Here is a 144,179-nt window from a genome sequence, read left to right as displayed (position 1 = left end):
CATATCAATTACAAAGGCATTTGTGTACTGGTGGAGCTCTAAACGCAATAGTTGGCTTGTGATTTGAGAATTTTCCTGTATGTATCCAATTATGATGTAACTTTTTTCTAATAAATGAATGAAGTCAATTTTTCATAAAAAAATAATAAAAAAAGGAATAAAAAAGAGTTCAACTTCAAATAGGACGAGTTGCTTATTCATGTTTTACACTCTCCAATTATAAGCCAACATGTAGGTAATTTACATAAAAATTAGTAAGTGTGATGGTTGGGAATCATTTTCCCCTTCTCTCCATTCTCTTTCGATATACTCATCTTCCTTTCAAACTCCTATCTCACTTTTCTCTTTCAATGGAACCCTCTCCTCTCCCATCAAGCCTGGAACTTAGGATCCCGTTGCCTCTCTCTCCCCTCATATCAAACACGTCACCTCTCTCTTCCCCCAAGCCCAGAACTCGCGAAACTCTCTCACTTTTCAACAGGTCGATGGATCTCTCTCATTTGGTCGATGGGCATGCTTGATTTGGAACCCCATCTCTAGGGTTGTAATTTAGCCAAGCGAGCTGGTCTTTGGCTCGAGAGCTCGAGTTCGAGTTCGAGATTTTTATTTAGTCTTTGTTCGACTCAACTTAGTAAGCTAAATTCCCAATTTGAGCACGAGCTCGTCCCAGAAACAAGCTTGAGTCAAGCTGAGCTTGAGCTCGACTCAAGTTGTTTATTTTTTTACTTTTTAATAAGATTTAATAATTAATAAATTAGATAAATAAAAAATAAAAATACCTAAGATTGAATTTGTACAACTAATAAGTAGAACTTCTATTGAATTACAAGATTTTCAAAATTTATAAATAATTAATATCTAACTAGTTGATATTTATCATAATAACAATAATATCAATATATTATATACCTACATAAATTATTAATACATATACATAATATGATAGCATATATCTATTTCATATATGGTTCCCACATACTAGTATATGAAATTATTAAATCTTATCAACTAATTACTATACAAATTGTAAAATATAGTGATCAAGTATATTTAATATATAGATATGAGTAATTAGGTTACATATTATATATTTAATTATAAAAGTCCTATGCTTATATTATTATCTAATACATATAAATATATATATATATATATATATATATATGAATAAACTTTAAGCAAGTCGAGCTAATAAGTCAACTCAAGCCTTAACGAGTCTTGATTGATTCGATTCGAGTTTTGTAGGGTATATATCATTTACTAATTGAGCAAGTATCTTATTTCATAGGTGAGCTTTTTTTTTTCACAAATTGAGTTCGATTCGAGTTTAACCAGATGAGCATCGAGCATGCTATCGAACAGACTGGTTCATTTACAACGCTACCCATCTCCCTCAGCTAGATGGGAGTTTCTCCAAGCACTATAATTCATTTAAAGTAACATTCATATATTCTCTATATGATTTTGTTATGAACCCGTGAAAGGGATTGGTACTACAAGCTTGTTATGAACCCTCTACTTTAGTGAGTATTTTGGAACCTTTCAATTATGTATTATAGGCATTGTTACCATCTAATTGCCTCTAGTTGGTCCGTTGGGGGCTTTGACCAAGCCACAATATTATGCTGTCTCAGGCCAACATTTGGGACTTGCTATTGAAGTTCTTCTAAAATATGAGAGTCATGCATAGATAACAGTCAAGTATTAATGAAATCACCCGCTAGAACCCTCAACCACACCTTTAACAACCTCCAAATTTGATCAATGCTCTCCTTCACACCCTCCATACATGCCTTGTATTTTCTTTTCCTCAAGCTCCAAGTAATCAGGCAAGGCATGATACCTATAAGAACACTAGTAATTGAAGATTTTTTTGCACAAGTAAACCAAGCAATCATGCCTTCCAAGACTGTTGTCGCATGCAAGGAATTCCTAGAAGACGGCTAGCATAATCCCAAACCACTTTTGCAAATTGGCCCATGGCTAAAACATGATCAATAGATTCCCAATGACGTAAGTTACAACAATCACAGGCCGATGCAAGTAAAACACCTTTGTTCTGCACCCTATCATCCATAGATAGCCCATTAAACCAAGCCTTCCAAATACACATAAATTATCTCTGTAAATTTATCAACAACTTTTATGGAATTTTGCTAGTTTGCTTCTACTTGTGTGTGTGTGTGTGTGTGTGTGTGTGTGAGAGAGAGAGAGAGAGAGAGAGTATTTTAGTGTGTAAGAAAGAGAAAGGGGGATATCGACGAGGTAGGGGAGGAAGGAGAGAGGGGAGAAAAGAGATGGGTTCGGGAAAGAAAAAAAAGACGAAATTAATTAAAATTCTCTATATGCAATTCTATTCTTTAATTTGATAGAAATTCAATTAAGGAATTTCTATTGACTTTAGGAACCTCGTGAAAACTCTGTAAGTTTACACGAATCGACTAATCGCATAAATTTTAGCCCGTCAACATAGTTAGTGTTATCACTCACTATGGTGCCGGAAATGCGATTTTAATTATTTGAGATAGTTAAAAGTGTCAGAATACATTATAGTCTACACCACTAGGCTTAATTGAATATTTAGAATTTTTCAGTACTAAGTTTATTACGTTTATTTTTGGAGTGAATAGTAACCTCGGTAAATGTACTGAGCGCAGTGTTTTCAAAATCATAGTGTGAAATGTCCAAATTAAGATAGCGATATTTTATTTGGACACTTGGCAAGATCTTAACCACACATAATGAATAGTATTAGATACTTGGCACAAAGAGAAACCATTAGATGGAATTGTGAAGGAAATCAAGGTGTGAGATCATAACACCTAAGCAAAATACACATTTGGAAAATATCTTAAGAATAGAGATTTAAAATACACATAGAAAGATTTTAACCACCTTACTCTTCCAAGTCTACTCCACATTTGGAAAATATATTGAGCTGATTTTTTATAGATATTATTGGATAGAATATTTTGAGATAATATTTTATAGATATTTTGGGTAGGAGAAAACCACACTCAACTCTCAACTCCAGCCTTATCATCTCCCTTATCTCTTCCATAAGCATCTCCAGCCATCACCCACGAACTTATCTTCATTTACACGTTTCTTTAAAAGAATATCAAACATTCTCTCTCGGACAGTTTTTAGGAGTTCTTTTGCATGCCCATTTCGAAGCTGTTGTAAGTGTTTTATCATAAAGTCTCCTTCATATAAGTTGTTCCTTTTTGAGTCTAGTTTACATGGATATCTTATTTGTCCCATTTGAAGATCATTTGGTCAGTCAAATATTGTGTAAACTATAGAAAGGTCATTCTGGGAGATAAACTGGAGAATATGTTATAGTTTGGAGTTTTTGACCAAGCTAATGGATAGATATTGGTCCGAAATTTTTATGGAGTATTGTTAACATGTATATATGACTATTGGTTGAGGATTTTTGCATGATTGAAGGTTTTGATGAAATATTTGCTTAGATTTAGAAACTTAGAAACTGGAAGAAGAAAAACAGTTTCTATTTTGAGAAAGTTTAACTCTTTGGTGGTCTAAACCTATTCTAATGACTTTGATAATTTTATTGGAGGCTCCTAAGCATCTTATATACATGTTATATTATTATTTTGAAGATATTTGATGTTAGTTTCAAAGATATGAAATTTTATGTAAAGAGATATTCAGATAAGCCAAAGTGTGGATGTTCTTGGCTAAATTTATGTTTTGGTTAATTTTTAACCATGTGATCTTGAATTAGAAGCTTATATATGTTTTAGGACATCTTTTTAAACCATGTGATGGTTTGGTTTGAAGATCACATATTTATAAGTCATAGATCAAAAGGTTGATCAAAACAAGTTGGAAACAAAAATCAATAGAAATAGCATATGAGAATTTCGGCCCTATGGAGTTTTAATAGTTGTGATTAGTTTTAAATTTTTCTAAATTGATATTTGAGTTGAGGATAAAATTTACATGAGGCATGTAAATTTTGGTGACTTTTGGAGTTAGTATGCAAAATCCTTAAGTTATGGGTAAAACGGTCATTTTCCTACATATAGAAAGTAAAATGGAAATTTTACTCTTTAAGTTAGTATTTTTCCATATTTCAAATTATTAGTGATTTAGTACTAACTTTTAGAATCACTAATTACAGTTCCTCATGATCTCGCTTGAGGTTTTATAAGAAACGCGGAGATCGAGGTAAGTTAGCTTTTAACTTACTAGCAGTCTACTGTGTATGTATGCTAAGTAAAAGAACTACAGTGTATGTATGTATGTTATCATATGTGTCATGTCATGTCAAGTTATCATGTAATTGTCTATTATACAGAATTTATTCTGTCATCAATTTTTATCTGTTACATAATATATTCTGTTATGTATTACTGTACATTACAAGTACGTCATGCTAAGTATGTCATCTATTACATGTAAGTCAAGTAATGTAATATTCACTGTTACAAGTATGTCATGTTAAATATGTTGTCTATTATATGTTATGCCATGTTACGAAATGTTTCTATCTCAAGTTGGTCATGTATTCTAAGTTATGTTCAAGTCACGTTATGTTACGTCAGGACTTCAGTCCTTTCGTATTCCAGTCACATTTCATCTTGAGTACATTATGATGTGTAGAATACATGGGGCCACAACAACTGTGGAGTATGTATTTAACTACAAATGTGATACGTAAAATACATGGGGCCACAACAACTGTGGAATATGTATTTTTCATGTTAAGTCAAGTTTGTGTAGAATACATGGGGCCACAACAACTGTGGAGTATGTATTTACACATAGAATACATGGGGCCACAACAACTGTGGAGTATGTATTTTTAATGTTAAGTCAAGTTTATGTAGAATACATGGGGCCACAACAACTGTAGAGTATGTATTTAACTGCATTGTGATGTGTAGAATGCATGAGGCCACAACAACTGTGGAGTATGTATTTACACATAGAATACATGGGGCCACAACAACTGTGGAGTATGTATTTTTCATGTTAAGTCAAGTTTGTATAGAATACATGGGGCCACAACAACTGTGGAGTATGTATTTTTCATGTTAAGTCAAGTTTGTGTAGAATACATGGGCCACAACAACTGTGGAGTATGTATTTTCATGTTAATTCAAGTTTCAGAGCAAGTTCATGCTAAGTCAAGTTGCAAGTCAAGTTCAGTTCATGTTTCAATTTAAGTTATGTCAATTATGCTATGTTGTACTCCAAGTTATGCTTTAATTTCTTATGAATTTGATTATGCATTTATGTTTTTACTGACATCCATGCATCATTAGCTTATGTGGAAGTTTTTTGTTAACTTACTGAGATTTGTAATCAAATCTCACTTTGGTAGTCCCAACTACCATTCCCCCCGAATGGTAGATCTTGTTACAGGACCTAAAGGAAAATCAGGAGCTGATCAACTAGACACAGTTGACTAAGTGACGGTGCGACATAAATGTTGATATAGTAATTAACGTAAATTACTACTTGTACGATTGAGTTGCATCTCTACTACTTTTTGGATCATAACCATTTTGGACTAGTGTTGTGATCTTAGTTGTTCAATGGATTTTTATGTATGAAGTATGTTTTAAGCATTTGGGATATTTTCAATTTTGGTGCATAGTATTGCTAAAGACAAAAAATTTATCCGCTGCGAATATTGCATATTGTTATATGCATGTTAGGAATATTGCATCTTATATGTCATGAACGGGGGCAGGTAACCTTGTGTTGCATGTCTCGACGCTTCAAATGTCCGTCCGATCCCAAACGGAATTTGGGGGCGTCACACTCTCTCTCTCTCTCTCTTCTTGGATATTGATTATCTCAAATTCTATTATTTGAATGGCCCATTTGGTATCAGTTTTCATGGCGCTCTCTCTAATTCTTGATCATTGGATATTGACTATCTCAAATTATGTCATTTGAACGGCCCATTTGGTATTAGTTTTCATGGTGTAGGGAACTCAATCCTATGTTCAAATTGTTGATTCAATGAATCATCTTCAACAACAGCAAAAAAAATCAACAAAATCTAATTGAGGATACAATCATGCTCCTTTAGTACAACAACAGGAGACTCCTGTGTAGATAGGGAAAACCAAGACAATAGATTTAATAAAATGTTGTACCAAATCTCAAGAATTTCAATTAATGGTTCCATGGGTTGTGAAGCACTAGCAAGTATATTTTAATGATAATCACATTTTTGTTAGGAATGGTGAAGTCAACAAATGGGTGAGTAAGACACACCATAAAGACACTTTTGGCATGGATTTTACTAAAGGAATTAAGTTGGCATTTCAAGGTTTTGGTGCAAGAATCCTGCACCTTGGGTTTAGAAGACAAATAAATATTCCTTATATCTAGAGGTGGGCATCAGGGCCTCGCAACCCTACCCGCCCATGCGGGAGGTGGGGTTACCACCCCACAGGGCAAAACACTAGCAAGGACAAGGGATGGTATGACCCTAGCGGGGCCCCGCCCAATCCCTCACCTGGCATATTTAAATTTTTTTATATAAATAAATATTTATACATATTTATAAAATTTATTACTTTTACTTAAATATATATTACTTTTACTATTTATAAATATAGTAATATGTATTAAGTAGAACTTTAACTCAATATTTTGTGTAACTAGTAGTGTAGTGGGATGACCCTTTTATAGGTTGCCTTGGTAATACAAGTCTCACACTTAAGCAATGTGGGACTCTAGTATTGTCTTGGCAGATAAATATGTTCTAACAAATTTAAAAACTACATATAGTCATATTTATAAATTTAAATTTACAATTTGAGTCCAATTTTTTTTATCACTTTTAGACCCAGGAATAATTTGTGGGCCTAATGGGCTATAGTCCATTATTGAAGTGGGCAAGCTCCAGGGTGAAACCCCCACCCCCCTGCCCCTCTCTCATGTGGGGTGTTGGGCGGGTAGGGTGTGCATAGCACCCCTACTTGTATCATCAATTTCCTCTTAGTCAAATAATTTTCATAGCCTCATTCCTTATGGATGAAGATGCCTTAATCTGGTTTTAGAATGCTAGTGAGTCAGGAGCTTTTTATTCATTGTAGGAGTTTGTGCAAGCTGTCCAGATCAGGTTTAGGTTATCTCCCTATGATTATCCAATGAAAGCTCTTACAAGGCTCATGCAGGTTAGTACTATTGCTGCTTATAAAGTCGAGTTTGAAGTACTTTATAATAGAATTAGATGTATTTATGAAAAGAATAAACTTAGTTATTTCTTGAGTGAGTTAAGGAATGAAATTGGGCTACCTGTTAGGATGTCAAATCCTACAACTCTGAATGATGCATTCGAGTTAGCCAAAATCCAAGAATAGTGTGGAGGACAAGACCTTGGAGGAATGGGTCTAGGACTCTAATCAGCCAGGTCTAGGTAGAATGTGCAAAAGTCTCACCAAATTGGCTCTATATTAGGATAACCTAAAACTCAACCAGTAACAAATATGCCCTAACAAAAGGTTACTGAGATATAAATACAGGAACGTAGGAGGAATGATCTTTATTATTTTTGTGAGGAAAAGTGGCATTAGGCGCATAAGTGCATTGAGCCAAGATTGTACTTTTTGGAGGGTATAGAGTTGTTTTATGGTAGTGTTCATGAAACTAGCTAGGAACAAGAATAGGTTATAGATTTTGTAGAGCAAAGAGTGGAGGAGTGTGGGGAGGTTGCCTAAATTTTAATTAGGCTATAGTGGGTACCTCAAGCCCTAAAACAATGATGGTAGTGGGACAATTGAAGAAGAAAAGAGTAGTTATCTTAGTAGATATTGGTAGTACCCATAATTTTGTAGATATTTCAATACATTATAAGTGTAGTTTGTCTATCTAGAAATCTCATTTGATTCAAGTGAGGGTAGCCAATGGAAAAATGTTGAATAGTGAAGGAAAATGTAGAACAGTTGTGATACAAATGCAAGGCAGGATCTTTACCATCAATTTCTTTACACTCCCTGGAAGGGTGTGATGTATTGTTAGGAGTGCAATAGTTGCTGTCATTGGGTATTCCTTAGGACTTTGTGGCACAAAAGATGGAGTTTAGTTACAAAGGGAGGATGACGTGTCTAAAAGTTCTCACATCCACTTGCAATAGCTTAATTGATGATAAAGAGATTTCCAGAATCTCTAGAATGGAGCACATGAAGGGCTTGCTGCTACAATTGATTTCAAGAGGGACTCAAGAACCTATTGCTAATGGCTGCGAGGTTGTTTCTGAGCTATTAGGACACTTTAGCAAGGTCTTTGAGGAACCTAGGGGTTTACCTCCTCAGAGATCTCATGACCATCAAATGCCATGGAAAGATGAAACATTATCAGTCAATGTGAGGCTCTATCGATGCCCTTATTATAAAAAAAATTGAGATTGAAAAAATTGTTAAACAATTGTTAGAATTTGGGGTGATTAAACCAAGTCAATCCCCATTCTTTTCTCCTGTTTTGTTGGTGAGGAAAACTAATGGCACATGGAGGATTTGCATTGACTATAGATTGTTACAAACCCACCAATGTTATCATTGGCAGACTTTATTAATGTGTTTGTGATAGAGTATGATGCTTGTGAAAATGGAGTTGAGGTTGTTTTGATGCAGAAGCAAAAACCTTTGTCTTTTCTCTGTCAGGACGTAAAAGGTAAGAATTTGCAATTATCTACCTATAAAAAAGAATTATTGGCTTTGGTCATAGCAATTAAAAAATAGAAACCTTATCTACTTAGGGGTTAATTTATAATTAGAATTGATCACCACAGTTTGAAATACATTTTAGAATAAAATGGGGTACATCTATTCAACAAAAATGGATATCCAAATTGCTTGAATATGAGTTTTGCATCAAGTACAAGAAGAGAGTAGAAAATAAGGTAATTAATGCCTTGTTTAGAAAGAACCTGGATCTTTGGCAGTCATCACCTTTCTAATTCCAACTTGACTTGAAGAGCTGAAAGTTGTATATAAAGAAAATCAAGTGGTACAATAGCAGCTTAATATGCTGCAAAAGGGTTCTTCGTCTAATTCTTCTTTCACTTTTAAGTATAGCCATTTGTTTAAGAATAGAAGGAATTATATTTCTAATTGTCCTAAGTTAAAGAAGATTCTGCATTTTGTCCATGCTAGCCCTCTCATGACATTATGGGTTTCACAAATCTTTACAACGTGCAATGGCTTATTTCTATTGGCCTGGCTTGAAGACTAAAGTTAAGAAGTTTATTACAAAATGTGAAGTGTGCCAGAGGAACAAGGTAGAAAATATATATCCTATTGGTTTATTATAATGTTGCCAGTTCCACAACAGATATGGATAGATATTTCGATGGATTTTGTACAAGGTCTACCTATTTCAAAGGGATATTTTGTCATTAAGGTGGTGGAGGATAGATGATCAAAATATACTCGTTTCATGGCCCTAAAATACCCTTTACAATAGCCAAGGTAACCTTCCTGTTTTTGGACAATGTTTTTAAATTGAATGGTCTGCCTAAAAGCATTGTTTCTAATAGAGAGTCCACATTTACTAGTTTTTTTTTAAGAGACCTATTCAAGTTGCAAGGAGTGAATTTGTCTTACTCTTCTACTTATCACCCTCAAAGTGATGGTCAGACCGAGATTGTTAACAATTGTTTAGAACATTTCATGAAATGTTTTTCTGGAGACAAACCTCTGTTATGGTTCGATTGGTTTGCCTTGGTTGATTGTGGTACAACATCACTTTTCATTCATCCACCAAGCTCACACCTTATTAAGTTGTCTATGGTATGCGTCTTGCCAAGTTATAGACATACATACAAGGGTTGATGTCTAACCAGATAGTTGATGAATTGTTGAAAACTAGAGACCAAATCATGATAACCTTGAAGAGTAATTTGTTGGATGTTCAAGACAGGATAAAGTTACAATATGACATAAATAGAACTAAGAGGGAGTTTACAGTCGGTGATTGGGTTTACTTCATACTTCAGCCTTATAGACATCAGACTCTTTGGCAGGTAGGGAAAATTTGAAACTCTCTCGAAGGTTTTTTAGCCTATTCCAGATAACTCAAAGGATTAGTAAGGTTGCTTACAGACTTGATCTTCCTTTACACACACTACTTTATCATGTATTATGTGCTTCCTATTTGAAAAGGAAGTTTTGCCAACATACGTCACCTCTCTCTACCCTTCCACCAGTTGATCTGCATGGAGAATTAATGCATGAGCTAAGCAAATCCTTCAACTTTGAAGTAGGGAAGTAAACAACAAAGCCATGGTTAAGGTGTTAGTGTAGTGGCAAGGTGCTAGTATTACGAATGCTACTTGGGAGCCTTATTGACAGCTTTGTCAGAATTTTCCCAACTTGTGGGCAAGGTACTCTGAAAGGAGGGGTGTGTCATGGGCTGAGAATAGAGCTGAAGAGGATGGTGACAGATAGCACAGCAGTAGGAATGGGGAAGAAAGGAAGGAACTGGCAGTTAAATTCGCTAAACCTTGTAGTGCTACGATGTCATTTGATTAGTAAGAACGATGTCCTTTAGTGTATGTTGATTTTTGTAATAAGTAAAGTTACATCGTTTTGATATGTTGTTTTCTATAAAAATGAGGTATAGTGTTATGTATAGGGCTGGGCTCCGACTCCAACAGAGTTAGAAAGCCCAACTAAAACATCCGACTTCGACCAAAGTTAGAGGTCAAGTTGAGCTCCAACTCTAATCAGGAGTGGAATCCGACTTCGATTAAAGCTCTGGAGTCGAAGGCAAAGGTCAAAACTCTAGTCAAATTTGGACTTCCTTAGAGTGGTCAATTCGGGTTGATGTGCAATGGTCAACTTGCAGTTGCGTCTTGCAAATGGGCAAAACAAAAGGGGGTGATAAAACAAGATAAGCCATGTAAGAACCAGAACATCTCCAACTTCATGAGAACAGTTTCAAGAAAAACCTATCTGTAGTCTAGTTTAGAGTTGTTGCATGTTTGCTCCTTTCTCATGATACAAAGGCAAACGAATGAAAGCAAGACTACATACAATCCTCTCACCTGAGCTTGTTTAGCAGATTTATAATAAGAGTGTCCCTCTTCTCAACCCTAGCCTCCTCTCTCATCCTTCTTTGCTCTTCCAACAACTTGTAAAAAGCCTTTGTCAAAAACCTCAATTTCCACAACTTGCTTATAAAAAAAGCAACAACAAGACAAAAGCAAGCCTGACAACTTTACTTATAAAACTAAAAGAAAATAAAGCTTTACTCATAAAACTAAAAGAAAAGGAAAACACAACAAAATCTTTTCTGAAGTACAGTGAAAAGTAGTGTACAAAGAAGATGAGTTTTAGTGTTTAATTGCCTAAGGAAAAAAGAAATCAGAAGTGTATAGAGAAGATTGATGGGTTTAACTACCCAAGGAAAAAAAATAATCCAAAACAGATACAATTGTGTACTTGTTAGATTATTAAATATGTTATAATTTTTAGAATTATTTGTCGACGTTCGGAAGTCGAAGCCTATATCAGCTTCGACTCCGACATTTTTTCTCTGAGTAACTCTGACTTCGACAACAAACTTTGATTTTTTTGACTTTATCGGAGTCTAAGCAGACATCAGCTGGAATTAGAGCCAATTGAGGTTTTGCACACCCCTAGTCGTATGGCATGAGAAACAAATCTATTATAAATGTGAAGGAAAATGAGGGAAATCATCTCTCAAATTGCATTCAACTTATTCTCTCTCTCTAATTCTTGATTCTTAGATATTGACTATCTCGAATTCAATCATCTAAAGGGTCCATTACATATTGGATGCCAATAATTGAGAAAGAGGACAAATAAATAGAAGAGGATCCTAACAACTTTTGTAACACGACCCAACACGACTCCACCATGAAACAATATGCTTATGGTAACAGTACCTCCAAAGGACTCAATCAATCAAGGCCCATTACTCTATTGATTGCAAGTGGCCCACATGGCCTAGGACACAACACATACAAACTAAACATATGCACAACTGAACAAGAACATACATATAGTAAATTAACAAATGCAATAAACAATCACCATCAGATTTTATAGAAGGCTGAGATTCACAGGGACATTTTAGACACATGACAAAACCCTCTTCCTTCGAGAACTTGGTTTGCAAGGTACCCAAACTTCATGTTGAAATCCCTAATTTCCTCTGATGTCGGCTCCTCTTTTGCTGTTGCCATACTGCTATGCGTTTGAGGAGCCATTGTAGGATCTCCTCTATCTTAGGAAGGAGTAAGCCGTCATTACTGGTTGGAGGTAGCTTCGGTTGTGGAATGGAATAGGGCCCTAAGTGTTTCTTTAGGCAAGAAACATGGAAGATTGGGTGGAGCTTTGCTTTTGGCTGCAACTACAAACGGTATGCTACAGTTCCAAGTTTCTCAAGGATTCAAAATGGCCGATAAAATCTAGGGGCAAGTTTATGGTTTCTTTGAGTAGCTAGTGAGAGTTGTTGGTAGTGTTTGAGCGAGATAGACCCACTCACTAACGTTAAAGATTTGTTCCATCCTCTTCAAATCGGCGAAGCATTTTATCCCCTCCTATGAATCCCGTAAGTGTTCTTTCAAAACTCTTTAAATTTCATCTCTTTTCTTAAGAGTATTATCCACAGCTTGAACTTTGGAAGCACCGGGTGTGAACTAGAGAATATTTGGAGGTGGAAACCCATAGTCTACTTCAAAAGGGGTGGCTTTAGTAAAGGAATGTTCACAAGTATTATAGCAGTACTCAGCCAAGGCTAACCACTTACTCCATACTTGTTGTCATTCCCTAGTGAAATGAAGGAGGTAGCCGTTCAGATATTGATTTACTATTTCTGTCTGTCCATCCAATTGTCGGTGGTACACTGTGCTAATGTTTAACTGGGTTTGTTGCAAGTGAAATAACTCAAACTAAAAGTTGGAGATGAGATGGGATCCCTATCACTAAAAATGGACTTGGGATTGGTGTGGAGCTTGAAGATATTCTCAATAAGGTGTTTAGCCATGGTGCTGGCAATGTAAGGTTGGCTCAGGGCAATGAAGTATGCATACTTGGTCAATTGGTCTACCACCACCAAGATAACATTTTTTCGTGGAAGAAAGGCAAGCCTTCAATAAAACCTCTACTGAGATTTGTCCAAAATTTGGTTTGGTATTGGGAGTGGATGAAGGAGGTCTACTAGATGATGGTGCTCAATCTTAGCTTGCTGACATACCTCTCATTCTCGAAAGTACTATTTCACTATTGCCTTCATACTAGGCCAGTAAAAAATTTTGACCCTTGCTAGTGTCTTTTAGTATCATGAGTGTCCTACTAACGAGCTATCGTGCATCTGTTATAGGGCTAGTTGGTGGAGTTTATTAAAGCCTCCAAGATGGATCTTGCCTTTGTACAACACAATATCATGCCATAATGTATGTTTCCTATCTTTGGGTGTCCCTTCTTATAACTTGTTATGGAGTGTGCCAAGTTGTGGGTCATCTAAGTGAGCTGTCTTCATTCTAGTGATAACAGTTTTATTTTCTTAACATGCCTTGTATTTGTTAGAATTCATAACCAATTAGCTTAAAAATCCACTTTTGTTGTGTCGGGGTCTCAATTCTTTGTTCCACAAAATATTTGAGGGCTTGTTAGTCAATATGGAGAATAGGGTAATTATATTTGATAGTAATTTGATTGAGTACCTTATAGTCAACACACATTCGCCAATTACCATCTGCTTCACGAACTAGGAGGACTAGAGAAGAATAAGGGCGATTGAGCATCTCCTTCACCAATATTTCAATATCTTCCTTTTGGAAGTAAGGGTAGTGGTATGGTCGAGCATTAATAGGGCCTACACCTTCCATGAGAGGTATTTTGTAATCTTGACTCTGATGTGGGGATAGCCCTTAGGCCTCTGAAAAATGATGCTAAATTGTTTTAGCAAAGGCTGTAACTTCTATGGAACCCTAGAAGAAGGGGATTTCTTAGCTGCCTACATCAATTAAACCATCAAGCCCCTATTATTATTATTTTGTTTTGTAAAAAATTCCTCCATCTCTTCTATTTTTGGTTCAAAGAGTCCCCTGAGTTGAATGTTTCGACCACCCCAATCAAAACGTATGGAAAGTTTAGTGAAATCCCATAAGGTAGGTCTCAATGTAGCCAATTTACTCCTAAAACATGATCACAACCTCAAAAAGTAAGTAAAGAGTGGTAGAAAAAATATGAACTTGTAAAGTGAAATGTGCTATCTCACAGCTGTGACGCCCCCAAATTCCGTTTGGGATTGGACGGACATTTGAAGCGTCGAGACATGCAACACAAGGTTACCTGCCCTCGTTCATGACATATAAGATGCAATAATCCTAACATGCATCTAACATTATGCAATATTCGCAGCGGATAATTTTTTTTTTCTTTAGCAATACTATGCACCAAACTGAAAATATCTCAATACTTAAAACATACTTCATACATAAAGATCCATTGAATAACTAAGATCACAGCACTATTCCAAAATAGTTATGATCCAATAGTACTGGAGATGCAACTCCATCGTACAAGTAGTAATTTAACTACTATATTAACATTAACGACGCACCGTCGTTCAGTCGACTGTGTCTAGTTGGTCAGCTCCTGATCCTCCTTCAGGTCCTGTAACAAGATCTACCATTCGGGGGGAATGGTAGTTGGGACTACCACAGTGAGATTTGATTACAAATCTCAGCAAGTTAACAAAAAACTTCCATACAGACTAATGATGCATGGATGACAGTAAAAGCATAAATGCATAATCAAATTCATAAGTAATTAAAGCATAACTTAGTGTACAACATAGCATAATTGACATAGCTTAAATTGAATCATGAAGTGAACTTGACTTAGCATGAACTTGCTCTGAAACTTGACTTAGCATGAACTTGCTCTGAAACTTGAATTAACATGAAAAATACATACTCCACAGTTGTTGTGGCCCAATCTATTCTACGTGTAAATACATACTCCACAGTTGTTGTGGCCCCATGTATTCTTCACAAACTTGACTTAACATTAAAAATACATACTCCACAGTTGTTGTGGCCCCATGTATTCTACACAAACTTGACTTAACATGAAAAATACATACTCCACAGTTGTTGTGGCCACATGTATTTTACGCATCACATTTGTAGTTAAATACATACTCCACAGTTGTTGTGGCCCCATGTATTCTGCACAACTTGACTTAACATTTAAAAATACATACTCCACAATTGTTGTGGCCCCATGTATTCTACACAAACTTGACTTAACATGAAAAATACATACTCCACAGTTGTTGTGGCCCCATGTATTTTACGCATCACAATTGTAGTTAAATACATACTCCACAGTTGTTGTGGCCCCATGTATTCTACATAAACTTGACTTAACATGAAAAATACATACTCCACAGTTGTTGTGGCCCCATGTATTCTATGTGTAAATACATACTCCACAGTTGTTGTGGCCCCATGTATTCTACACATCACTATGCACTTAAATACATACTCCACAGTTGTTGTGGCCCCATGTATTCTACATAAACTTGACTTAACATAACTTGAAATACATGACCAACTTGAGAGAGAAACATTTCGTAACATGGCATAACATATAATAAACAACATATTTAACATGACATACTTGCAACAATGAATATTACATGACTTGACATACATGTAATAGATGGCATACTTAGCATGACGTACTTGTAACGTACAATAATACATGACAGAATATATTATGTAACAGATAAAAACTGATGACAGAATAAATTCTGTATAACAGACAATTACGTGATAACTTAGCATGGCATGACATATATAATAACACATATACATATACTGTAGTTCCTTTACTTAGCACACATACACAGTAGACTGCTAGTAAGTTAAAAGCTAACTTACCTCGATCTCCGCGTTTCTTATAAAACCTCAAGCGCGATCACGAGGAACTGTAATTAGTGATTCTAAAAGTTAGTACTAAATCACTAATAATTTGAAATATGGAAAAATACTAACTTAAAGAGTAAAATTTCCATTTTACTTTCTACATGTAGGAAAATGACCGTTTTACCCATAACTTAATGATTTTGCATACTAACTCCAAAAGTCACCAAAATTTACATGCCTCATGTAAATTTTATCCTCAACTCAAATATCAATTTAGAAAAATTTAAAACTAATCACAACTATTAAAACTCCATAGGGCCGAAATTCTCATATGCTATTTCTATTGATTTTTGTTTCCAACTTGTTTTGATCAACCTTTTGATCTATGACTTATAAATATGTGATCTTCAAACCAAACCATCACATGGTTTAAAAAGATGTCCTAAAACATATATAAGCTTCTAATTCAAGATCACATGGTTAAAAATTAACCAAAACATAAATTTAGCCAAGAACATCCACACTTTGGCTTATCTGAATATCTCTTTGCATAAAATTTCATATCTTTGAAACTAACATCAAATATCTTCAAAATAATAATATAACATGTATATAAGATGCTTAGGATCCTCCAATAAAATTATCAAAGTCATTAGAATAGGTTTAGACCACCAAAGAGTTAAACTTTCTCAAAATAGAAACTGTTTTTCTTCTTCCAGTTTCTAAGTTTCTAAATCTAAGCAAATATTTCATCAAAACCTTCAATCATGCAAAAATCCTCAACCAATAGTCATATATACATGTTAACAATACTCCATAAAAATTTCGGACCAATATCTATCCATTAGCTTGGTCAAAAACTCCAAACTATAACATATTCTCCAGTTTATCTTCCAGAATGACCTTTCTATAGTTTACACAATATTTGACTGACCAAATGATCTTCAAATGGGGCCAATAAGATATCCATGTAAACTAGACTCAAAAAGGAACAACTTATATGAAGGAGACTTTATGATAAAACACTTACAACAGCTTCAAAATGGGCATGCAAAAGAACTCCTAAAAGCTGTCCGAGAGAGAATGTTTGATATTCTTTTAAAGAAACGTGTAAATGAAGATAAGTTCGTGGGTGATGGCTGGAGATGCTTATGGAAGAGATAAGGGAGATGATAAGGCTGGAGTTGAGAGTTGAGTGTGGTTTTCTCCTACCCAAAATATCTATAAAATATTATCTCAAAATATTCTATCCAATAATATCTATAAAAATCAGCTCAATATATTTTCCAAATGTGGAGTAGACTTGGAAGAGTAAGGTGGCTAAAATCTTTCTATGTGTATTTTAAATCTCTATTCTTAAGATATTTTTCAAATGTGTATTTTTGCTTAGGTGTCATGATCTCACACCTTGATTTCCTTCACAATTCCATCTAATGGTTTCTCTTTGTGCCAAGTATCTAATACTATTCATTATGTGTGGTTAAGATCTTGCCAAGTGTCCAAATAAAATATCGCTATCTTAATTTGGACATTTCACACTATGATTTTGAAAACACTGCGCTCAGTACATTTACCGAGGTTACTATTCACTCCAAAAATAAACGTAATAAACTTAGTACTGAAAAATTCTAAATATTCAATTAAGCCTAATGGTGTAGACTATAATGTATTCTGACACTTTTAACTATCTCAAATAATTAAAATCGCAATTCTGGCACCATAGTGAGTGATAACACTAACTATGTTGACAGGCTAAAATTTATGCGATTAGTCGATTCGTGTAAACTTACAGAGTTTTCACGAGGTCCTAAAGTCAATAGAAATTCCTTAATTGAATTTCTAGCGGGCTGTTACAACAGCCGCCCACACAAGGGAGGTGATCTCCATTTGCTACCATAACCGTCAATCTATTGCTTTCGATTGAGAATAATTTGGCTCACCTTGTGACATTTGGATTCACAAAAGTGTGAGTACTTTTTGTTTATATTAATACTGTCACTTGCCGGTTCCTTATTTTTCCACACAACCTCATGGTTTTTGGTGCAGGTGTGCCCGAGATGTCATGTAAAAATGTTTCTAGCACTTCACTCCTGGGTGTCATCCACGACCTCCTCCTTCAGATTCTCCTCAAGCACTTCTTCTTCATCTTCTTTGTCTAACCCTTCCTGTAAGAACACCTTGAGGGTGTGGGATTTATGTCCAGGTGACCACTTTTTATCACAATAATAACAAAGGCCAGGGTCTCTTCTCTCCTTCATTAGGCTAACGTAATTCTTTGAATGGATAAATTGGGTTTGGACTTGGGTGGAGGTCTATTTGGGTTTGTGGATGGGTGGGCCAAGGATTTTTTTTTGGGGGGGGGGGGGGGGGGGGGGGAGAGAGGGAGGAGGGTGAGGGTTCAATAAGACCAGGCAACCTCAAGAAATTGTTTTCTGATTAAGGTGAGTAATTTAGTCCTTGTGAGATTTGTCCAAAAGGCCTATGTGATTGCATCCTACATGAAACTTCCTCCTCGTATAGGTGGGCCAAACCAAAGGTTATGGGTATGTTTATGGGTTGCAACATGGTAAACATGATACGTATTTCATCATGGAGATTGCTAATGAAGGTACTGACCTTGAAATCCTATATGAGGCCAAGAATGTGATTAGAGAGTAACTTAAATTGAGTTTGATACTCTTCAACCATAGTGTTCCTTTGCTGGAGCTTTGTAAACTTGGTCAATGGGTCATCAAATGGTGTTAGGGCGAATAGAACATGCATAGTTTGGACAAATTCACTCTAAGTGTGAATCAGATGAGACTCCAATAACCATTGGTACCATTTAAAAGCCTTTCCTTTCATATGGAAGGATGCAAGGTGAATTATTTGAGTACTGCTAGGTACAGGCACAAATTTGTGCCTGTATGTGCACCCTTTTTGACGTGGCAACATTTATTTTATTAAAAAAAAAAACCAAAATGGAGGAAGAAGAAAGGGCAACACAAACTTTTCCTTTATCTCTTGCTTTCGTCTATTGATTTCGAAAAAGCTAAGTTTTGGACTGGTTTCTCTCTTGCTTTTATTTCTTTTATAGTTTCATCCATCATCTCTCATTTTATTTCCTTTACAATTTTGTCCATCATATATTCAATTAATTTCTGTAATGAACTTTCTTGTAAATCTGTTGTAATGTTGAATGAGTTGCCGTAGTGTATAAGGAACCCAACGAAACGAGATGTAATAAAATGCTTCAAGAATCAGAATGAAAATATAGCAAATAGGGAAGGTGTTTGATAAAAGGCTTCAAAGAGCCACAAGTGTATCAATAATGGAATACCTCAAAGGATTCCAAACCTCCATACAAAAGAGTAGCCTTAACAATTTTTCACATTCCACATTCTCCCCTCTCCACTTCCTTCCTTTCGACCATATTCACTCTCTACAACATACTAACAACTTCTAGGATTGATAAACTGACCTCTATGAAATTAAACTAAACATCACATACAACTCCAAATTGAAAGAGCATCAGAGCCAATAAAACGACTTCGTATTTGGACACCTTTAGCTCCACTGCTCCATCATGCCATAAGTTGAAACATTGCATTGCAGGCCAAGGTATTCTCCAACAAATGACGCCACATTACGACATGATCATAACAGTTTCTCTCTTGGTTTCGTTTCTTTTACACTTTCATCTTTGTTGGTTTTGAAAAAGTTTTGGTTATCTCGGATGAAATTGAACCGACGCCTTGCAAGGAAGGAAAATGAAAAATATAGAAGAAGGAAACCCATAAAAAAAATCGTCAGACACAATAACCCCTTGCAAAAATGGACTGAGATGGAGTAGCGAGTTATCAAAGACAAAATCGAACCAACGACTTGTAGAAGATCCCAGTGCTACCTCAACCTCTTGCATAATCGCATCTCCTCTTCAAAGAAATCCTCCATTAGGGTTAGGGTTTCGCATTGTAATGGGAAGTCGAAGGAGAAGTCGAATGGGAGAAGGCAAACCAAGTGGGAGAAGAAGAAATCACTCTGGCCCTCTAGGAGAAGAACACATAAATGCGAAACGTACCGTATAGAGAGGATGCCATTCAGCTCGTAAGGAGTATCAAAACACACCGTTTTATTTAATCCAACGATGCATTTCGAGTTCACGTAAGAGATACTCCGTGGGAGCTTGCACACGACATTGCATATAGACTTTTTAGAATTATTTTAGGGTCAGGAGTGTTATAATAAGCAACAAATCGTTGGGCTCGAAAATGCCAACTCGTTGGGCTTGTGCCATCAAATTTCAGGAAGTCAAGGCGCATGGTGCGACTTTAAATTCCTCCTTAAGAATCAAAGATGAGGTTATGATGAAGGGTATCCGTTTGGGTTAAGACTCTGATTAATTAAATTGGAAGAAATTGTTACGTCGAGGGACCAACACCTCCAATTTGAAAATTACTTCAAATACTAGATGCCATTAATTGAGAAACAAGACAAACAAATAGAAGAAATTCCTAATAACTTCTAGAACACAACTCCACCTCGAATCAAAATGTTTATGGCAACTATACCTCCTAAGGAATCAGCCAATCAAGGCCCATGACTCTACTGACTGCAAGTGGCCCACATAGCCTACAACATAACACTTACAAAATAAACATTCCACTCAGGTGTAAACGGTCCAATTTTGAACATATTTTAAAACCGAATCAATATATCAGTTTTGAAATTTGAAGAATCGATACAACATAAATTATATTCTTAAATCAATATTTTTAATTTTATCAATTTGGGCCCCATTTTTTGTTATATTATATCATATATAATCTAATATATAATAATATATTGTAGTATATTATAATATATATTATAATTGTATTGTGGATTATAATGATATAAAATAATATATAATATAGAGAAAGAACATGAGCTGAATGAATTCATAAACATTATTACATTTTCGTCTAGAGAGAGAACCTCCGCCTTCTCTCTAGAAACCCAGCTTTCTGAACTCGTTCGGGGGGGAGAGGGGGAACCAAGTCTTCGGCTCCATCCTCCCTTCTCTTCCCCCCTCCGTTCTCCATTTTCCGTTTCATGTCTTTAGTGGCTGTTCTTTTAGTTTGTTTCTGTTTTGCTTTATTTTGTTGGGTCAGGTTGTTGGTTTTTGGAAGCTCCCGGTGGAGGGCGCTGTATCGCCGTGGCTCTTACGCCAAGGCTTGCCCTCGGCTAACCCCAATGCTCCTCCTTCCGGTCGTTCTTTGTTGTGAAGCGGTGCGGAAACGTGGGCTAACCTGGTGGGGAGGATCCGTAGGTTAGTGGTTTGGCCTCGGCTTTCTGGGGTGAGTGGCCGACGATGGCTCTTGCGACGGTTTGCCCTGTTTCTCGGTTTAGCAGGGGCGATACAAGATGTTAGTGGGGTGCAGGGGGCCGCTGGGGAGGCTGTTTAGCTGCGGGGACGTGGGGGAGGCTTTGTGGATTGTCCTTAGGTGCGGGGACGTCCAGAGTTTTCTTCAGGTGCGGCGTGGAGGATGCGACGTGGGCAGTCCTCAGAACCGTCTGTTGATGGGAGCTCTGTGATGCTGGGCTAGAAACGGACAGGGACGATGCAGAGGATGAGGGGCGGCGGCAACAGAGTGAAACCCTAACGGGTCGGGCCCCTTGGTCTTACAAGCCGGGCCGTTGGGCTTGGGCCTTTTAGCTTGCAGCCCATTTTCGATTTTATGTATTTGGTTTATTAGTCTGTTTTTAGTTTTATTAATAATATAGAATGGTTGGAGTCCCACTCCTCCTTTTGAAGGAAGGTGGGTGTTTGTCCTACTCCTCTTTTGGGGAGGTAGGTGTTGGTACTCTTCCTCTTTAGGAGAAGAGAGTGTTGTTGTGCTCCTCCTCCTAGGGAGGGTGGAGAGTGGGTGTACCTCTCTTCTTCGGAAGAGTGGTTGTTTTAGCTCTGCGTTGACAGAGCGTTTTCTCTCTTGACTGCTGTCAGGAGAGAGGGTGTAGAAGTTTAGACAAGGTCCGTCACAAAGGAATTTGTTGATGGGGAAGCTCCTGAGCAGTTGCGTTAGTTGACTATATGTCACAGCTGTAACTTCGTTTTATGAATGAATGCTATGAAGCATATTTCCATAAAAAAAAATATATATATATAATATAGTGATATATTATAGTATATTATAAAATATAGTGATATAGTATTAGTGTAGCTATTAATACAATAGATTATAGTAATATAGGAATTTAAAATTTAATATTATATTAATTAATACTTTTTATATAATATAAAAATATTTTATATATAATTGTATATATATAATATAAAAAATCATATAAAAAATATTTTATACAATATAAAAAATTAAAATATATATATATGAATTGATCCAATCCGATATTAGAATAAGAAAAATTGAAACTGAACCAATTTTAAAAAAAAAATGAAACCATTACCAAACCTAACCAAATCCACCAATTCGGTCTGATTTATTGGTTTTTGTTTTCACCTCTACGTACCACAACTAAAGAAGAACATACCGATTGTAAATGAACACATGCAATAAAATGTGACCATCAGATCTTGTGGAGGGCTGAGATTCACTTAGACATTTAGACACGACAGGTGTTCGAGTGAGCTCATTCGTGCACAGGGTTGGAACAGTCTGGAGATCTCTAGGTGAAGAAAGGGAGTGAATATGGACTGGAATAGAGACAAATTTATGTGACATGCTAGTGAGCAATTAGATTGAGTTTTAGAAGGAAAAGAAGATGGCGGGCAGCACCAAAGCTCATCTCCCTTTGACTCCTATGGACAAATGCAACGGTTTGTTCCCACCAAAGTTTTTTTTTTTTAATTATTTTATTATTATTATTATTATTAAGGAAAACAATGATACATTAGCTTACGCCTAAAAAAATTGATATTTTGACATTTTCAATAAACATGATAATGCTAACTTATAGTTAGAAAAGTCTTAACTGTAATTAAGAAAAATTTATTAAAAAAACATATTTTTTTATGTCAGCTATTAATATGTTAAAATTTATGAAACTTACAAATCAAAATTTGAATTTTAAAAGAAATTGAAAAAACGAGTCTTCTACGTAAAATTGTAAATATATATAGTACTACTCCTTATAATTATGTGTTATACATTAAAGGGATACTTGGGAATGAGATGATAATTTTATAAATAGTAGTAAGATAGTTTGTAAATAGTAGTGAAATATTTTGACTTAAGTATTTATTGAATTTTAAAAAATGAAAGAAAAATATTATAAAGTTATAATATTATATAATTTTTTTAATATTATTTTTGTTTTAAAATTTATAAATGTTGAATTATTTTTATTTTTTTATTTGAAAATTTAGAAAAGTTGTAATGATTAGTTTGAAAATGTTGTAATGATTAGTTTGAAAGTATTTGTATTTGAATGATGTTTGGGAATAAAATCATATGAGATAAAATAATATGAAATAAGATGAAAATTTTTCCAAATGTGATTGTTCTTTTCGAGTAATGTCATATACAGTTTTAAAATACGCAAGCATCACACAATAATTTAGAAAATGGATAAGGTATATTATTAAAAAAATTAATTTTTTGATATGAATATCTTATTTACTTACTTTTTTTAAAATGATTATACGATATTTACATACTTCATATCTACAAATTTTGTTTCTCTTTTCAAAACATTCCCTAAGTAAGTCTCACATTTTTTCTCTTTTTTCTGTAGAAAAGCCCGCATAAGCCTTGCATGACAAATAATTTCCCGAGGGAGAATACATGACATTGTTTTGTTCCCAATTATCGATATTGTTATTTTTCTTGCATCTTCGGGATAAGTTTTCTTTTTGGTTTCTATTATCTAATAAGGTCAAGTTTAGCCGCTATAGCTTCTCATTGGCTTGGCCAAAATTGAAGGATGGCTAAAATTTGATTAATATGTGCTAAAAAAACCCCACCTTAGATTGGGCATTAATAAAAGAATTTGGATGTTAACTATAATCGTTCACTAAATATGGAAGATAACAGTAAATTTACCAAACATTAAAATAATATTTTCTCATTTCAACAAATATAATTATTATTAACATTTAATTGGAAGAACTACAAAATGTGATAAAAAGAAATTAAATAAAAAAATTAATAAATTAATAATATATTATTATTTTATACTATATAAAAAGTAAATAGATAATCTAATGTGAGGATTTAATTTAGAAGGAATATGCAAATATAAATTCATGTGAGATTAGCTAAAATTTGAAGATGCATTCGGTCAATCCAATAAGGGTAGGTTCAAGTAGAAAGGCCTTCGCCGTAGTAATATGTTATCCTTAAGGTTTACGATTCAAAAATTTTATGTGCAGTTACTTTTATGTATTCATTACATATTTTAGTGTGATTGGCTACATTACTTTTTTAAAATATAAAATAAATAGTACAACTAATTATATGATCAGAGTATGCAAAAAATATGTAAAAGTGATTATATATAACAAAATTCTTAAAGTTTTGGTTTATTACATGAGTTCAACTTTTAACTGGATAAAAAAAAATATGTTGCCTTTACACAATTTCTAGGATTCCTTATCATAAAAATTTAAGGTATTAGTTCAAGTGTTTTTCCTTCTAGGGTATACAGAACGATTTTCCAACCACAAATTCGCTATCCATATACACGTATATAGAAATTTGCTATAAATTGACTGAAAAATATATGACATACTTATGGTCATCTCAACATATTTTCTCCCAAAGATCCAAACAGAACCTTAACATGTGGTGGGAACGGTAGAAAGAAAAATCTAGACAGATTCATATGGCAACACGCAGCATTGCCAGCCTCTTCTCTTGCTACATCCAAAAGTCAGCCCTAACATGCTTAATTTGGTTGTGACATTTTCTAATAAAAAAATTATTTTCTGAGTTCTTTTTTAATACTAATATTTAGCGATTTAAAGTATTAGTAGTGGACTCAACAATATTAAAATTTGACCACTATTTGACTAGGAAGTATAAAAAGGAGCTGTAGTGGACTCAACAAAGTTACAGTAATTTTAACTTTCATCAATTTCACTAGTCAAATCTGTTGAACCTCAACTGCTCGCCAAATATTATTTTGACATAAAAAATTTCCTCTCCCTCTTGCTTTTCGATTTTTACCTGTTGCATTACCTAGTTTCTCTTTCTTAAACATATTTAATTATTTGTGTACCTTTTTACTTTAATTTGTATTTATACTATACTTGAAAAAATAAGATTGTTGACAAATTATATCAGTCGAAAAAATATAATCGTTGTAAAAAAACAGCATTAGAAAATTTTATCCATTGGAATAATATGAATGTTAAAAAATTAATGTGTAATTTTTTGATAACCAATAAATATTCAAATTACAATTAGAATTAAAATAAATGAAAATGTTAAAATTAATATTTTAATAGAATAGTGATAGATTTATTGAGTATGTTATTTGATATTGTTGAAAAATGATTAACTAAATTTATAAAAGTGAATTTCTTAGTCAAATTTTAGTTAAACTTTGCTAAACCCAACTCTTAGCCATCTAAAAAACCAATACTTAAAAGGAATATCATGAGACAGAAAAATAAATGATTGAATTGGCAAGGATAACAATCCTGCCTGGTATGCTTGATATTTATATATAGAATGTTTACATGATAAGTATTGATGGTTACAATAGAAAGATAAGATAAGATAGATATGAATTTAAAAAAAAAATACAAATATTCAAATATTATAAAATCTGTAACAGACTCTATCAATAGTTGCCATCCTTTGATTCTGTTGAGATATTGTTGAGAGTTGGAATTGAAATGATATTCTTAACATCCCCTGTCAAACTAATGGGAGATTCAGTGACCATTAGTTTGTCTTTGAGCAACAAGAATCTTGAAGAAGTGAGTCCTTTTGTAAAGACATATGCTATCTGATCTGCAGTGGATATGTATCGAGGTATGATATCTTTGTTAAGCACATTTTCTCTAATGAAATGATAATCCACCTCCACATGTTTAGTTCTAGCATGAAAAATAGGATTGGAAGCTAGTGCTAATGCTCCCATATTATCACACCACAGCTGTGGAGTAGACTTAAGTGAACACTGCAAGTCTTTGAAAAGCATTCTTAACCAATATAACTCAGTTGTTGCAAAAGCTATAGCTCTATACTCTGCTTCTATGTTGGATCTAAATACAACTGGTTGTTTCTTTGCTTGCCATGAGATCAAACAGTTGCCTAGAAACACTCCATAGCCATTGGTTGATCTTCTGTCTAGAGGATCTCCAGCCCAATCACTATCACAATATGCTACCAATTGCAGTGGTCCTGGCTAGAAAAATAAGCCATGATCAATTGTGCCTTTTAGATATCTTAGTACCCTTTTTGCTGCTGTAAAATGAACAGTTGTAGGACAATATAAAAACTGACATAGTTGATTGACTGAGTATGAGATATCAAACCTCGTAAGGGTGCAGTATTGTAGGGCACCAACAATATGCCTGTAAATGGTGGGATTAGGTAAAGGGTCACCCTCAAGTTTGCTTAATTTCTGTCCAGAAACACAAGGAGCTGAATAAGGCTTGGCACCAAGCATATTGGTACGATCTAGCAGAGTATAGATATATTTAGCTTGATTAAGATGCATTCCTGTAGAGGTTCTGTGTACATGAATGCCAAGAAAGTAACTCAAGTCACCCAAATCCTTCATCTTGGATTCTTTTTGTAAACTTTGAATTAGCCCCATAATACTAGAGCTGTGAGAACCAGTCACTAGTATATTATCAACATAAATAAGTATACAAATATGTACTGAACCATTGTGATACATAAAAAGAGAGGTGTCCAATAGAGAACTTGTAAAGCCAAGACCTTGTAAGGCTTGAGTAAGTCGAGTATACCATGCCCTTGGAGCTTACTTAAGGCCATAAATAGCCTTATGCAACCTGCATACATGATTACGAAATGTTCTATCTACAAAACCTTGAGATTGTTCCATAAAAACTTCCTCATTGAGAAAGCCATGAAGAAAAGCATTAGATACATCCAATTGTTTGATAAGCCAGTCAAAATGTAGTGCAATAGCCAAAAGTAATCGAATTGTGGCTAGTTTTATTACTGGACTAAATGTTTCTGTACAGTCAATGCCATGTCTCTGTTCAAACCCTTTGGCAACTAATCTAGCCTTATATCTATCAATGGTACCAGCTGGTTTTTGCTTTAACTTGTACACCCATTTATTATGGATAACATTTCTGTCTTTGGGTCTCGGGTAAAGGCTCCATGTCTGGTTATCCAGCAAAGCTTGGTATTCACTTTACATTGTAGCAAACCAATCAGGATTAGACACAACTTTAGAAAAATATTTGGGTTCACACGGCAGAAAACTGGTATGTAAAGCTTTAATAGGATGATTAGTGGATTTGTTGAAGAGATGTAAATGATAATCAGGGAATTGTTTGGATTTGGAATTTCCTGTCATGGATCTAGTGATGATCTGAGTAGGAGAGAAGGTAGGTAAAGAAGTAGAGGTTGGAGTGGGAGTAGAGGCTATCTCTAAGGTATTAGTAAGAATCTGTGTAGGAGAAAATCCAGGTAAAAGATTTGAGGTTTGAGAAGGTGTAGGGGCTATCTCAGAGTCAACTGGATTGAATGCTGATGTAGTTTCAGTATTTGAGGTGAAATTGGTGATAAGGGTAGTCTCAACTCTGAGTTGATCTGAGGGAACGTGATTGCTTGTGAGCATATGCTGAGATGATTGCATAGGAATAGTAGGAGAATTTAGTGAATAAAAATGAAATGGTAGAAGGACAGTACCTGATGGAGAGGATTGTCCTCAAGCAGGGTAGTGAGTGGAGCCTTTCTCCTGTGTAGGGAATAAGTTCTCATCAAAGACTACATGTCTTGACATGTAAATTTTATTGGTTTGCAGATCTAGACATTTATAGCCTTTTTGATTGAAAGCATAACCTAAGAAGACACATTTTTTGCTTCTAAATTCCAGTTTGTGTTTGGTGTATGGTCTGAGATGAGGATAACATGCACAACCAAAAGTTTTGAGAAGGGAGAAGTCTGGTTCTTTATTAAATAACTTGGTAAGAGGTATCTCAAACTGCAACACAGATGAAGGGAGTCTATTGATTAAATAAACTGCTGTATGGAATGCTTCTACCCAATATTTGGATGGAAGATGAGATTGTGCTAAAAGAGTTAGACCAGTTTCACATATATGCCTGTGTTTCCTCTCAGCAATCCCATTTTGTTGGGACGCATGAGGACAGGTAAATCGATGATAAATCCCACTATCATTCAAGAATTTAGTAAATGAATTTGAATTATATTCACCTCTACCATCTGTTTGGAATTGTTTAATTTTGCAAGAGAGTTGGTTCTCAATAATACATTTAAACTTTACAAAACAACCAAACAGATCATATTTGAACTTTAGAGGAAATAATCAAGAATATCTTGAAAAGCATCAATAAAAAGAACATAATACTTGAATCCATTTATTGATAAAACTGGTGAGGTCCATACATCACTGTGAATCAATTCTAAAGGCCTAGAAGACACACGGTCATATTTATTAAAAGGTAGTTATTTGCTCTTTCCTAATTGACGGGGCATACATAAATCTGAGTGAGATTTATTGGATGACAAAGGCAGCTGATAGTCTTTAAGAACTCAATGTAGAATTTGAGAATTAGGGTGACCTAATCTTTTGTGCCATAAATCTGTTGATACCTTGATCACATTCAGTGCTATAGATACCCTTTTATTTGTGACAAACTTATTTAGATGCACAGGATATAAGCTGCCTTCACTGGGTCCCTGTAGGAAGATTGCCCCTGTCAAGTTGTCCTTCACCAAGAAATAGGAATTAGTTAGTTTGAAGTAGCAATTGTTGTCTTGACAGAATTTTTGGATAGACAACAAATTAGTAGAAACATTGGGACAATGCAAAATATCATTTAGATGTAAATCAGAGTTAGAAAGATGATAGGTAGTGGAACCAGTGTGGGCAATGTTTAAACCATTACCATTTCCTACAACCACAGTCTCTATACCCTGATATGGTTGCTGCAATGTTAGGTTTTCCAAGTCTGCAGTTATATGATTTGTAGCCCCACTGTCTGCCAACCATGTTTCATCCTCATGAAGGAGATTGGACTGAGCCACCATCGCTGCAAGTTGTTTTGGTGGGTGTCTTCCTTGATATGCATAGTCCATCCTATGGAAACAATCCAAAGCTTGGTGGTTGGTCCTGCCACAGATCTGACAAGGAGGCTTATTAGTAGCAAATTGAGTGGATGATGGTTTACCTTGAGGTGCATTGCTGGCTAAAGGAAATGATCTCTTATGTGCAAGATTTTTGCCAAAATTGGGCTTAGGAGAGGACCCATACTTGGGTTTCATGTTCTGTCCAGGTCCTTTGTTAGAATATAGAGCAAAAGCATTTGACTCAATAGTTGGTACTTGTGCTGCCAGCAATTGTTCATAACTAAGTAGCTCAGATTGAAACTCCTCAAATGTCATAGCAATATCCTTTCTAGCAAAGGAATAAGAAGTGACAAAAGGATTATATTGAGGGTTGAGACCATCCACAATATAAGAGATTAGTTCTTCATCACTTACTGGTTTGCCTACAAGGGCAAGTTGATCAGATATACTCTTAGAGTAGTGAATGAAATCACTACAGGTACGTGAGTCCTGCCTGGTGGTTTGAAGCTGTCTCCTTAAATGATTGACTCGGGATCTTGAGGGTGAAGCATACCTAGTAGATAATGTTGTCCACACTTGCCTAGAGGTGTTTAAACCATACATTGTTGGAACAATTTTGTCAGACAGTGTAGCTATGAACCAACTTAAAATAAATTGGTCTTTCTTCTCCCAAATCTCATAAGCAGGATTGGGATTCATTTTTTCTAGTTGACTTGGATAGGCAATGAGTTTAGGAGGAGCAAGTTCTGCGACATCAACAATGCCCAAATGCCCATTTGTCCTCAAGATAGGAGTAAATTGACACACCCATGCAAGGTAATTTGTGTCATCAAGTTTGGTATAAACAGGATGAGACATATTTGATAGTGAAAATGGAACAGAAGTGGGGTTGGAGGAAGCCATGAAAATGGTGTAAACCGAGAGGCTCTGATTACCAAGAAAGAAAGTCTAAATGATTGAATTGGCAAGGATAACAATCCTGCCTGGTATGCTTGATATTTATATATAGAATGTTTACATGATAAGTATTGATAGTTACAACAGAAAGATAAAATAAGATAGATATGAATTCAAAAGAAATACAAATATTTAAATATTATAAAATCTGTAACAAACTCTATCAATAGCGGCCATCCTTTGATTCTGTTGAGATATTGTTGAGAGTTAAAACTGAAATGATATTCTTAATGGAGACATGGGGGGAAGGTGACAATGAACGAGGTTGCTGCCAAACCACCCGCATTGCTGATAATGTCGATCTTTAATTTAATGCCGGACCAGCTCATTGAAAATCTTGGGTGGATTCAATTTCTCAAAATCTCAGTGATTCTGATCATATGACAGACTCGACCAGACCATTGCCACCCTACATGCAATCGATCTCTTGAGTGATACATTTGTTGATCCATCTGTATATTTGTTGATTCAATATATTAATCCTTCATTCGTGAATATTTAATTGAAATGATACGATACGAAATCAAGTTTTAAATTCAAAATCGTTATCATTATATTATTTTTAATTATTATACGGCATCTGCATATTCACAATTATAACAATTATTTCTTATTTTTATAAACTTCAAAATATTACAATCCTCTATTATTCCTTTGACGTAAATATAACTAGAATATTTAATGCATACATTGGTTGGTTGTTAGAAAATACTTTATCACTATCATTTTTCTTTTAAGTCGGCACCCGATTGAACGTCTAAATTCCAATTAATTTTTTTTTTTTTTTTTTTTTCAATGAGTGAAATACAAGGAACTGGTCCCCTAAAAGTCAACGTGATAAATTAGTTGCCGACCCACCAGAAATGTTGGCAGCTTAGAAACGCTGTAAAGTAGACAATAATACAAGCCCACATGGAAGATTATAATATAATAATGATTAATTAAATTGTGTGGGTTAGTCGCTCGGGCTCCGCCTAATAAGCCAAAAATAGATTATATATATTTGAAGCTTTCAAAATCACAACTACTTATTTATTTTATTTTATTTTATTCTACGGACATCTATTTGGAATTCTGATAATAGGTTCTACGTATTTCTTTCGATACCTTTATTATATTTAGTAATTAAGTAGGTATTTTTTTATTAATATCGTTAATTTTATTTTTTTAAAGCAATATTTGAGAGTTTTAAAAACACATGAAAAAAATTAAAAAAATATATATATACTCGTCAAGACCCGAGTAGGTGGCTATAGAGCCACTCTAATCAATTAATGGGCTTTGCGACACTGTTAACACTATCATTTAAATACTTTTTTGATATTTTATCCATTCCAAATGAAGAATCGGCATATGTGTCGTGGTTAGAGGTAAAATGTCACTCGAATATAGAGCTAGCCAATTCTTTTGAAAATATATCGAGGCATTAATTGCTATGAACTGTTTTGGTGCGGGCCATGCGAGCATAAACCAATGTCACTGCAATCCAGAACTAGCATTCTTTTAAAACTATATTGAGGCATTAACTGCAATGTACTGTTTCGGTGGAAGCCACGAGAGCATAACAGGGATCAAAATAAGACAGTGTGCAACGATAGAAGATGAATCATTTTTGAAGAAAAGACACGAATCAAACACAAATTATGAGCCATGCCTTTAAGAGGAAAGTCATTCATAAACTTTTTTTGCTTTGTTATTGAGCAAGTATGCACTAAAATATTTTACAACAAATTAAGGCACAATTAGATAAACATAAAGTTCAATTGAATTGTAGATGCCGTATATGCCTTACTTTCCTTGAATAAAGAAAGCATGCTCTAATGGCTTAAAAGTCGGACATACATCCACGCTACACGTACGCACATGCGTGAGCTAGCCTAGTGTTGTTGACATTGGTGAGCAGGGCCGACCAATGAATAACTTTATGCTTTCATAGACTTTTTACGTTGTAAATGCTGAAGTTTAAGATTGAAAGTTAAAAAGAAGAATAAATAATAAGAGAAAGTTACACACTTTCCTCTCCCAAATTGTGACCATTTGTACGTAGAATTACTTGAGAGTTTTAATTTCCTATATATAAGTCGGTGTATTAACGCACCATTTATAATAAAGAGCCATGACATGAGTTTTTTAAGTTTGAATTTTAAAGTATATATGTGCTTGTCACACGTTTAATTGATTTAAAATTATAAAAATATTCCTCTTAAAGTAATTTTTTTCTCATCTAATAAATGATTTACGATCCAAATAGAATTTCTCTTTATTTATTTATTGTCTTGCATTATTTGATCATTTTGGTATGATAGCTGAAGCTCGTCATTATTCATTCCTTCCCTTTAGTCCTAGTTATTGTTAAATTTATCACTCATTTTTCTTTACAAAAATAATGACAACCTTAATAGTGGGGCAAGACGAAAAGAAATTGTTGGCCGACCGAAAAACCATTGGGGGGATGAAAGCCAATGTTAGAGAGGAAGGTGAAGTTGTGTGTTGGAATAGCTAAAAATCATTAGAGTTGACTGTTATTATTATTTTAAATTTTAAAAAAAGTTAAATTAGAATTAAAAAAAATTAAACTGTTTATTATATTTTATGTAAAAATTTTAAAAAAATTATAATAATAAAATGAGATGATTTTTAAATCTAAACGATCACTTAATATATTATTTAAAAAGTAAAATAAGATAAATTATTTGGGTTTATGATTATTTAATTTGAAATCGTGTTGAATTTTCAATTATTCTAAAGATTTACTATAAAAATTCAATCACTTCATAATTATTTTAACACAGCAAACATGCAAAAGTCGATAGCATAGACTTTGGATAAAAAAATTAAAAAAAATAATTTTTTTGGAGTTAAAAAAATTGTATAATTCTCTATAGAACTTAAATATTATATGCAAAAATAAATAAATAAATAATAATAATAATAATAATAATAGTGACTTTAAATTATGGCCACAAGTCACAGCACGAGTTTTGTACGTTGTGATTGTGGGAGAGACAATCACTTTCTATTTAAAGATTATGGACCACATAAATGGTCTGTGTCTTTTGAATGAAATTAAAGAGGCAATGAGAATATACTTTGCTTAACTGGATTAGACTGACTCGCGGCCCCGTGGGTCTCAGGGAGCATTGTCGTCGTTTACACTCAAATAATTTTTTGAATATCTACAATTTTAGAGTATATAAATCTCTTATATTTAAAAAATAAAAAAATAAAAAAATAGATCTTTGTTTTGAATGAAATCAAAGAGACAATGAGAATATACTTTACTTAACTCGATTAGACTGACTTGTGGGGATTTTTATCGTTTACACTCAAATAATCTTTCGAATAATGTAAAGTTTTAGGTTACGTACATTTTGCATATTTGTTTTTTTTTTTAAATAACATATATTGTTAAAAAAATAATTTTTTTATATAAATTTTAATTTTTTTTTAAAATATGCTAGATTTTTAAATTTTAAAATTACAAAAATCCAGAGTTGAGATTTGAAATGACTTCTTGTTTCAACTACTCAAATATTGAATTTCAAGTTGAATAAATTCTCAAGCCAATTGAAAGTGAATTTTTCTAGTGAATTTATATCTGAACTTGGGTGTGAATGAAATGATAAATCCCTGATAAAGCACGATTTTTCTGGAATATCATCTGCATGGATAATTTTTATTTTTTATTTATTAAATGTACATGCATAAATTTTAATCGTAATACGAGTGCATAAAATATTCTATGTTTCGCCACTGCATTACTTTGGCAAATGGAAAATTATTACTGCATTAATTTTCTTAAGCATGTTCTTTGCTTAATCTCGAATTGTTAAGTATTAAATTTAAAAACAATTTAAATTTTTCAAATTTTAAAACAAGATTTTTATAAAAATAATAATTTACTAATAATTACTTTCTTAAGTATTAAATTAAAAAAAATACAATTTCGATTAAAATGAGGGCACTATTTGGATCATCCTATCATTTTCCTTATTTTTTTTATATCTTCACATTAAACAAATTTATAGAAAATGCTAATATGTCATATGAGTTTGTCCCTCCATTTTAACTGCTAGTATATTTAAATTTTTTTAATAATTAAAGAAGTGACTTTTAATATATTTGTGTATTTTTAAAATTTTGTTAAAATATTTAAATATGTTAAATAAAATATGAAAAGAAAAAATTAACGGCTACCGCCCATTTATGACAGCTGGGCGGTGGCCTAGCATCATTCCAAGTTTATTGAAGGAATCAAGTGCTCGAAATGTCATGTTGAAATCTAGTGTCCTAAAATGGTAAGTGCATATCTTTTAAAGAGGAGAAATTTTATTTGCACATATAGATCCTTTATTAAATAAGAAAATGTATCATTTTAAGAGAGATATTTTTATAATTTTAAAAAATTTTAAAAATAAAATTTCTTAAACTTACATTGCAATCCTCAAATTAGGACAGCACGTAGTATTGCTCAATAAATAGTAATATTAGATATAATTTTTTGGCGGGTAGATCTCATAAATTTTTTTTAAAAAGCAAGATCTATCATTAAAAAAAATAATTTTTTATATAATTTCCAAACTTATCAATTTTTTCAAGAGCAATATTACGTACAGTCTCCAAATAGGAATTGCAATACAGGCATATGTAATTTTATTTTTAAAATTACTAAAATATCCATATTAAAATAATATTTTTTTGCATTTAATAAAAGATCTACACATGCAATCCCCATGTGGGGAGTGTAAATAAAATTTGTCTTTTTTTAAAAAAAAAATATCTGAAACTTATACATTCTAAAACTGTAGATATCATTTATTATAAAAAAGTGATATTAACTAAAATATAGAATTAATTATTTAGAGATGTTTTTTTATTTGTATATATATATATATATATGCTCTGGTTCATGTTAATGAGGATTATTTCGAATCAATTGTAATTATTTTTTCTAAACAAAATGTTAGAAACTATACCACAATCTGCTTTATTAATGACAGTGTCTAATAAACGTTAGATTTTCATAATTTTTTTTAGTAAGGGTTGATGTGAGATTTAATTACCATTATCATGTCAATAGGAAAAAGATGGAACAATGATTTCTAGAACTTTCCTTTCTCTATTATTATTATTTTATGAGCAAAATAGAATCCATCAAAACTAGAAATACGATATAAGAGAGAGAGAGACCCCAACAAAAATAAAAACAAATACAGTAATGCCATAAAATAGAGGAATTAAATTTTCCTAACTCAGAGTTAAGAAAGTGATCATAGGAAAGTGACTATAGCTTAAAATGTGATATATCATTGAAAGTTAAATAAAATATTATTAAAATATTATTTTTTAATATTATTATTATTTTAAAAATTAAAAAAATTAAATTATTTATTATATTTTATGTAAAAATTTTAAAAATTTATAATAATAAAATGAAATAAAATATAATAATTCTTCTATCTAAACGAGATTTAAAATATATAAATCTCAAAAAGATTGTAATTATATGAAATTTGGACTATTGCAACATTGTAGATATATATAAATAAAAAAAATCGTAATTATATGAAATTTTCGATATTTATATCAGAGGAAATTTATATTAAAAAATTATTCTTTGACGTAAATATACCACGTGTCAATTTTTTATTGGATAATAAGGTAGATTATGTCACGTATCAGTTAATTAAAATTAGATTTTTAACAAAAACTTAAAGAAAATTTTAATTATGATTTTAAAACACGTGTCGAGAGATCCAGCGATCATAACAGCTCAACTCCCTCACTCAATTAATTCCTTTTTAGAGAAAAAGAAAAGTATGAAAAAGAGAAAGGAAACAGAAAAGGGGGGGAGAGAGAGAGAGAAGTGGGTTTGAGGTCAGAGTCCAGACAAAAGGCATCGAGAGTCGGCGCCTTTGTCCCCGCCGACCAATCATCACTTCCTTTGCCTTTTCCTTTTCCTTTACCTCCACCACCATTACCAGTTCTTCTAAATCTTCCACATTATTATATAAATCCCTCGTCCTCTCTTTTCCACTGTTTCGTTTCTCCTCCTTTTCTTCTTCTTCTTCCTCCTCTCTGCTTCCTGAAACTATCTTTCTCCTTAATCGGGTTCTTCCGGTATATTTTTTTACCGATCGGAAGAAGCCCAAATTTTATCTCTGATTTTTCTGATCCAACTAGGGTTTCTATTTTTTTTATCTGTTTCTTTTCTTTATTTGTTGGATTTTTTTTGGGGGTGGGGTGGGGTTCATTTTTTGTGTGGTTTTAAAAGGCTTATTATTATTTTTCGTTAAAATATGAGGGGCGTCGTTCAGCAATCTGTGGTTGAACCGTCTACTGTGAATTGCGATGGTGACAAGGAGAAGAAGAAGAAGCGCCGATCTAATCGGCGATCCAAGCAAACCCCTCCCACTTCTGGTAATTTTCTTTTCTTTTCTTTTCTTTTTTGTTGCGTATTATTTTCATTGGAGACTTTGGTGAATTTATGACTGGGTTTTTGGGGTTCTTCACGGTGGAACAGATTAGCTTCGCTTTGTTTTTTTTTTTTTTTGGCGAATTTCATTTCTGGATTTTTGCAATAATCACGTTATGTGAACATAGTAAGATTTAAACAAAATCTAAAATTTCGTGGTGATGGAATAAGTTTACCAGGAAATGTTCCGGGGAAGTTATAATTGCTGATGAGTGGGATTATCTAGCATGTGCTTGTTACGATTTGGAAATGAGTGAATTATGGTTAGGATTTGGTAAGAACATTTCAGGTGCCTGTAAAGATGCTGTACCGTTACAATCTCCCAAGAATTGAGATTAATATACCTTATGAAAATATGAATTGAGATTAATATACCTAATGAAAATCTGAATTGAGATTAATATAAGTTTCGAATAAGTTGCATATCATTTATATTTTTACTGTTATATTCTTTTTGTATGTTGACTGGGGGAAGTCCAAGTCCTATTTCTCCCTTGTGCCACCTTAGCCGATGCTCAGAGTGGCGCAAACACCATTACCTTTTCTTTTTCCTTTTCTCTTGCTTCTAATTACTTTTGTGACATTTATTCTCTCTCCCTCTTACTCTCACACTTAATGATATAATGCCCCTTCTAAAATAAGATTCTGGCTATGCCCCTATATAGGACCGTGTGCAAAATTCAAACTTTGATACTGAATTTCCCTTTGAATCCTCCCTTCTTCCTTTTTGGTAGCTTATTCTAGTGCAGCGAATGGCATACATGGTGAAGCATCAGAGTGCACTGGTGGAGACAGTAAAACATGTCCTCATGTAACTGCAATCTCAAATAGTTCTTCATCAAAGCAGCATGGGTTGGACATACATCATGCAAACGTGGATGGGTTAACTGGAGCATCTAATGTTGCTTTCTATTCTATGCCATCGATGCATATCAGTGAACAGACAGACTCCATGGAGGTGCAAAGCATACCAAATCAGTATGTAGTTGATTATGGTAGGAAAGTCTTTTCGCATTCTTGTCTTGAACCAATTGCTTCTGGAGGGTCACCTGGGACATTTGCAAACAAGGATTTGTTTCCTTTCCCTCATGTTGAGGGTTATCAAAAAAAATATTTTGATCCATACTGGTCCATGGAGGCTGTTGATGAGGCATTAAAGGTTAGTCTGAAAAGCGATCATGATGTGGATTATAGGTTGGAATAATCTGCTAGAGAATGGAAAATTGTTGACTCATTCGTTATTTTTTGTTTCAGAAAGGTGATGCTTTTAAAGCTGTGTTCCGTGTCAATGCTTACAATAGACTTGAGGTTTGTTAAATTGTAGTTCAATATAAATTATGGTTTAAGGTTTCTCTGTGCTCATCAAAGATAAATACCTGGATAAATAATGTGACTACCCGTTTGTTTAACTGGTAGGCTTATTGCAAAATTGATGGGCTTCCAACAGATGCTTTAGTTAGTGGAATTGCTGCTCAGAATAGAGCTGTAAGTGTGCATTGGGTTTCTTTTACTCATTCTTCAATTGACTTATCTCTTGCATTATTTATTTTACACACGCAAAACCTCTGCCCCCACCCCCATCTCTGGCCAAAAGAGCCCATTCTCCATTTAATGAAGCAGTTGGGTTTTGATTTTAAATCATTCCATTCCTATATTCATGCTATATGAACTTGGTTGTTGTTTTTTTTTTTTTTTTTTTGGGGGGGGGGGGGGGGGTATGCACATGACAAAGAAGCAGGGAACTTTGCATGCTTACCGGCAAGGAAGTATACTCTTGGAGTCATTTTGTACCTGTATGTATGTGTTCAGTTGTGCTTATGCATTGTATACCCTGATTGGTTTTGTTGGTAGTTGGTGATGGGTTTGACCTGCCTTTGTTTTTGTTATGGTACATCATTTTATATTGAAAACAAGCACACACCGACCAGTTTAGTGTCGTTTTCTCTATGGCAATCTTACTGCATGTATGTGCTAGTATAATTTATATAATTCTTCATTAAATGTTGGTATTGAGATTTTTTCTCTTGTATTTCACTATTTCTGCCTGTGGATGAGGCTTATGATTGCTCTGACATTGATTTTGATGCAGGTGGAAGGAGATATTGTTGTGATCAAGATTGATCCTTTGTCATTATGGACCAGGATGAAAGGGTCAACTGGGATATCTAACAATTATCCACCAGTGGAAGATTGTAACTTACTCTTGGAAGATAGTGAGATTTCTAGTGACAGCTGCAAAGGTAAAGGTAAGGTAGATGCTGAATGTAAGCATGCCCATCACAGAAGTTGTCCCTTTCCTGAGAAGGGGTTTTGTTATGGGGACAGCACTTTCACTGGAGAAGCTGTTCACTTAGACCCAATAGGGCCGGCTAGTTGTAATCTTGTCGATCCATATCTCGCTGCTGCGTCAGATTTGTTACATGCAGATTTTTGTAGTGGGCAGAATGAACTAAACACTGCACTGGGAAGGATGTGTGCTTTAATTAGTTCATTCCCTTCAAAACGACCAACTGGCAGAATTGTTGCCATAAGTGAGATGTCTCCTCGTCGAGATGCTGTTGTGGGTTATCTTAATGTTAAGCAGTGGCTTTCTTATCGTGAATTATGTGGAAAGGATGCAAAGAACAACAAAACTTCATTGCCATTATCAAACCGTGAGTACATTCACCTGACACCAACTGACCCTAAATTTCCAAAAATGATGGTCCTCGTGAATGGCATGCCAGACTGCATCAGAAAAAGATTAGAGAAGGGTGATTCAACAGTTGAAATGGAGCTGGTAGCTGCACAAATTGCTGAGTGGGATGAAGAAAGTCCTGTTCCACAAGCCCGCATCTTGCGTAGTTTTGGACGTGGAAGTGAATTAAAGCCACAGATCAATGCAATATTATTTGAAAATGCAATTCCCTCACCTGAGTTTTCTCCTGAATTACTATCGAGCCTTCCAAGTGTTCCATGGGAGGTGCCACAAGAGGAATTTGAAAGTAGAATAGATCTTAGGAATTTGTGCATCTTTACTATTGACCCATCCACTGCCACTGATCTGGATGATGCCCTCTCTATTGAAAAATTGTCCAATGGCAATTTCAGAGTAGGAATCCATATTGCTGATGTATCATATTTTGTTCTACCCGATACAACCTTAGATACAGAGGCTCTGATCCGATCAAGCAGTGTCTACCTGTTGCAAGGTAAAATACCAATGTTGCCCCCACCTCTTTCAGAGAACCTAGGTTCGCTTAACCCTGGAGTAGATAGGCTGGCATTTTCTATGTTCTTGGACATCAACCATGGTGGGGATGTTGTAGACCGCTGGATTGGCCGTACTGTGATAAAATCTTGTTGCAAACTTTCATATGAACATGCTCAGGACATTATTGATGGAATAATTAATGGGGAGATCTATAATGCCCTTGAAAATGGACATCCCCAGTTGCATGGCCATTTTGAGTGGCCTTATGTAATTAGATGTGTTAAAAGCCTTCATGAGATTTCCAAAATTTTGAAGGAGAAGAGGTTTAACGACGGGGCTTTACGAATGGAAAGCTCCAAATTTGTTTTTCTATTTGATGAAAATGGTATTCCATATGATACTATGCTGTGTGAACAGAAGGAGTCAAATGAATTGGTCGAGGAGTTTATGCTTTTGGCAAATAGGACAGCCGCTGAAATCATATCAAGAGCTTTTCCAAGTTGTGCATTACTGCGGAGGCATCCTGAACCTAATATGCGTAAGCTTAGAGAGTTTGAAGCATTTTGTTGCAAACATGGTTTGGAGTTGGACACTTCTTCTTCTGGCCAGTTTCATCAGTCATTGGAGCAAATCAAGGAAAAGCTTGAGGATGATGCTGTGTTGTTTGATATACTTATATCGTATGCTTTAAGGCCAATGCAGTTGGCTACTTACTTTTGTAGTGGAGATTCAAAAGATACTGAAGGTGATTGGGGTCATTATGCACTGGCTGTTCCTCTCTACACTCATTTTACTTCTCCACTGCGTCGGTATCCAGATATTGTTGTACACCGGATGCTGGCTGCAGCCATTGAGGCTGAGGAGTTGTATTTGAAGCATCAAAGAATGTTGCAAAAACATATTAGGGGAGAGAGTGTGGCAATAAGATGCTTCACTGGTATTCATTTTGATAGAGATGCTGCTGAATCCCTCGAAGGTAGGGAAGCTTTGTTTGCTGCAGCACTAAAGCATAGAATTCCTTGCACTGAATTACTTACAAATGTAGCTACTAATTGCAATGAGAGAAAGTTGGCGAGCAGGCATGTCAAGGATTCCTGTAACAAACTCTACATGTGGGCCCTGCTACGGAGGAAACAGGTATATGTTATCCTCCCTTTAGCCCCTTGTAATTTGCAGTCCCTTTTTTTATAGGTTTTTTTACCCACAAGTGGATTGTGATCACTGCCTTTACTGTAGTGCATCTATATGGCGCAGGATTTGCTTTATGATTTGTTCTGTCTACTTTTGTCTTGTACCTTTGATGGTATTTTGTCCATGGAAGTTGCCACCATATTCTCTGTAATATCGTATTATGCACTCATATTGTGATATCTGTTATTTTGTTATCAGTAAATAAGAATTTTATTGTGATAATAGGCATAGCTCAAGTATACGGGACATATACAGGTGATATTTGTTATTTTAAACTTGAATATTGATAATATAGAACCTTATATGCTTCTGATGTAGCAGGAATGCTACAACGGGACATTCTTACCATGTGAATATTCTCATTTTGTTCATGACCTGTTGTCTTTTAGACTTGATAGTTTGATAATTCAATGTGATTGATAGTTTGATAATTCAATGTGATGTAATGAATTTAATATTCAATCTTGATGTGTCGTCAATTAGAAGTTTGAAGTCTAACTGGTAAAATTCAATCTGTCTGGCCTTAGGGCTAAATACTTTCAAAATGGGTTTGTTCTGTGGTGGTTAGGCCGTTTGAGTATTGTTCTTTGTTGTCTTTGTTGCCTGATTATTTGAGTACTTGCTTAGTGATTTATGTTTGGCCTCTTTTCTTTTGTAGATGTTATTCTCAGAAGCAAGGGTATTGGGTCTTGGGCCAAGATTCATGTCCATTTATATCCGAAAGCTTGCTGTAAGCTGCTTCTGACTTTCTATGCATTGCTTAAATTAAACCTGTCTCTCTTTGTATTCTGAGCTCCCTGTGTACGGAAGCTAAATTTTGCAATTAACTATCGGAAAAAAAATTGCAGTTTCATTTTCTTCCCCTTAATGCAGATTGAGCGGCGGATATATTATGATGAAGTTGAAGGCTTGACAGTAGAATGGCTCGAGGCTACTTCCACATTGGTGCTTAATTTATGTCCTTCTAACAAACGCTCATCTAGGAGAGTTACCACTGGTAAATGGAAGGCACTTGAAGATGTTGCATTTGTTGTAAGTCCATATGATCTGGAAGCTGAACTGGGGGTGTTGGGAGGGAATTCCAATGAACAAGTAGGAGACACTCTTGTTGCTGCCAAGGATCTGGAGGCCATTAGCCAATTTGACACTTCAAAGTCTGAAGTTGTTCCTGGATTTTTCCCTTTAACATTGCATCTGCTTTCGACAATTCCTGTTTCACTTCATCCAGTTGGTGGGGATGATGGTCCCATTGATATTGGGGTTAGGCTCTATATGAGTTCTTACTTAAGGTAATATGGGTGATTGGAAGTGTCAGGCCAAGTGTTGGGAAGGATACTTTGAGAAGATGGAGATAACAGAGCTTTGATTGGAATTGGCAAGCACTGTAGATACAAAAGTAGTGTATAGTTCCAATAGCATTAGAAGAGAAAATTATGGTCTAAATCTGCTGATACTCTGAATGTGTGACGGTAAAACACCTGGTGGCGAGTGTAGATACTGGGGGAAGTTTTGTCGTGACTTTGGCTTTTAGTAGCTTTTTTAAAGCAGAAGCTGCATGCTGGAATAGGCCCTTGTTTTTGTTGGCCAGTTCCATCCAATATTACTTGGTTAACATCTGCTGTCGTCTGCAGATTTGACCTTTCAAAAAAAGCCGAATTCATGCTGTATTTTTCCTTTTTGCTCATTTTCGACTGCGGCCCAATAGATTTTTGATTTTGGGCGGCTAGAACTTGCAGTAGTTCGAATCCGGTATGATGCTGCATTTTATATTGGTATGTTTGTACTGTGAAAACTGGGTGGGTGGGTGGGTGGCTGTAAATCCCAGTTTGAATAACACGTTTTCTTGGAGGGCGAAAATGGTGACATGGAAGTGTAATTCTCTTTTGTTGGGAGTGCTGCTTTGCTTTTATTTGTACTCGAGCAATTGCAATACCAAAACAAGGTTGCCACTAGAGTTCTACATGATGGATGGATGTTGCTCGATCTTTTGGTTTCAATTTAACAATTGCCCCCTAAGAAGGAAGAAGAGCTTGGATGGATTTTGATTTGAGCGTCTTCATGATCCGTCGTAACTTAGCACCACCCCCTCCCCCCCCCCCCCCCCCCCCCCCCCTTCCTTCAATCAAGGAAAACGGAAAATTGCAGGACTTAGCTCTCATTAATTAGTGATTTTGTGGTATAGCTATCAGAGTAAACAAAATAAAAGTAAATTAATTATTAACGAAATAAGGGAGCTGTTTATTTCAAATACTCGTGTATAATTAAGAAAGGAACCAAAATAAAAAAAATACAGAAATTTATGTTACGAAGATGTTTTTATCAGTAAGATGCGAGTGCATGCGTTGTCGGTACCCACTTCATAAGTAGAGTAAGAAAATTATAACTCCATTTTTCATAAAAAATATTTTAGTTATAAAAAGATTATATAAAAATAATTCATAAACTGATATAATTTAATTATCAGATTATAAAATTACTTTTATTATAAAACAGATCAGACGAAGTCATATCAATTTATAAGATTATTTTTTTATGATTCTTTAATGGATGTAGTAGTACTCATTTTTCATATAGAAGGACAGCCAAATTTCTTAATCATCCATCATTTAGATTTTTTGACCTTTTATTTTGCCTGAGATACCCAATCTAGCCGTTTTTTTAATGCAATTATAAATGAGAGGTACAAAGTATACTCCACCCAACAACCTCTTGCTTCCAATTTTATCTAAATCTAATATATAACGTACATGTCAAGGTGCAGGATTCACATAAAAGATTTGCTCTGCATGCTCCATATCTCACTTTGACGGGCTAATGGACTCGTATCACGCTTTTTTCGATGATGCAAGAATTCACTTTGGAATAGCTCCAATCGCCGAATCAACTCTCCACAAATCGCCTCGCTTTCTGATGATTGGGATGCAATTTCAGCAAAATACTGGGTTAGCCTATCATATCTCTGTGCTGCAGGGCTGTCACTCAAATCGTCATAACTACTCTTGACTAATGTATATCTCCGTTTCAAGTCTTTTCTCCACCGATCAAGAATATATTTTGGCGGCAACAATTGTTTTTCTAGATTAGTGAGCACACGAAGCGCATGTCTGCACAAGATACCTCTAAACTCAAACAGGCAACAACTGCATTTCACCTCAAAATCAGCATCATTAAATGAAACACAAAAGTTCGTCCTTTTTATGAAACCCTCAAAACCCTTCACCTCATCACGAACTTGGTAAGTATACATCGCACCCTCACATGTAACCAACGCTGCACAACAATACAACAATCCCTTGAACTCATCTTGGACTTCTCTAAATTTGGCATTGGTGTAAAGTTCCTGAAATTGTTTCTCAATAGGATAATGAGTAATACATGTGATTGCAGTACCCAAGGAACTAAAATCAACTGCGTTTTCATTCTCTACTTTTCTCCTCAAGGCATTATTATACTGCTCAACAAATTGATTAGGCATGGACTTTGAGTTCACACAATCTTCAAAGAAATAATTCATGCTTTCACTTCGCTGTGTAGTAGACAACCCAGCCCAAAATGTATTTTTTACATAGACCGGTACCCAAAGATGCCGCTCACCATAGATCCAATCCAGCCATGCGTTATCACGGAGATTGTAACTATCAAGCAAGCATTTCCAATTTTGTTCAAACTCCTCACAGCTCAAGGAGTCATAGACAAAACCTTGTATAGTACACTTGATAGCTTCATATTGAGAGTGTGATCCAAGTTTTTCTGAAAGTTTATTTATCACATGCCACAAACAAAATCTGTGTCGGGATCTTGGGAATACCGTTGCAATTGCATTTTGCATCTCTTTATCTTGGTTTGTGATTATTGCACTTGGAGCTTGTCCATTCATACATTTCAGCCATGCGTTAAATAACCACACAAAAGTTTCCGTGTCCTCATTGGATATTAATCCACACCCAAAAAGGATTAACTGGCCATGATGATTAACTCCCATGAAAGGAGCAAATGACATCCTATATGCATTGTTTAGATAGGTGGTGTCGAATGTTATCACATCGCCAAAAGAATCATATGCAGCTCTACTTCGAGCATCTGCCCAAAAAACATTTCTTAGTTGGCTTTCATTGTCCACATCTATCACGTAGTAGAACTTATCATTTTTCTCTTGCATTTTAATGAAATAATTTCGTAGAGCTTCGACACCTTCTACAGAAAGCTGAAGTCGTCTCGCCTTCCCCATGTCATTGCAGCAATCTTTTTTGCCAGAAGAAAGATTCTCGTACCCCCCAGCTTCATGTACAAATGACTTGTAGTTCTTACGCACTTTGAGTCCAGCCGCATCATTTACTTCACGTTTTCTTTTGATACTATCACCTAGCTTCTTATGGCATCTAAAAAATATGGCCTTCCCGGGACTTAAAGCATGTGTGTGTTCAAGAACGACACTAGACAATGTATATTTTCCATCAGCTGTCAACGTGACATTTATCTTGGCCTTGCATCCCATTTTCTCCACTGATCTTGGCCTAAGAACGTTAGATGCCTTGCTCCTTGATGTGCCTTGCCGAACACATGCAAGAGTGAAATATTTTAATCTCCCATCATCTCCGACATTGGAGCTTCTTTTCGAAACACCAAAACCCATACGCTTCGCGTAGTTGGTATAATATAATCTCACTTCTTCCTCTGATGAAAATATCATTCCAACCTTTGGTTCTTCAACAACATTATCTCCTTCATCTCCTTCCTTCCCATCTGGTTCACAAAAAGTATCTTCTTTATCCTCAATGTGCGATACGTTCGAGTCCATCACTCCAGAGTTGAGTTTTTCCTACATTACTAGAATATTAGAATAAAATTCCCATTCTTTAATTTTCCCAAATTTAAGAAAGAAAATATAAAGCTTGTTCTTTATTTGGTAACGTAATGATGAAGCAACTAGACCGATAACAGTTCAGTTTAGGCTAAAATAATAATAATAATAATGAAAGGATGCTAATATACATAAACTTGAATTTAAACATTGGAAAGCATGGCCACGCAATTTTCTGGTTTTTTTGGACAGCTCAGGGAGATTTTGTTGAAGTAAAGGTAGCATTCAGATAATCCAGAGTGTTCAAATAAGTTGGTTCTTATGGCATTGTCAGAAAGTAGGCACATGCAAAATGTGAACCAAATTAGATATACAAAATATTCCCATCAACGAGGACAATACCCCTTAACAAAGGGAATTGAGACTGACTCCTCATCAGTTGTAAATGTACAAAATATTGGTGTTTGTAATAGATTCCATCTACTTTATTGGGGCCTATGGCCCCAACCTGCAGGATATCAACTTTAGTCAAACATTTTTAATGTAGAGGATTCACTGACTTTCATTCCCATGGTTGAATACTTTAAGTTTGTTTGTGGCCTCTCAAAATGAACGTTGAATCTCAGCCTTCTTAACCCATAAGACATCAAATTTCACCACTTGTTATAGCAAAGTCAAAAGTCCCACATGCATAGAGTGCTTCCACTCCTTTTGGGAACCATAATTCATGACTGGTAGTTATAAAGGAGGCGTTGTGACAAAGGGGAATTGGAATATTAATTTCTCCCAGTATACTAGACCAGCCCTAATATCACATTTATCCAATCAGAATCTTAATTATTTCTCCCAGTATCACCTTTGCTTTGTCAATAACCAGTGAAGTTCAATGAGGAATGCAATTGAGAGCCTAATCAAGAGCAAAAATAAATATATAGAGGCATTTGTAGTCATACCTTGTGATTTGCCCACCTAAATTAGTGACAAAGTGGCTGTTGTGATGGATGTAGAGGGGCCGATGGAAATCACAACTCAGATGGAGAAGACAGCATAAAATCTGTGCGATCCAGCTCTGGACGATGGCAGCAAATGGCAGAGAGGATGACCCAGCTACAGAAATGGTGGAGAGATAAGTGAGGTCTGAGAGCATTGGCATCAGATGCTCTATGATATATAGCTATGTAAATTTTAACCACCAGTATGGCTAGTTTGAGTGAGTTGTGCCCGGTCAAACTCAGCTCAATTATTAACGAATTTGGCTCGAGCTCGAGCTCTTTTCACTGTTCAAACTCAACTAGAGTAAGACATCTTATGTCCAGACCCTACTCGAAACTCGATAAGAAATTGTAAATTTGAGCCAAGTTCTTAAAAATAAGTACTATAATCAATTGAAAGGTCTTGTCTTGTTGATACCAAAAACTTCAACTCTGAAAAGAATAAACTTGCATACACACTAAAATATGTTAGTATAAATTTTAACTATGGTGCATTATGGCATGGCCCTTCAAGATTTTCTTGCCTCTAATGTGCCTACCTAGTTAGGGCATTAGAGTTGTAATTCAGGCTTTGCTATTCTTTGATCACTAAATTGTTTATTTATCAAAAAAAAAAAAAAAAACTATGGTGCATTATTCTCAAGTTCTCTTAACTTCAAAATAAATTAAAAAAAAAAAAAAAAACACCAAGCAGCCGCCAAATTAACCCTTTCAAATTCTAGAAGTAATGGCTGAACACATTTTAGAATTCAATCAAAGGGCCATCAAACAGAAAGGAAATTCTCAAAACATGTCAAACACCAAACAGCCACCGCATAACCATTTCACAGTGCAGAACTGTGGTGGTTAGCAATTTAAAATTCAAGCAAAGAGCCACCAAAGTGATCAAATAACAAGGAGCTTTTAAAAACAGAATATATAAAACAAAAACACCAAACAGCCACGGAATTTAACATTTCAGCGTGTAAAACTAAAAAATAGCAAAGAGCCACCATTTTAAGCTTTTTGGAATTCAAGCAAAGAGCCTCCAAATAGCAAGAAGCATTTTACCCTCATGTTAAGTACAATGATTTTTAAACACACAACTTTAGCAAGAACTCCTCCATTCTTTATATACGATTTTCATTCCCAACAGTCGACTTTCTAACATTTTAGAAATTCTATAATCCAGTCTAACAGATAAGTAAATAGACATGTTCATAGGCTGAAAAGAATAAGGCCATCATCATGAGGGGTTCGTAGCGGTGATAGCTACTCAAATGCGTATGGACATGTACAGATTTATGCCTTTTCCAACCTGAATATAGGGAAAACTAGAAGTGAAAGTCAAATATTGCAGACAGATAGGCTTATCTAAGCAGTAAACAATTGAAGCCAACCAGTAATAATTTTAAAACAGTCAAATGCAAATAAATAAGCATAAAAAAACCCCATCTCAGTTGGCACAGTCCCCACATCTATATATTCAATTCCAAAGCATACAACCATTATAAGCACCAACCGTTTACCAAAAAGATTGAGAAGCCATAAAAAACACCACATCAGTAAGAATAAGAAAAAAATTGGAAAAAAAAAAAAATTAGTGAATCAACTTTAGACAACAAAAATAGGAAAAGGTCTAGAGAAATCGAATGGAATGATATGCGGTGTCACGGTGTGTAAGAAATTGGAGCTTTTCTCTGCAGAGATGAAAATAAAAAGTACATATAATAAGCAGGAGGGAAGTGCCGAATCAAAGAATCAACAAATAGACATAAAGTGTCGAGAACAATAAGCGAAAAGTGCTGTACGCACCTTCACCCGTAGTCGAAAGAAGATGATCAGATCAAATAGCCATCTTGCTGGCTGAAGAGAAGAGGGATATCGAAGTTGCTGCTACTGGAGTTGAGAAGGAGACAGCATGACTAGATGAGTGCTTGCGGGCCGCGGACGTTGTGTTTGGTTATATAAAACCTCTACTGGAGTAAGATGAATGCTTGCAGGCTGCTACTGGAGTGAATTGTTGTACATGGTGTGATATACAAGTACCTCTCACACATCATAAATGTCAGGTATCTTAAACAAAACCACCAGAAACTGAGGGCTTCAAACCTCACACAGCCAGCAACAAATCCACTAATTCATACGAGTTGAGCACATTACGAGCGAGAGAGAAACCTGCACCTATGATGACGAAGCCGAAACGGAAAGTGGTGGCTTCAGCATTTAATTCATCGTGGGAATTTGAAAAGGACGAAGCCGAAACTTAAATCTTGGATTTTGGGCGGTGATCAAGCCGTCCGAAGCTCTAAGATCTGAAGCTAGGGTAGGGAGCTCGGTGTATTGGGAGACAGAGAGTGCCCGAGACTCTGGATTCAGAACAACTTCGTCCCTTTCTTTTTTATTTTTGTTTTTTTAAAGCCACGTAGGCGCCACTTTAAATGGTCGTGAAACCAAGGGCTTGAGTCTATAGGAGAAGTCCACTCCGACTCTTCTCTGCTCGGTTCTCCCTCTGCTCTCTTTCTCTACGCAAATTCGTTTTTGCAACGAACGGACTTTCATTCTTTCGCTTTCTGTGGCATCATCAGGTTTGATCGAACTCGTTCTTACGATTCGTATTGGATTTATCATCTACTTCTGTTTGGCTGCTGAGAAAACTGATGGAAATTTTAGCTGACCTAATTTTAAATAAAGTTTTTCCTTTGTATTCTCCGAATTATGCGTCTTTCTTAAAGACCAAACAGGAAAATTAACATGCACAAATAAATAAATATCTTCTCTTTTATTTTTTGGGCTGCTATGGATTCCAACTCATCTCATACGCTGGTTATGTGGGAAGTCGAATGAGATATAGAAAGCTCTCGTTTTTTTCCTTTTTTTTTTGTTTTAGCTTTCACATGTGTTTTACTACTTGACTGTCTCACTGTTTATATATGAGATTGATGATTTTTTTCCTTTTCAGTTGGAAGTTGGATTTTGCTGTGATTTGGGTAGCCTGGATTTTGGATCTTATCTAAGAATGGATTTATCTACTCATTCTATAGTTTCTATGGACTTAGTTATAATAATAAAACATAAATCGCCCAATCCACCGATTTTCCTTGCAGTTTGCATGGTTAGTGAGCTGTTAAAATTGTCCCCAGTCTCAAAATAGTGAGTGTAATTGGTTGGTATGGCTAACTCTCTGCACCTATAACCTGCATTTCTGAGAATTATTGTTCGGAAATATATATTGGAACTTGTATGTAAAGTTGTGTGGTTGTATGCATCTAGAAAATGAGACAATTATTTAGAATGAATATAACTTGAATAAGATCATGCTAGTGAAAACTTGTTTTTCTTATTAAAATGGTAAAAGTTAATGTTTAATTCTAATCTGTAGAATGGTTCACAAGCTATTGGCTGTAAATGATATTGGGCAGTGATCTGGTCTAGTTCCTAGGAAGAATCCTAAATCTTTATTTCAGTGGCTGCAGTATGTTATCTTGCCATAAATTGTTAATGTAGCTTAGAGTTGTAGCAGTTGGATGGTCTATTGATTTTGGTTGGCAGCTGAGATTCTGCAATTATGCTAATCCAATATTTCATTTATATGTGGTGTTGAAGCATTTATGTCATGTTCTTATTGTTATTCTGAATGAGAATAACTGCTTATTTCTTGTATGGAGTATTATTATCGTTATTCTGTGGTGGTTGGTCTTAAACACATAAATTTTTTAAGTGCTTATAAATGGACACAAAAGTCCATTTCAATAGCTTTGTGCCACTGGGGGATCATGGATTCGAACTGCATTGCAATAGCTTTGTGCCACTGTGGGAGAGTTCAAGCTCTCAATCATGGCAGAAGACTTCATTCTGATTTGATTAAAACTGGTGTTTTGAATAACGTGTTCCTTGCCAAAAATCTGATAGCCATGTATGTAGATTCTTGTCATCTGAATGTTAACGTAGATATTAGATATTATATTATTCCGTGTTACCGTATATACTCAATAGTTATTCTTACCACGTATAGATGCTAATAGTTAGGAGTTATACGTCAGCTGTTACCATATGTAGTTCTTACCTTGAAAAGAATGGGGATTGCCCTACTCAATGAGAATGATGCTGCGCACATAGCAGACAAGTTTTTCCAAAGCTCTCTCAGTATTTTCATGAGTTCATAGTATTTTGACACTGAAATATGCACACAAGGTGTTCAATGAGATGCTTGAAAGAAATGTCGTTTTGTGGACCCCCATGGTCTCTGCGTATGCTAGTAGCGGAAGACCTCAGGAATCTCTTGGAATATATAACCAGATGTTAGAGTTTGGTTCAGAGGAACCCAACCTGGTGCTCTTAAAGCATGTGGCCTGGCAGGTGATTTGGAATTGGGAAAATTAATTCATAATAGAGTTTCTGGAGGTGAATTCCAGTTTGACATGACAAAGAAGCCCAATCAAGGTAAGTTCAAAGGTAAGTTTATTCCTATTTGTCATTATTGTAGTGTTGTTTGTCATATAAGGTCAAATTGTTTTAACTTGAATAAAGTGAAGAAAAATAGAAGTGAAAGAAATCTAAAATTGAAAAAAAAAAAGAGTCTAGAGAATCAAGTTTGTGATATGGGTCAACAAATCAACTTTTTAAGTCTCAAACTTGGTGAACTAGCAGATTTTTGCATTCCAAATAAAAAAAAGTTTATACAAAGTGGTGTTGATGAAATAAATAGACCAAAGTTTAAAACAAAATTGGTGGTCAAAGAAAATGCCATGTCACATTAATTGATAGGACCTTTTGTATGTTTTTGCATTCATTGCATATCATTAATCTAGGACATGCATTTTATTTTTCTGTTTTGCTATTATGTTTCTATTTTTAAGTTTTAAATAAGAAAAATATAATATAAAATTTTCTGGTTTGGTTCAAAGGTTTTCTTTAAAGAAAGTGCATGCTTGATATGTCAAAGTTTGAGCACTTGTATTCTCACTTGATAAATTTCTGAATCTATGCATCTCTCTACTTTGTGCAATTCAATTTGTGCATACTAACCCTATGTATTATCTTGACAAAGTTCATTTACAAAGCACTGTGAGAAACTTATATGTATGCATATAATAATTAAAATTTATATTGTTTAATGAGATGCTCATCATAGGGGAGTTCATGCCTTGAATTGACTAATATTAGTTGAACCTAGTACATTTATAAAGAGCTCTCCTTTGCCAAACACAAATAGTTGATCCATATAGAAAAAGTCGATGTTAAATCATTGCGGAAAAAGACTAACACCCCACATGGATCTATCTTCTTAAGTCCTTATAGAAAAAATCGTTGCTCAAATCATTGTGGAAAAAAATGAGCAACAAAAATGGACATAGAGAAATGAGGTTGTGCAAACTAGTGTTTCGAGGAGATGCTCATGTAACTAGGCCCTAACATAAAGTTTGACTTTTGAGGTGAGTAACAATCTCTTGGAAGCATCTATAAGAGGAAAAATACTCATGGATAATTTTATAAAAATATATTGAAGAAAAATAAAATAAAATAAAAAGTTGTTACCTTATATAAGTTTGCTCACTCACACACTCACATGAACTTTGACATAGATGATCTTATGAGGAGTGAAAATCCATAGTGATTGTTGCAAATAAGAGGGTGTACCTCATTGTATTTGTTTTGTGAGTTACACTATATTTGAATTAAGATGCATATAGGTATGTTACTTGCCCTTTTGCTTATTTATATAAATAAAAAAAAATCAAATTTTTTGTTATTTTTATTTTTTCTAACCTCTATTTATTTTGGTTTATATAAAATAAATATGAAAATAGAAAATATAGTTTGGCTTGGGTCAGTTTTGAATAAGGATCGCATTTGTTTCATAAGTCTCGAGTAGTATAATAGGTATCTGTTTTGTGCCTAAGTCCTAGGGGGACTCTATTGAGTAACCCGTGCATGGCAATAGTCACTTAAGTAAGTGTTTTAGCCCCACACGAGTACACGCCCAGCCCCCGAGTTTATTTCTGTAAGTCCCCCGATACACGGCTCACGGTACTCCCCATACACGAGCCCTAGCCTCCTTATCTCATCCACATCTCATTTGATTTTCTTTTAGAGAAATACTTGGTTTCAAGTTTCTTGACTAAAGGCTCTCCATCATGGTAAAATTTTGAATTTATTCCAATCACTTTCTTCTAGTTTTAGATCTCGGCTCATATATTTGGAGATTGAGATTTTGATTATTGTTTGAATGTTGGGGTTGGAATATCTTAAAATCTGAAATATATGCTCATATGGTTTGATTTTATGCATGGATTGAAGATGATTTTTGGTGGGTTATGTGATTATACATTTCAATTTTATCCTAGTGCATACCAAGTGTTTGATTTTTTTGTCTCAACCAAGTTGTCTCAATCATTTGCTCATTATTTGACATACATTCATGCTCATACATGAGAGTTGTTCATCATGTCTTTCTTAGTTCATCTTGACACATATAAGTGATATTTATTTTCTTTTGTGTCTTGTCAGATTAGTGACAAAAAGTGAGTATTGGAAGAGCAATTTAAAATATTTTGGTACTGTAAAATTTAGGGGGAGTTTCAGTAAGTGTGTTATTGAGGAGGAGTTTAATGAATTTGCTGAAATGAATTTGTTGAGGGGGAGTTAGATGATATATATATTTTTTTGCTGAACATAAGTTTTTATTCTTCATTATTTGTTTGAAATTTCTATTTAGTTTCTTGGTTTGTTGTTTGTGCTTTTGACAAGTTTTATATTACATTCATCATGTTGGTTTTGTCACTAATCCGCTAAAGTGGGAGATTGTACAGGCAAAAGTTGGTTAGAATTAGATGACTAAATGATAAGGTTTATCTTATCATTATATTTATAATTTTTGAATAAATGTAAAATAATTATCGATTTTATCTCTAAACAATATTGAGTTTATTTAGAAGTTTTAGAGGTTGTTTAAATAAGTCATTGAGGTAAATATCGAGTCTATGATGATATGCATTTATCCAGAACAGAAACTAAACGGAAATTAGTCACTGTAAAAATGAGTTATCGCGAAATGTCAGCAATTCGTCAGGAGGCATCCTCGCGACAGATTCTATCTGTCAGCAGAATCTTATTTTAACTGGAACTCTTTCCAGATTGTTTATTTAAGAGATCCTATTGGTTAGGATCTGTAGAGTTTCAAATCTACATATTTTCTGAAGTACTTTCTAGTGTATATTTTGGTGAGAAAATGCCTTAATGAAGTTTCATATTTGTGATTTCTCATTGTGTGTGATCGTGTTTCAAGTGTGAAGGATCATTGATTGGATTTCAGCCACTGGAGTTCCAGGAGGGAAGTCAATAGTTTGAAAATTGCCAGAGGTTCTGGCTGCTATTGCGGTAGAAGACAAATGGGTCATTTGTCTGGACAAGTAAAAGTCAAATTACAAAAATTTTGTAATTGAGAATTACTTGTAATTGATTTTTAAACAATAAGATTGACTTTTCTGAATTTGGCTGACTCGTAATGTTTTTTACCTTTAAAGAGTTCTTTAAAGGGTTTTCCTTCGTAACCAATCTTTGTATCTTGCAAATTTGATTATTTTTTTAAGTATTTGATTCGTTTAATAATCATAATATTGAAATCTAACTAATTTATTCTAGAAAATTGGTAGACAATTTAGTAGTTTTATAGGGGTACTTGGAGAATTTCAATATCCAAGGAGGGGCGGCAGAGAATGATGCTTCTTTTTCAACCAATATACACCTTCCAAAAAATCTGATTGAAATCCTAGCTATATATAGACTTGTCTTGCCAACTTTTTCAAAAAGAATAGTTACTTCCACTTATTTTGCTCACTGTCACACCAAAGTATGGTAGCACTCATAGTTTTTCTACCTTTTGTAAACACACTCATAGCACACCTTAGGTTTTTGCGAGGTTTGGGCTCTTTAGGCTGTGGGCTAAGTTCCCTTGTCAAACAAATAGAAAAAAGAAGAGAGAGAGAGTTAAATTTCAAAGTTGGATCGCTATTCCGTGGCTCGGTCAGATTTTAAAGGACCAAGTATTCAAAAAGCAGTAAAGACCTTTCTTTTGAATATTTAAATGACCAAGTAAGAAACTGATTGCTATTGTTTTAAGGATATCTATAAGTGGTGCTGCGATACCCCATACGATGTGTAAAAATAAGTGATGTATGGGATCATACATTATTTTAGAAGGAAAAGTTCGTGTTCTTTATAATAGTTTTAATGAGATTTCAATTGTATCATTGATTTGTCCCCTTTTGGAGTATAGGTCATGTGGCTTAGACCTTCCATTGGGGTGTTCTAAATGGTATTAGAGTGTATCCCAACTAGAAATGTGGGACTTGAGCTGTGCCACCTACGACAGATTAGCTTGATGAGTACGATGAGAATTTAAAGGGGGGATTGTGATACCCCATATGATGTGTAAAGATAGATTGTGTATGAGATCACACATTGTTTGGGAATGAGAAATTCTTACTCTTTATAATGGATCCAATGTAGCTCCAATGTAGCTCCAATTGTATCATTGACTAGTATTTTTATAGTATAGGCTATGTAGTTTGGGCCTTCCATTAGAGCATTACAGGTGCATTTTTGGAATATTCGTGAAAGCTAAATATGGTTATATTTACCTTATGCTCTATGTTTATGGTACCTTTAGTCCTTACAATCTAAAATTCCTTGAATATTAGCATTAACTATGGTGGTCCTTGCTATTTATTTCAAAACTAAAAATTAATGTATTGTTATAAATCAATTTGTATGACCATCTTTAGCCATCAATTGTTATAAATTGTCTTGTATGACCACATTAATCATAAATTATAACCATCTTTAGCCATCAATTATGATCGTTTAGCCATCAATTATGACTTAAGTTATGCATAAACCACTTTTGTACTTGTATATATATAGGTATCGTTCACTTGTATATGAAGATGTTTTCAGTATTGAATAACAACGTTTTCTCTTGCAATATTATTTCTCTTTTAGTTTTATAATACATTATCAGCACGAAGGATATGTCAATTTTGAAGTTAGTCGTTCTCTACTTCAAGTAAGTTTTTCAATATATTATTTGTAGTTCCCAAAATGAATATGAAATGTTACATTACTTATTATTACTTATAAAACTCGTGTTTATTCTCATGATTTTGTGAATATATTTCTTATTTACAATATAAACATATTTATTTTCCTGATTTATATATGTAGAAAATGTCAAATCTTACAAAATTAGAAATCGTTATTCTTGACATTCCTGGAAAAAATTATTTATCTTGAATCATTGATGTTGAGATCCATTTGAATGCGATGAACCTAGGAGATACAATTAAAGAAGGAAATCACAGGTCCATGCAGGACTGCGCTAAAGGCAATGATTTTCTTTCGGCACCATCTTCATGAAAAATTAAAAATTGAGTATCTCACGGTAGAAGATCCCCTTAATTTGTGGAATAATTTAAGGAAGAGATATAAGCACCAGAAAATTGTAATCGTCCCAAAAGCTAATCATGATTGGTTGCACCTGAGATTGCAAGACTTCAAGAGTATTAATGAGTATAACTCTATACTCTTTAAAATCAGCTCAATATTAAAATTATGTGGTGAAAAAGTCACTGCTGATGACTTGTTAGAAAAGACATATACTACTTTTTATGTATCGAATGTGCTCCTACAGCAATAGTATCGAGAGCGAAAGTTCAAAAAATATTATGAACTTATATCTTGTCTTCTAGAGGCTGAGTAAAATAATGAGTTTTTGTTAAGAAATCATCAGTCACGTCCTACTGGTTCTATATCCTTCCATGAAGTGAATGATATTGAATTTACACCATTACCATAAGCGAATCGTGTATCTTTTCAAAAAAAATCGAGGGCGTAGACGTGGTAGGAAAAACTATAGAATTGGAGGTCTTAGAAGCGACCACACTAAAATGGATAATAATAGACATACATCGTACCACCAAAAGTGGTTTAACTCAAAGAAGGGTAATGGTCCTCAGAACAAATTTTCAAAAAGAGAAAACAAAAAAATTTGAAACAAATTTTACTGAACTATTAGATGTTTCTATATGTAGAGAAGATATTACCAACCTTATGTTTCTGATTTTTTTGAGGATTCTAGTGGTAGAGTTGATCATTTGATTAGTGATGGAAGTGTTCATTTTTAATTAATGTATTTTCTTTATCTTATGCAATGAAAATCTTTGCTCTGCATGTTCTCAAGGTAAATTGATTCTCTCAAAGGTTGTGTTTGATTCTCCATCTATTATTTGATACATTGAGCCTCTTATAGGGGATATGTTTAAGGCACGTTTTGAGGATTGTCATTTTGACGAATCTATTTTTCCAATATTAGGTAATGAGAGCACGACAGGAAATTACTTGAAAAAATAATTTTCCAATTTGATCATTGTATAAATGAATATAAACTAGAGGTTTAAAAGATTATTCATTTACAAAGGGTTGCAAATCGATTATCAGATGTATTTATTGATAATAAAGGTGTGGTAAAATCATGGGGAGATGGTTTGATAATCAATTTACTTTGAGAACTTGTAAAGCACGGATATTCATTGGGTAAGATAATCTTATGATTTTTTAGGGGATGCCCATACGAATTATCAATTATTCGTCTCATTATTATTGATTCTGGATGTCCAAGGCGATCATGCTAAGTCATAAATACTTTGGAGTCAATGCACTTCTGGTGCATTACCACATGTGATTCGATTGTTCTCATTTCTGTATAATACAATCCAGATGAGAGAGCATGTAAATTTTCTAATACGAGTTTCTAGCTCAAAATTATTTTAGTAATGAGGAGATGCTCTTTACTGCCTTCGTTGGTGGTTTCGACATACATCTCTATTATTCATCTCAGAGATAAAAAAGTTCATCAGTAAGATTCAATAAATTTTCATTATTAGAAAACATTGCAAAATATTAAAAAGCTTTACTGTAAGATAAAGAAAATACATTAATTAAAAAAGAACACTTCCATTACCAATCAAATGATCAACTCTACCACTAGAATTTTCAAATAAATCAGAAACATCAAGGTTGGTAATATCTTCTCCACCTATAAAAAACTAAAGCATTTAATGGTTCAACAAAATTTGTTTCAAACTTTTTTATTTTCTCTTTTATAGAAGCTTGGTATAAGTCAACCAAGTGCTTAGCTGTGCGACATGTACGAGACTAATGTCTAGTCATACCACATCTATAGCATCCATCTTCTTTTTTTTTAAAAAATTTGTTCTGAGGACCTTTAGCATTCTTTGAGTTGAACCACTTCTGGTAGTATGGTGTATATCTATAATTATTCCTTTTAGTGTGGTCGCTTATAGGACCTCCACTTCTATAGTTTTTCCTATCACGTCCACACCTTCGGTTTCTTTGAAAAGATGCACAATTTGCTTATGGTAATAGTGTAAATCCATGGAATGATATAGAATCAGTAAGATGTGACTGATGATTTTTTTAACAATAGCTCATTATTTTGTTCAGCCTCTAGAAGACAAGATATAAATTTAGAATATTTTTTGAACTTTCGCTCTCGATACTGCTGCTGCAGGAGCACATTCGATGCATGAAAAGTAGTATATGTCTTCTCTAACAAGTCATCATTAGTGACTTTTTCACCACATAATTTCAATATTGAGCTGATTTTTAAGAGTGCAGAGTTATACTCACTAACACTCTTGAAATCTTTGCAACCTCAAGTGCAACCAATCATGATGAGCTTTTGAGAGGATTACAGTTTTCTGGTGCTCATATCTCTCCCTTAAATCATTCCACAAAATAAGGAGATCTTTCACCGTGAGATACTCAGTTTTTAATTCTTCATGAAGATGATGTCGAAAAAAAATCATTGCCTTAGCGCGATCCTGTCAGGACCCATGATTTCCTTCTTTAATTGTATCTCCCAGGTTCATCGCATCTAGATGGATCTTAGCATCAAGAATCCAAAATAAATAATTTTTTTCAGAAATGTCAAGAGCAACGAATTCAATTTTGTAAGATTTGACATTTTCTACGTATGTAAATCTGGAAAATAAGTATGTTTTTATTGTAAATAAGAAATACATTAACAAATCATTAGAATAAACACAGAGTTTTATCAAGTAATAATAAGTAATGTAACATTTCATATTCATTTTGGGAATTACAAATAATATATTGAAAAACTTACTTGAAGAAGAAGACTATTAGCTTCAAACTCGACAGAACATTCATGCTGATAACATGTTATAAAACTAAAAGAGAAATAATATTGCAAGAGAAATTGTTGTTATTCAATATTGAAAACATCATCATATATAAGTAAACAATACCCATATATATAGGAGTACAAAGGCAGTTTATGTATAGCTTAAGTCATAATTAATGGCTAAACAGTCATAATTGATGGTTAAAGATGACCATAATTGATGGTTAAAGGTAGTCATACAAATTGGTTTATAACAATAATATCATTTCTCTTTTAGTTTTATAATATAGATTGTATTATTTATATAAAAAAGTATATTTGTTGATTTTTGTTTTTTTAAAACCACATAGGCACCACTTTAATAAGTGTGGCAATGTGTGAAAACTAAGGGCTTAGAAGAACTCCACTCCGACTCTTCTTTGCTCTGAACTCCCTCTACCCTCTTTCTCTACGTAAATTCGTTTTTGCAGCAAACGGCCTTTCATTCTCTCGCTTTATGTGGCATCAGCAGGTTTGATTGAACTTGTTCTTACAATTCGTATTGGATTTATCACTCACTTCTATTTGGCTACTGAGAAAACTCATTGAAATTTTAGCTGAACTAGTTTTAAATGAAGCTTATCTTAGTATTCACCAAACTACACGTTTTTCCTAACAAACGGGAAAGTTAACATGCACAAAAATAAATCTTTGCAACCTCAAGTGCAACCAATCATGATGAGCTTTTGAGAGGATTACAGTTTTCTGGTGCTCATATTTCTCCCTTAAATCATTCCACAAAATAAGGAGATCTTTCACCGTGAGATACTCAGTTTTTAATTCTTCATGAAGATGATGTCGAAAAAAAATCATTGCCTTAGCGCGATCCTGGCGAGACCCATGATTTTCTTCTTTAATTGTATCTCTCATGTTCATCGCATCCAGATGGATCTTAGCATCAAGAATCCAAAATAAATAATTTTTTTCAGAAATGTCAAGAGCAACGAATTCAATTTTGTAAGATTTGACATTTTCTACGTATGTAAATCTGGAAAATAAGTATATTTTATTGTAAATAAGAAATACATTAACAAATCATGAGAATAAACACAGAGTTTTATCAAGTAATAATAAGTAAGTAATATTTCATATTCATTTTGAGAATTACAAATAATATATTGAAATTAGTTTTATAACATGGATTGTATTATTTATATAAAAAAGTATATTTGTTGATTTTTGTTTTTTTAAAACCACATAGGCACCACTTTAATAAGTGTGGCAGTGTGTGAAAACTAAGGGCCTTATAAGAACTCCACTCCGACTCTTCTTTGCTCTGAACTCCCTCTACTCTCTTTCTCTACGTAAATTCGTTTTTGCAGCAAACGGCCTTTCATTCTCTCGCTTTATGTGGCATCAGCAGGTTTGATTGAACTTGTTCTTACAATTCGTATTGGATTTATCACTCACTTCTATTTGGCTACTGAGAAAACTCATTGAGATTTTAGCTGAACTAGTTTTAAATGAAGCTTATCTTAGTATTCACCAAACTACACGTTTTTCCTAACAAACGGGAAAGTTAACATGCACAAAAATAAATAAATAAATAAATAGAGAGAGAGACTTGATTTTTTCTCTTTTATTTTTGGGCAGATTGGATTTCAATTCATCTCATACTCTGGTTATGTGGGGAGTCGACGGCCAAATGAGATCTAGAAAGCTCCTTTTTTTCCCTTTTTCTTTTCTCTTCTTTGGTTTGCCTAAGGAATTTCTTGTAGTTTATTCTTCTACTCGTTTTCCTTGAAACGAGTTCGTCAGAGGTATATAAGTTTTTGTTTAACAATCTGTCTCTATTTTTCTTTTGTTTTAGTTTTCACGTGTATTTTACTATATTACTGTCTCACTGTTTATATATGAGATTATGTTTTTTGTTCTTTTCAGTTTTGGGTTGAATTTTACTGTGATTTCGGTAGCCTGGGTTTTTGGATCTCATTTAAAAATGGATTTATCTATTTATTCTGTAGTTTCTATGGACTTAGTTATTATTATAAAGCATAAATTGCCCAATACACCGATTTTCCTTGCGGTTTGCTGCTTGCATGGTTAGTGAGCTGTTAAAATTTTCTCCAAGTCTCAAAACAGTGAGTGTAATTGGTTGGTATGGCTAACTCTCTGCACCTATAACCTACGTTTCTAAGAATTATTAGTGTCAGGAAATATGTATTGGAACTTGTATGTAAGTTGTGTAGTTGTATTCATGTAGAAAATGAGACAATTATTTAGAATGAATATAACTTGACTAAGATCATGCTAGCGAAAACTTGTTTTTCTTATTAAAATAGTAAAAGTTAATGTCTTATTGGTTGTATATGATATTGGACAGTGATCTGTATTCACGAGTACTATTTTGTTCAAGTTCCTAGGAAGAATCCTTAAATCTTTATTTCAGTGGCTGCATTATGTTATCTTGCCAAAATGTTAATGAAGCTTAGAGTTTTAGCAGTTGGATGGTCTATTGGTTTTGGTTGGCAGCTGAGATTCTGCAATAATGCTAATTTAATATTTCATTTATATGCAGTGTTGAAGCATTTGTTATTCTGAATGGGGATAACTGCTTATTTCCTCGTATGAAGGAGTATTGTTGTTATTCTATGGTGGTTGCTCTTAAACACGTGGATTTTTTAAGTGCTTATAAATGGACATGAAAGTCCATATCAACAGCTTTTCGCCACTCTGGGGAATCATGGATTTGAACCACATTGCAATAGTTTTGCGCCACTGTGGGAGAGTTCAAGCTCTCAATCATGGCAGAAGACTTCATTCTGATTTGATCAAAACCGGGGTTTTGAATAACGTGTTCCTTGCCAACAATCTGATATCCATGTATGTGGAGTTTTGTCATCTGAAATATGCACACAAGGTGTTCGATGAGATGCTTGAAAGAAATGTGGTTTCATGGACCACCATGGTCTCTGCGTATACTGGTAGTGGAAAACCTCAGGAAGCTATTGGAATATATAATCAGATGTTAGAGTTTGGTTCAGAGGAACCCAACGGGTTTATGTACTCTGCAGCTCTTAAAGCATGTGGTCTTGCGGGTGATTTGGAATTGGGAAAATTAATTCATAAGAGAGTTTCTGGAGGTGAATTCCAGTTTGACATTGTTTTGATGAATACCCTTTTGGACATGTATGTCAGATGTGGAAGTTTGAGTGATGCCAGGAGTGTTTTTGATGAGATTTTGTGCAAGAATGCAATTACTTGGAACACAATCATTTCAGGGTACTGTAAAGAAGGTTTGATGGAAGAGGCGGTGGATTTGTTTCATCAAATTCCAGAACCAAATGTTGTATCCTGGAACAGCATCATTGCTGGTTTTGCAGATAATGGAAGCCATCTTGCATTAGATTTTGTGTACATGATGCACCAAGATGGTCTTAAGCTTGATGGATTCACATTGCCTTGTGCTCTAAAATCGTGCTGTAGCCATGGTTTCATAGCTTCTGGGAAACAGATTCACTCATATGTTGTTAGGTCAGGTTATGAGTCTGATTATTTTTCTGTATCAGCTCTTGTTGACATGTACTCAAATTTTAATTTATTAAATGATGCAAGAAAGCTATTTGATCTATACTCTGGGTGTAATGCTTCTGCTTGTGATAGCTTGGCACTTTGGAATTCTATGCTTTCTGGATATGTTGTTAATGAGCAATATGGAGCGGCTCTCAAGCTGGTTTCACAAATCCATCAATTGGCTGTATATTTTGATTGCTACACTTTTGGTAGTGCTTTAAAAGTCTGCATCCACTTATGTAATTTAAGACTTGGTCGTCAAGTGCATGGTTTGATTGTCACAAATGGGTATGGGTTAGATAATGTTGTTGGAAGCATTCTTATTGATCTTTATGCAAAGCACGGAAATATTAGGGATGCATTAGGATTATTTCATAGGCTTCGGAAGAAAGATATTGTAGTCTGGTCTGGTTTAGTTGCAGGGTGTGCTAGAATGGGTTTAGGCTCACTAGCCTTTTCCCTTTTCAAAGATATGGTCAATTTGGGTCTTGACGTAGATCAGTTTGTTGTTTCAAATGTTCTGAAGGTTTGTTCAAGTTTAGCATCTATTCGAAGTGGAAAACAGACTCATGCTTTCTGTATTAAGAGCGGATATGACACAGAGGAGGTTACAGTAACAGCTCTGATTGACATGTACTCAAAATGTGGTGATATTGAAGATGGGTTAGCTTTGTTTGATTCTATGCCAAAAAAGGACACGGTGTGTTGGACGGGGATAATTGTGGGATGTGGGCATAATGGAAGATCAATGGAAGCAATTAAAATTTTTTGTAAGATGGTAGAGTTGGGTCTGAAGCCAAATGAAATTACCTTTACAGGTGTTCTTTCTGCCTGTAGACATGCTGGCTTTGTTGAAGAGGCGCGGACCATATTTCAGTCCATGAAAACAGAATATGGAGTGGAACCGCAATTGGAGCACTATCATTGCATTATTGATCTTCTTGGCCAAGCTGGATACTTCAAAGAGGCAGAAAAACTGATTGCTGACATGCCTTTTGAGCCCAACAAAGCCATATGGTGCTCGTTGCTTAGGGCCTGTGGAATCCACAGGAATATGGAACTGGTTAATATAATTACTCAACACCTTCTTGCATCCTCACCAGAAGACCCTTCAGTATATGTGACACTTAGCAATGTTTATGCAACATATGGATTGTGGGATAGTTTAAGCAAGGCAAGGGAAGCTGTCGAGGAAGTGGGCAAAAGAGAAGCTGGAAAAAGCTGGATTGAGATACCTGGCTAAGCAATCCAGCTTTACTGCATTGCATGGTGCAACTGGGTTGTCTAACACTAGAACCAAGTCCTAGCATGTGTGTGGAACAGTGATAATCCGTGTTTAAAGTTAATCTTTATATGGCAAACAACCCTATCTCAAGATTTGGAAATATCACAATGTATATGACTTTTGGAAGTATCTGGAAAAGGAGATGATGCTTGGTAGGTCAATTGACAGAGATGCTGCATTGCAGTTATGGGGTATGTTGATCACTTCCTTTTCTTATTTTAAACCCTCAGCTTCATTGATGAACTTTGAAATTATTAAAATTTATTTCAGTGTTAGTGTTGAGGAACTCGAACTTCTTTCCACGTACTCTCATTTGTTTCAATGTTAGTGATGATAAACCTCATAATTTTCTTGAGTGGAAAGAGAGCAAGAGCTGTTTATATAATGTTCCAAAATAACTCGTCATCCAGATTCCAGAGTCATAAATTAACTCATAATGGATAGGCTCTTTAACTTATTTTAGAACTCAATATGAATCCATTGGTATGTGAAATGAAATTGCGTAAGTAGAGAAAACAACAAAAGACACGAGTTGGGAAAAATTGAGTTCACGAAATAATTCTTTATCAAGCCTCATCCGTTGCCCTTCCCTTCTATTTTAACACGTTCTTTTTTTATCCCTCGTGGTCAATGGTACTAATTGGTCGATGGACCCGACTACCTACGTTTTGCCTTACAGATTCTAATGCTAGTAGTCTTTCATTCTTTTGCCTGCTCATGCATGACTGGAAAGGACTTGCATTAAACTGATATTTCCCACTGAATTTCAGAGTCTTCTGGCCCTAGTGGTTACATGATTGTTGAGGCTAATGGTGGTCTTAATCCACAACACACTGCGGTATTTTATTATTCTCTCGTAATTCTATTTCTGATTTTCTTGTTTCTGTAGAGACTAAGGAGGGTTTACCAAAAAATACAGAAACTGAAAGGATATCCACCAATGATAATGATAGGCTTATTACCTTCTACCACTATTTACTACTCACTTTATTTTTTAATTTTTTTACTAAATAGTTAATAAAGTGACTATTAGTGAAGTTGTATATTTTTTAAAATTTTTCTTAATGACTAAGGATGTTAAAAAAATATTTAAAAGAAAATAATAAAAAAAATAAAAGTTTCAAATACACTATAAAATAGTAAATGGGTGGTAGTAAGAAATAAGCCTATCATTATCTTATCTTTTTTATACCCCTTGATGTGCATATAAAGTTTGTTCGTAATGTTTAATCTTCTTTTGATAGATATGCAATGCAGTGGCGGCAGCCGGAATTTCGATTATAAAGTTCGTTCTTAATGCTTAATCAGCCCCAAAAAGCTGCTGCTGGTGGGTTTCTAGGTTCCTGTTCATCGGGTGCAGATATGAGTCTCAATGGAAGGAAAAACATTGTTTCAAACTTCTATTTGATCTAGCTAATTTTTCTGAAAATTTTGCTGCAACAAGGAAAAAACAGTCCTTCGAAATTTCGAATTTACTGAAAAATTCTTGAATCTTTTGGATCTGTAGGAGGTTGGATTGCCTCGAAACAATCCGTTGTTTATTTTCCTTGAATACAATTTATCAGTCTTATTCCACTTCATTGAATATACTATCATTCTTTCTTTTTATCACTATGCAATCTATCGGATCCCTTACATTTGGTAATCGAAGGAACCATCTCTAAGCACCAGCAGTAAGCTCTTCAGCCACAAAGAAAGAAGCCATTTTTTTTTTTTAAATTCCGGGAATAATCATATCTTTTTATCTTATATTTAGAACCGATACATATATAAAGAGATTACATAAAATAAATCTATAAACTGATATGGTTTCATGGAATCCGTTAGATCTATTTTATAATAAAATTAACTTTATAAAATAACGTATTATATTAAATCATATTAATTTATAAATTTATTTTTATATAATTAAAGTATTTTTTGTCATGATTAGTCGTAACAACTCATGCGACATATTTTTTTAAGTGATTTTATTAATCAATCATTTACACAAAAAACCACTTAAAATAATCAGAGAAGATAAAAATCAAGAGGAAGAATATAATGAGACCTGGTAAAATTTAATGAGACCTCTTAGGGCCAAGCCCAACACGTAGGATAAGATACCTGGACAACCTATAAATTTGCAATAAACACGTAAAAAAGGAACCCCAATTCCCAGAAGGCAGAAAACGAAAGAGCCTAATACAATTATACAAAGATGAGAGGCATAGGAGGTCCGCTTCTATGCATTGGCGATCTGCTCAGCGATCTCGGAGACTCTGACGGTGCTGCCCCTTCGCGTCATCCCCAAACCCCTCTCTCCTCATCTCCCTCTTCAGCTTCCAGCCCCAATGACACCCCTCAATCCCAAGCCTTGGCCCTCACCAAGCTCTTCCAGGTTCACTTTCCCATTCATCTTTTTTGATTCTATATATTATCAAATCGCCGCTCGTTTTCGGTCTATTTATCTTGAAATTTCTCTCACACCCTCTGAATTATCATACTTAGAGCCTTTACGGGTTTCGTAGTTTTGATTAAGATTACTTTCTAGTGAGTTGTTGGACAAGAAAAGGTAAGTTGGTGGTAGTCGAAGAAGGTTTTTTGTCCTAAATGATACAGCTTTGAAAGATGGCTTCAAATTGGAGCAATATTTCTAGCAATTTTTTCTGATATTTATGTAACTTCAACACCCAGATCCGGATTTGTCTTCCAATTGAGTGAAACGCTCATTTAGTTCTGGAATCTCTTAATTTAGTAATGTTAGGGGAAGTCGCATGTACCATTGTCAAGGAGCTATAAGAAGTCTAACTTGGGTGCGTTTTCGCTTATTAGTGAATTCCTATGGCTGTTCAGAACGGTGTTCCCTATGTTAATCTGCTTCTTTAGAAGGGCTAACGTATCCATGTCCCGCAATTATCAGACTCAGATGTGGTTCAGAAATGGGAGGATTCGTCTGATACCCATTGGTATCAGATCCATGAAAAAAATTTGATGATTGGGGGAAGCGGATCCATAAGTAAAATTTGGCTACTAATGTGGGAGAATGAATCGTTGAGACCCATCAAAAAATGCATAACATAGTCTTTGTGTTGGTATTCCGCCAATTTTTGGAGAGCACCACAAGAGCATTCGGGTAAGGGACGGTAATTTAGCAGTTCGTCCCAATAGCCTTTTAGCTTGGTGAAATAAGTACTCAGGGATGTTTGATTCTGGTTAAGTGAGGAAATCGCTTTCTGGAGTTGGAAGATATGAGGAGCGTTGCTTTGTGAGAAGCGTTCCTTGAGGTCGAGCCATATGTCATGAGCATTATCAATATAAATAACACTGGCAGCAAGATCTCTAGAAAGAGAGTTTAAAATCCAAGAGTGGACCATATGATTGCAATGAATCCATGGTGCATAGAGCGGATCATTGTTGCTAAAAGGTTTGGAGATTGCACCATCAATAAACCCTGTCTTATTTTTGGCGCTTAAAGCCATAAACATAGACCTACTCCACGTGGAGTAGTTATCACCAACAAGTGGTTAAGAAACCAATAGAACTCCAGGACTGTCACCATGATGAAGAAAGTATGGGCTGGAATGATCATTGGCTGATGAGGTGATAGAAGAGGAAGAAGAAGAGTGATTAGATTGAGAAGTCATGATTTCTACCGAATCAGGATGCTGAAAGGCAGCAAAATGATACTCTGTTTTTCAAGAGTAGAAACAGAGAGAGGACGTAAGCTGATACCATGATGAATATTGAATTGATTTTTGAAAATGAAATCATTTCTTACAATATGTTCTGTACATTGGTATAAATATATACGGAAAAACATGAAAACAAATCTCGGTAATCTGGGAGAAAATCATGCTATCATGAGCTGTGGTTGAGGTGTTGTAGCCATTAATGCTTAATATGGTATGTGGTGTGATCTCAGGCTTGAGTGGTAGATTGGGTATCTGTAATAAGTGTGGGTGATATCAAAGGAGGGGCAGCAGAGAATGATGCTTCTTTTTCAACCAATATACACCTCCCAAAAAACTTATTGAAATCCTAGCGATGGATAGACTTGGCTTGCCAACTTTTTCAACCAAGATAGTTACTTCCACTTATTTTGCTCAGTGTCACACCAAAGTATAGTAGCACTCATAGTTTTTCTATCTTTTGTAAACGCACTCATAGCACACCTTGTTTTTGCAAGAGTTTTTGGTTTGGGCTCTTTAGGCTGGGCTTAGTTCTCTTCTCAAACCAAATAATAATAATAATAAGGAAGAGAGTTAGATTTCAAAGTTGGATATATAGGTGATACAGCTGGTCCATGGCTCGGTCAAATTTTAAGATGCTTTAGGACCAAGTATTCAAAAAGCAGTAATTCTTTTGAATATTTGAATGACCAAGTAAGTAACTGATTGCTATTGTTTTAGGGACATCTATAAGTGGTGCTGTGATACCCCATATGATGTGTAAAAGTAGGTGGTGTATCACACATTGCTTGAGAATGAGAAGTTCTTGCTCTTTATAATGGTTCCAATGGGACTCTAATTGTACCATTGACTAATTTGGAGTATAGGTTGTGGCTTTGACTTTCTATTGGAGCGTTAGAAATGGTATCAAAGCCTATCCCAACCAAAAATGTGGGACTTGAGCTGTGCCACCTACGGGCCTTTCCCAACTAGAGATGTGGGACTTGAGCTGTGTCACCTACGACGGTCTTGTCCTAGCATCTCTCATTAACAAGTTATGGGAGTCACACCAATAACCTTGGAAAGGAGGGAAAATTATTAGGTATTCACGAAGAAAAGAATGACATGGTACTCCCATCCTGTTACAATATGCAATAAAATTATAACTGCTTCAATTTTTATTGGCATCGCATTCTATGATAGGATGAGAGTTTCAAATCTACCAGAGGCAATCTTTTTAAGAGTTTCAAATCTACAAGTAATTATTTTTCTTTCCATTTTGATTTAATGATTTAATCTGCATTTCAGTTTTCATGTATACACTACAGCAGGAAGCATCTAATTCTATTAATCCTGATTCAGGAAGAGTACAACCACTTGAATGAGGCTCTCTCTGGTACAGACCACTCATGGACATCTCTAACTCTAAAGGTGATAATTGACTGATATAAGTTATAGTTATGACATATCTTTCTCTATGATTAGCTTTTTGGACACTCCCAAACACGATACACATCCACCATTACTGGCTTTTCAAGTGTACAGTGGGTGTTCATGGTGCCATTTTTCCATTGGATCCAGCATAAATTAATTTCTTAATTTCTCAGTGTTATAGACTATAGTACTCATTAATAGGACACTTGCTATGTTGGCTTTAGTTTTTTTTTCTTACATAAAATACTTTACTATTTCACAACCACACCTTTCACACAATTCAAGCAAACATATGTTGGTTCGCATTAAACTTGAGGCACAGTCTTGTCCTAAATCCCCAATCTGTTTTGGAAGGCTGATTCTTCAGAGAAAAAACACATTTTTCTTTATTCTGACAATTTTGCTACCCTTCCCCACTTTTTCTTGGTAGTTATGCTCTGCTCTGGAAACTGCAAACAAACTGGTCCAGGCGACCAACTCAAATGTGAGTTTGCTATCAGAGAAGGTTGGAGAGCTCGAGAAAATTGTCAAGAGAGGAGACTCTGCCATAGCATCGGCCAAGGCCATCCATGTATCTTTGAACCAAAAGCAAGGATCATTTACTGGCAGTCAAAATATCCGATAGTCATGGTTTTAATAGGTTAAAGGTTCCTGAAAGTCCATATTGGAAAGATGTTCTTAAGTTACTTGTCAGGATTGTACAAATAACATCTTCTGTGTTAGAGGATCTGAAAAACCAAATATTCGAGAGGGATGCGCTTTTAATTATGTGCCAAAACATAAATTTGATCAACCGGTCTAAATCGAGCAGACTTCTGGGTCCAACTGCGAATCCAACTCTCACCATGATCTCTCTCTCACTCTCTCTCTGGTTCTCTAAGGTTTTTGGAAGAGAGAGTGAAACCAGGTTTTGCCGCAATAAGCTGATCAATAAATGACATCAGGTTGATTTCATTGAGCTACACCTTCTTAATTACTTTTAAATTTTAATTATATTGAAGATGCCAATGAATGCTTAACCTCTATACATATTATATATATAAATAGTATTTCCAAAATACTATTGCAGTCATGATCATGACTATTCAAAAAACTTCCAAGAACTAAACCGGCCATCACAAGAGAGAGAAAACAATAAAATCAACCACCTTCCACAATATGGTGTTTAATTAATGAGTATCTTACGTGCACAAAGAGATTATATAAAATAAACTTATAAATTGATGTAGTTTTATGAGATCAATTAGATCTATTTTACAATAGAAGTAATTTTACAATCTGATGTATCACATTAATAAGTCACATCAATTTATAGATTTATTTTTATGTAATCATTTTATATCTAAAGTATTTTCCTTAATTATATATATATATATAGATATTTGTATAATACATATAACTATTTGCACTTAATTTCTTTATTAATTAGCGAGCTAGCTAGCAGAGTCATTGACTTACTCCCATAAAAAAATCCCCCAAATAAATAATGCTTCCAAAAACCAGAAATAGCTCTTTATTAATCAAACATATAGGAAGACAATTAAAGTAGCCATCAAATCATCGAACCCTCAACATGAGTTTCTCTCTTTCAAATGGATTTATACTCAGAATTATTGGGTGACGGATGATATTTATCTGAAGCAGAAATGTTAATTAATAATCGAGCCATATATATGCATGCAACTTGTTTCTATACTATATGTTATGACAACAACCTTATGTATATTTATATATCTATATATATACATATGTGAAAAATGCTTTAGTCATAAAGAGATTACACAAAAATAAATTTACAAATTGATGTGGTTAGATGTGGTACGTCGAATTGTAAAATTACTTTTATTATAAAATAAATATAACGGATTTCATAAAACTACGTCAATTTATAAATTTACTTTATATAACTTCTTTATATTTATAGTAATTATCTCTCTATGTATGTGTATATATATATTTCAGCATTGACATTAAAAGGGAACATATTAATTATAATATTTCACATCATCCTTGACTTTACAAAAGCATCATGGAATTAAGAATAATAGTGGCCAATAAGTGCTCGATGAATGCAAACCATTGAAAAAGTTATATATAGATTCAGGATGTGCAAACTTTGTATATTTTATTTGGAAAAAAGTGAAGTTCATAATAAATAAATAAATAAATAAGAAGAAAAGAAAAGAGTTTTTTTTATTACATGAGTCTTATTTTTGTTCTAATTTTTTAAAGATTGTGTACGAATCTTATATATTTTAAAACGGTATAAATCATTTTCTTTTATATATATATACATATACAGACATGTGTGTGTGTAAAATATATTCACCTACGTGATTATGTCACCTAAAAAGGTTTGTTAATATCCTTTTAAATTACATCTAATTATTTCTTTGTCTCGCGTAGGATCTAATCATATAAGATGAAGTAGTACTACTTGGTCCCGCGCTGGTTTTTAGTGGAAGTTTCAACGGCTGGCTTCCCCTTCGCGTACTTGTCTCTGTTATGCCAGCACAAGGGATGATGAGGCCCATCATCACCATTCTTTAGAAGAGTTTTACTATATACAAGCACAGTTGCGTACTAATTTGTGTATCAATATTGATTTATTCATACTTAAAATTTAAATTAATATTATTTTTAATAAAATTTACTTTTTAACCAATCACATCACATTGGTGCACAGATTAGTATATAATTATACTTGTAACTATATTTTTCCCCTTTGAAAACATCTGTACCAAACATCTTTTACAATTAGTAAAGACATAAATAAATTTAACATTTTAAATCCTGTAATTAAGTATTATACACAGAAGACATTAATATTTAATAACAGTGCGAGGCTCCCTGCATGCATATTCATCATGCATGCTCTATTTGTTTCTCTCCTAATTATTGTTTAAAATGTTCAAGAAAGATAACTAATATAGAGAATCTTAATCTTCCAACACGTCATTGGAATGAGACCAAATTCAAAATACCCAACCAATTGAGAACTGTTATAAACATAAAGATATTATATAAAAATAAATTTATAAATTGACGTGACTTCACATGATGTATTAATATATCTATTTTATATTAAAAATAACTTTATAATATAACATATTATATTAAATTACGTTAATTTATAAATTTATTTTAATCTCTTTATATAAAGTATTATTATTCAGCTAATTACCATCTCTATGACTATGGGGTAGATCATTAATGTCTGCAAACTAATTAAAGGCCTTCTGGCACGAGGGTGTTGTTAGCTTGATGACTAGTACGTACATTTTAATTCATTCTTTTATTGAGAAAATTTTTTTCTTTATTGATTTTATTATTCACGTCGTTACTTGAATCAAATGAATAAAGAGTTATTTGAAATGTGTCATATCAATAATGCAATTGGGGATGATAAAGTACTCGAGAGGATGAGTAAGAGCATTAGCATGTTCTAGTACTCTTCAAACAATCGTCGAATGATAAATAATGGCCCTATTGAGGCAATGTTTTAGAACAAGATGTGTGTGTCTACAGCGTCTATGCGTCTAAAGTGTTAAGTGATATTGTATCTAAAGCGTCTATGCATCTAAAGTGATATTGTAAAGTGCTAAGTGCGTGATCTAAAGCATCTATGTATTGCATGCGATCAGTGCTTCGCATTGGATGACATTACTACTGTGTGTATATCTTTATATTCTAATTTATGTATCCCAAAGTCGTCCCAATAACTGTCCTAAAAAGTTTTTTGAGACGAAAATTTAAATTTTGTCTCAAAAAATATTTTTTAAGATGAAATTGAACAAAACTGTTTAATAGCATTCGACCATAAAGTTATTTTTGGACGATTAAATTTTGTCCTAGTATACGGTCGAATGGTAAAATCATTAGGTTTGACTGTGAAGTATGTTCAAAAGCAACGCATTGGGGTGAGTGGTCGATTGGAATAAATTCATTCAAATGTATTGATATAGAAAAATGTTTGAATGTTAAATTTAGTGGTCAAACATACAATTATGTTTGAATGGATTACGTTGAATGTTTGATTGGATTATGATACGTTCAAACGATTTATTAGGAAACGACGTTCAAATGTGGAATACATTCGTCGAATGTAGATGTTATATGTTTGATGTCGTTCAAAAGATTTGAACGCTTATTAGATTAGAATGATGTCCGATTGATGTTCTTTGAACATCAATTATGGATTACATTCGAATGTTTTGTATAACCATTCGAATGGTTTGACTTACTATGTTTGGATGGTTTTAGTCATTTGAAAAGTAGGAAGTTGATTTTATCAAATAATGAAAAATCAAATACACATACCTAACATCTTAAAAAATACATCACAATTTGTTCAAATATAAAAGCAGTCTCATAAGTGCTAACTGAATAAATAAAACAGTAGTGTTCATCATATAGAAACGGTTGTAAAATATGTATAATATAAATCAGTTGCTTGGAGGCTTGAATTGTTGCATAAGCATCTACATTTAGAGTTGTATCTCTCTCTTGAACTCCTCTTGGTGCTATTAAGGTATCTAATAAATTTTTATAATTTTTAATAAAAATTCATTCTAAAATAAATTTTAAATGCAAAAGGTATTTAATTCATTCTAAAATATAAAATATATTTATATAATTTTAATTTTTTTATAATTTTAAATATGTCCCCTCATTCTCTATTTTTTAAGTATTATTATTTTTAATAATTTATCTATTCTTTATTTTTGTGTCTTAACTCAAGTTTGTGATTTTTTTCAGTATATATTCATTTTATAAATCTTCAATTCTTCTATATATATACACATATACATGATACACACTTAAATATATATATATATATGTATTTATTTTATTAGTTGTTAGTTTATATATACATATAAATATTTATATATAATATATAATTAATCCTGACATAATACACCGAAACGTACCGGTACCGAAATATTTCGTTCCAGTACCTCAATTAGAATAATCTCCGGAACGAATTTCAAAACTTTGACTAGAAGTGTCAGAGGCATTGTTGGATAATGAGGACGAGTTGGAAGGCTTAACACAATGACCAAAACCCTTTAAATATCCTGAACATGGACTGAAACCTTTTTGTAAAAATGTCAACATTAGTTATTGAAGAATTTTTATCTGACGTAGATTCAACACACAGGGCAACTATTTTTTCCTACACATAAGAGAGAATTAATATTGTCACAAATATCATATTTAATTAAAATAGATAATAATAATTGCATAATTTTTACAGACATCGGGATAAATCCATTCACCATTACAATTAATAAGTGATACATCATATAATCTTGTCAGATCGTAATTGATATTTGACTCTTACAACAAGACACATATTTTAGATATAAGTCATTAGAATACAACAAATAACAAACTTGAGCAATCAATATATAAAATAATATTACCAGTTTCTTAGTGAGGCAATTGAAAGATCTTGATCTTGCTTGATGATGAGTCTTGTTTTGTTGATAGAACTATAAAAGTTGTAAATATTAATAAGAGGAAATTATAAAATATGATATATAAAATAAGTCATTTACTTTATATGTAAGATCTTTAAACATGTCATAAAAGTTTTTCAATTTATAAGCTCTGAGATCTTGAAAAAGATGTTGGCGTGCTCATCTTTATTCTCAAAGTTATTGTAATGTTAATGACTTTTGACCCCATTTTTATTAAAATAGTACCGATCATATCAATATATATATATATATATCATGATACCATTAATACAGTACTGATCATGATCAGACTATAGAAAGAAACACGCACGTACGCGACTTTGGCCGAAAGCCACTTGAATCATTAATGTCAACACTTTTCACCGAAAAACATAGCTTTCAGAAACAAAAGCAGCTATTTGCATAAGCCGAATTCTCATCCATCAATTCAAATCTTTTCATATTTAATATCGAATTATTATTTTAAAAGTTAAATAATGCAGCAGTTTGATTGGATAATCACTAAAAAAAAATAGATAATTACGACCAATTTATAGTAATGAAAAGATTATTAACAATTAAATTAATTGTTAATAGTCTTTTCGTTACTATAAATTGATCGCAATTGCCTGTTTTTCTTATAGTGAATATGCAATCATCTCCTTTTGACCTAAAACAGGCCCTAGGTATATATATATATATATATATGTGGTGGTGGAGCCCAGCTAGCTCCCATGCATGCCTTGATACAATCCTAGCCATGGTACAGTACGTAGTCGACATTCTTAACCTAATGGAAAATTGAGTGAAAGCGAACTTAGTGCGTGATCATGACAGATGAAGGAACTAGGCCCCTAGGGTTAACCGGTGAGGACGCCCGTACTCCAATGGCGCCGGAGCTGCTGACGTGGTCATCAAGTAAGAAGAGTCAAAGGACATTTTTGAACTCTATTTGGGGAACGTACAACTCGTAAAGAGTCACCAGAGAAAGGTTTAGTGTGTACGACGTTTGTAGGTCTCCAAAATGGTGATGCGAGGAGGCCATTATTCCATCTTTAGAATTATCTCAAGAGGCCTTTTTCTCAACTGAGCTTTCCTTCGATGATTTCTACCCAAAGTATATACTTCATTTGCTGATCAGCAAAAAATGAAGTATATAAAAGTTTCAGGTAATCTCAGCTTATTGATCTCAATAAACTAAGGTTTAGACAGATTTAGACTAATTCATCTCAATAAATAATTCAATGAATTCTAATTATATTAATAGTTTAAACCGAATCTGTATTCGTTCGGGTTTGATCTTCTGGCATCTGCCATACCACATGCATGAGAGTTATAACCCAATACTGATCATTAAGCTCGGCCACCGCCCTTCATTGTACAGTACTAATTATATTATGAGAAATACTTTAACTATAAATGGATTACATAAAATTAATTCTACAAATTAACGTGATTTTATCATGTGGTTCGTCAGACTATAAAATTAACTTTATGGAAAATGCTAAATATACTTAAGAAAAATTTGTAAAAAATTTATTTCTTCACATGTCAGTTATTGATCGTATGTTGGAAATCATAAAATTTGAAATTCAAAATCTGAATTTTGAAGGAAAATTATTTTGTAAGTAAAAGTATAAGTAAAAGTATAAGTATATAGAGCACTATTCTACTTTTATTATAAAGTAAATTTAATAAATCAAATGAAATCACGTCAATTTGTGGGATTGATTTTGTGTAATTCCTTTGTGGATATAACATGAGTCCTCATGTATTGTAGTGTCACTCACTTCCTTCATCTGTACTAAGAGTATTAGTATTGGTTCAGACAAATATAAATGCAAACCAAAATATAATGCTCTGAGATCTAAATTTGCACTTGCTAAATCTCCAAGCAGCTTAGATATTTCTGATTAATTGGGATCCACCCAATAATATTGATGTAATTCCCCCATTAATTATTTACCTCTCCATAACTACTAACCTAGCTAGTAACCTTTATGGTCAGTTACTTTTCGAATTTTCTTTTATTTGAGAAGAAAAGAAAACATTGAATATATATATATATATATATATATATATATATATATATATATATATTTGTGACTCTGAACAGTTTTTTTGTAGTGATATATATATATATATATATATATATATATATATAAGTTCATGTTTGCCAATAATTAATGGAGCTCTTCACATGATATAAATGAGTTTTCAAAGTATCTCTATAATTAATATCTTATCTTCAGGAGGTTCGATTATATATACCGCGCGATGCTCTATCTCTTAATAATCTCTTGCTATCACTGATGATCATCATGTACTGACTTTTGCTTTGGAATATACTCATGTACGTACGTGTAATTGGTGAAAAATACTCAAAATGATGATTTTGAACCCTTAACCTCCAACTTGTCCATGCAGCTGCAGTAACAACTAGCTAGCTTTCATGGCTCACAAATACATCATTTTCCATATATAATTATTAAATCAGCAACTTAATTTGAAGGTTGTTAGGGTGCATGCAAGTAGAGCTAGCTGGCAACTGTGTGTGGCACAGTCCCTAGTTAGTTAAAAAAAGGAGTGTAGAGGTGGTAGAAAACGCAATAGGACATTGGATTCATTTTTAAAATATCTTATATTGTGAGGGCACCAAATTAATTAAGGTCTTTCTACATATAAAATGAAATCTGATTAAGATGCAGAATGGTACTGCTGCATATATAAATACATATAAAACCCAACGCAACTTCTCTCTATCTATCTCTCTCATCAGCTGCTGCTTGAAAATTACCTCTATTCATTTTAATTAGAAAGAAAACATTACTACAAGAAAACCTCAAAAACCCAATCAGTTGTAACTTCGGTATCAGCAAGTTGCAAGTTGCAAACCTTAGCTGTCTCTTGCTTCATCTCCTTCCTCTCTCTCTCTCTCTCTCCAAACCCTTTAAATCTGCATCTTCCACACGTCTCAGACCAACCGACACACACCTCTCTCTAGCTCGTACCGTATGAGCTTGGTCAGCTCAGCAATAGCTATGGCTATGGCCATGGAAGACACCCTTGAATTCGACTGTTCAGTTTATAGCAACAACACAACAACAACCACCAGCCCTAATGAACATGACTATGGTTGTAACCGGCGAAACTGGCCTCCTATTGATAATTGGGAGGCTCTTGCAGGGCACGACGAATTCAAGGACCTCATCGAATCGATGATGGACGATGAAGGATTGAATTTTAACCTGTTTCCGAGCGAGGTTGACGTTGTCGAAGGAGGTTCGTCCAACTCTGAATCTGCGAACATGATGGCCGTGGATGATGAAACTAACAACGACGATTGCAAGGGTCTAAGACTAGTCCACCTCCTGATTGCGGCGGCGGAGGCTCTGACCGGCGTTAGCAAAAGCCGGGATCTGGCCCGGGTGATATTGTTTCGGCTCAAGGAGTTGGTCTCTCCCACAGATGGAACCAACATGGAAAGATTAGCGGCGTATTTCACAGAGGCCCTACAGTGCTTGCTCGAAGGCACCGGCGGTGTCCATCCCAAGAACCTGATCGGCAATAGACCACAGCGCGATGAACAGCACCATCAGGCGGAAGTCCTCGCCGCGTTCCAGCTGCTGCAGGAAATGTCACCCTACGTTAAGTTCGGCCACTTCACGGCTAACCAAGCCATTCTTGAGGCGGTGTCCCACGACAGGCGGGTACACATCGTCGACTACGACATCATGGAAGGAATCCAATGGGCCTCTCTCATGCAAGCATTGGTTTCCAGGAAGGACGGGCCCCCCGCCCCACACCTCAGGATCACTGCGATTTCCAGGGGTGGGTCCGGCAGCGGTCGACAATCGATCGGGACCGTCCAGAAGACCGGTCGCCGTTTGATCTCCTTCGCGGCGTCGATCGGTCAACCTTTCTCGTTTCACCAGTGTAGGCTGGACTCGGACGAGACGTTCCGACCGTCCGCTCTGAAGTTAGTGAGAGGCGAGGCCCTGGTAATCAACTGCATGCTGCACCTCCCCCACTTCAACCACCGGTCACCGGACTCCGTTGCTTCGTTTTTATCAGGAGCCAAGACTCTCACCCCGAGGATAGTGACGATGGTGGAAGAGGAGGTAGGACCCATTGGGGAAGGAGGATTCGTGGGCAGGTTTTTGGACACTCTCCACCACTACTCCGCCTTGTACGACTCTCTCGAGGCCGGTTTCCCCATGCATAGTCGGACCCGAGCTTTGGTGGAGCGAGTCTTCTTGGGGCCCCGCATTTCCGGGTCATTAGCTCGGATCTACCGTGCTCGAGGGGACGACGGCAGTAATTCGGGTGGCTCTTCGGGGGAGTGGTTGGCCACGAGTGGACTCAGAGCTGTACCCATAAGCTTTGCCAATCACTGTCAAGCCAAGCTTCTGCTGGGACTCTTCAACGACGGCTATAGGGTGGAGGAATTAGCAAATAATAAAATCACTTTAGGGTGGAAATCTCGGCGTTTGCTGTCAGCCTCTGTCTGGACACCTTCGGACTCTGACTTGTATATTTAATTTTAGCCTTTTTTGTCCCTATTAATTCTGTGGGTTTTATATATTCAGATTGTTCTTCGTTCAATCATCTTTAATTTATGTGTTTTTATGTTTTCTAGCCAACACCCAGATCGATGTGGGCTTTTTGAACCTTCTCCAGTTCTCGTCAAAGTTTGTAGTAGTGCATGCATGCAGGACAAAAATGTGCGATGGCCTGAAAAGGATATATAGCCATTAAGCAAGCACACTTTTGCCTGTTTGGTTTGAACTTTTAACATAATGTATTTATCCTATTTTTCGGATTTCGTTTTCAATATGGCATCGGTTTACATGCATACGGATAAGAATAGTTAGAAACGTTTTATCTACAAAATAATCTCAAATGGAACATCACAAACTAATATAATTTTATATGATATATGTTAGATTGTAAAATTACTTTTATTATAAAATAAATCTAACATATAATGTGAAATCATATTAATTATTGGTTTAGTTTTGTAGAATCTCTTTATAGCCGTAACACTTCTCAAAGAAAATTATCCCAAAAAAACCAGTTGATCTTACCCAAAAAAATAAACAAAAGCTAATCAAATGGATAAGAAGAAGTACTATTGTCCTAATTTTGGGTTTGCTTCGAATTAGTTAGTTATATTAATTATATATGCACTTCTGTATGTACCAAAATTAAAGAACCAGTAGTGTTGATCTTACGTAGGAAAGGTTATCACGGATTATAAAAAAAACATCAACTAATAATTAGTTACCTAATTCAGATAGGACTGTTAGTTTTGATGGCGTTCATGAACTTCTGTAAACTTTAAAACATAGGATTTAATTAGGTTTATTCGTAGAAATATATATATATACTAGGTAGGAGTAACGTGCAAAGCACGTTTGTCTAATTTTATGAAATGATTATTTGTAAAAAATAATATATATTTTATAAAAATTATTGATGTCACTTAATAATTTAAGGCATATTGGAGAAAATAAAAAAATTAGTTCAAAATATCATATAATCCAATATATGTTTATAACATCTATAATTTTAGCAAAGATGTATACAAAAAATTTAATAAAAGTCTAATACAAACGGTAGTTCAAAATATGTGTCTTTTGATATTTGTATTATAATTCATCAATTTATGTCATCCTGTAAACAATCAATAGAGACAACATTGAAATTCTTATTTTACTATTGGTTGAGTTGATCAGGGACAACATAAAGTTAAAACATAATCTGTTGCCCAGATGACTAACACAAGAGGGGGGTGAATTGAGTTGTATTAAAAAAATAACAATTATAAATCAAATATATAATATAAAATATAAACAAAATATGAAATAACAATAAACATAAAGAGTAAGGGTAAGAGAGAAGCAAACTCAGTATGTTAACGAGGTTCGGCCCCACTGCCTACGTCTTCGCCTCAAGCTATCCCTTGAGGATTTCCAAATTCACTATTCAACCTCCTTCAGGTGGAGATAGAAACCTATTACACCTTTAAACAACACCGCTACAAAGGATCCGTGTAAAACACCCTCTACACTTGCAATCACCTTACACGTGGTGATTCAACTATTCCCCGTGTAGAATACTTTCTATAGGCATAAGGGTTATACACACCCTTTTTCTGATACAAAAGCTGATAGTGGGTAGGTTATCAGAAAACACTTCTCAATGAGTGAAATAAGAACAATACAGCGCAAACTATATCTCTTAAAATAAATAAGGATTAATGCTCAATGCTTAGATAAGAGAGAATGAAAGTTTTGAATGAATGTTGTATGCTCTTGGTGTTGTAAATGTGAAGCTCTCAAATGATCTATTTATAGGCATATGAGACTTCATATTCAAATTTAAAAAGATTCACATGTCAAAGACAACATCATTCATTTTTTCAAAAAATTCAAATAAAAGGTTCTTCTTTTTCAATTGTCAAAGACAACATCATTCACTTTTTTAAAAAAATCAAACCTAATCTTTTACTTTTGACATATGACAAAATGAGCACACTTTCCTTTTCAAAAAATTCAAACTTAATCTTTTACCTTTTGCATATGACAAAAGGAGCACACTTTCCTTTTCAAAAAATTCAAACCTAATCTTTTACTTTTTATATATGACAAAAGGAGCACACTTTACTTTTCAAATTTTTCAAACAAAATCATCTACCTTTTGTATAAGTCCAAAAAAGCATCAATCACTTTTGAAAATATTCAAATAAAACATGCACATGTGAAAGATGACAATCAATCATTTTTAATATTTTCAAAATTCAACCCTTTAATCAAGGCATGCACATGTAAAAGATGACAATCAATCATCTTTCAAAATTTTCAAATTTAATTTTCAAAAATATTCATGTACATGTGAAAAATGTATCTTAATGCTTTAAGATAAAATATTAATTTTGAGCATTAATCCTAATTTCGAATTTTGAAGAGATTTACAACATTACTCTTTAATTTTAATGTGAACTTGTTCCCTTCTTGCTCATGCTTGTTTCCTTGATGTGCTTGACTCCATTGTGTAGACAACTTGAGATTGAGACTTCTTTATTCTTTGAATTCATTTGTTATCATAAAAATCCATGTGTAAATATATAATTACACAAAACTTGAAATCTTGGGTTCAACATAATCTTTTTATAAAATTTGTGGTATAATATTTTCTATATATAACATATATATAAATCATAAAATATATTTTGAAATTGTTGGCCGAATTTACTCTTTCTTGATTAGCTCAAGGATCACGGCTTTTGTCACGTGTCTATCATAGCAAGTCCACGTATGGAATATGACTTAGCAGAAGCTACGTCCTACTACCATGGGGAAAAAAACACTTTGATTAAACACACTTGTATTATATATTATATGAAATTTTTAAATTTGAAATACTCAATAATCTGAGTTAATGAAACGTATAATACACATATATTATACTTAGAGATTCACGTCTTATGTACCTAATACACGTGTATATGTTAAGGAGAAAGAGAAAAATATAATAACTAATCTTTAATTACTTATTATTATATAAACTATTAAGTATTATAATTATTGAGATTAATAAATCATATAACAACATTGAATGCTATATCTCTCAACATTTATGTCTTCATTTTATGTGCCAAACCGTTAAAATAAACGGTGTTAACTTTAACGGAAAAACAAGAAAAACCGTTAAAATAAGATTTTCCGTTTCATACACACTTTTTATATATAGAAGATATATATATAGTAGTTTCAAATACATGACTGCATTATTTCTCCAACAGCACATGCATGATGTATTCATCATGTCATGTGCATGTGTCTATATATATGTATTGACATCTTTCTTTCTTTTTCAGAACAAAAAATTATTCAACAGTAGTACTACCACTCCATTAATCTTCTATAAAATTACTAAATTAATTAAGAAAATCATTTCACCACTACTAAAACATGCATACAGCAGTTTAATATTGTATTTTCTGAGAGAGAGAGAGAGAGAGAGAGAGAGAGAGAGAGAGAGAGAGAGTTAAGCTGCTTGGCGTCGTTGGGTGGGAATCACAGTGACAGTGGGAGAGATTCCTAAGAATGTGCCGTATCAGGATTTAACATGTATATTTATTTTAGACTTTTCATTAAAGTTTTTATGTATTAAATACTAGTATAGGTTGGGATGCTTTGTCCCCATATATTTAGGATTCGCAACAATATTATTATCATTAATTTATAATTGATCTATTAAACCATTTTTAAATTATATGATTCCTTTTTTTCTATATTATATATATATATATATATATGGTTTTCTTAATTATTTGGATTGTAGTTATTTTAGGCTGCAATAATAGGTTTGATTCTGGGTATTTTTCAAGATTCCTAATAATTTAGTGCTATTTGAAATATAGAAGTCATGCATTCTTGACACTTGTATAATGATAAATAACATTGAAATAAATATATATATATATATATCTTTATATAAACTAAGTTATTCAATAAAAATCTAGTCCACAATCTTCAATTAGTACCAAGAAAACATGATGCAATGATTGATATAAATGATATATTACATATAGAGATTTTAAGTACATGGCGATAAATGACTATTTAATGGTGATAAATATATCATATTTTATTTAGTAAAATATAAGTGAGACAGTAGTATAATATATATAATTTTTCATCTGCAAATAGAAGAGACTTGATCAACTTTGATAGAGTATATTGTCTTAATTACGAAACACCATCCTGGCCTTTAATTGGTAATAGCATTTGCACGTACAGGTGGTAGAATTTTAATAATTAAAATAGTTCTGAATTCATACATGCATCGTCATTGTGCTCTGTGCTTGCATTAATATATAGTATTGTTTAATTATTGTAAAAATTAATTAATTAATTATAGTGCGACCATTCAAGTTTAAAAGATGTGTAGTCAAACTGTACGTCCACAATTTTGTGCTGGCTAATAAATTATGGACAAATTAATTAATTGTCGAGGTTTAGCTCGCACGCGGTTGTTGACTTACCTTTTTAAGAGTCTTGTGGTTATGTATAGACCGATATTTTAAATTTTGTTCAGATGATCATTTCGGTTTAAGTAGTGGAATGAAATTGTTAGTTAGGGATTAATACCTCAAAATAATAGGGAAATTAGAAGTTGTGGACACCACCCCTCTCTGTGACTGAGGTCACGTTTGGATTGCAAGATACTCTTATCTTATTTAATTTAATTTATTTAATTAATTTTAACATTTAAATATCATAAATATAAATATTTTTTAATTTTAAATGTTTAACTTTTTCGTTTGATCGTTATCTAATTATTATAACTTTTCATACTTCTAAACAAAACATTAAAAATAATTCAACTTTTTTTAAATTTCAAAATAAAAATAATAATAAAAATTTACATTGTAACTTAATATTTTATATCTATAATATTTTTACTCAACTTTTTATCTCACATTTTCTAAAATCCTATAAAATATCTTAACTCAAACTATTAGATCACTTTTTATTATTTTCAGATTATCTCATCTCATCTTATTATCTAAAAATGGTCTAAAAAAATAAATCGAACTGGAAAAAGCATGTGAAGATCTTACTTCAACCGCTTGGCCTGAATAAATACAACACTTCCTTTGCTTAATAACAAGCCTCATGGGCTTTATTTGCATCTTACAAGTATTTCAAATGATTTCCGAATAGTAGTAAGAAAAATAATAAAATAATAGTGAATAGTCCTAATGAAGTATTCTATGAATTATATCTGAGAACAATTGTATTTACAAAGACTTATAAGATTAATGTCAATATTGAATGAGAATTACATATCTGAACTAACTATAAACATGATCTGCAATACATTTGGTGATTGATCACTGGGTGGATGAAACTCACACGAAACACACATGATACCCGGCCTAGACTTGGCCTAGCTAGTTTGCGTTACGACTAAACCGAATTCCAATTGCATGATATAAAGATTAAGATTTCATGTTTTTGTGTATGGTTATTTTACACAAAGATGCTTGACATGGATCAAAATCTCCTTACAGAGACATATATATGTGAAGTGGGTCTTATAATATCTATTGAAATCGAAAATTTCTTATCATCATTTGGTTATACATGAGATGAGATGAGATAAAATGTATGGATAGTAGTAAGATAATTTATGAATAGTAGTGAAATTATTTAAATTAAGATTTTTATGGGATTTGGAGAAAGGAAAGAGAAAAAGTTGAATAAAAAATTATAAAGTTAAAAGAGATTTAGAATATAATTTTTTAATATTATTTTTATTTTGAGATTTGAAAAAGTTGAATTATTTTTTGTGTTTTATTTCAAAGTTTAAAAAAGTTGTAATAATTAGATGAAAAAATTGAAAAGTTGAAAAATCTTAAATTGAAAAATATTTGCACTTGAATGATGTTTAGATATTAAGATGAGATTGTTTGAATGGTTTGTAAAACCAAACCAGACCTAAGTCTTGAAAATAATAAATATTATACCATCCACGCTATGTATCTATCTTGTGTTCACTCAAAAATCTCAATTAAATCTTTTTATCTTCTTGCAGAGAGATGAGTATGTGAAATATATATATATATGGATCTTACAATATCTATTAAAATCAAAATATTCTTATTGCATACTAAGTCTTGAGTCTTGACGTCAGTAAATTATTAAATATTATGATATCCTTATTATATTATGTTATGTATCTATATTTTGCTCACTCAAAAACCTCAATTTAATTTCAATTTAATTACTAACTCGGGGATATTATTTTGGGCTTGTTAAAGGTCTCGGCCCAGAAACCAACGGAGGCTACAAAAACCAGACAGTCCACAGTTTGGCACAATCCAACGCCGTGATGTACCAAACCGAAACGCTCTCAGCCCAAATCCAAATCAGTCTATCGAACCCAACTATCGGTGGCTTAGCATTTCTATTGTAAGAAAGAATTGAAGGAAATGAAATGAAATAACACTGTACTTTTGAGCTGAGGTCAGGCTCTGTTGGGAATCAACTATTTTACCTTTTCAGTTTTCACGCCACTTTGCATCGAATCCACTCGATCTTCGTACAAAACCTTGAGGGAAATCCGACTGTATATTAGGACTACAAATCAGTCATGCAGGTCCAATGCACCTGGACATTGCCTCAAATGCGCTTCAGGCACTCGACATCGTCGGTGCTTTCCTTATCTAAGCATTTGAGTGAGAGCTTCGGTGTTAGAATTGGAAGCGGAAGAGGAAGGAGCTGTGGTTACCCATCTTTCGTGCCCACCATGTCCACCGTTTCGACTGAGAAAGACACTGTTTCTACTCTTAGCGATTCGATCCAGAAGACCCCTCGGCCCTTGCAGGTATTACCAATTTGATTTTCGTTATATTTTGGTTCCTTTTTTTTTTTTGAGGGGTTGTTGAAGGCCGGTTGGTTTTGAAGTACAATGGCTGTCCCCCATTTTGTCTTTTGGTAAGATAAGAATAATTTCTTCGTTGTTTTGTTGTATTTGATGTCAATTTAAAAGGACTGACTTGATTTGGAAATCGGTTGCCCGCTTTTTTCTTCGTAGAATCTGAATGTCAGAATTTGACCAATTTCTGTGACCATCATTGCTATCTCTAAGTCACAAACAGTCTGTGAAGCTTCTTTTTTTCTTACTTATTTCTCATTTTATCTGAATTTTTGCTTGTTTGAGTTGTTCAATAAGCGTTTGAAGTCTTAACTATTCATAGATTCAAATCCACTTTGTTGCATGCTATAATTTTGGTTTTGTTTACTGAATCTATTCGAAGTTTGTCTGTTCAAGGTGGTTGGATTGGAATTTGGAGCCTCATTTACACATGCATCATCACAGTAGATGCCTATGAAGGTTAGGTTCACTGGGGAATTAGCGTCCTAGCGACGCATGAAACCATATCATATATGTCATGATGTACGATAACAAAGAAGGTTGGGCTGAGCATCGCAGTCTGACGAGATTTTAGTTGCATTAGTATTATGCTAATTCTCTATCTAGTTTACTTTATTTACTTGTATTGGACTCCTCATTTGATGGGTCATGTATCTTAGATTACATGGGATTGGTCTCTTCCATCGGGAAAATCGTATGTGGTTTTCTCGTAGTTCCTGAGAGTTGGGTATTGCAGAAGATTGTCACCTCCGTGTCCCACTTCGGTGGAAACTTTCAATAAAGTACTCCACCTTTCTGTTGATTTTTCTTTTTCATCAATTGTTCTATGAGTTCCTCGTTGTCTTTTTTTTTTCCTCTAAAAAAGACCCGAACTATTTATGATTTTGTTTATATTTCAATGGAAACAACTTTGTCAAGCAATGCCACTCTTCATCCTATATTTTTTCATCCCAAGTCACAGCTAGTGATGTAGCATGTTTTAAGTTGGTTCATCTTCCCCCTCTATTTTTTTCCCAAGTTTTTCTTCCCCTCTTTGTCTCTCTTGGAGGCTAGATCTACATCTCCCTACCTATCAAAACTCCACACCACCTATACCATCCAAAACTGCCATCCTCCTTCTACCACCCCCTTCTGCCATGCGCCGTCACCATCATGCTTGATTACCATGCACTGTCATCAAGCCTCGAGATCTAGCCCTTTTTCGACCGGGTTTTTGGTTCCTAGGAAATCCTTTGGCTTATTTCCTGGTTGTTTAGTTGTTTTTCCTCTTCCTTTCCTCCATCCTTTTGTTGGGAAGCTAAAACTTCTGATCTGCCGCCTTCCAGTATTCTCCAGCTGCCATGCACCACCTCTCTTGACCATTACACCCTTGGATCCTTTGTTCTACACAGTCAGATCAAACCTCCCCCCATGTGCATGTAGTCCACATGCCTCTCCATGCATCGACCTTTTGGCAGTAGATACTTTCTCCAGGAGACAGTTTGCTGTTCCTTATTTTCCCTGAAGCAGGCTTTTGGCCTTGCTCTCTTCTTTGAGGATATGGAGGATGAGTGTAACATCCGATCCCCTGAGTATGATTTATTATTATTATTATTATGATTTTTATTAGATATGTTTTGAGGAAGTATAAGCCCCTTTTTCTTCTCTGTTTGATTTCCTAATCAGAAAACTCTTTTTCAAACACTTCAAAACTTATCCTCTCGGTTTTTTTTTTTTCACTTTCCTCGTGGGAGTTGTTCTCCAAAGTTTAGTTGAATTCAAACTCCCAACTCTAGACTTTATCCAATTTCTCCTCAAGACTCACGGCATCTTCCTCTCCCTCATCTATAAATCCCTCATGGTCCTTTGTTTTAAACACAAAAACATCTGGAGAAAAACTCACTCGCCTAGGCCTCGTTTTTTTCCCAAGCCATTGTCGACGACCACCAGGACATAGGAACACCACCCATGGTGCCAGAAATTGCCGACCAGCCCATCCCCGTTGAACCCACTCCCTTCCGGCAAGCCCACTGCCGTCTGCCACCCTCCCCTCCCTCTTTTCCTGTCGGCTTGACAGATTCTCTCTATAACTCTCTCACTCTTTCTCTCTATTGTATCAAACCACCTTTTCCAAGAAGGCCAGTGGCGTCGCTAGGCACTTCCATCCACCCCAGAGCTGCCGTTGCCTCAGCCTCCTTCTCTGGGTAAGTGTCGCACGGCTTCTCTCTTGCAAGTGTTCTTTATTCATCTGTGTTTTCCTTTTTATTAGTTATGTTTCAGACCTCCCAAAATGCCCCTCCAATGTTTCCATAATCACATAAATGCCTCTGACCCTTAGCCTTTTTTATCCTTAACCAGATTCTTTAATTTATAATGGGTCCTTGGGCATTAAGCCCATTCGACAAAGTACTTTCTTTTTAATGGCCTGGTTGTGTTTGCAGAAAACTATTTAGTAATTTTAAGTGGGCTCTTTTCTTTAATCAGGGCTGGACTGGAATTTAGGTTAACCAAAGTTTTTACATGCATAAATATGAGCCCATAGACTTATTTTTTATAGAAAATATTTAAAGGATTTTAAGCATATTTTAAAGTATATATATTTTTTCTATTATTTTAATTAATATTCTAATTGTCTATTCTATTTAACTATGTTTTTAAGAAAACTATTGAGTTATATTTTTTTAAATAGAAGCCAGGGAATGTGTTATGAGTTTTAAATAATATTACTTTACGAACTCTTTGAATATTTATTAAATTATCCTTTTTGTATTATCTTAAGTATTTAGAATGTTCCAACACGTTAGTGACGAATAGTGCCTCGTATAGGTCACGAGCTACGACGTAAGATTTTGGAAGCAGCGCTAAGAGATAATTAGTATGATCATATAATTGCATGTGTACTGTAAATTTTCTATTGATATATGAAAGTATGATGTTTGTCTATGCTACGTTATGAGCTAAGTCAAAGTTAGATTTCATTTCACGATCTTTGATGAATTAAGATACTATGCTTGTACGAATGAATTTGTTGTTGGATAGAGTGAATGATTCTAAAATCACATGGAAGCCATGAAATGTTCATGCAGTAATTTAAGCCAGTTATGCCATGTAATAAAATAGCTAGATTATGTATGCCATGTTCATGTAGTGATTAAATCATATATGCTATATAATGTCATGAAGTATTTAGATCAAGTATGTTATGTACATAGATCTTAGATCATGTATGCCATGGAATGTTTATGTTTAGATCATATTGTGTCATGTACAAGAATATGCCATGTACAAGGATATGCCATGTTATGCTATACCATTTACAAGTATATGTCAAGCTAGAAAAGTTCGTGATATTAAATAAGTTCTTACGCATTAAGAAAGATAAGATGTTTAAGGGTGACGCAGACCTAAGTGTGTTCACTACAAGCTATGTTAAGACGGTACCACGGACCTAAGCGTGGTTCACCATACGTTAAGTGAAACATGGATCTAAGCATGTTTCACTCTAAGTTATGTTAAGAATAACACGGACCTAAGTGTGATCATCACAAGTTATGTTAAAGATGACACTGACCTAAGCGTGTTCATCACAAGCTATGTTAAGGATGACACGAACCTAAGCGTATTCATCACAAGTTCTGTTAAGGGTGACGCAGATTTAAATGTGTTCACCACAAGTTATGTTATGCTATGTCACGGACTCAAGCATGGTTCACTTTATGTTAAGTGAAACACGGACTCAAGCGTGGTTCACCATAAAATAAGTGAAAGACGAGTTAAACAAGTATTTTATGCATTCATGTTATATGTTTGCCATGATTATGTATATTTTCACTTATGTTGATGATGAATGAGCATGCTATGAGAATCTATGAATGATATATGTTTGTTTGAAGAGTCTTTCAAAAATTAGGTCTAAACTAAATTATATTTTACGGTATGATATACTATTTGCTGAGTATTCGACTCATTTTTGTTTGTTTGTTTGTTTGTTCTCTTCTATGTTTAACTATTACAGATGATTATTGTAAGGACGTAAAGCTGGAGGACCAGGAGTAGATCTAGTGCAAGGACTTAGTTGCTTTTATGATTTTTGGATAAAAAGACACACGTAGGGTTAGTTTATGTTTTATTTTTACGTTTTCAGTTTTATGTTTTCAAAAAGACAGTTATGTTCAATTTAATTAATGTTTTCAATAAATGAGGTGTTTTAAGATATGAATCTCTTTACCGGATATTATATTATGTACGTTAGTAACATCTCTATCCTAAGGGAATGGGGTGTTACAATGAGGGCGTGGGAGATTCCATTGAAGATTTTATGAAATTAAACTACCTTTTATGATTATTATTTCCTGGGAATTAGGGCTATCATCGAGTCGAGCCGGTCTTTGGATTGAGCTCGAGATTTTTATATTATTTTTGTTTGAGCTCACCTTGATGACAAGAGCTCCCATCTCAACCCAAAAATGAGCTCGAGCCGAGTTGGCTCGGGTTGGCTTGGTTTGAGTTGTTTATTTTTTATTTTTTGAATAAAATTTAATAGTTAAAAAATTAGAGAATTGCGGGAAAACAAAAAAAAAAACCAAAATTTAATGGAATTTTTACAACTAACAAGTAGACCCTTTATTGAATTAGAAAATTACAAAAATTTATAAATAATTAATATGTAACTAGTTGATATTTATTAATAATAACCACATATTATTTGTCTACATAAATTACTAATATTATTTTTTTTTGATAAGTAATTACTAATATTATACCCACAATATAATAGTATATATCAATATTTCATATATGGTTCATGCATATTAGTATATGAAATGATTAAGTCCTACCGCCTAACTATGGTACAAATTATAAAATAGTTACTATAATTTAATGACTTGAGTAATTAAATAAATAACATATAACTATGAATCGACTAGGCATAAGTAATTATTACATACTATATATTTAGTGATAAAAGTTTCTATGCTTATATTATTAACTAATGTGTATGTATGTGTGTATATATATATACTTTCATCAATGTATGAATGAACTTTAATTGAGTCAATTTGGGCATAAACAAGCCTTAACCAAGTTGAGTTTATTTGGGTATGTGTCATTTACTAATCGAGCAAGTATCTACTTTCACAAGTGAGTTTTCTTTTCACAAGTTGAGTTTGATTTGAATTTAACTGAGCGAATATCAGGCGGGCTATCGAACGGATTAGTTCATTTACAGCCCTACTCAGCGTAGCCATGGAATATGGATCCGGGCCATTGTACCATTGCTCTTTGTTCATTGTAATTTTTATGCACTGGATTGGTTGTAACGGAAAATTTTTCGAGGTCTCCCCACCCCCTCCCATTGTATTTCCCCTGTTAGTTTAATGAAATGCTTCCTCACAAAATGATGTTACAAGTGGCTTCAGATGTCTATCACTACATTGACAGCCACTTAAAATGTGTCACATCAATAGGTGGGACTGAGAATGACACAATCTAGGATGAAGAAGAACATTTCTCTTTGCTTGCTAGGCATGCATTTGTTGTGGAAAATATCGAGGTTGGGAGTAAGGCTCTTCCACTCTCAAGTCCCCATTTTAAGTGGAATTGTGAGGCCCTCTTCACTGCCGTTCAACTTTTATTTTTACATGCTAGTGGAGGTTTTTTTTTTTTTTTTTTTTGGCTGGTATATGTTTCTGAAAAAGGAAATAGATCCAGTAGAAACTGCTACATGGCGCCATTCCCAAGTCATTTCAAATGTTAATTCAATTCTCCTGAAGTTGATATACATCAAATTATGATCAATTCTAAGATGTACCTCGAAATGGTCCAATATCCCTTCTCCATTTTTCCGAGGGTACTCAGTGCTTGTATTGTTGATTGAAATCCAAAGGAAATACTCCACATAAACCAACTTGAAAGATGTTCACCAGAGAAGATCTGTGTTGTGTTATCAAATGAAATCCACAGAATTCTTCAACCTCTGAAACAAGATCTGTGTTGGGTTATCAGGATGTTCTTCTGCCAATATCTGGTGGCTTATCTCTTATTTTCCCTTTTGTGAAAACCTTTACATCTTTTTAAATTATTACTATTGTTTAATTTTGCCTCTCACTGTATTACCTCCAGAAGCTTTTGACATCTATGTAATGCTAATACATGTCCACTTTCATGCATATAAACATCACATGTGCATGCAAACATAGAAACATGTGACAAATATGAGTTTTTGTCCATTGGAAGTAAGATAGCCTGGACCCTTTTTTTTCTAACTTTGGTTAGTGCATTGTTAATGTCTAAACCTCCTGTGCGGTTTTCCCTTTTCTTAAAACAATGAATTGCTAGTCATTATTTTTATTGTGTCAGCTATTGTTTGACAGGTTGCGAAGCGCTTGGAGAAGTTCAAAACAACAATTTTCACTCAAATGAGTAATCTTGCCATCAAGCATGGGGCAATAAACCTTGGTCAAGGCTTTCCCAACTTTGATGGCCCTGAGTTTGTAAAGGAAGCAGCAATTCAAGCCATCAAGGATGGAAAAAACCAATATGCTCGTGGATATGGGGTCCAAGAATTAAACAATGCCATTGCTGAACGGTTCAAGAAAGATACTGGACTTGCAGTTGACCCTGAGAAGGAAGTTACAGTTACCTCTGGGTGCACAGAGGCGATTGCTGCTACTATCCTAGGGTTGATAAATCCCGGTGATGAGGTGATCCTCTTTGCTCCTTTTTATGATTCATATGAAGCTACTCTCTCCATGGCTGGTGCCAATGTCAAGTGTGTAACATTGCGCCCTCCAAATTTTGCTGTCCCCATCAATGAGCTGAAGTCCGCTATCTCGAAGAATACACGTGCAGTACTTATAAATACTCCACATAACCCAACTGGAAAGATGTTCACCCGAGAAGAAATGAATGCGATTGCATCTATCTGCATTGAAAATGATGTTTTGGTTTTCACTGATGAAGTTTATGATAAGTTGGCTTTTGAAATGGATCACATTTCCATGGCATCTCTTCCTGGAATGTTTGAGCGTACAGTCACCATGAATTCCTTGGGGAAGACATTCTCCTTGACAGGATGGAAAATTGGATGGGCAATAGCTCCCCCGCATTTGACATGGGGAGTGCGGCAGGCACATGCTTTCCTCACTTTTGCTACTTCCACTCCAATGCAGTGGGCAACATCAGTAGCACTTAGAGCCCCAGACTCTTACTATGAGGAGCTCAAGAGAGACTACATGAAAAAGAAAGCAATTTTAGTGGAGGGATTGGAGGCTGTCGGTTTCAAGGTATTTCCATCAAGTGGGACCTACTTTGTGGTTGTAGATCATACCCCTTTTGGGCTGGAAAATGATATTGCTTTTTGCGAGTATCTGATAGAGAAAGTTGGGGTTGTAGCAATTCCGACTAGCGTATTTTACTTGAACCCTGAAGATGGAAAAAATCTAGTGCGATTTACGTTCTGCAAGGACGAGGAAACTCTGAAGGCTGCAGTTAAGAGGATGAAGGAGAAGTTGATGAGAAAGTGATCCAACTGCATGATCACATGGACTTCATTTGTTGCAACGTTAAGCACTTGAGGTTGAACTTATCTTTCCTTTTACCAAATTGAAAACAGTGACGACTAGTGACTAGAACAAAAGCCAGAGAAAACTCGGCTATATTTAGTGATGAATATGTTTGACTATGGTCCACCAAATTTCAGCCATTGGTGGATTTCCTTCTGCTACTCTGCCAGAAGAGTAGAAGTAGATTAGCATCACTATGAACCTAGATATTCATTAAATTAATTGTCTGGTCATGCGGTTCTTTTCTTATCTTTGCCTTATTGTAAAAGAACGATGACAATAAACTGAAAAGAATATGGAACAAGAAAAGCAATCACAAACGATATAAGATTTACGTGGTTCGGCAAATTATCTACGTCTACGAGAGCTACAGAGGATTTTATTATTGAGAAATATCACATTACAATGATGGATTAATTACTGTACGTTCATACTGTCTCTACGGTACAATCATATGATCTAATAATTATATATATAGTTAAACGGCGGAAAAAAACTCTAGAGCTATGTAAAATGCATGTTCGCTCGAGTGGCATGTCAAGCGTGCGTCGAGCGAACTTCCTTCTCACATCCGTTCGAGATCACTATTGAGTTGACATCGAGCGTTCGAATCTGTCTGATTTCGCTCGAGCGGTATGGACTAAACTCTACAGTACTAAACAATTCTCCCATTTGGAGACTGGTACACTCGCTGTATCGCTGTTTTCCTCAAACATGATGTCCTCCACCTCTACAACTCACTGCCTCTATCTTCATGCTAGAAGACTAACTAAAGTTGCGCACAACTTCAGTTTCTCAAGTGTAACACACTTTGTCAACATATCAGCAGAGTTCTTACTTCCACAAATCTTCTTAAGTAATAGCTGTCTGTCATCTAACAATGATCGTATGAAGTGATACATGATCTGAATGTTCTTGGTTCTAGAATGAAATGCTGGATTCTTGGTAAGGAATATGGCACTCTGACTATCACTGTAGAGAGTGCCTTTCTGATTCTTTTTACCCAATTCCTCCAAGAAGCTCTGTAGCCATATCATCTCCTTTACAGCCTCTGACACTGCAATATACTCAGCTTCTATAGTAGACAAAGAAACTATTTTCTGTAGATTAGAACCCCATGACACTGTAGTACCACCAAGTGTATAAACAAAACTCGTGGTATTCTTTCTGCTATCAATATCTTCAGCTAGATTAGTATTAACATAACCCTATACCTCCAAGCTCTCTCTAGAGAAACACAAACTGGTTTCTGAGGAGCCCTTTAGATACTTCAAAATCTATTTCACTGCTTCCCAATGTTGCTTTCCTGGGTTACTCATGTATCTACTCACAACTCCTACTGCATGGGTAATATCCGGTCTTGTATAAATCATAACATACATAAGTGAACCAATAGCTAAGGCATAAGGAACCTTCTGAGGCATAAGGAACCTTACTCATGTAATCTTGTTCCTCCTCTGATTCAAGTTACTAATTCTTGCTGAGTCTGAAGTGACTGTCCAAGGGTGTGCTAATTGGTTTGGCCTTGTCCATATTGAACCTGCTGAGTACATTTTGCACATACTCATCCTGTGAAAGTCTCAACGTACCTCTGACTCTATCTCTGACAATTCTCATGCCAAGGATTTGATTTACAGTTTCCAAATCCTTCATTGCAAAGTGCTCTAACATCTGCTTCTTCAGATTATTGATCTCATCAATACTAGCCCCTGCAATAAGCATGTCATTCACATACAACAGCAGAATAATATAAGAATTGTCAAAGTGTCTAACATAGTAACAGTGATTTGACTGACATCTAATGTACCCTGCACTGTGTATGAAGTTATCAAATTTCTTGTACCACTATCTAGGAGCTTGCTTCAGGCCATACAAGCTCTTCTTCAATCTGCAAACTGAACCTTTCTTTCGCTGTGCCACAAACTTCTTAGGATGGTGCATGTAGATGTCTTCTTCAAGGTCTTCATGAAAAAAAGCTGTCTTCACATCTAACTGCTCAAGAAATAAATCTTCAGTAGCAATCATAGCCAGTATCATCCTGATGGTTGTGATCTTCACTACAGGAGAAAATATCTCAGAGTAATCAATACTCTATTTCTGTTGAAAGTCTTTTACAACAAGTCTGGCCTTGCACCTCTTACTGCCATCATACTCAGTTTTCACCCGATACACCCACTTGTTGTGTAATGCCTTCTTCCTTGATGGAAGTTCTGTCAACTCCCATGTCTGATTCCATAAAGGGAATCCATCTCATCTTTCATGGCTAGCTCCCACTTGTTAGAATTTTCATCTTACAAGATTTCTTAGTAACTCTGCGGTTCTCCATTATCTGTCAACAGAATGTAATTCAAAGTAGATGAAAAACACTGTAGATGACGTATAGTCCTAACGGACCTGCGAATTGCAACTGTAGGAGTGGACGGTTCTGAAACTGTATGCGGAATAATAGGAATTGGTGCACTGGATCCACTCTCCCCATCACTCACATCTTTACACTGCACTGTAATCTCTGGTAGGTCATCCAATCTTACAAACTTGGACTCCTAAGGAGCTACTACAGAAACTATACTAGACTTATCCTTGTACATAATTTTCTCATTGAAATCACATTCCTGCTTCTTATGATCTTCCGACTTTGATCGTCCCAGAAACTATAGCCAAATACCTAGTCTCCATAGCCAATGAAGCCAAATGCCTCGTCTCCATAGCCAATGAAATAACATTTCTTTGACTTAGATTTAAGTTTACTACGAGCATCATAATCAATAAGGACATAAGAAAGACAACTAGAAGTTTTAAGGTGAGAAAATTTGACCTCTTTCCCGCTCCAAACCTCCTCAGGCAATCCACAATCCAGTGGAACTAATGGCTCTGTGTTTATCAAGTAAACAGTAGTGCTGGCTGCATCTGCCCAGAAAGTGGGTGGTAGTCCAACGTGCAACCTCATGCTTCTAGCACGCTCATTAATGGTTTTGTTCATACGTTCAGCAACTCCATTTTGCTGTGGTGTCCTAGGAATGGTCTTCTTCATTCTGATACCCATAGCTGCATAATACTCCTTGAACCCACCATCGACATACTCATCATCATTGTCATACCTCAAACATTTCAATTTCAAGCCTGTCTCTGTCTCAACCATGGCTTTCCAATTTTTGAATACATTAAATACATCAGATTTATGCTTCAAAAAATAAACCCATACCTTCCTACTATGGTCATCAATGAACGTGACATAGTAGCGAGAACTTCCAAGAGATGCCACTAGGGAAGGACCTCACACATCTGTGTGCACAAGATTCAATCTTCCTATCTTAGGTATCCTGCCACTTTTCAAGAAGCTGATCTTATTTTGTTTTCCCATACCACAATTCTCACACATACTGAGATCAACTGACTTTAGTTTTGATAGCTTGCCTCTAGACAGAAGTTCTTTCATACCCTTCTTACTCATATGGCCAAGCCTGCAATGCCACAAATCTGCTATGCTCTCTGCAACGGTAGTAGCAATAAAGTCAATCAAACCAGTAGTCATATATAGTGTACCAGTTTTCTTACTCGGAGCCAGTACCAATACCCCTTTTGTGACCTTTCATGTGCTATATGGGAACATCACTGAATGACCACATTTATTGAGCTGCCTAACAGAAATGAGGTTTTTCTTCAATTCAGGAATGTGCCTAACATTTTGCAAGGTCCATTTGTTCTTGCTGGGAGTCCAATATCAATGTCTCTCATCCCCATTACGTTCAAAGCCTCTCCATCAGCTAAATACACCTTCCCAAAATCACCTGCAACATAATTCCGTATTAACTGGATTCAAGAGCTTCCTTCCGGTGGGAAAATATATGGAAGGAAGCTCCTGAATCCAGTATCCAGTCATCAACTAGACTATGAATTGCAAGCAATAGTGCATCATGTACTTATTCAGTTATCACATTAGTACTATCATTCTTGGTCTTCTTAGGATTTTTGCAATTCTTCTTTATGTGGCCAGCTTTACCACAATTCTAATAAGTTGCCTGTTGACCAGGCCTCAACTTGCTCTTGCTCCTGTACTTTGATTTTGATCTTCCTCTGTTTGAGTTCCTATCTTGTGATCTCCCTCGACAATCAACATTTAGAGCTAAACTCAAATCCAAGGTCTCGCCTGAATCTTTCTTGCGCACCTCTTCAGCCAAAATCAAATCATGAATATCATCATATTTCAATTTAAATTTACCAATAGAATTACTGACAGCCATTCTTATGGCTTCCCAACTATTTGGTAGTGAAGCCAATAGTATCAGTGCACATATCTCATCATCAAATTCAATTTCAACAAACGATAATTGATTTGTAATAGTATTAAAATCATTCAAATGTTGTGCAACAGACGTACCATCTGTCATCTTCAAATTGAATAACTTTTTCATCAAATGTACCTTATTATTCGCTAACGGCTTTTTATACATATCTGACAAAACCGCCATAAGATTCGTAGTCGTCTTCTCCTTGATGACGTTGTGTGCAACGGATCTCGACAGGGTTAATCAAATAACCCCCAGAACCTGTCGATCTAATAGATTCCAATTAGCATCATCCATTTTTTTCGGTTGTTTTCCCAATAGTGGAAGATAAAGTTTCTTCTCATTAAGGTAGTCCTCTATCTGCATCCTCCAGTATCCAAAATCCGTGCCATCAAACTTCTCAATCCCCGATGCCTTCAATTCATCTTCAGCCATCGTTTTTTCTCAGACCCGAATCTTGACTCTTGATATGAATTGTTGTGAAAAATGATGACAATAAATTGAAAAGAATATGGAACGAGAAAAGCAATCACAAACGATACAAGATTTACGTGGTTCGGCAAATTGCTTACGTCCACGAGAGCTGCAGAGGATTTTATTATTGAGGAATATCACACTACAATGATGGATCAATCACCGTACGTCTACAGTGTTTCTACAGTACGACCATATAATCTAATAATCATATATATAGTCAAACGGCAGAAAAAACTCTAGAGCTGTGTAAAATGCATGTTCGCTTAAGCGGTGTGTCCAGCGCACGTCAAGCGAACTTCCTTTCTGCATCTGCTCGAGCTCACTATTGAGTTGACATCGAGCGTTCGAATCTGTCTAACTTCGCTCGAGCGGTGTGGACCATACTCCACAGTACTCAACATGCCTCTTATAGCAAACCTTCCATTGTTTTGATGAAGATGCCTTTTATTCACATCCTACGCCTTTGTTCCCAATACATCTCATGGTTCTAGTAGATTTTACGGTGTTGGGTCAACGAGTATCCTCTTTTCATTGCCCCTCTATGTGTGCACGCGTGTTCTAACAACACAGCTCCTGCTAATATATTGTCGTATGTTGTAATAGAACAGATTTGACTTTGGTATTTTGAGTCACCACAACAAGAACTCGCTAATTGTGCCGTCTCAATGGTTATCGGTGTGTTGTGAATTTCATAAACAAGATGTTTATTATTAGACTCCCGCATCGTGTTTCCTCGGTAAAGGGAGGACATTACCAAACAAACTGCAATGAGAAACAGAAGAAGGAGAGGGGAAAGGGAAAATATGCTTCTTTCCTCTTAAAATCATACCTCACCCTCATCTGAATGTAGAAATTTATGAGCTCGGGGGTCGGTGGAAGATCGAGGGAGGATTCCAGCCTGTGGGATGCCAATGCTTGCTCTTGGCTCTATGCCTCTATGTCAACTTTGTCCCCTCTACTGGTGCACCACTAGAACCATGAGTTGTAGCTTTTACCAGATGATCGTGCTTCTTTATTGCCCAACTGCTGGCATTAAGCAAATATTCAAAAATAACATCCGCTTGGTCAGGTTTGATATCTTTAATTTCCATCCTCCTGTTGGTGCCGCTTTGTAACACCCAAAAGTCGTCTCATTAGGATGTACCTAGCTCACCTCTACTTCAACTAACACTTTGGGCAGTGATCCAACCTCCCCATGCAAGAACCTGGTCTAGGGTTGTGCCAACCACAGTTAGACATCCCAGCACTGCAAACTGCACCTCATTTTGCTTGGCCAATAAACAATTAAAACTCAAACATATAACAGTTTGCGTGCTGCTATAGTCCATTCGTGTCTATAATCATTGTCCCAAGATGAACTCAAACAATTTGATTCACGTTATAGGAACCACCTTTGATCTAATCGGCATCTACGGTACTAGTTTATTATTATCAAAAGATTGAATGATAAACATCTTTGGTGGCGACTTGAAGAACTCTTTAGAATGGGGATCGATCTCTATCTCACAATGTACTAGTAGACAACATCGAGATAATTAATATACATCCAAGTTTTACGTCAAGAAACCGGTACCATAAATGGCGCAACCTCATCAGCTGTCCCTTCGATCATTTCCCAAATTTCTCGATGCATAAGATCAACACTTCTTGCTGCATAAACTAATAAACTTATTTTGAAGTATGATCATATGCTTGAGCAATTGCATGATCTCTAGCGTTTGGGGTTGTGGGTACTCCTGTTTGGCAACTATAAGAAGCGTGTCATACAAAAATAATAGCAGAAGATTGATTGTAATGCCCAAAATCCAAAAACATAAACGGGTATTCCGCCTATTTTTTTCAAAACTCTCTATTTATAAATATATATCAAATACACAACCTTCAAACTATTCACAAATATAATACAATGATTCTCAAAGATCTATTCACAAGTTTCACTAGAGCCATTAAATTCTAAATAATTACAATACAGATACTCCGACAAAAATTGAAAAAAATAACTAAGATATGACCATAAAGAAAGCTCTCTGTATAACCAAAACTATCTTCAAGTAACAAAATCATCAAGCTCCAAAACTTCTAACCTCAAGTGACTAAAACCAAATCCACTGTGGAAAATTTGACTTAAAAGATATCACTTTAAAGGAAGGAACTTTCTACCACTTTGAAAAATATGTAAAATGAAGTGGTGAGCTACCACATGCTCAGTTTATAGCAATTTAATAGGGACTTGGGAGTTGGTAATTTTCTTGACTATAAGATAGTGAATAATTTTCTTATAAAATAATCTGAGCAATACTATTTTATCTTAACCAACATATTTAGCCAAATATCATATTCAATGCCACATGATAATATGGAAATCACTAATATATCATAAATATATCATGCCACAAAGACATCAGGCCACGAGAGATGTCAAACATGTAACAAAGATATTCAAATCATGCGCTCAAGAATAAATAGCATGCTCACATTTAAATTTCAAATTTAATAAGCCACATAACATTTCTCTAACATTCAAACTATTATAAAATTTTCACAAATCATAGAAGTAGAGCCAAAATAGCATAAGATTGTGCACAAATCTAAAATATACACAAGTTTGAAATATAATACCAAGTGCAGCATTCCAAACAAAATCATCAGTTATTTTATTAAAATATCATTAAAAAGACACTTACCTTGATTGCTAATCAAAATAAACTCACGATATTCCTTTACTAATAGTCAATCGATACCTATTTCAAGATTATTACAATCTATCAACTTCTACACTAAAAATGATCTTACTTAATTCTAAAATTTCAAACAATCCTTAATAACATGAATTTAGAATTGTTCTGAAATATTATTCTCTAAGATTGATAAACTCTAAATCTGTAGATTTCAAACATGCTATTGGACAACATGTATATTGGTCTCTGTTCCCTTATTATTTCAACAAAAATAAGGTCTACACTTAACTATATAACAGTGACATACATATGGATTAATTTTAGCTAATACTCACCACTAACACTTGAATATTAAATTCATCTTCAATACACCCTAACAACATAATCAACTGGTATATTCTCAACAATTCACAACACCAAATCTTATCAAATTTTATATTCAAAATTCATTAAATATACTACTTATAAGATAGAAGAATTTATCTAATATTTTCGTGTGTTATGAAAATACAGCAAGGAGCAGTAAAGAGGCTACATAGAGAGAGAGGGGTAGAGAGAGAGAGAACATATATATAGGGGTAGAGAGAGAGTAAAGATATATATCAGTTCTTCTAGGTACAATGGGGGCATGCAATGTTTGGGGAGTTGCCGATATATTTTAATACAAAAAAAACAACCGAAACCTAAAAAAAGACATTCAGACCAAAATAGAGCTCGTTCTTCATCTGGATCTTGCATCTTCGTCTTCGTGTGGTCTGGCATCTTCGTCTTCATCTCCCAAATAAACTAATAGTAGTGTATAGGATGAAAGCTGTAGCTCCTCATTTGAAGAAGAGAATTTGTTAATTTCATGGCCAATATTATCTCTATCTATTGTGCACCATGCATTATTGAAATAGCTCCTCTTGTGTGTGGCCGAGGTTAAGAGCTTCATCCAAAGTGGCCAATTTGGGGCTAAAGGATAAGCTATAATATTGGTCACTTGATTTTGCAGTCCTTGACTATAAACAATAGATGTATCACAAATGGTGTTATCGTCTTTGTTTAATCCCACTTTGGTTTGCATCATTTGCTGCCATGGTACTCAACCATGGAGACCATTTCTTCATTCATGAATACTTCCAGGCACAACAAACAAAACACATTTATTTACAAAAGACAAAAGCCAACAATCCATGTACTTAGAGGAACTGTTGGTGATATTGGATAAGAAAATAATAATAATATAATGAATATAGGAGTAAACAAAGAATGGTTCTGTTGTTGTCTTTATTCAACTAAGCTTGTAATTCCACAGGTTTTCTTGAACGTGAACAGCTTTTGTAATAGTGTCATTTGCAATACTTTTGATCAGGAGTTACATCTCTGAAGCACCGCCATTTCTTCCCATCGGTTCTCCTGTACCTCCATGGCTCTGGATTTGAATTAGAAGAAGAAAATGCAAAGACGAAAGGAGGGTTTGAAGCTGTGAAGATAAAGGAATCTGTTTGGGAGGAAGGCTCAAAGGACGCTGAAGAAATAGTACAAGAAAATTTGTGTGGTTCTGTGGGAAGATGAAGGTAGAGAGGGCAATGAGATGGAATTATTTATTTTGATGCAAATAAACACAACGTTTCATTTTCCATATTAACAATGACTCCCCAACAATTATGCTAGGAGACTGTATTCAGCATTTTTCTATATATATATATATATATATATATTTATATATATACAATGGGGAAGAACTGAGAGAGAGAGAGAGAGAGAGAGAGAGAGAGAGAGAGAGAGAGAGAGAGAGAGATAAGGGGATTGAGAGAGAATCGGAGAAAAAGAGAGAAATGTGAGAGAGTGAGTCTAGGGATATAGTGAGTACACATCTCTATAATAAGGTAGAAAGAGAGAGAGAATTAATTGAGTTTCTTTAATATTATTCAAGATGCAAACTATGGCCAACCTGGCCACTAATAACAACTAGGGATTCCAAATACCAAACTCCCCCCTATGACTTAACTAATCAAAATGCAAAGGAAATAACAAACAGAAATGCTTCTACTAGGTGTCTCCTACAAACCTTAATTATTGGAGACCAAGGGAGACTTACCACGTAAAGAGTACATGCAAAACCAACTCGAGACATGCAGATCCTGAATCAAGACCCCCTCGACCTCCCCTCTCTCTGCTCTCATTCTCTCTTGAGAAATCGAAATCCTTAACCTCTATCTCTCCTTCCCTCTCGTGACCTAAAGACCTGCAACTTTTCCCATCAAGGACCTCAAGACTTGCAACTTTATCATTACAGCAATACTTTATCCTCACATATTCATCTCTTCCCCTTTACATAAACACAACCGCACAATTTGTACAGAAGTAAAATTTTAATCAACCACACAATCTTATATAAATTTGAAGCATTGTCACATAAAATTATAATTTTCACTTTTTTCATCGGTGCAAATGGAAGTTAATGATACAAGTATCGCTTGCAGGAAAAAAAAAACCTTGCAACCAAAGTTAATGATACAACAGCTCTTGATAGTGGGTTATTCATATGCAATACAATCGCCGTTCATGTTTACTGTCAAATAAAAAAAAATTGAAAATTTTTCTCTATGTGTGTGTGTGTGAGAGAGAGAGAGAGAGAGAGAGAGAGAGAGAGAGCGAGAGCTTTGATGGAGTGTGTTTTGGTGGCTTCGAGTGGAAATGAGAGAATTCCTTTGAAAACGAAGCATTACCCATTCAACTCATATTTGCTTTCTTGAAATACAAATCAAACAAGTTTTAAGTTAGTGAATTAAAGAAGTAAAAGAGATAGAGAGAGTAGTGGGCTTTGACATAAGAGAGAGAGGATGGAGAAGAGGGTGGGTTTCGACATAAATAGCAGTGACCATTTTTTTTTAACTAATGAGAAGATGTGTATCCACGTGCCTACTATAATTGGTTTCCGTTATTTCAAGAACAGCATGGACACCTGTGCGAGGTTATTCTCAATAATAGACAAAAAGCATAAAACTGACATATGGGCTACTAGTGTTTCTTGTGATCCCGAGATGCCATTTCCGTTGCATTTTCAGCCTTCCCACGGCCATGAGGACCATGGGCCTCACGCAGCAGAAACCCTGAACCACAAGAGTTCGCTCCACACTTCAAGAGGAAGATAGGGCCCGGCACTCTATATTATGAAAATTCAATATATAGGGCGCTTGGCATATTGATAGACATAATTTTATAAGTAATTATTCACTTGGTTTTTCTATAAATAATTTTAATTCTGCTTCTATTATATATATATATATATGTATATATTAAAATATCTAATAACTTAATGGCCTAATTAATAATGTATGATCCGGATCTCCAAATAAAAAACCTAGTTCGAAAAACCCTATAAATTAATATATATATATATATAAATCCATAATATCATTAATTAAACAGGTAATTATTGATCATCAAACCTTTTTCAATGTATGTGTTCATTAATTTTCCGCATAGATCTCTAACTATATGTATAGGAATTTTAAGATCAAGGTGCTTGGTATATTCTATAGATAAATTAATTATACGTAATTAATTCATTTATGTTTAGTTTTAATTAGTTCTAAAACCTTTAATTTTTGCTGAAAAAAAGGCGGATCTATTCCTCCATCTGAGGTATCTCAAAGATTATTTTCCAGAGAAAACCGCAACAGAAATTCGACGTAGGATTCCTTCTTCCGAAAGAAGAGCCCCAGCTAGGGTTCGACACTTAGAGACACCGTTTCTGTGGATTACCTATAAATCAAAGGTCTCCGTCCTCCATTGGTCTCACTTTTTTTGCAGGAGAAAGTACAAAGAAGAAGATCAAGAAGTTTATAATTAAGGATTTCCACCATGGCCTCAGACCAGCTTAAGGTCCTGGACGTGCTGGACAAAGCCAAGACTCAGCTTTACCACTTCACTGCAGTGGTGATCGCCGGCATGGGGTTCTTCACCGATTCCTACGATCTTTTCTCTATTTCCCTCGTCACGAAGCTTCTCGGTCGCATATATTATCACGTCGAGGGATCGTCCAAGCCCGGTAGTCTGCCGCCTAACGTAGCCGCAGCGGTTAATGGAGTCGCTTTCTGCGGAACACTAACGGGACAGCTTTTCTTTGGGTGGCTCGGCGACAAGTTGGGTCGGAAGCGCGTCTATGGCATCACTCTCATGCTTATGGTTTTCTGCTCCATCGGTTCCGGGCTTTCCTTTGGGAGCACACCAAACTCGGTTATGGCGACTCTGTGTTTTTTCAGGTTCTGGCTAGGGTTTGGCATTGGCGGAGATTACCCACTGTCTGCAACTATCATGGCGGAGTATGCTAACAAGAAAACTCGGGGGGCTTTTATTGCTGCAGTTTTCGCCATGCAAGGGTTTGGCATTCTGTGTGGCGGCGCTGTGGCTATAGTTGTCTCCTCCATCTTTCAGGCTCTCTTCCCTGCCAGGGCTTACTCCGAGGATCCAACTGGATCCACCGTCCCTCAGGCAGACTGTGTATGGCGGATCATTCTCATGTTCGGTGCAGTTCCTGCTGCAATGACTTATTATTGGCGCATGAAAATGCCGGAAACCCCTCGATACACTGCCTTAGTTGCCAAGAATCAACAGAAAGCTCGCGAAGACATGTCAAAGGTTTTGAAAATCGATATTGAATCAGGGAAGGAGGCCGTGGTCAAAGAGGAGGTCAAAGTGGTTGAAAAAAGAAACTCTTTCGGGTTGTTCTCTTCAGAATTTCTCTCTCGGCATGGGCTGCACTTGTTGGGGACGACAACAACGTGGTTCTTGCTAGACATTGCTTATTATAGCCAGAATCTTTTCCAGAAAGACATCTTTAGTGCAGTTGGTTGGATCCCTAAGCCAAAAACCATGAGCGCCCTTGAGGAGCTCTACAAGATTGCAAGGGCTCAAACCCTGATTGCTCTGTGTGGCACAGTTCCGGGGTACTGGGCAACGGTCCTCCTCATCGACTATATTGGAAGGTTTTCCATTCAGATAATAGGGTTTTTCTTCATGTCAGTTTTCATGTTTGCTCTCGCAATTCCTTACCACCACTGGACAGAAAAATCCAACCACATAGGCTTCGTTGTCATGTATGCCCTAACCTTCTTCTTCGCCAATTTCGGGCCAAATAGCACTACATTCATTGTGCCGGCGGAGATTTTCCCGGCAAGGCTTCGGTCAACATGCCATGGTATTTCGGCAGCTGCAGGGAAAGCAGGTGCAATAGTGGGATCTTTTGGGTTCTTGTATGCGTCACAAAACCAGGACCAGTCAAAGGCTGATCCGGGATACCCAGCTGGAATTGGAATGAGAAATTCTCTCCTTGTGCTCGCAGTGGTCAATGTGGTCGGGTTCTTCTTCACATTTTTGGTGCCGGAGTCCAAGGGCAAATCTCTAGAGGAAATCTCGAGAGAGGATGAAGGAGATGATCAAGAGCAATCAAACAGGAACGTGGTTGAAACGGCTTAATTAATTAGTCTTACTGTAGAGTCGCTTTTTTCCTTTTGCTTATCTCTAGTACTACAATAATTTGGTTTGATTTTCTGCCCTCTCATGTTTATCTGTCTGTAACTTCGAGTACTCGATTTTTGTTAGTTCATTTTTGTTTCTAGCTACCTTGGATTAATTAAGGAATGTGTGATCTGTGATTAATTAATATAAGTGTTAACAAGTACTAGTAACAGCATGCATGCACGCATGCATGAATGATTTGGGATGATCATGAGTACCAAGTCTACCTAGCTGATCATAGAAGAACATGTAACGTGGGGGTGCTGACGCGGCGTATCTTTCCAAATTCCTTAGGGATTGGTGTCGCCTCCTAGGGTTTGCTGCATGGTGCAAACCGCCACCCCGCTGACTCCTCTGGCGGGTCAATCTTTTGAGTCAAAGATGGTGATCCAGAATACGGGTGGTGTGAGAGGGAGAAGATGTACGCATTTGGCAACCAACTGCGGATGGTATCTTTAATACAAATTTAGCTTGGCAGTTAATCCGAAAACAGGGTAATTTTTGCTCTCGGAGAAAATGGTCATGGCATAAACATGTTCCAAAAAAAATGTCTTTCATTAGTTGGTGAGCCCGAAAGGAAGCGTTACCAGTGGATGAGGAGATTAGTAAACTTGGGATACCTTTAGTGTCCAACTGTAATTGCTGTGTGGATCCACAGATAGAAACAATTAATAATGTGCTATGTGAAGGTACTGTTGCGCCTAGAGTATGGGATTATTTTGTTGCTGTATGTGGGATTCTACTTAGCTACTAAGAATTCTCATATGAGAATTTTGAGTTTTAAAATTAAATATTAAAATATTATATTTTAATATTATTATTATTTTAAAATTTGAAAAAGTAGGAAAAAAGTTAAATTATTTATTATATTTTGTATGAAGATTTGAAAAAGTTGTAATGATGAGATAAGAATTTTATATTTGAGATAAAAATTTGTGTGGCCAAACAGTACCTAAATGTTTGGTGGGCTAGAGAATCTTCGATATCACAAGCAGAGATGTCTCGTGGTATATTGCCAATATTAATCATAAGTGCTTTGTGGCATTCACGTTGTGTAGTGAGAATGGAAGATGTATTTGCGAACTGGAGTGCAGTTGTGCGGAATGTGAAAGGGAATTTGTTAGACATTTTTTCTCAAGTGAAGAAGTTTAAACATTTTTAGGAAAGAGATCAGCGCATTAGTGCCGATTGTTTAAATGAAAATGAATTGCTCAATAGTGCTGATCGTTAAAAAGCCACCAATTGCTGTGGTGTGGCTCAAATAGAGAGGAAGTAGGTTGTATTAAACATTGATGATAGTTCTTTTGGAAACCCAGGTGGTGCAGGAGGGAGAGGGATCATACAAGATGCAAGGGGAATTGTAATAGCTGGTTTTGCACAGTTTTATAGGGCCTCAACAAATACGGTTGCTGAAGGAAATGCTCTACTAGATGGTTTGAGACTCGCGTATCAGCTTGGCCGAACTGAACAATTTAATGGTGGAATCTGATTCAGCCGTGGTGGTGGGATGGATCAAAACTAGTGTGTGATTTTTAGTACATGTGGGATTTTTAGAAAGAAATCAAAATGTTGTTTGGAACTCTTCATTGCAGCATCTGTCATGTCTATAGAGAATGAAATATAGTTGCTGATTTTTTTAGCCAAGAAGGGAGCACAAAATAATAGTCCACAATTTGTTGGATTACAAATCGGATCAGGGAGACTTCGGGGACTATTACGCACGGATCGTTGGGGATTTCCTTATTTATGATGTTGATTCATTGTTTATTTGTTGTCTATAAATGGTAGTTCCTCCACCTCAACGAGGGTGAATCAATAAAGTTTACACGTGTTCGATTAAAAAAAAAAAAAGTCTAGCTAGCTGATCATCAACTCATAAGAACTAGAATGCATGAAAGAGAAATATGAATTTATTGAATGTTTAATATTGGATGAAAATTTCATTTGAAAAAATTATAAATATTTTAGCAGAGGAAATATTTGATGAAACTCTACCAAAGTTTAGAGGAAGAGTTGGAGCTATGCTGTTTAGAGAAATATGAAGTTTGATAGCAATGGCGTACTGCAAGGGAACTAACTCATTGCATAATTCACTCTTTTCGTGTTGAATGCCATTGCATCCAATATATATATTGGTGCTTCGAACCTCTTCTTGATAAAATGAGAGTTTTTCCTTATTTATAACTTTTTTTTTAATTGGCACCTGATGTCGAAGAACAATGTCCCAACTAATCTCGAGTATGCACAAGCCCCTTAGTAAGGAGTTTCCCACAAGTGCACTTTAGGTAATTAAAGGAAAAAATTCTCTCGTCCGATGACCATTAGAGATTGATTTCAACCAAGGGAATTTGAACCTTAAACCTAGGGAGAGCATACCCCCAAATCCATATAAAAGAAATGCTAGTTGCAGTCCTATAGATTATGCAATATGTATAATAGCTGGTTACGCACTCAATTTGAAAATAATAAGTAAATATTAAACTATAGATTATGCAAGCTGGTTCATGCACTCAATTTTAGTATTAGGTGGACTGGTCATTTAATAATAAGTGTGAATATTATTCGTTCTGACCATCTCTAACAATGTTTGAAAATGTCTCGAAAGCTTGTTTTCTCATAAATCAAGAGCAAGGGAATTAAGACTCAAATTAAGATGATCTTCAAATGGATGAAGAAATATATGTGCCCAATGATTTGATAAGATCATGAGTTGTTCTACATATATATATATATGGGCCCTAGTGTGCACCACCACTAGATATATATACACGTACTTTAAAAAAATCATAAAACACACAATAGTAGAAGAAGATTTGTTTCAGCCATTTCAAGCACTTGGCCGAGAGAGAGCGACACACCTTCATGGCTTCACCCATTTTGGCCATTGTCATGATGATCATCTCCTTCCTCCACCACCTCTATAGTAAGTCACTGCCTCCCTCTCTCACCGTCTCTGCTCTGGCCTGTAACACTTTGGGCAAACAATATCAAACTACTATGGAAAGCTTCATAAAATGGGTATAAACTTACTTTGAGGGGTGAGTTCCTACAAAGTTCGGAGAGAGCATGAGAGAAAGAGAGAGAAAATAACATTTATAATTGTATTGAGATTTTTGCCTCCCAAATCCATATCAGATGCTACAGTAAAATAGGTGATGGCTGAAGGGAATCTAAGAGCACTCCCAATGGCTCTTGTAAAATGCATTTTCCTTCAAAATATAAATAAATGTTCTTCAAATGTTACTCCATTGGATTTTGTATTTTAAAAACATTATACATTTTGCTACAGTGATCCCTCTACATGTAGAGGATCTTGTTCATCAAATGTAAACACTTTTAATTACTTTCTCTTTCCTCCTAATGTGATTTCCCATTTCCTCCTCATGAGTAAACATTTTTAAAAATATTTGAAATGAATAAAAAAATTAAAAAATATAATATTTAAATGATATGAAGAAAAAATAGATAAGCTGATATATGATATATTGTGAAAGTCAATATATAAAATAGAAAAAATAGGTTTTGATGATGTATTTTGAATGATAGGATAGAGAAGCCATTGAGAGTGCTCTAACAACTTCTATACCACTACAATGTAACTGAAAGATAACCAATAATAATTGAAATGGGCTCGCATGCCCATTGGACTCTACTAAAAGTAACTAAGCTCGCAGGCCCAACTGAACTCTACTAAAATAAACTGAAGAGAAATTAAATGACCAGTCCACCTAATACTTAAGACCTCCAGCCCAATGGCCCATGGACTAGAACTCCTGACCCCTAACCACTGCACAACAAAACTCCATCTCCTCTTCTCTACAAGTTTTTCGGCTCTCTGCAAACTTGTGACACACACACTCTTTGTAGTGTGATATTTATAGTTTCAAACAACTTGGCCGAATTGACTTTTGATATTGAACCCAAAGCATGTTTGAAAGGGGGGAGAAAACCTATTCTCAAGCCAGTTTTATACCCCCACACCACACACCAGTTTAGTACGTGGCCAATCGGTTCTATTCACCAATTTAAAAAAAGAAAAAGTACAAAAAGTAGTAGCGTAATCAGTCTTGTCCGGTTTGGTTAAGGCCTTTAGGGGAGAGTCACATATCAAAAATTTTGATTCATCATTTTGCCAGACTAGACCTTTATCTACCGGTCTGGTTAGTCTATTTGGTCCAATTCAATCCATGAACACTTTTTTCATTGTATATATATGGTTAATGAAATTAAATGATTTTTTTAACATTTTATACATGGTTAATGAATATTAAATAATTTTATTGTATATATAGTCAATGGTAATCTATTGGATAAAAATTACATAATTAACTTATATAATTACTATATAAAAAAATATATTATATATAAAAAAATCTTAAATATATATATACACATTCGGTCGGTCTCAATCTGGTCTGGTTTAAAAAAACCACACCTCGAGACCAACCAATAAAATTCTTGATCTGATCAGTCTTTTCGGTCCAACTACTCATGAGTCTCTCTCACTTCAACCCAAATCTCATCTATGTGGCTTGACTACTTCGCTTTCAGTCAAGTAATCACTCAAGATTTGAGAGAGACTTATGAGGCTAACGCTCATTCTATAGGTTCATTCAAGGCAAAATCATCTTGAATGAATTTTGTGTTGAGATAAAAAAGAGAGCTTTGTTGAGACATGGAGGAGTTAGTTGCCACGTAGGTGTGTGTAGCTCGAAAGTGGATGCCCACAGTAAGGTTGAGTGAGATAATAGTTGCTAACAATGAGGTTGAGTGAGATAGAGAGAAGAAATGGAGTTGAAGAAATAGTTAGGATAATGCAAATCCCGTTTGGGGGAGGTCGGGATTTGGGGTCAAATAGTTTGTGGATTTTGGGAGAGATCGGAATTGCAGGGAGTGAGGTCTAATTTTGATTATTCATGTTCTGTATGTTTTTAATAAAAACAATGACTTGTCATTGCCATATTAGTCCGAGTGCAATGTGTAGTAAAAAAGAAGCTTTTGTATAGAAGATCAGCTCCTTTTGAGATTGAACCCAAAGTAAATTTGCTAGATGTTTCCATAGTTAGCTTGGTTCCCAACTTCCATGGATGTTGAAAATAGAATGCTTAATACCCATGACATTATAGGGGCTCTTAACCCATCTCATCATTATCATTTTCTACACAAAATACAATAAATAATTCAACTTTTTCAAATTTTAAAACAAAAATAATATTAAAAAATAATATTCTAAAAATATTTTATTCAACTTTCAACTTTAACACTTTAAACTTATATTTCATATTACTCTTCCTTTAAATATTACATTGATGGGTCGTAATGTTTATCATCAAGACATTGTGGCCTCAATGCCTCAGCACTAAGGCTTGCAAGTAGAATTTTGTTAAGATATCTAAATGAGACATTTTAGCTATTAAATGATTCATTTATATTTTTTAATATAAACATCTTGGAAAATTACTTTTATGATGATTTATATACATGAGAAAAATCATTCTAATAAGTGTTAGATTTTATGTAAATATACACAGCCAAAATACCTCAGGATAATCTGTATAGTTGTTCCACAAGTGAATCTAATATTCAAAACTTTTAGCTCGTCTTCTCCTGGTGTGTGAATGTGCTACGTAGATAAATCTAAAGACACACTCTAGATGTCCACATCCTAAGAATTTTTCACTCACAGAACAGAGAGATTCAAAAATTCAAAGATGACTCTGTCAAGGGATGGAGGACTCAGTCCTCGCATAGTATCCGTTAAGGCCAGCATACGTTACAACCATAACTCTAGGCATAATGCCTAGAGTAATGCTAGGCAATATGCTTGGCATCCCAATAAAGGAAGTAGCAGGGGCACGTCCACTATGGGCGCTCCCTGCTTTATTACATCTCCCAATCACACATAGTGAACATGCCCCAGGCATATATCTCTCAACGTATTATTTATCTCGTTCATACAAACAAATAGATTGTGCAACCACTAAGTACACTTGAAAAAAAATTTATGTGGGAGCACTATACCAAATCTTTCCTAAAGCAAACCAGCATAGCAACATCCAGTTATCACGATGTGTTCACAAAATTTGTCAATACCAAATTGTAGTGCCAAAATATACAACCCTGTGTCTTGCTTTCACACTCATGGGGTCACAAATATCTGAGTGGATTAATTGCGATGGAGAAGATGCTCTTGGTACTTTTCCAAAAACAAGTTTCTTTTTTATTTTTCCATCAAACAATGTTTACATACGGGCAATGTGACTTTAGCAAGATTGCTTATTAGGCATTCTCTTGGTAACCAAGTCATCCTCTCTTGCCCAATATGTCTAAGCCTAACATGCCATTTATTTGAATCTAAATTATTAGATTCAGTGAAAAAATAGTAGACTCATTTACATTGGAATAATCCAAATTCATCATCATAAAACCATCTAAAAGAAAAGCAAAACCATAAAAGACATTGTCGAGAATGTGGAAACACCATTGTTTTCAAATAAAATAAGGAAAATTCTTAGTAAAGTAACTACGGAAAGTAAATTGCATCATACTCTGAGAGCGTATAACATGATGGAGTAATAGAATATGATCGCCTCGCAATACTAACTTGTAGGTACCAACTCCTAGCACCTCGACACTAGCTCCATTACCCACCTTGATATCATGACTCCCAATAGGAATTCGATGATAATCCACAAATCTAACTCTGTTTCTTGCTATGTGCTCGGTCGCTCATGAATCAACAGTCTACATATGATAGGAGTAAGCGATATCACATGACTAGTTACATAAATAGAAAGAGAATAGTCAGATTATACCTTCTTTGGCTCAGTATAGTCACGAATGAAGTGACATTTTTGTCCACAGTTAAAGCAGTCCTATTTGGACTTGTTTTTCCCTTGCTTGCCTCTCTTGGTGCGCTAGAAAGTTCCTGACTCTTTTTGCACAAGTCCAGTCGCTACCCTAAGCTTGTTATTCTGACTCTTTTTGCACACGTCCAATCCAGCCAGATTTAGTCACATAGGATGAATGTTTAGGCTTAATAGTCTCTAGGCACTCAACCTCAAGTTTCAAATGACGCGACACATTATCGAAGATTTTGATGTTCTCTTGAGCGTCAAATTTTGGCTCAGTGTTTCCCAAGAATTGGGTACTGACCACATCATCGCTTGGACTTATTGTTCATCAGTCAGATTGTTTCCAACCACTTTGAGTTCACGGATCACTGATGACAGCGTTCTAATATACTGCTTTATCGTGCGTTCAAAACTCATTTTGTAAGATTCAAACTTCATAGTCAGTCTGTGCAACCTCATGGTAGAAGTTCTCCCAAACTTCACTTTCAATGCTTGCCACATACTCTGACTCTCAGAGCAGTGTTGCATCCATGTAACTCACCGATAAAGTTATTGTGCATGCTACTTAATATAGTAAAGCACGCACTTCGATGCTTCTTGAGCCAATTGTCAAATGCCTCACATCTTTTTTATGTGCTTCTGAGTTCTCATTTTCAAGCTCAGTTAGGGAATGAGTTAAGATTTTCAAAACCTTTTACTCATTCAGGATATATTGGATCTTACAATGCCAAATGTTATAATTCTCCTTGTCCAATTTTTCTCATCTGTTCAAATCGGCAACAATACCTTTCGATGTCATTTCACTATAAAAAATGCATAAATTAGATATTTTACACATCTAAAAAAAATGTCGCATTAATCTAAGTTAAAGAGAAAAATAACTTAAACATGTCGTAAGATCGAAAATTCGCTAGACTTCTTAATCATCTATTGCACTACAATGCCTAATTATTAATTTGCAACTTAATTTTCGCACAATTTTAAATTGTATGGGAGACTAAAAATTCAATTTAATTTTAACCATACTCCCACTAATTATCACTTCAAAAACAAATATTTGTAGGCCAAAAAATAAATAAATAATAGCCTTACTAATCCATGGATAATTTCATAAACCAATCATATATATGAATAAACAATTATGCCAAAAAAAATAAAATAAATTTTTTTTCCACAATTAGTAAATAAATAAAATAAGAACCCCATTTATTATCAACGGAAAAGCAACCTAGTGGTGCAGTTACACCTTATTTCCCACTAGGTCATAGGTTAAAAACACAAGAAAAACACTTGTTTTTCAATTTTAACCCAACAAAGCTCATGGGTTGGGCCAAAAAATAAATAAGCCCATAAAAAGTATGCCTAATTAAAAGTTCTCTGGTTGGGCTGGAAAGAAAAAAAAGACCCAGACCATTTTTTTTTAAAAAAAAAAAAAAACTAAATAAGTCAGGCTCAAGCCATCCTTTTAAGTAAAACATAACAACAATAAAAAAATAAAATAAAATAAAATAACGAGTTGGGCCAATAAATAAAAAACTTGCCCATTTGTTTTTAAAACAAAACAAAAAGCATAAGAGTATTGTCTTCTTCAACCTCTAAATCGGCTACTGTTTATATAAACTATACCATAAAAACACAGCAGTTTTATGTTACCGTGTTACTGAGCCACCGCTACTCGACGTTACTTCGGGATGGCATGGCACTCACCTATCTACTTTAAATGTCATGGTGTGCAACAACTATGGGAGGCTGTACTACATCGATGCATGTAGCAACTGTGGTTCGAGCTGCCCTACGCAATGCACATAGCACCACACAGTGTGCATAGCCCCATGTAATGCGCGTAACACCATGGTGCAAGCAGCCCTAAGCAATGCGCGTAGCACCACGCTGCCGACTACACCACATGGTGCACACTGCCCAATGCGGCTACACAACAAAGCTCATAGGTTGGGCCAAAAAAAAAAAAAGAACCTTTACCTAGTTAAAAATTCTTTGACTGGGCCCAAAAAAAGACCATTTAAAAAAAAAAAACTGAATAGTTCAGGCCCAAGCCATCTCATTAAGTAAAACAAAACAAAAAAAATAAAAATAACAGATTGGGCCAATAAATAAGAAAGCCTACCTTGTTTGTTTTTAAAAAAAAAAAAATAACAAAAGACTATTGTCTTCTTCAACCTCTGAATTGGCTACTGTTCATGTGAACATTACCACGAAAACACAGCAGTTACATGCCACCATGTTAGTGAGCCGCCACTACTTGTCATTACTTCAGGATGGCAAAGCACGCACTGGTGTGCTCTAAATGTCATAGTGCGCAACAATCGCGGTAGGCTGCACCAATGATGCATGCTACACTATAGGAATGCATGTAGCCATGCAGTGTCATAGTACCACACGATGTGCACAACCCTATGTGCTGCTCGAAGCACCACATTATTGGTTGCACCACACGGTGCTCTTTGCCCAATGCGGCAACACTACATGGTGTGCCCAACACTATGCAGTGCGAGCAACAACCACCTGTGAGTAAAAACACTATGCGCAGCGTCACGGTGCACAGCACTTGGTGAATATCAACATATATCGTACTCTAAAAAATAAAATACAATATGTACTCAAATCAACATATGAATGCATAAAAAATATTCATTATGTCAAATACATCTAGCAATGGCGCGATGTTCATGTAAATGGAGATAAATAAAAAGTTACGAATAATAGATCATGGCATTCCAAATAGTCTCAAACAAGTTTTATAAATAGGGACTTGTCACATTATATATAAACATGATTAGATTCATAAAATGAGAAAATATGCGAATTACATGAACAAAAAATAGATAGATATATATATATTATATATATATATATATATATATAATATATATCTATCATTGGAACAACTAACAATGCTCTAATATCAAGGTTAGATTTTATGTAAATATACACAGCGAAAAAATACCTCAAGGATAATCTTTATAGTTGTTCCACAAGTGAATCCAATATTCAAACATTGAACTTGCCTTCTCTCGATATGTGAGTGTGCTATGTAGATAAATCTAGAGACACACTTTAGATGCCCACATTCTAAGAGTTTGTCACTCACGAAAGAAAGATTCAAAAATTCAAAAATGGCTCTGCCAAGGGATGGAAGATTGATTTAAAATCAGTCATTGCATGGTAACCATTGGCTGGCTTTAAAGGCCAGCCTACGTTACAACCATAATTCCAAACATTATGCCTGGCATCCTAATAAGAAAAGTGGCAAGTGCATGCCCACAAAGAGTGCCCATGCTTTATTACATTCAGTTCAATTTAAACGTGGGTGCTTGCAGATGCTGACAATAATATAACAACATCCCCCAAAAGGTACATAAGAAAAAGTTAAGCATGTTGGTAGCACCAAGGATTATGATTTTGTTAAAGTATAATCATGTTATACTTTTTTAAATGGAAAGCCATCCCTCACATTGCTATAATAATGGCCAAACTAAATCTATTCTTGGGTTGATATTTGTTTCTTTCTTTCTTTCTTTTTTCTATTAGGATTATGTTTCATGAATAGAAATTATATATGGCATCATTTGTAGTAGTCTATATATACTAAAAAATGTTAAAAAAGCAGAGGAAAAAAGGGAAAATGATTTTTCCTTTCATTTTGGTTCACTTGTTTGTACATGAAACAATAAGAAAATATATAAACTTAGGTGGAGAAAAATTTTAAATAAAATTTTCCCTTTTTTTGGGAGTGTAATGAAAGTGACTTTTTCAATTACTTCGTTTGAGGGGAATACCCAAGTCTCCAAGTGGTGGGCTATAGGTAAGAAATTGACTTGTACTTTATCATCAGCCATTCGCGTGGGTAAGGGTGAAGTGACAAACAATTCACAGAGAAGGGGGTGGGATACAGAACCAACTTGTGCAGTAGAAGAATTCTTTACAACTCTAAAAGGGTAGGTAACGTCTGGTTTGTTTCCGCGACTCTTTTTAACTTATTTTATTTTATTATTATAATTTTTTAAAATCTTTTAAAAAAATAAAATAAATAATTTTATTTTTTTAAAATTTAAAATAAAAATAATATTAAAAAATATATTATAATAATATTTTATTTAACTTTTAACTTCTAATTTAACTCATCTTATTTACAAAGACAAACGAGTAAAAGTTTTCGATCTAATTAAGAAAATAAAATAAGAATACTCCTATGATCTCACAAACTACTATCCTTTGGTCACTTATATTCATGAGTTTTAACTCAATTGTTGTTTTTTTTTTCTTGAAAACATAAATTTTATTTTTTGAAATAACTACTTCTGCCTTTCATTCATCAATAACATTACTCTTTACAATGCTTATCAAACTGTATGTTAACTCTCAATAACAATAGTTCCCTCTTCTAACCATACAACCTCATCTTCACATTGTAATGCTAGTTTGGCAACTTGATGGGCTACATTATTGCTCTCCCTTGGAGTGTATTGCAATTTCCAGCTTGTTCTATCTCTTAAAACAGTTTTAATATCTTCAATAATCTGTTTGTACCATGAGTTGTTTATCTCCTACCTTTAGGCTCTGTTTGGATAGTCAAAGTGTTTTATCTTTTCCTATTTTATAATTATAACTTTTCTAAATTTTTACATAAAATATAGTAAATAATTCAACTTTTTTAAATCTCAAAATATTGAAACAATAATAATATTAAAAAATAATATTCTAATAATATTTTTTTAACTTTTACCTTTTATCTAAAATCATTTCATCTCATACCACTATCCAAAATGTACCTAAATATCATTTATCATAGATAAAGCATCACCCTCAAATAATACATTTGTTAAATGTAAGTCAATTTGTAAATTTGTTTTTGTAAGAATATTTTGTGGCTATACCACTTCTCTATATTTCATATTGATCCAAATACAAAAATCCAGAAAATAGAAAGTTTCAAATAAAATCAGTTGAATTCCCATGATCGCCCACCAATGCACCATACACGTAGCACAGTACCCAGTAATTATTTGAGGAAATTTCCAACGGCGACAAAAACTATTTCACTCAAAAAAGTTAATGGCCCTACTACCCACTCTCATATAGAATTGTGTAACCTCTCACCATGTGTGTTCGATGTCAACTCTCACCATGTGTGTTCTGTCATAATATAGAATATTTTGGCATAAATAGCATAACCTTTCCTGAAAAAGACGGATTAGAGACTAATCCACGTGAAAATACCCACCTTTACAACAATTAGCCACCCCATCATGATGCCAAAGGTCAACAATTAGCCAATATTAATCTTCATATATTTTTCTTAATGTTTATAATTTTTTTTCTTATTTCTTTTGTCGAGTGAGGTTTTTTTTTTATAATTATTTTAATAGAAGGGGTGGGAGATTTTGAATCCAAACCGTCTCTTAAACTTTTGTTTATGAAGAGTATTAGCAGTACTAAAGTCTATATCGGTCCAGTGGTATAATTGTGGAACTCTAAATGATTGATATAGAGATATCTCCGCATGTCTCTAGTCATGGATATAAGTTTATTTTAATAAATGAATAAATGATGACATTTTCTTTTAAAAAAAAATAGGTCTGTTATCCACACCGACATACAAATAAAATTTTTCTTTAGCATTAAATTACATCATTATCTCATTCTTATTCTACTAAGATGAGGTGATATTGCACATCAACCTTCGAATTTCTTTTATAAACAAAAAATGATATAATGGTAATGGAAAGTACAAAATTACAAAATGGAATGAAGGTAGAATAATAATGTGACGTTTAACATTACTCCAATATGTATACTCTGGATTTGGATTAGGATTAATCCCTATACTTTTTGACTCAGTTAGGCATAACTATAGTGGGAGATGGATAAGACATGCAGGACTCACTTCATGTTTATATCTCTCTCCCATTTTAAGTGGTAGATCAGATTGGTAAAAATACTTTAAAGGATATTTATTCATATAATTTTCTACTTTTTTTTCGTGTTTCTTTTTTATAAGAAATGCTACAAGGAATTAAGTCTTACAACCACACAATTTCTTCTAATATCAATATATATATGATTTGTCATTTTTATTTTTCTATTTAAACGCACATATTTAAATAGTAATATGGAAAGGTAAAAATAATAAATTACATGTTAATTAGGTGGAGATACATGGTGTAATGCTTATACCTAGAATTTCTCCTTTTTTTTATTGTTATTACATGCATCATTCAATATTTGTTTGTGGTTAATTAGTGATTAAATTAAGCTGCGAGGAATCTGCATGGGAAATAGTTCTCAGTCATCAATCTTTTTGTTTTGAAAAAGAAACAAAAACTATGTGATTAGGGTCCGTTTGGATGGAAATTATGCTCAAGTATTCTCAGATTTTCTTAGGTGTTCTTAAATATTTTCTCTTTAAACATCACTCAAATACAAATATTTTTAATTTCAAATCTTTAATTTTTTTCATCTAATTATTACAATTTCACCAAACTCACAAATAAAATACAAAAAACAAAATAATTTTTTCAAATGTTAAAACAAAAATAATATTAAAAATAATTTTTGAATTTGATAATATTTTATTGAACTTTTTCTCTTACATTTCTTACAATTTAATAAAAAAAAAACTTAATTTAAACTATTTTATTATTATTTATAAATATTCTGAGATATTCTAAATATCCAAATAAGACTTAAAGCTTTTCCAAAAGAAATAAACAAATTAAATAATATATACATTTCAAGCTATATGAGTTTTGAATGAAATAAATCCATCTTATATGTCTATCTCTATCTTATTTTAAATCTTAAAATTCAATCATTATCTTTGATGCATCGGAATCAAATTATTTTCAATTATCAATATGAAAGTAATATATTACTATATTTACTACAACAAAAATCATTTTTTAGGATGAAATTGCTTTGGAACGAATTGGAAATCGTTCCAAAAAGTGAGATTTTGGAATGAAATTTGAATTTCATTTCAAAATAATGACGGAATGCCAGACTGTTCGAACGCTATTCTTAGGGACGAAATTTTTTGTCCCAAATAAGTTAACCGTTCGACCGTTAATGATTAACCATTCGAACGTTTAATTGTTACCGTTTAAACGTAATATTGGCGCGATAGGCAAAATTATTTTGGAGAAAAATTGACAAACCGTTCGAACGGTAAATTATAAACGTTCGAATGATGCATATTCACCGTTCAAACGTTATTTGAAGCGTTCGAACGTGGTACAGTTCGAACAGTAAGTTAATACCATTCGAATGTATTAACTGAAAATTAATACCCTTCCTTAATTAATCCAAATTTTATGATAATAAATGTTATTTAAATGCAATATTCAGTATTAATTATATTAAATATAATAATTAATTTAATTATAATATATTTTAACTGTTAAATATATTAAATACAATATATTTAATGCGCTTATATATTATTAAACACTATATATTATATTTATAATTTTTTATATATATAGTATATATTATATTATATTTAATTAAAATATATTATACTATTGAATATTATATAGTATATAGTATAAGTTATATTATATAGTATAATTAATATAATATAGACTACTATATACATGAAACTATGTTCATGTATTTATATAACATATATATTATATGTGATATTAACTAATATATATATATTTAATAGTATATGTATTACATGACTTGTTAAGTATATTTATCATATTATATTGCAATTATAGGCTAATTAGATGACACTCTCTATTCTAACACTATAAATGACACTATATATACTCAATTTTAGTTTTTGTATCATTATAATACACTCTAATTGCTAGTAGCATAGATGATACTATATATAATAGTAGATATCCTATTATTAAATAATATTATAATAATAATATAATATAATAAACACTATATATATATATGCATGTGATACATATAACCCTATGCTATGATACCATATATATGTTATATATAATAGGTTAATATATGTACTTGACTATAATACTAGATGTAATATGATATTTTATACTATATATGTTACTAAACTATATAATATATGTTTGATTATATATTATATAGTTATATTACTATGTCTCGAAACTATAGTATATTTACAAGTTATTATATTTAAAAGTATAGTGCAAAAAAAATACAACAAGCAATATTTTAATTTGACGTTTGAACGGTTTAAAATAACCGTTCAAACGTATAAGAAAACGTTCGAACGGTCATTTTCATGTTTGAACGTTTAATTAGAGGGGGAAAATTTTTTCGCTAATCTATTTGACGTTCGAACGTCAATGTTCTGCATTTACACGACAGAACCTCATAATCTCGCACTCGTTCCAGTCGACTTCCAGTCGTTCCCACGCTCATTTTCTTCCAACCAGCGCCATTATTCTTCAATTCAGCCCTCAAATATTACTAACTTCTATCAATCTCTTATATTTTCAGATTCAGATGTTGTTTTTACCATTTGGTGAAGAGTATTTAAGTTTTGGGCATTGGGTACGGGTGGATTTTCCGGTTTATCTCTCCAAATCAGGTATTCTCCTTAAATATATTCTCATTTTAGATTTTATATAAGTGTTTTCATTTGCTATAATGAGTTCGTCATATAGTTTGCTGTCTTTTGATGTAATTTAGACTGTACATGTTGAGGTTTTCGGAGGTTGAAGATGACTGTAATCTAGAATTAATCCGTTCGAACTGTATTCGTGTGCCATTCGAACGTATGTCCTTAGATCGAACGGTGACTAGCACCGTTTGAACGTTATGTTGGTCAGTATTATAATAATTAATACTTTAAATGAAGGAATTGAATTAAAAATTAATTATTTATAATCTACATTTAATAATACTTAAATACTTAAAAGATTAAAATAATCAAATGAGAATGAATTAAATTACAAATCATCTAAGATTTAATAATACTTAAATATTTAATAGTTGAATTATTCAACTATAGGTTAATACAAATAGTTTTGTTTTAATAATACAAAAATACTTAATCTTTGAATTAATAAAATGAATTTTAAATAAAATACAAATAATCTAGATTTAATAATACTTAAATACTTAAAAGTTAAAAGTAATCAAATGAATTTGAATTAAAATATAAATTTGAATTATAATTAATAAAATGAATGTTAATTACAATACAAATAGTTATAATTATTAACTAGAATGTTAATTACAATACAAATAGTTATAATTATTAACTAAAATATTAATTAAAATACAAATAGTTATAATTAATAAAATATTTTGAAAGATATAAAACAACTATCTAATTATTTAATAATATAAATACTTAATTAATATATCTTGCATTGTTTGTTTGATACATGTTATATTGAAGAATTGGTTGCAAAACAACAAGAGTTAGAGGCTCAATTAGCGAGACAATGAGACATGAAGATGCGCCTCAAACAACATAAAGAAGAATAAGCAGAGTTCAGGAGAGATATGCAGCTTCAAATGCAACAGCTTATACAACAGTATAGACCTCCAACCAACTGATGGTTTTTTACGTCTAGCTTATGACATTATCTAATTATGTATCAACAATGCTAGTATCATAGTTATTTATTTCTTCACACTTATTATAAAACTTTTGTGAGTAATTAATGTTGCCCAGATGACTAACACAAGAGGGGGGGTGAATTGAGTTGTATTAAAAAAAATAACAATTATAAATCAAATATATAATATAAAATATAAACAAAATATGAAATAACAATAAATATAAAGAGTAAGGGTAAGAGAGAAACAAACTCAGTATGTTAACGAGGTTCGGCCCCACTGCCTACGTCCTCGCCTCAAGCTACCCCTTGAGGATTCCCAAATTGACTATTCAACCTCCTTCAGGTGGAGATAGAAACCTATTACACTTTTGAACAACACCGCTACAAACGATCCGTGTAGAACACCCTCTACACTTGCAATCACCTTACACGTGGTGATTCAACTATTCCCCGTGTAGAATACTTTCTACACACACAAGGGTTATACACACCCTTTTTCTGATACAAAAACTGATAGTGGGTAGGTTATCAGAAAACACTCCTCAATGAGTGAAATAAGAACAATACAGCGCAAACTATATCTCTCAAAATGAACAAGGATTAAGGCTCAATGCTTAGAGAAGAGAGAATAAAAGTTTTGAATGAATGTTGTATGATCTTGGTGTTGTAAATGTGAAGCTCTCAAATGATCTATTTATAGGCATATGAGACTTCATATTCAAATTTAAAAAGATTCACATGTCAAAGACAACATCATTCACTTTTTCAAAAAATTCAAATAAAAGGTTCTTCTTTTTCAATTGTCAAATACAACATCATTCACTTTTTCATAGAATTCAAATAAAAGGTTCTTCTTTTTCAATTGTCAAAGACAACATCATTCACTTTTTCAAAAAAATCAAACCTAATCTTTTACTTTTGGCATATGACAAAATGAGCACACTTTCATTTTCAAAAAAATTCAAACCTAATCTTTTACTTTTTGTATAAGTCTAAAACAGCATCAATCACTTTTGAAAATATTCAAATAAAACATGCACATGTGAAAGATGACAATCAATCATCTTTAATATTTTCAAAGTTCAACCCTTTAATTAAGGCATGCACATGCAAAAGATGACAATCAATCATCTTTCAAAATTTTCAAATTTAATTTTCAAAAATATTCATGCACATATGGAAAATGTATTTTAATGCTTTATGATAAAATATTAATTTTGAGCATTAATCCTAATTTTGAATTTTGAAGAGATTTACAACATTACTCTATAATTTTAATGTGAACTTGTTCCCTTCTTGCTCATGCTTGTTTCCTTGATGTGCTTGACTCCATTGTGTAGACAACTTGAGCTTGAGACTTCTTTATTCTTTGAATTCATTTGTTATCATCAAAATCCATGTGTAAATATATAATTACACAAAACTTGAAATCTTGGGTTCAACAATCTCCCCCTTTTTAATGATGACAAATACTTGATAGAACCTGAAACCTGTATTAATACTTAAGCTCCCCCTGAAAATGTGCGTTAGTTTTTCAAGCAAAAGTATAAATATAATTCCAAGCATATATAACAAGTTTAGCAATTAAAACAGTGTTAATGTTCTAGTCTAACACTTCTCCCCCTTTTGGCATCATTAAAAAGGATCCGCAACAAGTAAATAGACTGAAGAAAATGGTGCGTTAGTAGACACTATAGATAATTGAAAAATGGAGCCGTCCGTGACCCGACAAGTGTTGCAAAGCCTCGAGGCCTAACTCTATGAATTTAATACGGCTGAAGATTAAACAATCGCCTGATGTTGTTGACAAACGGGATTGAAGGCTCCAAGTTTCTATAAAAAAATGATCATTTTCATCTATCGGATGCCAAAAAAATAATCGCTTCTTGACCTGAGTTCTGTTTTTCCACAACGATAGAATGGCTGAGCAATTCTCTTCTACTAATGTTCCAGACTTGAATCAGGAACCCTTGACGCATCAATCATCAATCTTCTCTCCTGAGGCCGTCAATACCATGATAGGAGCAGTGAACCGTTTTTCTAGTAAGGCTGATTCTGAGATTATTGCAGAATCAAAAATGCTCAGTAGTCAATATGCTGCCTCTGTTACGATCATGTCTCGGAGGTTAATGGCGAGGGTGAGTGAGATTGATCATCTTAACATGCAAATATTTGAGTTACGACAGAAGCTTGCTAATAAGGATAGTGAGAATAAAAGGCTAAAGCAAGAAAACCAAGAGTTGAAAAAATTTGCAGATTGGTATGCTCATGATCTACAACTACGAATAGAGGAGCTGGAACGAGAAAGGGTTCAGATACAAGGTCAACATCGGCAGATAACAGTAGAGGTTCATCGTTTACTAGAAAAATAGGGACAATCTACTGTTAATCTCGCTGTTAATCTACTGGAGAATAAGAAAACTTTTGACAATGTGTGTCTAGCATATCTTGTATTTCTTTTGACTAAATAAGATTTGAAGAGAAAATAGTTTGTCTTATTCTTTATGCTATCTCTATAAAATCGGTCCTGAAGTTCATCCAATCCGCATCAAGTTTTCATCTCATCTCTATAACTCATCTGCATTCCTTCAGCATTCTCGTTTTAAGCATTCTATTCTTTTCTCAATGGTTCATTCTTCTAACATTTCTCTAGATCCATCCATGAGGCATTCTGCATCTCAACCTCCTGTCCTTTCTGCAGCTGCCATTGGTGCCATGTTGCAGCAAGAAAATAATAATCTGACTAATAAGTCAGATTCTGATGCTATTTATGACTTGGTGAGTCTTGAGACTCACTACTCTTCCTCTATTGTTGCTTTTTCTCAGCGGCTACAAGTCAAAAATCATAAAGTTGAAAGGCTCAAAGAACAAATTGTTGTACTTCAACGAATTGTTCAAGAGTCTCATACAAGGGAAGGAATCATTCGGCAGAAGAATAAACAGTTGAAATCTTTATTAGATTCTTCATTCTGTTTGCCGGTTCCCATGAATAAGAATGACATGATATTGTATGAAGAGAATAAGCGTCTCAAACATGAGGCTAAGAATCTCAAGTTTATGTAAAAGTATTTAAAAAATCTATCTCTATTTTTATTGACTCTGGTCTATCTTTTAAGAGATATTCATAGCATGCATCATACCTATTTCTCTTCTGATCATACATAATCTATCTTCTGGTAAAGGTTTTGTGAAAATATCTGCCAACTGATCGTGTGTGTTTGTAAACTCTAATATTATATCGCCTTTTTGCACATGATCTCGAAGAAACTGATACCTTATTTCAATATGCTTAATTCTAGAATATTGTATTGGGTTCTTTGAAAGATTTATAACACTTGTATTATCACATTTGATTGGAATGTGATTATACTTGAGTTTAAAATCTTCAAATTGTTGCTTCATGTAGAGAACTTGAGCACAACAACTACCCGCAGCAACATATTCTGCCTCAGCAGTAGATAGTGCAACAGAATTTTGGTTTTTACTAAACTAGGAAACTAATGCATGACCTAAAAAATGGCATGCTCCACTAGTGCTTTTTCGATCTATTTTACAGCCAGCATAATCTGCATCTGTGTAGCTGATTAGATCGAAAGATGTGTGCATAGGGTACCATAACCCTAGGTTAATTGTACCACTAAGATATCTAAGAATGCGCTTAACTGCAATTAAATGTGATTCTTTTGGAAATGATTGAAAGCGTGCACATAAGCACACACTAAACATAATATCTGGTCTACTGGTTGTTAAATATAATAAGCTACCAATCATACCTCGATATATCTTCGAGTCAACTGGCTTATCGGATTCATCTTTATCAAGTTTAGTTGATGGGCTCATTGGTGTTCCAATTTCCTTAGCATTTTCCATCCCAAACTTCTTCAGTAATTCCTTAATATATTTTGATTGATTGATGAATGTCCCACTTTTTGCTTGCTTAATTTGCAATCCGAGAAAGAATGTAAGTTCTCCCATCATGCTCATCTCAAATTCTTCCTGCATAGTCTTAGCAAAAACTTGACGCATATTTTCATTAGTAGCACCGAATATTATATCATCAACATAAATCTGAATCAAAAGAATATCATCATTTTCATATTTAATGAAAAGAGTTGTGTCAATTTTTCCTCTTGAAAAACCTTTTTCAATCAAGAAACCACTAAGTCTTTCGTACCAAGCTCTAGGAGCTTGTTTAAGTCCATATAGTGCTTTTGTGAGTTTGAAAACATGATTTGGGGAAATATGATTTTCAAAACCTGGAGGTTGCTCAACATATACCTCTTCATTTATAAAACCATTTAAGAAAGTACTTTTAACATCCATTTGAAAAAGTTTGAAATCTTTATAACAAGCTGATGAAGTGATGAAACTACATAATTAAGTTACTTAAATGACTGAATTGTTTAACTAAAAATGATTTAAGTACTCAATTATGTAGTAGATTATGATACTTGAGTCAATTGATAAATTCTAATATTTTTTTGTGCTTAAAAAGATTTATAATTCAATTGTTTCATGTCAAAATAAATATTTCAAGTTTACTCTTCTCATACCATGTTTATACGCTGCAGGCCAATTATTTTTAAAAAGACATATATGAGCTGCTGATATCACTTTTGAGTATAGTTACAAATAAGTGCCAAAGCAGTGAAATGTCTGGGACGTAGCATGCCTAGGCAGAGCACATACAACCATGATTGCTTAAGGACTTGGCGTATTTAGTGACAACAAGAGCTGGAATACGTGCTACGGGTGTTGCTGTTGGAATGAAAAGGACCACAACACAGCAGAACAGGAGCCACGGCTGGAGCACGCCGAAGGGACCTGCAGAGGAAATCAACGCAGATGGAGGGGCATCTTTCAATTTATTTTCTTTCTTTCTTTTTTTTTTTTCGTTTTCGTCCTTTAGTGCTAGGGTAGCTTACTTTTTCTTTGAGAGAGGCGGCTTATTTTATTTTTCCTTTTTTCGTTTTCAGAGACAACAGGGTAGTGAGTTTTTATTTATTATTTCTTTTTCGTTTTAGAGGAGAGAGACGGCTAGAGGTCTTTCGGTTCCAGACCTAGGAGAGTAGTCCTTAGCTATTTTTTTTTCTTGCTTTTTCGTTCAGGAGGATAGGCGGCTGGTTTTGACTTTTCCTTCTTTCATTTTTCTTACTTTTCGTTTAGGAGGTGGGAGCAGCAGAGTTTTGAGGTTGCTTTCTTTTCTTTTTCGTGTAGACAGAGGCGGCTGTTTTTGGTTATATACACTCTGTTTTCGTTGGAGTCTTCGGGCAGCAGGGAAGTTTTTATCTTTTTCCTCTCTTTTCGTTTAGACGCAGGGCAGCTGGTTTTGGATTTGATTCACCTGGTTTTCGTTCGGGTAGCTGGAGGCAGCAGCAGTTATTGTTTTTGTTCTTTTCATTTTGCTCTTTCGTTTAAGACCTTAATCTGCAGAGTTTTAATTTCTTTTTTTTTTTTATTTCTTTCCAGTATTGATTCGGCAGCTGTGTTTTTCAGATTGTTATTTTCTTTTTCTTATTATCATTCGACTTGTTTTATTTACTATTCTGTATTTTATTTTTTAATACAGCAACTCGTAATGTTAGGATCTATTATTTGTGGATATTTTGCTAATTTAGAAATGATAGGCTAGATTTTAAACTTGGGATTCAGTGAGTAACCTATGACTGATTTGGAGTGGTTTTTCTTCAATGTTATGTGATTTCAATGATTAACTTGGTAGATGATATTTCAGTTTGCATCTAGAAAGGATCGAAGTTCTTTGTTCTTGATTTAGATTAGTTGTAGACGTAAAGGCACAATTAATACTTGAACAAGTAACAAGACTTTGATAGTTTTCTTTCACTTCTTTACAATTGTTATATAAGCTGTCAAGTAGTTTTATTAGGTCAAGAATTGTTATTCATTGCTATATTATCCGACCATGACTTCTAGAAATAGGATCATGGTTGAGAGAATGTGAAAAGAGAAGTAAATCCATCTCCAAATCAGTGGGTGAAAATTGTATCCCAAGTGTTTGTTTTATTGTTTCTTACAAGTTTAATTCATTTGCTACACACTTTCTCTAAGCCTTTTAGTTTTGGTAATTTTAGAAACATAGATTTATATTTATTTTCATCTCTTGTACTCGATACCTCTTTTACATAAAAAAAATGCCACAAATACTTTGATAACCCTTTGTCCCTGTGGAATACGATCCTGGACTTATCCTTGATACAACTTGACACTTCTACACTTGGAAGCACATTCGAGAACGAGTCACAAGCATATGCAAGTAGCATTCGAATAGCTTCTAATCTTGCGACAGGTGCATATATCTCATCATAATCGATTCCTTCTTCTTGATTAAAATCTTGGGCTACAAGTCGAGCCTTATTTCTAGTAATGACTCCGGATTCATCTTTCTTGTTTCTAAAAACTCATTTTGTTCCAATAATAGTATGATTTTTGGGTCTAGGAACAAGTGTCCAAACAGCATTTCTTTCAAATTGATTCAACTCTTCTTGCATAGCTAGAATCCAAGATTCATCAAGAAGTACGCCATTAATATTTTTGGGTTCAATTTGAGATAGAAAAGCAGTATGATTGCAAATATTTCTAAGAGATGATCGAGTACTTACACCTTGTGAAGGTTCTCCCAAAATTTGTTCCACTGGATGATCTTTCACAAATTTCCACTGTTTGGTTGCATCTTGTATTAAATTTTGATGATCTTTCCTGATGGCTCCATGTTGAACTTCCTCTATTGTTTTCTCTTTGTTGAGATTGAGACTTTCTGTGTTATTTATACCTCCTGTTTCTTCATCAATAGATTTCTTGGAGAGTGGAGAATTAGATTCATCAAATACTACATGCATAGATTCTTGTACAGTCAAAGTCTTTTTATTGAATACTCTATAAGCTTTACTATTAATAGAATATCCGAGAAAGATACTTTCATCAGATTTTGCATTAAACTTGCCTAAATTATCCCTGTCATTCAAAATAAAACATTTGCATCCAAATACATGAAAGTAGCCAATGTTGGGCTTTTTCTCATTCCAAAGCTCATAGGGGGTTTTATCTAACTTAGACCTTAGCATAACTCTATTTATAACATAACATGCAGTACTTACCGCTTCGGCCCAAAAATAACTAGGCAAGTTGTTCTCATTGAGCATTGTTCTTGCCATCTCTTGAAGAGATCTATTTTTCCTCTCTACTACCTCATTTTGTTGAGGAGTTCGAGGAGCAGAAAAATTATGCACAAAACCTTTTTCATCACAAAATGTTTCAATATTTTTATTAACAAACTATTTTCCCCTATCACTTCGGATACTTGAAATAGTATAGCCCTTTTCATTTTGAATTCTCTTGCATAACTTGGTAAAGGCATTATGTGCCTCATCTTTATGAGCAAGAAAGATGACCCAAGTATATCTAGAGAAATCATCAACAATAACAAATGCATAATATTTTCCTCCTAGACTTGCAACTCTATTTGGTCCAAAAAGATCCATGTGTATCAGTTGCAATGGTCTAGTAGTGGAAATATGTTTCTTAGTTTTAAAAGAAATTTTTGTTTGTTTACCAAATTGACATGCATCACAAATTTTGTCTTTAAGAAAATTTGTTTTTGGTAAACCTCTCACAAGATCATTTTTTGAAAGTTTGGAAATAAGTTCCATATTGGCATGACCTAATCTTCTATGCCATAGCCAACTAGTTTCATTTTGAGCTGAAAAGCAAATAGCATCTTGTGAGGTAATTTCTTCAAAATCGATTGTATAAACATTATTGTTTCTAAAAGCAATAAAACAAATATTACAATCATAATCATTTAAAATAATGCATTTATTCATTTTGAAAGTAACTGTAAATCCTTTATCACATAATTGACTTATGCTCAAAAGATTATGTTTTAAACCTTCAACAAGTAGAACATATTCAATTATGAGAGAAGATTCATTACCAATTTTACCTATTCCCACGATCTTCCCTTTCGAGTTGTCTCCAAATGTCACGTGTCCTTCTTCTTTAGATCTAAGATCAAAGAACTTAGTCTTGTCTCCCGTCATGTATCTTGAACATCCACTATCTAAAAACCACTTATTTTTACTTGTGGATGACTTCATGCATACCTATAAAAACAATTAAAATGATTTTTCTTGATACCCAAGTTCTTTGGGTCCTTTATTTATTAGTATTAGAAGAAATAAGATTTTTAGGTACCCATATGGCCCTAATAGTTATTGTATGATTTCTTCTAATAGGACAAGTATGATAATTATGACCATTTCTATTACAAAAATTACAAATAGCATATGACATATATGAAAAACTTGAATGATTATAATAATATCCTTTTTTGACAAAATTATTTTTATGAAAAGAATTTTGAATATTAGTTTTTGATGTAGAATGATTATCAAAAAAATTTTTATAAGGTTTGTATTTTTGTTTTGGCATATATACCAATCATGCCTTGTCAAAAACACATCTTTTACTACCAAGAAGTTTTTCAAAATTTCTTTTTCCATTCGTAAAGTTTTCAATAATATTTTCTAAATCGGTTTCTTCTTATTTAATTCAAGATTTTCATCTTTCAAAATGATACTTTCTTTTCTTAAAATTTCAATTTCGTTTGTTAAAGAAGAATTTTTCTTTTTCAAAGCAGTATACTTGATACCCAATTTTTCAAATTCCTCATAAATCTCTTCTAAAATATTTTGCAATTCTTCATATGAAGGATTTTCAATATTATCAAGATTTGTTACCTCAATGTCATCTTTAGCCATAAGACAAAGATTTGCTGATTCTTCTTTGCTTGCTTCACTATCTAAGCTACTTGAATCATCATCCCATGTAACTTTCATTGCTTTCTTGCCCTTGTTTCGATCTTTCTTTAGTATAGGACAATCTGGCTTGATATGACCAGGTTTATTGCATTTATAACAAATTAAAGTGTCATTTTTACCTGAATCTTTCTTGGAAAACTTTTTGAAGGATTTCCTCGGAGGAGTTCTATTTTTCTTCAAGAACCTCTGAATTCTTCTTGTTATCATCGCAACTTCTTCATCTTTATCGTCATTTTCCTCATCTTCATCACTTTCACTTTCATGAGGAACAGCTTTAAGTGCTAAGCTCTTCTTTGGCTTTCCTTCTTCTTCTCCTCTTTTCAATGTGTACTCATGGATGATAAGTGACCCGATGAGTTCATTGATTTCGAGTTTCTTGAGGTCTCTACCTTCAAGAATCGCTGTAACTTTTGATTCCCAACGTTTTGGTAAAGAGTTGAGAATTTTTCTTACTATCTCCACCTTGAAATAAATTTTGCCAAGAGCTGTCAAGCTGTTTATGATGTTAGTAAACGAGTGTGCATACTAGAAATAGATTCATCATCATTCATCTTAAACATTTCATATTCATGAGTAAGAATATAAATTTTTGATTCCTTGACTTGCGAAGTTCCTTCATAAGTTACTTCCAAGTTATCCCAAATTTCCTTTGCCGTAGCGCAATTCATTATTCTATTAAACTCATTTCCATTAAGAGCATTATATAATAAATTCATAGCAGTTAAATTTAAAGTATAAAGTCTATCGTCTTCAAGATCAAACTCTTCTTCTTCCTTTTTGACCTTTACTCCACTAACCACTTTTGTTGGAATATAAGGTCCATTTACAATACATTTCCAGATTTCTCTACCTTGAGCTTGAAGAAATATTCTCATTCTAACTTTCCAGAATGAGTAATTATCTCCACAAAAGAGTGGAGACCGACAGCTAGATTGACTTTCACCAAATGAAGCTGCAATGTTAGCCATAAGATATTAACTCAAAAGATTGTTAATCTTATAATAGATCTCTTAGCTCTGATACCAATTGTTGCCCAGATGACTAACACAAGAGGGGGGTGAATTAAGTTGTATTAAAAAAAATAACAATTATAAATCAAATATATAATATAAAATATAAACAAAATATGAAATAACAATAAATATAAAGAGTAAGGGTAAGAGAGAAGCAAACTCAGTATGTTAACGAGGTTCGGCCCCACTACCTACGTCCTCGCCTCAAGCTACTCCTTGAGGATTCCCAAATTCACTATTCAACCTCCTTCAGGTGGAGATAGAAACCTATTATACCTTTGAACAACACCGCTACAAAGGATCCGTGTAGAACACCCTCTACACTTGCAATCACCTTACACGTGGTGATTCAACTATTCCCCGTGTAGAATACTTTCTACACACACAAGGGTTATACACACCCTTTTTCTGATACAAAAGCTGATAGTGGGTAGGTTATCAGAAAACACTCCTCAATGAGTGAAATAAGAACAATACAGCTTAAACTATATCTCTCAAAATGAATAAGGATTAAGGCTCAATGCTTAGGGAAGAGAGAATGAAAGCTTTGAATGAATGTTGTATGCTCTTGGTGTTGTGAATGTGAAGCTCTCAAATGATCTATTTATAGGCATATGAGACTTCATATTCAAATTTAAAAAGATTCACATGTCAAAGACAACATCATTCACTTTTTCAAAAAATTCAAATAAAAGGTTCTTCTTTTTCAATTGTCAAAGACAACATCATTCACTTTTTCAAAGAATTCAAATAAAAAGTTTTTCTTTTTCAATTGTCAAAGACAACATCATTCACTTTTTCAAAAAAATCAAACCTAATTTTTTACTTTTTGTATAAGTCTAAAAAAGCATCAATCACTTTTGAAAATATTTAAATAAAACATGCACATGTGAAAGATGACAATCAATCATCTTTAATATTTTCAAAGTTCAACCCTTTAATCAAGGCATGCACATGCAAAAGATGACAATCAATCATCTTTCAAAATTTTCAAATTTAATTTTCAAAAATATTCATGCACATGTGGAAAATGTATTTTAATGCTTTATGATAAAATATTAATTTTGAGCATTAATCCTAATTTCGAATTTTGAAGAGATTTACAACATTACTCTATAATTTTAATGTGAACTTGTTCCCTTCTTGCTCATACTTGTTTCCTTGATGTGCTTGACTCCATTGTGTAGACAACTTGAGCTTGAGACTTCTTTATTCTTTGAAAGCTTCACATTTACAATACCAAGAGCATACAACATTCATTCAAAGCTTTCATTCTCTCTTCTCTAAGCATTGAGCATTAATCCTTGTTCATTTTGAGAGATATAGTTTGCGCTGTATTGTTCTTATTTCACTCATTGATGAGTGTTTTCTGATAACCTACCCACTATCAGCTTTTGTATCAGAAAAAGGGTGTGTATAACCTTTGTGTGTGTAGAAAGTATACTACACGGGGAATAGTTGAATCACCACGTGTAAGGTGATTGCAAGTGTAGAGGGTGTTCTACACGGATCATTTGTAGCGGTGTTGTTCAAAGGTGTAATAGGTTTCTATCTCCACCTGAAGGAGGTTGAATAGTGAATTTGAGAATTCTCAAGGGGTAGCTTGAGGCGAGGACGTAGGCAGTGGGGCCGAACCTCGTTAACATACTGAGTTTGCTTCTCTCTTACCCTTACTCTTTATATTTATTGTTATTTCATATTTTATTTATATGTTATATTATATATTTGATTTATAATTGTTATTTTTTTTAATACAACTCAATTCACCCCCCCTCTTGTGTTAGTCATCTGGGCAACAATTAAACAGTTCCTAATTTATATTTTTTAAATATTATGGATGTCTATTTAGTTTTTTTTATAATTATTGGTTTTAATAAAAATAATATCCGTTCGAACGATCGTGTCACGTTTGAACATTAATGGGTAGGCCGTTCAAACGATAATGTACCGTTCAAACATTAATGATCAAACCGTTCGAACGATACCAGATGCTCAAAAAACATTCAAACGCAGGTCATTACCATAACGTTCGAACATTGATAAGCACTGTTCGATCTCTTATACCATTCGATCTGTTCTTTTAACGTTCGAACGTAATTCTATTGATCGTTTGAACGTATCTTGATAACCGTTCAAAAGATACATTAACGTTCGAACGGTAACTGAGAAGCATTCGAACGCTATTCTGGAACGAATTTTAACCGTGACAAAAAAGGTCATCGTTCGAACGATATCGAACAGTCAATTTCAAAATCGTTCCAAAAGATATATTTTGGGACAAAATTGTGATTTTCGTCCCAATATATCTTCTGGAAAAGTGATGTTGGGACGACCTTTGGACGAAATTTTTTCGTCCTAAAAAATCTTTCAGAATGAAATCTATATATTTTGGGATGAAAATTTTCGTCTCAAAAAATATTTTTTGTTGTAGTGATTATATATCATCGATAAGATATTAATTTAGAATATTATATATTTTTAAAAATAATCGGACAATGGGATTGTGGATTATTTCAAATCTCGAAACCCATCCTGGAAATATTGAGGTCGGTGCCACTTGGCCCAAAGATAATTGACTTCAGATAAATCATTTGGCGATAACCAAGAGTTTTGTTTTAATATGAAGGAATAATTATCAACTAATTTTTTTTTTTAATGAAGATCCAAAAAATTAAACCATATGAATACACTCAAAGCTTAATATATATATATATATATATTAAATACTAATAGCTAGTTTCTGCTGGCTATTGGATTATGTCGATCCGCTGCCAGTTGATTCCAGCCAACTTCGACGACCGGCCTCTTCGGTGGCGGTCGCCATCGGCCCTGAGCCATTACTAAAATAATGACTGAAATACTCCACTACTAGAATAGTGACGTAAAATGCTTTTTGAAAAATAGGTTTTTAAAAGTTTAGGATTCATATGTTTAGATTTTAGGAATTTTCTTTTAAAAGATTTAATTAAGGAGAAATAATATTTATAGTTATGAAGTGCGTAAACGTCATGCAGTTTCTTTGAAAATAGTAAGTAAATAAATAACTCATATGAAAAAAATTAATTTTTGAATAATAGATCACATTTTTTTTCAAAACGATTGCGGACACATTCCACGACTAGACATATTATTACTCTTAATCCAGTGTAGTTTAGCCACGTTTGTTTTTACAAATCATCTCATCTCATCATTACAATTTTTTCAAACTCTCACACAAAATAAATAAACAATTTAATTTTTTCAAATTTTAAAATAAAAATTATATTATAACAATATTTTATTTAACTTTTATATTTCATTTTATCTTATCTCGTCTCATTTATTTAAATAGACAAGGCCTTAAGTTTATAATAGAATTTGTAAAATCATGAGGAGGTTGTGTGTGATTAATGAGTAATGTTACGTATAATCGTAAAAGGTATAAATATCATGTAGTTGCTTTTAAAAAGAATAAGTCTACTATTAAAAAAATTAATTTTTTTAATATAAATCTTGTATTTATTTACTTTTTAAAAATAATTGCATAATACTTACGTAATCATGATTATAACTATCATTTCTTATAATTAATGGCAGATATATGTAAAATCTACTTTTACACTACAACTTGATGAAAGATGTATCATTTTATAATAATGTTATATATAGTAGTGGAGTATGCAAACGTCTGCAATAGCTTTAAAAAAGAGTGAGGTCTATGATTAAAAGATTAATTTTTTTCATATGAATTTCATATTAACTCATTTTTTTCAAAGAGACTGCATGGTGCTTGCACAACCATGACTGTAAATATCATTTCTCATCATTTTAACCTTCAAATTTAATAGTTTTAAAAAGAGTAATGATATATGTATAATATTTTTTGCAGTCTTTTATGCAATTATATTTTAAAGCGAGAATATTTATGTAAATGGACTTTACTTTACAAAAAATACCCCTCTTTAAAATATAGTTGTATTAAAAGTTGTAAAACTAGTTGTATGTCTATCATTTTCTTTTTAAAAGTTAACTCTATGATTAATGAGTAATATTATTTAAAGTGTAATTCTAGCACACTTTTTTTAAAAAATTGATGTCTATTATTAAAAAATATTTCTTTATAGGAACATTATATTTATCCATTTTTTTTTAAATATGTACGGAATTTGTACATTCTAATACTGCAAATATATGCGCTAATTCAATTGATCAAGTTTAGTTTATGTTCACAACTATTCTTATCTAATTATTATAATTTTTTTAAAATTTTAAATATAATAAAATAAATAATTTAATATTTTTAAATCTTAAAATAAAAATATATTAACAAACATGTATTTTAATAATATATTTTTTAATTTTTAATTTTTATTTTAACTCATCTGTAGAAACAAACAAGTAAAAGAGTTATTCTAAAGGGTGGGATCTGTAGATGCAGACAATTCTAGTCTCTCGTAAAGGTGCACGTCGTAAGAAGAAAATCAGGTTCGGAGTATTCTAAAAAGAGTTATACATGATCAACGTCTTTATATTTTTTTGAATTGAAAGTTTTGATATAAAATGTAAATAGAATAATTAAACTTACATTCTTTTAATATTGTATTTGTATTCTTTTTTTTCTTCTTTTTCTTTTTGGATAATGTATTTGTATTCCTAAAAATTAAAATGGGTTAATGTGTGTTTATGATCTTGATGCCGTTTGAAAGGGTTAATATTATAGCAGTTTTAAACGTAAAATGAAATGCAGCATGTTAATCTTTTATATAATGATATCAATTCATGTTTTTGTTGAATGAACATATTCTCAAATAGCTACCTTTATTCATTTTTTTTATTATTAAAAAACTAGACAGGCCACGTGACAGTCTCTGATTAGCTGACACGTGGTATTAGTATCTACATTGGCCAATCAAAGATTGACGCGTGGTCTATAGATGCCACGTATCAATCACGCCATTAATTATCTAAAAATAAAATTAACAAAAATACTGAATTAAGAATTTCATGATATTTAACTATTAATTTTATGAACACATAAAAACCTAATTACTAATTTTGCAAAGCAGATGTGAAAAGCAAATACAGAAGATTAAGGTCTCGTTTAGATGTTGAGATGGTCTTAACTCATCTTATCACATCCTATTTCATTTCATCTCAACATCTAAATATTACTCAAATATAAACATTTTTTTTAATTTCAAATTTTCAACATTTTTATCTAATCATTATAACTTTCTTAAAGCTTTAAACAAAACAAAAAAGAATAATTCAACTTTTTAAAATTTCAAAACAAAAATTATATTCAAACAATATTTTAATTTTATAATTTTTTATTGAACTTCCCACATCCCTCCATTTCCTAAAGCTTCGTAAAATATTATTACTATTCATATACTATTTCACTATTAATTATAAATTTTTAAATTTCAAATCATTTCATCTTAACGTCTAAACAAGACCTAATTACTCTTCATTCATCGCACGAGTCATTAGCATGCTTTACGTCTATATACAACATAGAGTCACCTTCACAATACGTAACATGAACAACACTCCAATGGATTAAATTTAGCTACACATAATCACACTTACCCAAATACTTCCGTGAGCTCACCCAAAAAAAAGGATACATCTTACTCTTTTCATATTCTAATTAAATTCTCAAAGCGAACTTTCAATATTTATTTGGAATCGCCTTTTTATAATATTTTAAGAAGACATGACACGACACGTCAATATCTTTAGATATTCGCACAGCCGATTAGGCCAAAAGCTCGATGAAACTTTTAGATGATATCAAAGAACAATATGTCTGGACTCTATACGTCATTTATAGGTATTTTCCTTTCATTGTTTTTGTATGCATTATGAAAGTCTTCGATGTGAAAATGAAGTTTTTATAGCTACCGTGCAAATTTTAACAAAAACAAAAGGGAGGTTGGCTAAACTCTGGGGAATACCAACTGCCAACGCTCCAAGTGGTGGGCTATTGGCTAAAAATTGACTGGACGCTGTAGCTGCGTTTGAGCCTGAGTGAGAGTGACCCAACATTTGACAGACAGCAAGTAGTGGGATAGATAACAGTCGATCGATGCTGCAGACATCTTTACACAATTCCAAACAAAAATTTATTAATTTTAAAATCACAATTCTCCTTTCTTTTTTAAGAATTTTACTATATATAATTATTTTTACATATTTTTTATATATTTTATTAATATAATTGATTAAAATAATTATTTTATATTAAAAAAATAACATAAATAATCACATTAGTAAAATGTATATAGAATATATATAAGTGACTGCATATAAAATATTTATTCTGAAAATATTACATATGTGGTACTTATTTTCTCCGATCCTACTTTTCTCTCCAAACTATTTTTTCCAATAAAAAATATTGAAATAAGAAGAGAGAGCATAAAAATAAATAAATAGCCACTGTGTTTGCATCCTTTTACAATAAGAGCAATACTACATACAGTCGTGGAATTACAAATGTCGCGCAATCGTTTTGAAAAAGAGTAGGGTCCACGATTAAAAAGTTAATTTTTTTTATATGAATCCTATATTAATTTATTTTTTTCAAAACGACTGCACGCCACGACTCAAATATCATTTCTCTTACAATAATCACTCGATTTTCAAAATTTACTTTCTAATTTCCTAGATTTTTTTGAAAAGGTGGTCTATCTCAATCAAGCAATTCTTTCTTCCCCCGCCGTGATGATGAGACTAGCTGGCCCCAATTATGGTGTTGCCGGAGCTAGATCAAACTAGCCCCGATTGTGCTGTCAGAGCAAGAAACCTCAGGCATTGACCGCCCTTTCGTGGTGTATCAGGGGCTAGTCCCAACCCCTACCATGAAGTGGGAGATTGAGGGGCGCAATGTCGTTTCTTTCCCACTGCCCAACAACATGAGGGACGTTGGTTGGTTAGACTCTCTCAAATCTTCATTAAGATGACAAGTTATTCCCCACCCACTTATATTAAGTCTAGGTTACCTATCATAACTCTCACCTCTTAAATTTTTGAACCACTTAGATTTGATTCATCTCAAAAGAAATCTAAGTCATATTTGAGTCTAAATTAGTTGAAATTACAATTGAAATCCCTTCAAATCATAATAAATTTTGAGAAGTTTTTCCTATTAAACAATACGAAATCTTATTCATCATTCATTAGAATCTAGCCATGTAACTTCCGCACTTGTTAACTCGAGAGCAACTGATGATCAATTTGAGTCTTATATGATTATATTGAAAAATACTTTAATAGGCAAGCTATAATGCATTTCGATTATTCATTTATGTGACGAACTCAAATCATGTTCATGATTTCTTTTAATTGTATTTTACTTTAAAATAGTATAATACGATAATTTAAAATCAGTTTCCTTCTCAGCACCTAAAACACTACGGACTTGGGGAAATTTCCAAGGGGGAGTCAGTGGTCACCAAATGATATCCCTCAAAACAATTATTGGCCCTACTTTGGTTTTCTTTTACCATTGCGTGTTCTTTTCCCACACTCTACAATCTTATCCCAGAATCAATAGCAAAACGTCCTTTCCAGATAAGAGGCAGACTAGAGACTAATATTCCATGAAAATCTAAATAATGTTCTTAACTTACATAGTTATTGTTTGAAAAAAATTCTATTTAAATCGATTTAGTTGGGCAAAAATAATGTTTATTTTAAAAATGAAAAATATGATCAAACTGAACATATTATATTAAGATAATTAATAATTTCATTCTTGTGTTGAGCATTAATGATACTGATTAATATTATGCATAGTCGTGGAATGTGTAAGTACTGTACATTCGCTTTAAAAAAGAGTAGAGTCTATTATTAAAAAATTAATTTTTTTTTATGTGAGTCATATATTTTTTTACTTTTTTCAAAATAATTGTGTAACATTTACATAATTATGACTACAAGTATTATTTCTTATTTTTAATTTAAGCATATTTACCTTCTTTCTAAATAAAACTATTTAAAATTCTGATAAAGTATTTTTGGTACAATCTTCTGAAAATTATTTAAATTCAAATTATATATTTATCGGAGATGATAAATACTTCACCTTTTACTTTCGTTAATAAAAATTTTAAATATTATTTTATATATTTAACTAAAAAATTTCACAACTATTAAATTCAAATACAATTTTTGGGAAATGATAGAGAAAACAAATTAGAGATGAAAAATACAATTGTCATTTAATTTAAGCTAAATATTGATTGTTAAATGCTTTTGTCAAATCCTGCAGTAGAAAAGATAATTATTTAGGAGCTGTAGCGGCACGTGCCGGCCTGACACACATTAAAGCGAAAAGCGGGGGAATCCAGATCCGACGACCACAACAAATCTTTCGTCGTTTGGACCGGGAAATTCCAAATCCAATCCAACGGCTATACACGCTCCCGAAAATCCCACCCTGTAGATCCCCATCCAACGGTCCATGTTGAACCTGCCTCCCTCTACCCATTACTCAACTATATATCGGTAGGAAAACCAGGTACAAACTTCCATTTCCACTCTCCCTCGAGGCTCTGACCTTTCCATCTCTGTGCGTGTCTCTCTCCCTCTCTCCCTCCCTCTCTGAAGGTTACTGACTGCTGGTATTCAATTGCTCTGCTAGCGTGTCCCACCGGGACTGACACTGTATTATCGTGTGCCTCTTTCCCTGAGATGTCGCCGGCGGCATCTGGAACGACCTTGGTGATAAGAATCTCGAGGTATAGGAGGGCCCACTAGGGATAAGAAAGAAAAAAAGGAATTGTCATCGGACGGCGGGGATCGAAGGGACGAATCTTCTCGGGACCCACTTTGAGGAGAGGAATGGACGGCCAAAAGAGCCAGGCGAAGCTCACGAGAACACAGTCCTCACTGCTCCGGTCCTCTCCGACCATCCGATCGTCCATTCAAAGTCTCTCTTCGGTCAACGAGGAGGACGCCATCGCACCCCACCAAGAAGACGAGGAGGAGGAGAAGTTGAAGAAACCCAGGAAATCCGGTTCTACCCCCAGAGCCGGGTCGACCCGGTTCGTCAACCCTGTCCTCGCCATGGCGTCGTTCTCTTTCTTCACAATCTTGTCTTTTTTGTTCTTCCTCTACTTGTTTTACCTGAGAAAGGAAGAGATATACACTTCTGAGAACCTCCTCTTGGCTCTGATTTTCATCGCGGTGACGCTCTTCTTCGCGTCCAAGAACAAGGGTCTGATCCACCAGACCATACTGGTCCTCAAACACTCGTGGGACGAAAACGCGAAGAGACTCGGGCTGTCGAGGACCAACTCGAAGCCGGTCCAGTGGTTCATCGGCGACCCGAGCGTCCAGAAAGCGACAAGGAACAAGAAGATCATACGGGAAGGCGTGGAGTTCTACAGCAATGGCGACTTCTACGAGGGGGAATTCCACAAGGGTAGGTGTAATGGAAGTGGGGTGTACAATTATTTCGTGAATGGGAGGTACGAGGGGGACTGGATCGACGGGAGGTACGATGGGTACGGGATTGAGAGCTGGGCAAGAGGAAGCAGGTACAAGGGGCAGTATAGGCAGGGCCTGAGGCATGGCTACGGGGTTTACAGGTTCTATACTGGGGACTCTTATGCAGGGGAATGGTTCAATGGGCAGAGCCATGGGGTCGGAGTTCAAACCTGCTCCGATGGGAGCTGCTATATCGGGGAGTTCAAGTGTGGGGTCAAGCACGGTCTCGGCTGCTACCACTTCAGGTGAATTCCTAAATCTAATTTCAGGTTTCTGGGAGTCCTTTTTTTTTTCTAAATATGTGCGAAATTACTGAATTTGATTTTATTTTTGCACAATTCTTTATTTTTTGTTATTGATAGTTTTTGACGTAATCTTCGTGGGAGTTACCATATTTGAAGCGTTTCATGATTAATAGAACAGTGAAATTCTGATTGGTTTCTTCGATGTTCGTTTTTATGAAAGATCGGATCTTTTAATTGATTTGTGTTGGTATTCATGGTTTTCTTGAAGATATGGATACGTCCAATGGGTTATTTTCCCCGAATTTGGCTCATGGTTCTTGGGTTTGGAAACGACCTGATAGATCTGACTACTATGGAAATATGTGGCCGGCATTGACTTTAAATCGATGTATTTTTGAAATTTACAGTCGGGCTTTTTTCTTAGCTTTTGCAAGTTTCAATCTTTTGAACTATTGCGGTAACCGCGGGTCCGCGAGCTCGGTTTTACTTCTCTTTTTTAGCTTGCGTTAAGGTTGCTCGAGATTGATACGTAATTTTGCATAGGTGCTGAATTGGTCGGCAAGAAAAATAAAAAAATCGATCCATCAATTTTCCTATTTTTTCTCTGAACTTTAGACGTCGTTATTACTGCTGTCCTTTTGATTTTCTTTTAACAGTGAATTTGATTGTGTTGCAGAAACGGAGATAGATATGCGGGAGAATATTTTGGAGACAAAATTCATGGATTTGGGGTGTATCACTTTGCAAATGGTCACTGTTACGAGGGGTCGTGGCATGAAGGTCGTAAACAAGGCTATGGAATGTATACCTTCCGAAGTGCAGAGACAAGATGTGGTGAATGGGATGTCGGTTCCCTTAAGCGCCCTCTTCCCCAACTAACCGATGCAGTCCTTCGAGCTGTTCAGGTACACTACTCATTGCCATTGACATCCCAATTCACTCTTGTTCATTCTTAATAAAGCAAACTTCTTTACCTTTTTTTGTTTCATGAAATTGCAGGCTGCTAGAAAAACGGCAGAGAATGCTATTAACCTTAGCCGAGTGGAAGAGCAGGTGAACAAGGCAGTCATGGCTGCAAATAGAGCAGCCACTGCTGCTAGAGTTGCTGCTGTGAAAGCTGTTCAGAATCGAATGGATGGGAAATTTTGCGACACTAATGTCTCTGAGTCTGGCTTTGTTTGAGAAGTGTAAATTTCACTAATTGTTAGCGTTTGGGATGTCAGTTGTAACCCCAGTGAGCAAAAGCTCATCGGAGGTTCAGGAAGAGAGAGTATGTGTTTGAGGTTTTGTCTATCACACTGCAACTTGTATATACCAACCCCACCCCCCATGTAAATCAATGGAAGATGAGTTTTGAAGATCAGATGCTTCTTTCTTTTCTTTCTACTTGGGTATTGTCTTCTTCTCTTTTTCGAGTGTACTAAATTGAGTGGTTTCTTGTGGGGCATCTCATGCATGGAGCTCCATTATTGTGTTTGAAACTGCAATGATGATTCGTAGGTATATTGCCAGCTTGTCTATCATCATGATATAACGATCCAGGACCAACACGAGAGTCTTATCTGAATATATTTTGCGCCTTTGATCACCATGTACCACAGGATTGAAGGAAAAAATAAATAAACACTTACTGATAAAAGGTATTTACATTTTTTTTATACATATACATATAATAGATCTCGTAACATGTGGCGTGTTGACACCATCCTTGCAAGTAAATTTTTTTATTCTAAAAAGTGAAATGCTTTAGTGATTCTACGAAAGTAAAGTTATAAATAAATATTTTTGATGTGAAATAAATTTAACGTATCATATAAAATATTATATTATTTGTAGATTTATTTTTGTAGAAATTTAATTTGTGACTATAAAACATTTAAAAAAAATAAAAGAAGAGACAGCTAACAATCCACGACACCATCCTAATGTAAAGGCTGGCAACATTTTTTCCTAAC

The 144,179-nt window shown here is 34.2% G+C and overlaps 8 protein-coding genes across 16 annotated transcripts; 7 read left to right on the top strand and 1 right to left on the bottom strand.

The window, feature by feature from the left end:
- The first annotated feature begins 35,908 nt into the window (after nucleotides 1–35,908).
- LOC122309833 (DIS3-like exonuclease 2) lies at nucleotides 35,909–42,906 on the top strand. Its single transcript, XM_043123524.1, has 7 exons — nucleotides 35,909–36,498; nucleotides 37,288–37,712; nucleotides 37,808–37,861; nucleotides 37,970–38,038; nucleotides 38,643–40,883; nucleotides 41,596–41,667; nucleotides 41,811–42,906. Exons 1-7 carry the CDS (start codon nucleotides 36,378–36,380, stop codon nucleotides 42,228–42,230), a joined length of 3,402 nt encoding a protein of 1,133 aa, XP_042979458.1. The 5' UTR covers nucleotides 35,909–36,377; the 3' UTR covers nucleotides 42,231–42,906.
- Nucleotides 42,907–43,573: 667 nt separating this feature from the next.
- On the bottom strand, nucleotides 43,574–48,668 carry LOC122308839 (protein FAR1-RELATED SEQUENCE 5-like). Of its 2 annotated transcripts, XM_043122105.1 has the most exons (4): nucleotides 48,525–48,668; nucleotides 48,323–48,409; nucleotides 46,692–46,845; nucleotides 43,574–45,756 (listed from the first exon to the last, which is right to left on the bottom strand). In XM_043122105.1, exon 4 carries the CDS (start codon nucleotides 45,733–45,735, stop codon nucleotides 43,702–43,704), a length of 2,034 nt encoding a protein of 677 aa, XP_042978039.1. In that variant the 5' UTR covers nucleotides 45,736–45,756; nucleotides 46,692–46,845; nucleotides 48,323–48,409; nucleotides 48,525–48,668; the 3' UTR covers nucleotides 43,574–43,701. The 2 variants fall into 2 exon arrangements, with proteins under 2 accessions (XP_042978039.1, XP_042978038.1); XM_043122104.1 differs by lacking the exon at nucleotides 48,323–48,409 and having other exon boundaries at nucleotides 48,525–48,665.
- A 501-nt stretch (nucleotides 48,669–49,169) lies between these two features.
- On the top strand, nucleotides 49,170–65,359 carry LOC122308838 (pentatricopeptide repeat-containing protein At4g08210). 7 transcript variants are annotated; one of them, XM_043122099.1, is made up of 5 exons: nucleotides 58,666–59,446; nucleotides 60,568–60,734; nucleotides 61,493–63,963; nucleotides 64,543–64,610; nucleotides 65,017–65,359. In XM_043122099.1, exon 3 carries the CDS (start codon nucleotides 61,610–61,612, stop codon nucleotides 63,728–63,730), a length of 2,121 nt encoding a protein of 706 aa, XP_042978033.1. In that variant the 5' UTR covers nucleotides 58,666–59,446; nucleotides 60,568–60,734; nucleotides 61,493–61,609; the 3' UTR covers nucleotides 63,731–63,963; nucleotides 64,543–64,610; nucleotides 65,017–65,359. The 7 variants fall into 7 exon arrangements, with proteins under 7 accessions (XP_042978036.1, XP_042978032.1, XP_042978030.1 ...); XM_043122097.1 differs by lacking the exon at nucleotides 58,666–59,446 and adding an exon at nucleotides 60,071–60,337; XM_043122102.1 differs by lacking the exons at nucleotides 58,666–59,446; nucleotides 60,568–60,734 and adding an exon at nucleotides 49,170–49,297.
- A 549-nt stretch (nucleotides 65,360–65,908) lies between these two features.
- On the top strand, nucleotides 65,909–69,649 carry LOC122311978. Of its 2 annotated transcripts, none has more exons than XM_043126782.1 (3): nucleotides 65,909–66,152; nucleotides 68,731–68,853; nucleotides 69,287–69,649. In XM_043126782.1, exons 1-3 carry the CDS (start codon nucleotides 65,973–65,975, stop codon nucleotides 69,479–69,481), a joined length of 498 nt encoding a protein of 165 aa, XP_042982716.1. In that variant the 5' UTR covers nucleotides 65,909–65,972; the 3' UTR covers nucleotides 69,482–69,649. The 2 variants fall into 2 exon arrangements, with proteins under 2 accessions (XP_042982716.1, XP_042982717.1); XM_043126783.1 differs by having other exon boundaries at nucleotides 65,913–66,152; nucleotides 68,785–68,853.
- A 7,565-nt stretch (nucleotides 69,650–77,214) lies between these two features.
- LOC122312003 (protein NODULATION SIGNALING PATHWAY 2) lies at nucleotides 77,215–78,903 on the top strand. Its single transcript, XM_043126814.1, has one exon. It carries the CDS (start codon nucleotides 77,333–77,335, stop codon nucleotides 78,857–78,859), a length of 1,527 nt encoding a protein of 508 aa, XP_042982748.1. The 5' UTR covers nucleotides 77,215–77,332; the 3' UTR covers nucleotides 78,860–78,903.
- A 6,421-nt stretch (nucleotides 78,904–85,324) lies between these two features.
- On the top strand, nucleotides 85,325–93,562 carry LOC122311076 (probable N-succinyldiaminopimelate aminotransferase DapC). Its single transcript, XM_043125440.1, has 2 exons — nucleotides 85,325–85,718; nucleotides 92,123–93,562. The coding sequence occupies exons 1-2, from the start codon at nucleotides 85,485–85,487 to the stop codon at nucleotides 93,272–93,274; spliced, it is 1,386 nt and encodes a 461-aa protein (XP_042981374.1). The 5' UTR covers nucleotides 85,325–85,484; the 3' UTR covers nucleotides 93,275–93,562.
- A 10,936-nt stretch (nucleotides 93,563–104,498) lies between these two features.
- Nucleotides 104,499–106,366, top strand: LOC122309599 (low affinity inorganic phosphate transporter 1-like). Its single transcript, XM_043123124.1, has one exon. It carries the CDS (start codon nucleotides 104,607–104,609, stop codon nucleotides 106,218–106,220), a length of 1,614 nt encoding a protein of 537 aa, XP_042979058.1. The 5' UTR covers nucleotides 104,499–104,606; the 3' UTR covers nucleotides 106,221–106,366.
- A 34,643-nt stretch (nucleotides 106,367–141,009) lies between these two features.
- LOC122311449 (MORN repeat-containing protein 1-like) lies at nucleotides 141,010–143,587 on the top strand. The gene is made up of 3 exons (XM_043126002.1): nucleotides 141,010–142,224; nucleotides 142,901–143,129; nucleotides 143,224–143,587. The coding sequence occupies exons 1-3, from the start codon at nucleotides 141,332–141,334 to the stop codon at nucleotides 143,404–143,406; spliced, it is 1,305 nt and encodes a 434-aa protein (XP_042981936.1). The 5' UTR covers nucleotides 141,010–141,331; the 3' UTR covers nucleotides 143,407–143,587.
- Nucleotides 143,588–144,179: the final 592 nt, after the last annotated feature.

This window comes from Carya illinoinensis, chromosome 5 (assembly GCF_018687715.1).
Source record: "Carya illinoinensis cultivar Pawnee chromosome 5, C.illinoinensisPawnee_v1, whole genome shotgun sequence".
Lineage (NCBI taxonomy): Eukaryota > Viridiplantae > Streptophyta > Magnoliopsida > Fagales > Juglandaceae > Carya > Carya illinoinensis.
The sequence above is the reverse complement of the archived record's forward strand: the minus strand, read 5'-3'. Positions and strand labels throughout refer to the sequence as shown.

Excerpts from the sequence above, each read along its gene's own strand:
- LOC122309833 (XM_043123524.1), top strand. The coding sequence starts at position 36,378 with ATGAGGGGCGTCGTTCAGCAATCTGTGGTTGAACCGTCTACTGTGAAT. Across the intron at positions 38,039-38,642 it reads TTGCTGCTCAGAATAGAGCT|GTGGAAGGAGATATTGTTGT; the intron begins GTAAGTGTGCAT and ends ATTTTGATGCAG. Across the intron at positions 41,668-41,810 it reads TTTATATCCGAAAGCTTGCT|ATTGAGCGGCGGATATATTA; the intron begins GTAAGCTGCTTC and ends CCCTTAATGCAG.
- LOC122308839 (XM_043122105.1), bottom strand. The coding sequence starts at position 45,735 with ATGGACTCGAACGTATCGCACATTGAGGATAAAGAAGATACTTTTTGT.
- LOC122308838 (XM_043122102.1), top strand. The coding sequence starts at position 61,610 with ATGGACATGAAAGTCCATATCAACAGCTTTTCGCCACTCTGGGGAATC.
- LOC122311978 (XM_043126782.1), top strand. The coding sequence starts at position 65,973 with ATGAGAGGCATAGGAGGTCCGCTTCTATGCATTGGCGATCTGCTCAGC. Across the intron at positions 66,153-68,730 it reads CCCTCACCAAGCTCTTCCAG|TTTTCATGTATACACTACAG; the intron begins GTTCACTTTCCC and ends TCTGCATTTCAG. Across the intron at positions 68,854-69,286 it reads GGACATCTCTAACTCTAAAG|TTATGCTCTGCTCTGGAAAC; the intron begins GTGATAATTGAC and ends TTTTCTTGGTAG.
- LOC122312003 (XM_043126814.1), top strand. The coding sequence starts at position 77,333 with ATGAGCTTGGTCAGCTCAGCAATAGCTATGGCTATGGCCATGGAAGAC.
- LOC122311076 (XM_043125440.1), top strand. The coding sequence starts at position 85,485 with ATGCAGGTCCAATGCACCTGGACATTGCCTCAAATGCGCTTCAGGCAC. Across the intron at positions 85,719-92,122 it reads AGACCCCTCGGCCCTTGCAG|GTTGCGAAGCGCTTGGAGAA; the intron begins GTATTACCAATT and ends ATTGTTTGACAG.
- LOC122309599 (XM_043123124.1), top strand. The coding sequence starts at position 104,607 with ATGGCCTCAGACCAGCTTAAGGTCCTGGACGTGCTGGACAAAGCCAAG.
- LOC122311449 (XM_043126002.1), top strand. The coding sequence starts at position 141,332 with ATGGACGGCCAAAAGAGCCAGGCGAAGCTCACGAGAACACAGTCCTCA. Across the intron at positions 142,225-142,900 it reads CTCGGCTGCTACCACTTCAG|AAACGGAGATAGATATGCGG; the intron begins GTGAATTCCTAA and ends ATTGTGTTGCAG. Across the intron at positions 143,130-143,223 it reads CAGTCCTTCGAGCTGTTCAG|GCTGCTAGAAAAACGGCAGA; the intron begins GTACACTACTCA and ends ATGAAATTGCAG.